Below are 118,640 nucleotides of genomic sequence, written 5' to 3' on the forward strand. Positions count from 1 at the left end.
TTCTATTGTCAAATGCGAGATGACGAATACCTTACGGAAATTTCCTCTACTGAGTTTATAATTGTTAAGGTAGGTAACGGCCGGGATATATACTGAGTTTATAATTGTTAAGGTAGGTAACGGCCGGGATATATTCATAATCTAAAAATGTAATCTGCGATCAACGCGATAGTTAGTTGAGTTCAACTAGGTGTATGATTTCATGTAGTCAATTTGATTTGAAGAATGAAGACTACATATTTGTCGTCTCAATTTCCACTTCTTTGAGTTCTTTCTTTGTTTAGGATTGGTTTAGGATTGATTGAACTCTGTTTTGGTACCAGTTTTTGTGCAGCCTTCTGACTGTTTTGGGACAGTCGAAATGGAGGCCGTGTGGGCTGTTTTGGCCTCGGTTTTAGGAGCCGTGACAGGCTGAGTTGGGCTCAGTTTTGGGACGGATAAAATGGTGCTTTATGGGACTGTTTCTAGGGCGTAAAAGTTGTGACAATTTTCTTGGTATGCCTGTCAAAAGGGAGGGTCATAATGGTTTATGAACATAAGACAGTAGCTAATGAATATGATTTACATGTTTTGATTTAAATTAATTTTCGTCTCATATTTTATATAACGATAATTCGTTAATATCGTCCCTTCACATAATTATTTTAGGTGGCTCTTATGTGGTTGAAGATGAAGAGTAATTTTGGGTTTTAGAAGCTTTCTCAAGTTTATTGCTTGTCTCTTTGCTAGCTTAAGGTAACTATTCCGAGTTACTCGACGAATTAATGTCACATTAGTAGTTAATGTGGTGTTTGTTGTTTGTTAAGTGTTTAGATGATTGATAATGTGTTACTTTCGTTTTTCACATGATAGAAATTAGAAATAGCATGAGAATGATATGGTGATAAATTTTGTAATTTGGGCCAAAGTAGGCCAAGACTCTGAGCTGGGCCAGATTGACCGAACGAGTTTGGTCAAACTAGGTTTAAACCGGTCAGCCTCGATTTGACCGATGACCCGTCGCGGGACTCGGGTCGAGGGTTTGTCTTTGAGGTAAGATTGGTGGTTATTGGAGGTTTTATGTTATGCCTTGATATTTGTAATTATCATTTCACATGTTGGTTGTTGGATGCTTTGGATGCTTTATACTTGAGTCTTCTTGCCTTGTTGCCATTTTAGCTTGTTCTCATGAATTATGAGATTAACGGTTAGCTGGAATTTGGATTATTATTGATATTGGAGATATTGTTGGATTGTCTGCTGAATAGACATTTATATAGCCTTTCACATGATAGAATGTTAGCATTTATGTTGGTAAGTTGGACTCTTTGCCCTCTTATGGTTAAATGGGTGTCCTATTTGTCTTGTGTGGTGTGGGCTAAAATATTCAAGTTGGGACCTAGATTGGTTTTATTTAGGTCCTAGGTGAGTATTTCGGCCTTCATCATAGATAGGCCATTATAATCTTTGACGAGTATATGTTCACTGCTTAATAGCCTTTGTGTTCCTGACTTGGTGGGTTTATATCTAAGTTGGGGCATGACCTCGTTACTTATTTTGAGAGTAAGTGGTCAGCTTAAGTACTAGCCAACCCTTTGGTGGACTCCTTAGGGTACTCACTTGGTTTTATAAAATAGTGGGTCTTGGATGCGGTGGTGTGTATCCGCATGTCTAGGTCTGCGCAGATTTAAGACTAGGGTTGTGTTGTGTCTTGGCCATGTTTTGATAGAACCTCTGAGCCAAGATACCGGTTCGATTACATTCCCTACCTCGTGGTATAGACTCGAGTTACAGAGTGACTATTGACGGGACTAAGAACTTATGCCTGTCTTTGATATATTGCCCTTTCTTGTTTGATGATTCTATGAATCATAGAAGGTGAGATGCAAGCCGGCTATGGTTGATAGAGTTTGGATTCCTGGATTTTATGTGATTCACATGATAGTGTAGTATGAGTCGGTCTAGTATTCACATGCTAGGACTATGTGTTGTTATATTGTTGTTCACATGATAAGCACGATTGTCTAGCATCTATATGCTAAGGCTATGTGTTATTCATATTCATATTCTTATGTTTACATGTTATATTAATTATGACATTTCGTGGCTGGGAGAACTCGGAGTTACTCCCCACTGACTGTGGCTTTCGTATTTGTATAAAATGCGAATGACAGGTAGGTGATGCATATATGGGGTACACGGACGAGCTAGCGAGTAAAGTAACCCTGGAACCTAGATTGGCTTTATTTTATTGTGACCCTTAAACACTTTTATGTCATATACATTTTAGGGACATATGTCTCCCTCTTTACATTTGGTTGTATAATTTGCTATTCGCGACTTTAGCGATGGTTATGTTTTGAAACTTCTAGTTAGACCTTGTATGTTTGACACCTTCCAATTTGGATATCTTTATAACAGGTTCAGGTTTTAAAAATTTCAGGTTTTTACCCAAATGAACCTATTACAAACATATCCACGCAGTTTTATTCTAGAATTACGTGTTTACTTTTCCGCGATGAATGAGGGTGTCACATACTTGGTCGAGTATCTCACGACTCGGTCGAGTGTTTTTGGACATTAAGTTGATCAGAAAACACACGACACCCAACTCGACCGAGTTAGCCCTATTCGGCCGAGTAAACTGGATTCAGAAAACTGTGGTATTAAAACTACCCCTGCCCAATTCAAACACTCCCGCATAAAATGCCGCCTTGCGATTTCAACGACGATATATCTCATTAACTGAGCCATTATGGATTTGGGGTATGGGACAAGAGAGGGATGGATGATTGGATGAAGAAGTAATTGAAGTTATTAGATTGATTTAAGAAATCAAAATAAAAAAGATGTTGATGTTGATGTTGAAGATGGAAAATGTCGCCTTGCGGTTTCAACGAAGGTATATCTCATTAACTGAGCCATTGTGGATGTGGGGTGAGGGACGAGAGAGGGATGGGTGATTGGATGAATAAGCAATTGAAATTGTTAGATTGATTTAATAAATCAAAATAAAAACGATGGCGATGTTGATGTTGAAGATGGAGGATGATGATCGGCTATGATTTAGGGTTCGATGGTGATGTTAAAATGGTGACTTTGAATAAAAAATATGGCGATGTTGTTGTTGAAGATGGACGATGATGATCGGTATGATTTGGGGTTCGATGGTGATGTTAAAAGGGTTATTTTGAATAAAAAAGATGGCGATGTTGATGTTGAAGATTTAGGATGATAATCGACTATGATTTAGGGTTCAATGGTGATGTTAACTGAGAAGAATCTACAAAAGGAGTATTTACTGTTGACAGCCAAAGGATATAAAGTTACTAAGGGAGCACGTTTTTTTTCTGCCATAGTATTATATGTAAATTATCGGCATGTGTCTTGGTCCTGATTGGTTGGAATGCGTATGTACGATCGGTAGAGGTCAGTTTCATGTTAGATTGAATTTATGTTCTTATAGGTCGCAGTTAGGTGAGTGACTTTACTTCTTTCTATCTTACAATATACTCACCATGTTCTTTAAGTGAGTGATGAGCGACCCGTGAGAGTCTGATATATACAAGTCTTTCAAGGTCGACGGTTTAGTAGCTTTGTCATTGATTTAACTCGTTTACATTTGATAAATTACTATGGTGTTGATTTATTGTATTAAACGGTTTAGGTGAGACAAAAGCCACTACAAAAAGAATTAAAACAGGCGACCAATTTTGGCGACTGAAATCAGTCGCTAAAATCAATTTGGCGACTGAAATCAGTCGCCAAACGTCAGTCGCAGACCTTAGTCGCCTTTTCTAACTTTGGCGACTAATGTCGGTCGCCAAATTTGGCGACTGAAAAATCAGTCGCCAAATGACAAAAATAGCGACTGAAATCAGTCGCCAAATTGGCGACTGATTTGAGGTAGTCGCCAAATTGGCGACTGAATTGCAGTCGCTAAATTTGGTATTAGTCGCCAAATTTGGGTGACGTAGCTAATATCACTGAGCAACTTTGGCGACTGAATAAGGGCTTTGGCGACTGAATATCAGTCGCCATTTTGGCGACTACCCTAAATCAGTCGCCAATTTGGCGACTGAATATCAGTCGCCAAAACCCTTATTCAGTCGCCAAAGCCACTGTATGTTTTGGTGGTTTTTTTCGTTTTCATTGCTAGCCAAATATTTACAACCTGCATACAAACCGATGTTCCACAACGCCATACATCCCAAATTTCAACACACACAACACCATACATTTCAACCCAACACCACCCATTTTCTCAAACTTCATTTCATATATTGAAAATGAAAGTTTTACAAGCTAAGATATTCTAAAGTTCAAGTCTAAAGTTCAAGTTTTACTAGCTTACATGCTAAAATCATCTTACTTGGAAGCCAACGCCGGCTCCACTCCCCCCTTGTGGACCATGCGGATCATTTGGATCGTAGTTGGGTCCAGGTCCGGGGTTACAACTTTGCCACCAATTCTCAAACATTGCCATTCTTTCCTTCATTTGGCGGAATTCTTCATCACGTTTGGCTTCACGTTCATCACGCTCTCTTACTTGAGCTTGAAGTTGACTAATAATTCCCGGTTGATACGTGGTGCTGGGAATTGTTGAAGTCGATCTTCTACGCGTTTTCTCATAGAAAGCCGGTGTTGAACTTCCGGTACCAACATGCCCTTTCTTGAAGCCATTCACCAACTCATACCATATGTCATTATCCGGTTTTTCAGGATTGGAGGCTTTTTCTTGTTCAAATGCATCCTACAATATTAAACAAATGGTTGTAAGTTAATATGGTAACCACCTTATATACGACATTTTAAAAGAGAATAAATTAACAAAAATTAAGTGTTAGGGAAAACTTACATATAATTGCTTGTCTTTTGGCTTAGTCCAACTTATAACCCCTTTGTGGTCAACCCTGGAATGCGTGTCCGAAAAGCGGTTCGCATACCGTCGCAATCGGCTTTGACTTCTTCTTTCCTTTCTGAAATGAAAAAAAAACATACATGTTAGAAAATCAACAAAAAATCTAACATAAAATAAACATGTTGCATTGAAAACCAAAAAAAGTGTGAAATAATAGACAAACTTACACCCAATACACGATCCCAGAACGATCGTGATCCCCCGTAATGAGTAGGCTCGTTCACGGCATCTTCCTTTCCTCCTTTTTTGTTGAGGGATGCTTACTTAGACTTCTTCTGAAAAGCTTCACTTTTGGTATGCTTTATTAAGCCTTCATACTTCTTACCTACAATTACACATATGAAATCATAACTAATAAGTTACTGATATTATTTATAATATAAGAGAGTATATGCTAATTAATACAAATAACAAAACATGTTAATTAAATACCTTTCATGTGCTCGGCTCCTTCGGCGCCCGATCGTCTTCAGAGATCACGTCCCGATATCGTCGAGTACCGACGTCATCGTACCTGTTACGGACATTCTGTTCTTGAGACGGTGACCAAGCAAATGATAGCTACAAAAAAAAAGGCGACAAAATTTCATATCAGTATAAAATAAAAGTCTAACCTTGGTTCTTAAAAAATTTATCAAAATTAATTATTTGGTTTCTAAAACAAAGAACTACGGAAAATATATACCCGAAAGTTATTGAACCATGCCTCTTTTTGTGCATTAGAAGCCTGTGTCCACGATGTAGGAATTGGACCCACGAAATTAGTCTTCGTGCTTTTCGTGACACCTCGTACCACGCAATCGTCCATAAACCTGCATTTATTTTGAACATGTAAAAAAAAAAATAATAATAATAGTAGACTAATAAAGAATAAGACTTACCATAATCCCGCCGGCTCAAGAATCATCCGATGATCCGAAGTGTACCGTATCGGCACCCGTACTGGCTCGTCGGTAGCGTCAGTCGCGTCACCGTCACCGTCTGTCTGCATGGGATCCTCACGCACAATCTCCTCCTCCTCCTCACGCGTACTCTGTCCAGAACCTGAGCCGCCTCCACGCTTCCTACCTCGACCTGCTCCAGCCATCTGCAGTAATACAAATAAAAATTAACACAAATAATGATAAATGAAAATTATACGGACTTCTAAATTTTAATTATTTACTCCTGAGGAATACAAAATTATACCAATTTAATCATACTCATCATCATCGTCGTCCTCCTCCTCATCCTCATCCTCATCATCGTCATCATCGGCATCATAATCATCTTCATCTCCAAACCCCTCGTCCTTCCTTCTCCTTTTCTCCTCCTCCCTTCTCCTCCTCACCTCCTCTTCCCCCCTCCTCTCCTCTTCTTCTTCCATTCTCTCCTCCTCCTCCGCCTCATCCTCCCCCGGCAGTCTCTCTTCCACATCATAATATTCTTCCTCTTCCATGTCTTCACCATCTTTATTCTCATGCTCATAGTTGATTTCATCGGGTGGAGACAAAAGTGTTTCATTTGAAACGTTTTCTTCTTGGAAAAAAGTTGTATCAACTTGTGACCGTGCCTTTGTCTTAAAGATTGCACACCACGCATTTTGATTTCTATCATTTGTTGTGCTTGGATAAGTAGCAAAATACACTTGATGAGCCTGATGTGCAAGTATAAATGGATCATACTTAGAGTATGTTCTAGTACGATTCACTTCTACAAGCTTGTATTGTTCATGTACTCTCATTCCAGCCACAGAATTATCCTTCCAGTCAACCTTGAATAAGACAGTTTTATAAGCTCGGTCACGTCCATTATAACTAATTTCAAAGATATCTTCAACTATACCATAGTATTCGTTGTCATCAAGAGAAGAAATAGTAACCCCCAAATTGCACCTAGCCTTACCTTTACCGTGGTTGAATGTTTGAAAATTAAACCCATTAACCGAGTATCGATCCCACGTTCTTACCATTTTTGAAGGACCAAAAGCCAAACTTCTTATCAAATCATCTTGAATATTCAACTCAATTACATGTTTCTGAAACCATGATGGAAATTGGTCCTCATGTTTGTCCCAAACATCATCCTTACTTATATTAGGATTCCTCTGAATGAAATCATTAACAAACTGTGTTTCGTATGACTCCAAGAGGTCACAATTAGATAGCACGTAAAGGTGGGCACGATTATACTCTTTATCATCCAAATATCTTGTTTGCCCCTTTGATGAACACCCTTCATCATCTTGAGTTTGAAAAAATTCGGGTAAACTTCCGTCTATTTCATCCGGTTTCTCAACATTCAAGTTTTTTGCTTTGGTTTCTATATGTTTTTCAAAGTAAAGAGAACAAAAGTTTACAATCTCTTCCGTTAAATAAGCATTGCATATAGAACCTTCCACCCTAGCTTTATTACCAATTTTTTTCTTCAAATGATTAAGAAACCTATAAAAGTTAATGATGAGTTTTATTAATAATAAAGTTAACATATAATAAATAGATTAGTTATTATTATTAATTTAAAAGTAGCTAGATTATCTTAATTACCTTTCAAATGGATACATCCACCTATATTGGACGGGTCCCCCAACTTTGGCTTCATATGGCAAATGAACCGGTAGATGCTCCATGGAGTTAAAAAATGCAGGAGGAAAGATCATTTCAAGCTTACACAATATCTGTGGTATTTGCTCTTCCCATTTAATCATGTCATCAACACATATTGAAGAGGCACATAAATCTCGGAAGAATTGACTAATCTCAACAACTGCATTCCAAACGTTTGTCGGCACGAGGTGTTTCAAAGCAACGGGTAATAATCGCTCCATGAATACATGACAATCATGACTTTTCAAGCCTTACAACTTCAGCTTCTTAAGATCAACACATCGACTGAAATCTGATGCATACCCATCAGGAAACTTCAAATTTTGTAACCACTCACACAATACCTTTCTCTTATTAGCTTTGTCGAGAGTGAAAATGGATGTTGGCTTAGACCCGTCGCCGCGAATGTGTAATTTGGGACGATGACAAAATTTCTGCAAATCTTTTCTAGAAGCAATGCTATCACATTTTTCACCTTCTACATCCATGATCATGTCAATTAGTTGCTCAAAGAAATTCGTTTCTATGTGCATTACATCCAAATTATGTCTTATCAACATTCGTTTCTATGTGCTTCTTTTAAACCAACCGTTTTTCAGCGTTTTCAATTCTTTAAATTCTTCTTCGGTACCATCAATAGGGGATGGTAAATCACATACCGTCTTCCATATCTCATCCCCAGGCACTCGTTTCGGAGGGGCATCAAGCACCGCTTTACCTTTTGTGAAAGCTTTCTTGTTCCTCCTATGTGGATTTCCCTCTCGTAAAAAGCATCTATGACAATCAAACCAGCTTATTTTCTTGCTATTGAGAAGCCAAAATGCTTTACTTTCCTCCATGCAACAAGGACATGCTTTTTGTCCTTGTGTAGACCACCCAGATAGCATACCATAGGCGGGAAAATCATTTATTGTCCACAAAAGGGAAGCTTTAAGTTGAAAATTTTGTTTTTTAGACACATCATAAGTTTCCACCCCAACTTCCCACAAATATTTCAACTCCTCCACCAATGGTTGTAAATAAACATCCAAATTACGTTTCGGGCTTTTTGGTCCGGGAACAATAAGTGACAAGAAGATAAATGGTCTTTTCATACATAACCAAGGTGGTAAGTTGTATGGTGTGACCATAACGGGCCAACAAGAATACTTACTCCCAAAATTACCGAAAGGATCAAATCCATCCGTACACAAGCCAAGTCGTACATTGCGGGGTTCCTTGGCAAAATCAGGATACATCTGATCAAATCGTTTCCATTCTTCCCCATCACTAGGATGACTCATCTTCCCCGGAGCACGTGGGTTTTCTTTGTGCCATCTCATTTGTTCGGCAATGTTTTTGGTGGCATAGATTCTTTGAAGTCTTGGTGCGAGAGGAAAGTAAAACAATTGGTTACATGCTATTGGTTTCTTACTCTTTTTGGCCCTCTTACTACCGTTGCCTTTTTTCAACACCAAAATTGTATCTCCTTCACTTGTCTCATATCTATCCGCCCCACAATCTTTACATTTGTCAAGCAAAGCATCATCTTTCCAAAATAGCATACATCCTTCAGGACATGCATCAATCTTTTCATGCGGTAACTGAAGACCTTTAACTACTTTTTTGGTAGTATAGAAACTTCGGGTCATGATATTATCATCGGGGAAATATTCCTCAAGGAACGAGGCAATGCCATCAACAGCAACAAATGACATATTAAACTCACATTTCAAGGTAACTAGCCTAGAAGCGGCTTGTAACAATGTCATTCTGCTTTCTTCATACAAGGGTTTTTCTGAGGCTTTTAACATGTCAATAAAGGCTTTTGCTTGTGGGTGTGGCGGTTGTTCTTCAGAAATGGTTGTATGGTCATCACTATTAAAAATAGTGGAATCCATAGCATCAACAACCATCTCTCTATATGGGTTCTCATCATTTTGTATTTGATGGGTGTGAACTTGTTCATGAATTGGAGAATATGCTTCTCCATGTGAAATCCAATTGTAATAATTTGGCTTAAACCCGTTTATAATGAGATGTTCTTCTACTACAATGTCAAGCTGGTATTTCAGGTTTTTGCATTTGGCACAAGGACACCTAAGTTTTTTGTCTACCAAGTCATATTCATCTTGTTGATTAGCAAATTCAATAAACTCGCTAACACCCTTTATAAATCTACCGGTAGGACGTCTTTTCTTATTGGAATGGTCTAATCTTCCTTCATACATCCATGAACGTTCCAATCTCTTCATTTTAATCTAAAGAAGACCCCACAATAATTTAAACATTTTTAAAAAATAACAATAATATTACATACAAAATTTAAACATTATACTCCACATTATACAATAAACATATGAAAACAATATATAAATATTGTCAATAAGTAATCCATCTTCGAATGGGGTCCTTATCACTCCAACCTAAACCTGTCAATGTACGTTTCAAGTCACTAGCAAACACACTTGTAATTTATTAATGAGGAAAAAATTCGCAAACAATTCCCTTGATTCTCCAAATACACATCTATGTAGAATAACTAATTACTCCACATATACATGTATTCGGAGAACATTAAAGGGATCGCCACCAAACTCATTCCTCATTAATAAATCACAAGTACGTGTTTACTACCTAAATGACTTGAAACGTACAAAGACAGTCCCAAAATGGGGACTATTCAAGAATTAATCCTAATGAGTAATTCTTGAACGGGTACTAAGTCAACATCAAATCAAACAACAACACAATCAAGTACTAAATTAATTAAGTCAATCAATAGCACAATTCAACCACATAATAAAGGTTTCTATCCTAAAGTCCGTAGCATAATTTGAACTAAAATTAGTAAATTTAAAAGGTAACTGGTAAGAGGAGGTTACCTAATCAAGTAAAAGCAAAAATGAAAAGAAAACAAGAAGCAACAGCTACCGCGTACGGTGGTGTCTAGCAGCGCGGTGACAACCCTGAAAAGAGAAAAGAAAAACAAAAAAACAAGGTTATTCAACCTCAATTCATCAATAACATGAATTATCAAACTAAATTTATCAAAATCAAGTCCTAAAGAAGGTTTCACTTAGCTAATAGCTAATTTCTCTTAATCCAAAAGACGGTTCCACTTAGCTAATTTCATTAATGCAAAAGACGGTTTCACTTAGCTTAATATTAATAATAATACGACGGTTTCACTTAACTTAGTAATAATAATAATAATAATAATAATAATAATAATAATAATAATAATAATAATAATAATAATAATAATAATAATAATAATAATAATAATAATAATAATAATAATAATAATAATAATAATAATAATAATAATAATAATAATAATAATAATAATAATAATAATAATAATAATAATAATAATAATAATATTAATTAAGACGGTTCCACTTAGCTTAATACTAATGATAATGAGACGGTTTCACTTAGCTACCAACACCAAACACCACCCCACTACCCACCCCAACCACGCCCACCACGGCCCACCCACGGCCGACCGCCACCCACCGAACCACCCCCACCCATAACCCTAAACCAAGACAAAAACCCCCTTAATCATTCCCTTTTAATTCAAACACAAATTAAACTAAATCTAACTACAAATTAAACTAAATCTAACTACAAATTAATCAAACATACTAACTACAAATAAATCTAACCAACTAACCACAAATTAATCAAACTAACTACAAATTAATCTAACAAATTAAACTGAAATTAAACAAAAAAAACTAACCTAATTAAAGAGGGTGGATGTGGCGGTGGAAATGGCGGTGGAAGGGTGGTTGTGTGGTGTTGTTCGTTAGTGTCGTCGCCGCTGTTTCAATCGCTCGCCCTTTTTTTTGTTTCGTAAATAGTAAAGTAGGATAGAGGAGCGCTGGTTTGTATAAAAAAATTGGCGACTGAAAGTTCATTTTGGCGACTGAATTTCAGTCGCCAAATTGGCGACTACCCATAAATCAGTCGCCAAATCCAAAATTTCGGTCGCCACGTTTGATTCCCTTTTTAAAAAAGCCAGTCGCCAGATTGGCGACTGATTTCAATCGCCAATTTGAAAATCAATCGCCAATTTGGCGACTACTTCTTTCAGTCGCCAAATTTCGGTCGCCTGTTTCAGTTTTTCTTGTAGTAAGCATAGAAAGCTCTGAGTTTGTATACTGTTCCATTAGTCCCCTTTTATGTCTTGTGTCTATTGCTTGCTTGGGGACAAGCAAAGGTTTGGTTTGGGGAGGTTTGATGTGTGCTTTATTTATACACGTATTCTATCATTTTGCACGCATTTCTATGCATTATTGAGTAGCGTTATCTACTATTCTCCCTTGTTTTGGCTACTTTGGGTTGTGTTGTGTTTTATGGAGGTTATAGGCTCGAGTATGTGCAAACAAGCTAAAACCCGTCAATAAAGCTTGCAATCTTTGCCTTGGTATGAAATGAGCTTGGAAACTATCCTTTTTGGAGTCCATAGCTAGTGAAGTAATGAAGCTTATAGAGCAAAAGAGAGGCTTCACATTATTAGTGCCTACTTTGAAGAGTCATAACTCGAGTTCTACAAATGATAGTCAGGTGATTCAAATTGGAGGTGAAAGCTTATCTGTTATCTTTCCAACGCCACCAAAAAACGCTCTATTTGCCCAAGTTCGAAGAAATGGTGGTCGTTTGAAGTTCAGTGCGCATTGAAGGATTTGCGCGACGATAAAAAAGTCGATCGACTTATCTCTAGTTTGGTCTGAATATGATTTATAATTTCGGCCCATTACTCCTCTTATTATTTAATAAGGACTTAGTAAACATTATTAGGTTATCTTTCATTATTGCAATTGTTTTGCTCTAGAATTTTCGGATCGAAAACTTTGCAGTCTTGCTTCCTTTATTTCGGTAATTAATTAATCCTTGTTCTTCAATTCATTCTTATTGTTTTATTTCGTTCTTCCTCTTTATTAGTTGCAAGTTTATGTTCAATTGTTATTTAGATTTTGTCGTCATGCTTAATTTAATTTTCATTATTATTGTCTGACCATAACCTGGCCTGACTCAACAAGGCTGATTGATCAAGACAAGAACCGGACAAATCTGACCACTATTCAGCTGCTGGAGAATATTGTGGCAAGAAGACTACTAATTCCTGGAAAAGAAGCCTGATAGTCAGTATATCATAGCTTGGCGGAGTACTAAAAACAGCCTGGATTAAGCAGATAAACAAGAAATGCGATTGTATCAGCCAGATAACCATGCCCTATTCTCAAGGAAGACCAAGTCCAAACCTAAAACTATTTAATCCATGAATCTGGACGGAAAGAAGAGAAAAAGCTAAGGATTGGTTGAGTTGAGAACGGGTCAAGCGAACTAATAGGAAGCATGCCCTATTATTCCGGCAACAACTCCTACCTTTGGGGAGAACGTTATACATTTATAACGTTATTCATTGTAACGTGGGGAGGACGGTAGAGAACTATAAATAAGAGAATTTAACAATTGTAAAGGATATTCATAATCAGTCAATCTTATCTATACTTTTTCTATTTATTCTTGAGCATTCAGATATTCATACAATATTGTGTCAGGTCTATCAAAATAATAACAACATTATACTTTATACTTATTTCTTTCTTTATCATTTATTTACACTATTCTAATCTTATAGAACTAGATACCCTGATCACTACATAACTAAGCCGGATCCTTCAGAAAATCCTGCTAAAACAATTGGCGCCCACCGTGGGGCATCTAGTTCTTCAAACCAATAAAATTCTCCTTATTATCTTTCAATTAATATTCACACACAAAAATGGTGGAACTCACCGCTGAACAACAATTAGCGGTACGCTGCTGGCCAAAATCAAGGAATTGGAAACAATCCAAGAGAAAGCACTAAGTGAAGGTAAATCAATAGGTCAAGGAATCGAGTCTAGCTGAAGAAGAAATTGGAAAATCAGGCTTCGGGCTCCAAGACCAGATTCGAACCAGGAACCCCATTCTCATCCATCATCAAAAACATAGACTTCTCTAATTTTGGAACCCCGGAGAAGGATACATTATCCGGCACTCCAACCATTCCCAATGATGAGACAAACAAAATCAAGAAAGAATAATGATAGCTATGCTTCAGAAATCCAAAACTCCACAACAAAATAGAAAATATACCCGGAGTACTGGACCGTGGTCAAGTAGAAATTGACACTTTGCGGATTCACCCTTTGCAGATGAAATTGCAAAGATTGATCTGCCCAAGAAATTTACTGTCCCATCCATGAGAACTTATGATGGAACTTCTGATTCACAAAATCATGTTGCCATATTTAAACAAAAAATGTTGGCTGCCTCAATACCCAGTGAACTCAGGCAAGTGTGTATGTGCAAAGGCTTTGGCACAACCCTGACCGGAGCAGCATTACAGTGGTTCATCAATCTACCAAATGGAGGTATCAAGAATTTTGCAGAATTGATCAATGCCTTCAACCAACAATTCGCAAGTAGCAGAGATATGGCCAAGAGACCCAGTAACCTGTTCAGGGTAAAACAACTTCCTGAAGAATCTCTCAAAGAATTCCTGGCCAGATTTGTCAAAGAAAAGGTGGCCATTCCCAGATGCGATGAAGAAACAGCAGTAGAAGCATTCAGACAAGGAGTCCTGCTTGACAGTGACATCTATGCAGATCTAACCAAGAAAGCATGTCCAACCTTTGCCACTGTCCAATCCATCGCCTTAGAGCATGTCAGATTAGAAGAAGATCTCAACTTCAGGACGAACTCATCCGGAGGAAAGCAAGGCTATGGACACACCAACAGGAAAAGTTCATACCGAGTAAAGGAGGCAATCCTAGATCAAGACCCTATTCCAGCCCGAACGATCCAAGTCAATATGACACAAGAGCATAAAGGTAACCTTTCTAGCCTCCCAACTATTCCTGAATATAACTTCTCTATTAATACTGCAGGATTAATCAAACGCTGGAAAACTCGGGAGATACGGTCGGATGGCCAAAGAAATCCGACAACCCCAGGAAAGATCCAACAAGATGGTGTGACTTCCATCAAGACATCGGACACACCACAGAAGAATGCATTCACTCAGAAACAAGTGGCATATCTTCTAAAGAAAGGCTACTTGAAAGATATAATCCAAGATCAAAGAATAAAGATGAAGGACAAAATAAGAGAGACCCGGAAGCAAGAGAGATCCTCCTCCTCCTCCTCCCATCTATGAAGTCAAATTCATAAATGGAGGATCGAAATCGTGGTCCGACCGACTCTGCAGCCCAAGAGAATATCCAGGGAATCAAGACTCCAACCTCCTTCCAGGCCCGAGTCATTGCCTGCTATTACCTTTGATGACTCGGATCCGCAAGGAATATCGGTCTACACCATGACGGACCTAGTAATCACAATGCAAATCGGCACGACCAAAGTATCAAGAATCCCGATAGATGGAGGAAGCTCAATCAACCTGGTGATGCTTGACGTTCTTAAAGCTATGAAGATAGACGAAGGAAAGATCATCAAAAAATCCAGCGTCCTGGTTGGATTGGTGGAGAAACAAAGAACACCCGGGAGAAATCAGCTTGCCTACCTATGTGGAAGGCGTGGCTTCATATGAAAGATTTGGAGTAATGGATTGCCTGTCCTCGTATAATGTAATCTTGGCGGACCATGGATCCACAATGTCAAAGCAATCCCATCAACATACCATCAATGCGTGAAAATTCCAACAGAATGGGGGATAACCACCATCAGAGGAGAACAAAGGATGGCTCAGGAATGTTACACTCAGGCTTTGAAACCCTCAAAGTCAGGTAAGTCCCTTGCATAGCAATTAAAGTCACCTGTCAGGGAAGAATATATAGCACAAACACAGATGGAAACAGGAGAAGTCATATTAGACCCAGAATTCCCTGACGACAGAAAGTACTTGTAAGATCGATGCACCCGACTCAATCGGACCAAATCTGGTCGCCTTTCTTAAAACTAAAATGTCTTGTTTTGCTTGGTCACATTTTGATATGATTGGTATAGATTTGATGTTATTACTCATAAGTTGAACATTGACAAATCCTTTAAGCCTCGACAAAGAAAAGAGAAGAAAATTTGTCTGCAGAAAGGCACGAAATTATCAACCAAGAAGTTGACAAGCTCTTCGGACATGGGAATGATCGGGGAAGTGATGTACCCCGACTGGCTTGCAAACGTGGTAGTCGTCCAAAAGAAAAATGGCAAATGGAGAGTCTGTGTAGATTACACCGACTTAAACAAAGCCTGCCCAAAAGATCCATTTCCCCTACCACACATCGATGCAATGGTAGATGCCACTGCAGGCCACGAAATGTTGACATTCATGGATGCCTCCAGCGGATTCAACCAGATAAAAATGCACCCAGCAGACCGGGGAAAGCACAGCTTTCATCACCGAAAGAGGTATATATTGTTATACTTTGCTATGCCCTTTGGATTAAAAATGCAGTGCAACCTACCAAAGACTAGTCAACATGATGTTCAAAGATCAGATAGGAGACACCATGGAAGTCTATATAGATGACATGGTAGTCAAATCAAAAAAAGCGTAAGACCACGTCAAAGACCGGAAATAGCCTTTCAAATCGGAAAAATTCAATATGAAGCTCAACCCACAAAAATGCCACTTGAGTCTCAAGAGCAAATTCCTGGACTACATGGTGACAAAAAGAGGAATAGAAGCCAGCCCTGAGCAGATCAAAGCTATCCTGGAGCTAGAACCACCAAAAACAGTCAAAGACATACAAAAGTCGATGGAAGAATAGCGGCCCCCAATTCATTCATCTCAAGATCATCGAAAGATGCAAATCATTCTATAACCTCGCTAAGGAAGAACAAGGACTTTCAATGGACCCCCGATCATCAGCCGCCTTTGAAGACCGAAAATATATCTATCCTCTCCCCCTTGCTGGCTAAACGGTCAAAGATGAACCCCCGACAAGATATACCATCGATCCACAGAATCGCTATCGTGCGAGTCCTGGTCAAAGAAAACAGACGGACAACAAGACTGTCTATTATGTAAGTAAAAGTCTACGGATGCAGAGATCGGGTATGACCTACTAGAAAAATATGTTTTAGCTTTAATAATGAGTTGCACAAAATTAAGACCATATTTTGAAAGTCACCCTATAATAGTCAGAACAAATCTTCCTATTAAGTCCGTACTTAGGAGACCGTAATTGTCCGGACGAATGTGCAAATGGTCGGTCCACTAAGCACATATAATATAACATTCGAACCAAGGACAGCAATTAAGTCACAAGCACTAGCAGATTTTGTGGCTGATTTTAGTCCGACCCTAGAACCCGACCTAATAAAAGAAGTAAATAAACCGACCAACGACCAAACAGACCTAGAATGGACCCTATTTGTCGATGGAGAGCAACACAACACAAGGGGCACAGCCTAGGTGTAGTACTAAAATCACCACAGGGGGATAAGATAGTACAGCTATAAGTGTGCATTTGAGGCCACCAACAATGAGGCGAATATGAAGCCCGATAGCCGGGTTAAAGGTATGTATTGATCTTGGTGTGCAAAATTTAAAGGTACGCACCGATTCCCTTCTTGTCTCCAACCAGGTAAATGGCATATATACTGCAAAAGACCCCAAAATGATGCTTTATCTAGATGTTGTTCAAATGCTAAAATCAAAGTTTAAAAACTTTGATATTGACCAAATTTCCAGGGACTTAAATACCCAGGCCGATGCCTTAGCCGGCCTAGGGTCCAACTTTAGTCCCCTTGATTTTGACAAAATACCCATTGTGCATTTATTAGAACCGGCAATAAACAAACAAAATGAAAGTTTCCCAATCTACATTGCTAATTCTTGGACGAAACCTTACTATGATCACAACAGGGAATCCTACCCTTAAATAAGCAAGATGCCAGAGCACTGAAAATAAAAGCTGCTTCGTATACTATTATTGACAACGTGCTTTTTAAGAAATCGCAGGCCGGACCTTACCTCAGATGCCTGGAACCACAGGAAGCTAAGCAAATATTATCGTAAATCCATGAAGGATACTTGTGGAAATCACAAAGGTGGAAGAAGCCTGGCAAGCAAAATACTCGAACACGAGGATATTATTGGCCCACCTTAAGAGCCGATTGCCTGGATTTTAGCTCTAAATGCAAAGCCCGTCGATTCACGGACCATATATCCATCAGCCATCCGAGGAACTACATTCCATATCCGCACCCTGGCCATTTATGAAGTGGGGCATGGATATAGTAGGGAAACTACCTCAAGCACCCGGACAGAAAGTCTTCATGTTAGCAATGACTGATTACTTTTCCAAGTGGATAGAAGTGAATCATACAGTGCAAGTCAAGGAGAAGGATGTCATAGCATTCATCAAACATAACATCATATGTAGATATGGCATCCCCTCCGAAATAGTATGCGACAATGGCACACAATTTGTGGGAAAAAGAACAAAGAAGCCTTCTTCGTGCTCAATGGAACATCAACCTGGTAACATCCACACCAGGATATCCAAAAGCCAACGGTCAAAAAGAATCCAAGAACAAAGTGGTGATCGTTGCATAAAGAAAAAGCTGGAAAGAAAAAAAAAAGGCGGATGGGTCAAGAACTCCCCTTGTCCTCTCGGGGCCGTGTGAACCACGCCTAAAACATCCACTGGCCAAACCCCCTATTCCTTGGTCTATGGATGTGAAGCAGTAATTCCGGCTGAGGTGGACATTCCATCAGCCAGATGTAGCCTAAACACAACAACAAACAACATACCTCTAATAGAGGATAGCCGGACTTAACGAGAAGAGCTAAGAGATGCAAAGAAGCATCGGGTTAGCAAAGATACCAACAAAGAGTTGCGAAAAGCTACAACAAGATGTCAAAGCCAGGGTATTCAGGGTAGGAGATCTCGTTCTCAGAAAAGTATTCCAAAACACAAAAGAAAAGAATGCTGGCAAATTGGCCGCAACCTGGGAAGGCCCCTATCTGATTGATTCAATAGTCGGCCAGGGAGCTTATAGACTACAAACCCTGGACGGCGAAATGATCCCGAGAGCCTGGAATATTACACATTTAAAACTATTTCACATATAGAATATATCACACAATCCAGGTATAACTTTTTACTTCAAATACTTCTTGCCTTGAACCTACATGTATGATACTTGCAATTACATGAATAAATGCCATATATGATTTCTTCAATTTATATGTCCAAACACTTATTTATATTCTCATATTCATTTAGCGAAATCTTCAACACTTGTTTTACATATTGCATTTTAATTAAAACAAATCTCAAAGATTGGGGGCCACCCCCACCAAATATCCAACTGATACCCAAAATTCAGTTGCAAAACAGCCTTTAAATATCGAGCTCAACATACAAATCCGAAAATCTATTCCGAATTGTATGACATAGGTGGGTCATAAGCCCTCCAGGCATGTGCAACAACCCCACCCATAACACATTAAATCGGCCTCGATCGATCGAATAATCGCCTCGATCGATCGAATAATCGCCTGATCGATCAAAAAAATCGCTTTGATCGGTCGAACAATCGCGAGATCCAAGACATGTCCAACATCAAGACCTTATCAAAACACAAAAAGAAACAAAAGAGACCAAATATTTATTCACCCAAAATACTGGTCCCACCTAATAACCATCCATCCCAGGGACATTCCCCCTGGATGGGCCAAAAAATTCCTTAAAACTCTAAATATTCATTCCAGGGACATTCCCCCTGGATAGACCAAAACCCAAAAGAAAAACTAAGTTATTTTTGAGCCGAAGAATCGACTCACAACCATCCACCATCTCCCGATCACCGGACTTTGCCTTGGAAGGAGGAGAATCCTTCTTCTTCTTGACCCATGTTGGCCAAGTCGGGATACCGAGCATCCGAGTCATCTCATCTCGGTCCGGATTCCAATCAGCCCGATCGATTCTCGGGTCCCTCATAGCATCAACCCGACCTTTTCCGAAGAAGTACCGAGCCGCATCACCCAACCTCGCCTCCACTAACTCCTTTTCACGACAAGCTCTTCATTCTTTTTCAACCGATCGCATTGCTCGCTTCTCGGCCTCCAACTCCACCTATGACCTTCTCAAAGATTTTTCGCAGCCACCACCTCACAAACTATAGCACCCTGGTTGACTCCTTAGCCGCCGCCAACCGAGATTGGAGCACCACTTCATTACCCCTGGATGAGTGCAGGTCACGGTTTAGCCTATCCGCCTTTTCCTCCAAGTGGTAACCTTGGCCTCGGGCGTCCCTAAGCCGACAAGCAAAGAGAGACAAAGATCCAACCCCTGCGTACATACAAAATCAATTAGGCAAATACAAGGTAAAACAAAAAGCATATAAACTATAAAAAACAGATACAACTAACCTCTCTAGCACGGGAAGCGAGTTCAGCAGACCCTTGTTACAAGAAGAGTCGAATAGAAACCACCCTGGTAGACGAATCAAGGGTACTAGCAGACAACAGTTGGTCGCTCATCCTTGCAGAAAATTCATCTATCCGAGCCCGGGCATCATCCATGTCATCAATCCTAGCAGTGCACCGCCTTATACTCCCGAGTGGCCGAGCCGGGATAGTCGTTTCCCTCCTTCCTCCTCTTCCGAATATCATCCTCTCTCTTCCTTTTTGAGCACGGACGACCTCTCGGTGACACTATCCCGGGCGGATCTTGAGGAGGCCGGACATCGAAATCGGGATATCCAAAGTCTTGTCACTCCCACTAGTTTCTGGCTCTTGGACTGTTCAAAGCAATCCTAGCCACCCCTGACCTTCAAATCCTTGGCGTAAAAGCTAGCCACCTAGCGAGAAGACCTAAACACCGGATACATAAAAATATACGTAAATATCAAACCAAAAAGCAACAAGAAGACAACAGCCAAAATAAAAGCATGCGAGAAGACGTACGGGAAAGAGCAAGAGAACTAGGCTTGCCTTTGGGTACTCGACCCCGTCGGCTTGGTCTTCATATACCGGGCAACAATTCCCCGCCAAGCAGGCTGGCCAGGTCCTCTCTTCCTCAGGAATGGCAAGGAAAGCATCTATCCTTGCAATAGCCTCCTCATCCAGAGGATCACAACTCCAATCAGGAGCTACAAAAACCACCAAAATTACACAGGTAAGAATCGAAACCCATCAAATTCATATGATATATTGCAAAATAAAAAGGTACAAGGAACCTACCACTCTCCAAGGGAGGATATCTCAGGTAATCAAAGCCTGATCCCAAAGTCTCGGTCCGGACAAACAGGAAAGTCTTTGCCCAATTCTTATCATCTCCAGAATCCAGCAAATTCTCCTCAGGGAAAGAAGAATCAAGAGATTGAAGAGCAGTGAATACAGAATCCTGATACTTGAAAGCCACAGCCCGAGCAGGAGGATCAATTTCCCTTACCTCCTCCTCTTGAATATCCGTGGGTTCGGGCTCAAAGATAGCAGCAGACTCTGCGGGAAGGGGGCGTTTTTTGGCTCCCATATTTTTAGATTGTTTGATTTATTAAAATTGTCGAGAATATGCAAAGTAATGAACAAGATTACTAAGAAGAAGAAGGAAGAAATTCGGAAGAATTTTAGAAGAGTCTCGAAGAATATTCAAAGAAAGAAAGTGGAGGAAAATTGATCTTGCCCTAAATACCGTATTTATAGAGAAGTGAATAACGGCATGAAAAACCTAGGAATTGTAAAACTCACAAGATGATGTCACGTAGCCGTTGCGGTGTTCAACGGTAAATAGGAGTCTAAGAGTCACTAAATGAATATGATTCTCTTTAATTAGTTAACCCGGTAAAATTGACATCTCACCCCTGGCCGGATCCAAAGACGGGTAAAATGTCAAGGGGCAATTGTTAGGCCCAGCTTTAGCCTGGTCTCGACCATAACCTGGCCTCGACTCAACAAGGCTGATTGATCAAGACAAGAACCGGACAAATCGACCACTATTCAATTCTTTGGAGAATATTGTGGCAAGAAGACTACTAATTCCTGGAAAAGAAGCCGATAGTCAAGTATATCATAGCTTGGCATGAGTACTAAAAACAGCCTGGATTAAGCGAGATAAACAAGAAATGCGATTGTATCACCCAGGATAACCATGCCCTATTCTCAAGGAAGACCAAGTCCAAACCTAAAACTATTTAATCCATGAATCTGGACGGAAAGAAGAGAAAAAGCTAAGGATTGGTTGAGTTGAGAACGGGTCAAGCGAACTAATAGGAAGCATGCCCTATTATTCCGGCAACAACTCCTACCTTTGGGGAGAACGTTATACATTTATAACGTTATTCATTGTAACGTGGGGAGGACGGTAGAGAACTATAAATAAGAGAATTTAACAATTGTAAAGGATATTCATAATCAGTCAATCTTATCTATACTTTTTCTATTTATTCTTGAGCATCGGATATTCATACAATATTGTGTCGAGTCTATCAAAATAATAACAACATTATACTTTATACTTATTTCTTTCTTTATCATTTATTTACACTATTCTAATCTTATAGAACTAGATACCCTGATCACTACATAACTAAGCCGGATCCCTTCAGGAAAATCCTGCTAAAACAATTATCAATGTGTTTATCAATTTAATTATGCGTAGTTAAATTTCTCTTGCTAGGATGTAAGGAAGCCATGATTATAAGACGATCATAATTAGATTAGTAGGTCTGGCATTAATTTGAATATGTGTTGTTAATTGTAGCATCTAATAACGTTTAATTGGTTAAGTCGACGTAATTAGTTATTTGACCTGGGAAACTTCGACCTAGATCGAGAGATTGGAAGAAGTTAGACCTGTTACAAACAATAGACCATCCTAATTAGAGCGAAAGCTAAATTAGTACTCTAAGGCGAATAACGGACCGGAAGGACATTTTCATTACCCCTCAGACCGTATTTATGCCAACCGTTGACCTTACCTTGATCGTTGTTGACCGTGGTGACCCGATATCCTAGCCTTTTTTCTCTTATTTGAATCGTTTTCCTTAATTTATTTCCCCTGCTTGCTATATTAATTAGTTGATAGACAAATCAATCAAACCCCCAAAATTTGTGACTTATACAGACTTAGATTTAGCAAATAGGACACAATTGTCTCCCTGTGGATACCATCCCGACTTCCTCTACTGCATTAGTTTAGGCCAGTTGGTTTATCTTTGATAGTTGTGCGATTTATTAGCCTGTCAAATTTTGGTGACGCTGCCGGGGAGACGGTAATATTTTATTTGTTTTATTTTAGTTTGTCTTTTGTCTCAGGGAACTTTAGTTCCTTGAGACCGTTCTCATGCTACTTACCATCAGGTTTCCGCAGGATGAGAATGAGTCTTTTGGTGCTTATATAGACGAGTTCAAGGAATGACTTGATACATTAAATCATGGAGATTTGTCTGGCCTCCAGATTTACTTGTCTATTATCTAGGGTATAAATGTCCCTACACAAGCGTACTTCCACTCCATAGGTAAGAGAGATTTTAGTGGAAAACCTGTCGATGAGGTATTGGAATTTTTTGAGTGGTTTGCCACTGAGAGTGTTAAGCCTCAATTTTCTCTTTTTGTGAGTGATAAGAGTGAAGATATGGTGATTGAGCCCAATTTTACGAATTGACGAGTATTGATAGTAGTGAGGTTATTGAGGACACTTGTTATGTTATTGATGTCGTTGATGAGTCCGTTTATGATGTTTGGTCGGGTTCCCTAATGAGGGACCTGTTTGATGCTTTGATGCTTTTAGATTCTTGTGCGGGTGAACAAAAAGTCAATGACACTGTGTTGGATATGTTGGAAGCTGCTTTAGAAGGAAGAGAGCTTACTAAAGAGGAGAGTGAGATGGTAAATAGGTTGGTGTCTACCTCGTGTATTGATGAGAATGCATTTGAGGAGAATGATGATTATGACAGATCAAAAGGTCGACCACCCGACAAAGGGGAGACAGTTGGTGATAGACGTATTAGTACGTCACTTATTGCTGTTAGGTGATGTATTGTGGTTGTTCCCTCTGAGAGCCATCATTGGAAAATTGATAATTTGCAACGGTTTTTTACCATGCTTTTCTTTTTATTGATTTTGTCTTGTTGCTATTTACCCCACAATCATACCAAGGATGTCTTAGTCTAGTGGTTAAGACGGAGGTATTGTGGATAATAGGTCCCAGGTTCGAATCCCCCCTCCCCCTTATTGTAATGCGACTATGTGCACGCTTCGTGAGACCAAAAAAAAAAAAAAAAAAACAATCATAGCAATACAACGGAAGGCGTTCATATTTGACATCAAAATTTACCGTCTTCCCTGCTTTCATAGTAATTGGTACGAAAGCTTTTAGAGGTTCCGTAACATCATGGAGAATTCGAACTCGAATAGCCCTATCCGGTTTAGCATTTGGTCCAAACTCAGCCGTAATAAAGGTTCCCAAGATGTCCCCCAATTCGTCGAGCATTTGATAGACTCGATCTCCCTGAGATATAGGTAAATCGTTTATCCGCGACCAAATTGGAAATCGGAATAGAGGAACATCGGATAATTTACGTGAAGGATTCGGTTCATTAAAGCACCACACAAATTTGTCAAAGTGCCATGGTTGTCCTTCCAAAACTCTCGCTTTGTTCTGCCCCAAACCGGAAAATAAAAGTTTTCTCCTTCGAATCGACTACATTACCCAACGCTGACTGCATAGGGTTCCACAATTTTATCATCGTATCAATTGTGGCCTTCACGTTGACGGCTCTCGAAGCCCACAATTTCCTCACAAGCATAAACCTATTCTTATCCTCTGCATCCTCCGTACCCTCATCCCACACAAACGATGAAGTCTCATGGTCTCCATTCGACCCCGTAGGCTCTTTCCCGGTTCGATGAAGGCCCTTCGTCATGCTAATCTCCTGAACCTGCATTAAGAAACACTAACAAACAAAGGAAAAAACAAAGAAAGACTAATCTTACCATCGAAATCGTAAGAGGAAGCCTCGAGAAAGAGGAAAGATCAAAGAAGATAAGACGGAACCCTAGGAACCCTAGACTAGTTTATACATTAGATGTTATCATTACTATGATTTTTTCTTCTTAGTTAACTTTGTTTCCTTTTCAGCTTTATGCTGCGACGACTTGTAGATTTCTTCAGTTTAACTCCTCCTCGTATTAATGATATTCACTTGTTGCGAGTCATTCTTAAAAGTTTTAGATTAAGGTCGTTGCTTTGATGTAACTGATAAGTAGCCGTTTTCTACTACTTCTAGAAGACTGATTGTCATCCGATGACGACGGGTTTTGTGTTCAGGCTTCACATCCTGCTTAGCAAATTAAGTTAATGTTACTGCAATATTTCTGAGTCATAGTAAATGGAAACAAAAGAGCTAAAAGGTTAATATATAACTAGTTTAGATCCCGCGCAATGAATGCGCGGTATTTATAGAGTTTTTATTTTTGTATTACTGCTAACTTAACGCCTTATTAATTTTTCATATTTCACGTTATTATATTCTTGATATGAGAAAAAAAAATTGAATTGTAAAATTATTCAAAACAACTGAGTAAAATTGAACTGTAAAATAATAGTGGTACTCAAGTAATGTGCTGAAATGTATTTTTTTTTTTAAAAGTATTTTTTATAGCACTGAACTGACGTAAATTTTTTGCAATGATTGAGGATTTATCTACGTTTTTTGGCAATCAAATTTTACATTATTTTTTGGCAATCAAATTTTATATTGATATGATCTACATTTTCCGATATCTTATAATGATTTCAGCAACTATAATTTGCAGAATAATATATGCAATCAAATAATCATACTTGGGCAAGATAATAAGTTATATTTTGGTGAAACCATTATCCGGGCAATCAAATAATATAATATATGATCTACATTTTCTGGCAATCAAATAATATAATATGTGATCCACATTTTCTGGCAATATTTTTGTACGTTATTTAGCACTTAGTAGAATAGAAGTTATACATAATATTTTTTGGGAGTCATTTTTTTTACATTATACTTAGCCCATAGTAGAATGCAAAAAATAAAAGCCCAATTAGAAGATAAAATTTTAGGCGGGAAAAAACGTAAATTGACCTATTCATTTAGTAAATAGAGGATTAAATCAGAAGAGAAAGCTGAAAGTTAACAAACTGAGGAATCCGAAAGTTGCAGCCAAATTAGAATTACATGCTGCTAGAACTACAGCATAAAGAATGAGAAATTTTCTATTACATAGATTTGATATCCAGCATCAACTTTACAGAACAAATTTGAGAACTTCTTGCCATTTTTTTCTCGAAAGAGAGTAGTCCTTCTGTTTCCAATTAATTAGTTGGCTATACGGCTATACCACGTACCAAGAAAGATGATAAAAATTATGGTCACCTGCTTTCAAATAAAAATTTGGTTATTTGGACTGCTGAGGGTGCATCACTGATGCTCATCATCTGAGTCTTCGGCATCCATACGCTCAATCACCCGTCTTGCTTCTTCCTCAGTGGCAGGGTAAACACTGCGTATCTGAAGCCCTTTTTTCACAGCCTCCGGGCAGACAGTGAAGGTAAAGTAGAATTTATTCGACACCTGATGCAGATTTCACATATGTTGACAGGAAATGTTAAACCACAATTTGTATACCAGATAACCAGATTGACTTGGCCTGTATAATATGATCCCGGATTTGAACATAAGAATACAAAAATGATCCAAGAATCAAGTTGAACAGGTCTCTGACCGCCAGCTAGCCCAAACTTTGCTAGACCCAATATTAACCCGACCCGATAGGATCAGCGACTCATTTGAAATTCCACCGAAAGTAGAGTTAAGGCGCATAACTCCGGAGTCATGACAGATTGACAGGGAACATAAATCATGGTACAGAAATGACTAGATGGTCTAGATCCTATCCGAACTGAAGTGCATAATAAAACAGTAATAGACCTGAAAACAAGGGGTTTGCCAGATCTACTCAAAATCTTACGGGCATAGGGTAAATGTCAGAGTTTTAAGCACATAAAGTAGGATGACAGCGAACACTAGACATACCTCACTGGTCCTTAACTCAGGGCGAGTGACATGAGCAACAACTTCCACATTGATAAGCGGTCGAGCGGGGTTCTCAAGTTCTGTGTACAGTACACAGGACTTCATACGAAGAAAATTCCCAACATCCACCTACAAGCCAAACTCACATGTTTATTCTGATAAGATATTCATGTTAAGAGTTCAGAAACATTCATAACTAATAGAGAGCCAGCAGATGAACCAACTAACTATATACGTTATCACAAAATCTTATATAAGACGGTGTTGCATGTGAGCCCAACCCATTAATCATCAGTTATCAAGAGGATTATCGTGATCCCGTCTTAAGGTGGGGCCACATTTGTAGAGCAACGAGCAAGATATGGCCGCAACGACTAAGTTCAAAATCAATTCTCAAACTGAGATTTAATATTATATCATTAACCTTGTAAAACTAAAGGCGGAATACATAAGATTTGGGTTACTCACATGTGAAATTGTCTTACAAAAAACTTGCTAATATATTATAAGACAGTTAGAACTTAGAAGTAGAACAAAGAATCAAAACTGAAGGTAGGAGCTTACAGGCTTAACGAAATCAACATGATCAACTTCAACGAAACGAGGTGCTGCTCCGGCAAAGGTATAAGCTGTGGCGAAAGAAAGTTCAAAGGCTTTACGCATAAGAAAACCACCAAAGATTCGACCATGAATGTTCCTTTGCTGTGGCTGGCAAATAATGGAGCTTTGTAGGCAAGTATCTCTTATAAGAATGCTATCTCTGTCAGCCAAAGCTGGCATATCAACGAATATCCGCCCTTCACTCAACAGTTCACTAATTCTTCTACTCTCTTGGTTGTCCATCTCACTCCTCTTTTCCATTCTCTTCAATTTCCTCATCTGGTTCCTTGCCTCTGCTTGTTCCCAAAGCAGTTTCTCTTGTTCTGTTTCAGGTGAAATCTTATTTATCGGAGCTGATTTTCCAGTCTCGGCATCACGAGCAACAAAGGTGAAATTCGCTACAAGAGCCTGTTCATCCGTCAACTGGGAAGAATCTGCAAAAGGAGTATTTAATCTGCCATGGTATTATATCTGGATCACGACACTATAGTGACCGAATTATCATGATTTGAAGATTACCATGACCATATTTCCATTTTCTAGGCAGATTGGTCGCATCATTCATGACATGACGTGATCAGTAGCTGATTACAGGTTCAAGCCTCAAACTAAGATTTAATACCATGATTAATAGTATTACTACGACATGTGAGAATAGAGTAAATCAGAGATATTCTAACTCGATAGTGTCAAATTTACAATGCACCCAATCAGAGATTATGCCGCAATGATGGTTTCCCGAGGTATATATACCACGGTTACATTACAACGGAGTCCTCCTATTGATATATTGTGCATAAAGTAAATGAAAGAAATTCCACTTGATAGCGAACACTTCACCCAAGTGCTGAATGACAGAAAGAGTACCTAGAGAGGATTGCAAAACTTCCAGCTGCATCTCCATGGATGACCTCCCAACCCACGTAACAGCACCAACTAATCTAAGGTCAGTATCAACCCGAATAGGCCGTTTGAGAAGAATCTTATCGACAGAAGCAGTGACCAAAATAAGAGCACTTGCCATCCCATCATTATTAGAACAGTGCTGCTCAATCATGAAAATGACAAAAAAATGATCATCAATCAATAAGCAGTAAAATGTTTTGCGGAACAGTTGTCTAAAAAGAACATGTTTTGCGGAATTGCTTCATGCAATGATAATGTAACATAGTAAGAATAAATGTGAAACATCTAGTACGTTAATAGCTACTACAATCATCGGTCTTTGGTCTAGTAGAAAGATAAAGGTAGTAAGGCGACACCCATTATAAGTTACAACCATGGTACCAAATTCAACAAGCTAGGGACAAATTTTGTTATTGAGACGCAAAACTCCTTCCATGCAATTCTCACTTTCTTTGCAAGTCATGTGAAAACGGCCATTTTGCTGTTAATTCACTATCACTGAAACCCCAAACGAACAAAACCTCACCATCTACGGAAACACTTGAGGCATTGGGATAATGTTAGGGGTCGTTTGGTTACCCATTCTAAAACACATGAATTGCAATTCATGTGATTTGCAAAATAGGTGAGTTGTTTGTTTGTTCCAAATCATATGAATTGAAGTTCCATAGGAACTCCAATTCTGTGGGAAGTTGCTTACCTAGGTCCCCCTAGGTAAGTGGGAATTCCTGTGGAATTAACTTCCCACGTTCCAACCAAAAAACTTTTTTCAATTTCATGTGATTTACAAAATCATGAGAACTCTTATTTCCTTGGAACTTCAATTCCCTTAGCGAACCAAACAACCCCTTATTGTGGTCAATTCACATTACCTATGTCATCATACTCTCTAATCTTGGCTAACCCATACCCATTATCAAACTGAAGCAAACTAATCCAGAATACACTACCAATTTGGCAATAGAAGCAACCATTGAGCCATGAATCATGATCAAATGCATGAATATAACCAGGATTCATATCCAGGAATGCGAACTATAAATGAAACAAGGTAAACTCGGAAAAATAATCGAAAATTTCAACTAAAGAATTCAACTTTCCAATTGCTTAGGGGCGCAAATACCCCAACTAGCCCCCCTAGTTCCGCCACTGATCAAATTACTTCACAGTTCACACAATTACCCAACAAACCAAAATACTCAAACAAAAAAAAACAATTTCAGCATCAAATTCACAATTTCAAAAAGATTATCAAAAAACAAAAAAAGAAAAAATAGCAACCTTATAAGAAATAGTTCCAGCAAGAGCATCAAGATCTTCAACTAATTTACCCATCCTAATCTCATTCCAAGGATTTCTATACTGTTCTCTCAAAACATAATCTTCTGAAAACTTATACTCAACACTTGTTCTACTATTACATGGATTTTTTGAAACCAACCCATTTTCTGAAACTGTCACATTTTCAACACCCCTCTCAAAAATATTGGATCTTGCTTCCCATAATGCATTTGTCACAGGTGAATGGTACACACCTGGCCATAAACTAAGCGGTTTTCGTATCGAAGACCCGGCATCGATTGGTGTTGTTGATGGGTTTGGAATTGGATTTTGATCATTTGGGTGTGAATTTATGGTTGAAAAATGTCTGCTTTTGGAGAGATTATTATTGTTTGGTGTTAATGGTGAATTGGGTGTATGGATTAATGAAGTTAGGAGTTTTAGTGATTGTTTTTGAATTGAATTATGGATGATCATGGAGGGTTTCAAAAGTTTGTTCATTGCTGATAATTTGGAAGAAAGAAATATTCAGCATCAGTAGTAATTCTATTCGGGGATAGTGGAACATTTTGTCGAAGGAGAAAGCTGATCCGACCTCACAAGGCTAACCCGAGTTGACCTGACCCAAAAGTAAAGTGACCCGAAATGATATAATAGACCCAAATGAGTTATTTAAGGTAAAATCATGACCCGACTCACACTTGAAACGACCGAAATGAACTTATAGACCCAAAATGAGTTAGTTAAGGTAAAATCATGACCCAAAAAAATCCAAAACGATCTAAAATGACTCGACTCGGGATTGACCAGACCAAGAATGACCCGAATAAAATAACATGATAATTATTGATCCGAAAATAACCTGAGCTGAAGTGAGCCGACCCACTGACCTATTTGCCCTTACTTTTCCCAAGTTGGACAACTAATGGGTTAGTGGCTGAACAAGCTCGGATATTGTAGTAAATGGGTCAGACTTGGATATGACTATTGTTGAACGGGCTAGCCAATTCGGCCCATTAAAAGAATGACAGACAATGAGTTCATCCATGTTATCGATCCATATATTTCCAACAAGAAGGCATTTTGAAGCCTATGTAAATGCTTGTACATGTCTCATTGTCAAAAATCATTCTCATTTAAGACGGTTATATTCGTCTTAAACTTAAAATGGATTAAATATCATATCACTTGTATATATAGGTTAAATATATTATTATTTTTTTTTTAAAGTATTCTTATAAGACAAATATATAGCTTTTTTCTAAGACGGATAATGATGTGTTAAAAAAACTTATGGGTCAAAAATAGTAGGGCTGAGCAAAACAGGATATCCGATCCGGTGATATCCGAATTTAAAATTATCATTTTTCATGATCCACATTTGATCCGAATAATTCGGATATTCGAAAATCTGGAATCCGAAAATTCGGAGATCCAGATTTCGAAAACCGGATTCGATCCGGATTTAAATGTATAGTAAAAATTCCACCGAGGCCAGTGGTATTGGGCTATTGGCAGACTAAAACTAAAGGCAATTTCGGTCCATTTCGCATTTTACAACCCACTAAGAAAGGTAACATCTTCGATCGCATAAATTACAAGTCTCGAATCGATCACATAAATTACAAGTCTTAATTGCAAAAATTATAAATATTTATTACAAATTTCAAAACTAGTCTAAAAACCGCATAAACTAAACATTAAGTTTTCCTTTTTTTTTCTGCATAAATTTTTAAAATTCGGATCGGATTCGGATATCCGATTTTAAGAAAATCACAATTCACATCCGATCCAGTTTATTCGGAAAAAACCGGATCGAAAATCCAATTTAAATGGTATCCATACATTCGGATTTTTTTTTTCAGATTTCGGATCAGATTCGGAAAAAAATCGAATCGGATAAGCTCAACTCTAAAAAATAGTGCGTTACTTTAATTTACACAAAATCTCATTATAGACGGACATATTCGTCTGTAACTAAAGACGGGTCAAATACAATACTACATTTCTAATGAGACAAGCAATAAGTGGGGTGATAGGGCAAAAAATGTCACCACTTTCAAGCTACTTGACCTGTCTTTAGCTATAAATGAGTATATCCGTTTATAGCAAAACTAACTGTTTTTTTTTTGACAAACGTGTGCAAAACTAGCTGTTTAATTTATGTACACTTTGAAATACCTTAGCACCACGTAAATACTTGATGCTAGACTGCTAGTATGTTCTGAAGTGTCTTTCTTGTGACGGACATATCCGTCATAAGTTTGCGACGAAACAAGTAATATTTATGTGGGTAGATGAGATAAAACAGATTGCTACTCTTTAGGTATTCTATTTTTGTCTTATCCATCCCACATAGATAATACTTGAGCAGTCGCAAGCTTACGACGGATATATCCGTCAGAAATGAGAATTTGTGTGTGAAGTGACTGTCACTTAACCCCAACATTGTATCCCAGGAGCCTAAGCACGTCATGGGTCTTCATCAGTGTCACTTAATGACGATGACAATGAAATGCATTTGTGCAAACATCAAACTATTTATAGGGAAAACATAAGTTATGTATGGGACGGTTTTATAGGGACGGTCAAATCAAATTTTTATGTAATTCTCATTTTGGTATATAGGCAATGGTGGAGCTAGGGGTGCTCAAAAGTGACCCAGATAGGCTACTTGAACAGATATGGAGCGCCCTATTCGGTTTAGTCTTTGTGTTAAAAAAAACATGGTGATTAGCCTCTGGTACAGTATAAACTCGAAAAAACCTCAAAATACCTTTTCTAGTCGAAACAATCCGTCCAAACCAGCAAAAAATCGAAGCTAATGGGTTCTGATCGGGTCCCCTCCTAGTCGGCCACTCGGTCTGGTCCCCGATTTTGGGATATGGGGTTATCCGGTGTCCTGGTTCTTCCTATACGGTGATTCGGTGAACACCCCTAGGGTCTAGGTGAAGCTAGGGGGCTAGCAAGGGCGCTCACCCTTGCTGGATGACATAAACATCGGTTTTAGTTAAAAATTTGAAATTTTTTCGAGTTCAACTTATACAATTACTCATTTACCCCCAAAAAATTTCCCCCCCGTAATAACAAATTCTTACTTTGCCGTTGATTATAGGTTAATAGATTAGTCCTATATATAAAATCGTCTTATATAAATTTCTTAAAATTGAAACTTAATCATGCATATAAGTTGAAATATTGCAAGGTCCATGTATGATTAAATCTAAATTAAAATCTTTGACTTATGATCTCCTTTGATAGAAATGCAACATGGAAGTGGGACTTTCACTAGTGTTATGTGGTTAAGCATATATGTCGGAAGTGTAGTGGCTTGGTTTGGTTAATAGAGGATGTATCTAGTCCCTCATTTTCCCTTAAAACATGATCCACAATTCCTTTTACTTAATTCATTTTGGTCTCTTCCTTTTGGACCTTTTCATTTGAAGTGACCCTTATTATTAAGGCCTTTCATGGACATTAGCCTCAAAAGGTTCATCTTCGTTTGATTGGCCTTTTCCTTAAGTCTCGCTTAACACGACATTATCTGTCTTAAACTTAAGATGGATAAGTATATTCCTTCCAATTTGTATATAAGAATGCATTAGGAAAAACAATATATTTGTCTTGTATATACAAGTGGTATGATACTAGATCCATCTTAAACTTAGCACGGAAAACGCCGTCTTAAAAGAGAATTTGTGTCGTGGATATAGTGTTTAGATTTTAAATTGATTTTAATAAATTATGGTTATATTTATTTTAAAATTATTCATTATTTTGGTATTTATAATTATACGATATCAATTTATTAAAATGTTATTATATTGTATTTAAAACGGTTTTGGATTTTAGTTAGATGAAAAAAGTAAAAAAGGGAAAATAAATTGATAATTAAATAGAGCAGATTTGAGTTCACGTTGAGCTCAAATCTTTTCTAAGTCGAACTTGAGTTTTAAGTTTTAACTTGTAGGCTCGGCGAGTTCTGAGTTAAGTCTGAGCTTGACTCAAAATTCTAAGCCAATATTGAATCTATTTGCGTTCAAACTTTGATCAACTAGGTTACATCTCGTGAGGGAAAATATACGCCTTTTTCGAGTCAAACTCAGACTTTAAATTTTGAGCCAAGTCCGAACTCAGCTCAAATTTGTGAATTGATCGGAAATAATCGCTCTCACTTTTCAATCGATACAGTTATACACTTATACCCTAGAGTGAAAGAGGAACATACACAACATGAAGTCACACAAAGTAGAGAATACTCCTATTTAAATGATCATATAGGCATGTCACATTGTCACAATCAATTAATCATGAATTTCTTGTTTTCTAAGCATCTAATAACACCCTCTTTCTTAGCTAGACTAGAATTAAGTTACCTCAAAACAATGTCATTCTTTAAATGGTATTATTTCCTTACAAATATGATACTTAGGCATGTGCTACAAGACCATAGACTTGTTAATAAAGATTAGAATTGCCAACCAAAAAGTGGTGGCATAACTTTAGAAAATCACATGCATTTTGATGCATATATGGAAGTATTTAATGTAAAAAATCACAAACTATAATATGAGACCGTTATAAAGTGCGACCACCTAAAAAATATTTAATTTATGTTAAATAGCGGGCACGGTTATTGTTATAGAATTACCATTTTTTAAAAAAATAATTAATTTATAACCTAAAATAATCACTATTTATCATAAAATGATCATTTTTTACACGTCGTACCATATTGACGGTCACATATAATAACATTTATTTAAAGTTTTATTAGTAGGAGCCTTGCATGGGACCACGTGACTACTGCATGAGATTTTTAGGGAATATTTATAAAAAGGAATCTTTATTCTTTCACTTTATTTGCATTAAATTGTGTACAATTTACACAAAATACAAGCATACCAATCATTTATCCCATCTTCTTAGGTAATGTACCTTTCTTGGTACTTTTACCCTTCATCAATTTTCCAATAGTAGATGTCATTTTCATGTTAATAACTTGTTTCACACTTCTTAGACATTTATGGCACCCCCTTCTTCTTAGGTGACATTCTCAACTTAAATTTAATTGTAATACTACAATGTTGATACATTAATGTAACATTCAATAACAATTACCGGGTGCATCGTTAATATCGTCCTGAAGGATAGTCTCGTGAATTTGTGATATAGGCTATATGCCTATAAGCTGGCTAAAGAAGCAATTAAGGTAAATTAAAAGAATTTGAATTCATCAATTGTGAGAAGATAAATTTTAACGTATGCACTACATAAATATATTAAAAAATGTGTTAAAATTAGAACAATTACAAATTTTATAAAACTTGTTCGGGTAATCAACAATCAATATGTTGTTCGTTGAACAATTGATATAGTCATACAGGGACGATATTCATGAGTCGAGGGTAAAATTGAACTACATTAATATTTTGTTTGGGTGAAAAAGAGGTTGAATCACACAAACTTGTTTACATAAAATCAACATTACAAGCTTATGTTACAATTTACTGCTATTTATTACAGTACTGGACTACTAGTGCAATCTACAAGCAACAAAATGTATGAGAGGTAAAAACTAACACAAAAGTTGCATGAACAACTATATCATATCTATCTACCTATGAATTCCATGTACAGCCCAGGTAATAAATCTCGGTCGCTATGGATATCCTGAGTACTAACCTCTCTAGCACATTGAATCGACGGAAAATGCATATGAGCAGTTAGAAGACCCTTGGCTAACAACATCCCTTTTAGGAGAAGGTGTAGGAAGAGTTTGAGGTGAACCTTTGGTTAAATCTAGTTCACCTCTAACAGTTTCAACGTGTCGAATTTCTGTAAGCATGGCAACTACGTCTTTCATTGAAGGGCGTTCACTAACTCGTGTACTGATACACAGGAACGAGACTGCCAGTGTCTGCAACATCTCGTGCATCTGTGGATCTGCTCTTCCTCTGAGTTTAGCATCAAGAATGTCAGCTGGATCGCCTTTGCTCTGCAGATGATCTCGGACCCATTGGACTAATTGTGCTCCTCCTGGCAATGTCGGATCTAATGGATGTTTTCCTGTTAGTACTTCTACGAGAACCACTCCAAAACTGTAGACATCGCTCTTTTCTGTTACTCCTTGCATTGATGCAAATTCTATTCAACACAGAAAAAAACATAACAATTAGAATCATTAGATTTTAACTGTCACAGCCAAACATGTATTTAGACGACAGAGATTTTACCTGGTGCCATATATCCATAAGAACCAGCTAGCTGAGGTATTGTACTCGGTTTAGCAGAATCAGTACTAGAACCGCTGCTAACAAGTCTTGCAAGCCCAAAATCGGCAAGGTAAGGCTCAAACCGGGGACCTAATAAGACATTCATGGCTTTGACATCCCCGTGGATGATTGCAGGAACGCAGTCATGATGCAAATAAGCAAGTGCATGAGCGATTCCAAGCACAACATCGTACCTAGTTTCCCATTCGGCCCCTCCACCTTTTACAGCACCATGAAGAAGCGAACTCAAGCTTCCATTAGAGAGATAATCATAAAACAAGAGCTTCAAACTCCGGTTAGACCCCCATCCTAAAAGACGCACTATGTTCTTATGACGGATTGATCCTAAAGTCTGAATCTCAGACCTAAATGCGCCTGTCTCATCTGTAGACCACATCTTCTTTACTGCTAAAGTCTCTCCATTAGGCATCATTACCCTGTACACAACCCCGGAACTTCCAGTACCAATAACATTAGCTGATGTTAAATTTTCTATCACATCATCTATCGAAAACTCCATCTTTTGGTAAAGAGTCAATTCCCAAGTATCATCTTCAATGTGATTTCCATCAGCAAAACGAGAACGAATTTGCATATAGATAGCAAGTAGTATCAGAACTACACTAATGCTAACTAAGATGGACATAGCCAACTTCATACTTGTTCTACCTCGTTCCACGTGTTGAGTCCCCCGGTTTCCCTCTCCATCAAATAAGTAAAGGCCTTTGTTCCCTGCAAGGTTGCTAAGAGGGAGCTTATGGAAAAAAGGGGTGTTCGGAAGTTGCCCTGAAAACTCATTGTAAGAAACATTCAATGATACCAGATTTTGTAGGGTTGAAAGGACATTTAAGTTGCCTTCAAGGTTATTATGAGACAGGTCAAGAACAGCAAGCCTACTAAGACTTATAAATTGGGTTGGGATTTCGCCTGAAAGACGGTTGTAGCTAAGGTTCAAGGAGATCTCTAATGCTGGGATTTGACCCAACTCTTTTGGTATCTCACCTGATAAATCATTGTTTCCCAAATCTAACAGTTGTAACTTGCTGCAAGATATAATTTCAGCAGGAATTTCACCGGAAAACCGGTTTTTACCAAGATTAAGTTTTGTTAATTCACTCAAAGAACCAACAGTAGGTGACAGTGTACCTGAAATGTGATTATCTGATAAATCTACAAACTGTAGACTCTTAGGAAGTTCATCAGGCAATGAACCAGTAAGCCCATTTGAATGAACATCGAAAAATTCCAAGTTTGAGCATCCTGTTAAGGAAGTTGGAATACTTCCTATCAAATGATTTTGGCTCAAATCAAGGAAATTCAAGCTTTTTAAGTTACCAATTTCGGATGGAATAATACCACCCAATTTATTCCCGTTCACTCGAAACCTGTACAAATTAGTACAGTTCCCTATATCAGGAGGTATAAACCCGGATAAATTATTCGAAATTAGTAACAATTTAGTGAGATTCCTTAACCCAAAAATCCCATTTGGGATAGTACCAAAAAGGGTATTATAGGAGAAATCAACTGCCTGAAGTTGCTCACACTGTGACAGACTCACAGGAATGTTTCCTGTAAGTTTATTCTGCCAGGCAAAGAACAAAGTCAAACCCTTCAAGTCTCCAATATTCTCCGGTATCCCACCGGAGATAACATTGTTATCGACTTCAAGATGGGTGAGACGGGTGCATCGGGTGATCTCAGGAGGTATGATTCCTGAAATCTGGTTTACACTCAGCTGTAACTCCTGCAAACCCAACAGATTTCCAAAACTTTTTGGTATGCTTCCTGTAATCAAATTTTCTGAGAAATCAATTACAGTTAAACCAGTACAGTTCCCAATTTCTTCAGGAATGCTACCCACAATGCTGTTTTGCCATAACAGCAAACTCTGAAGCTTCTGCAGTTTCCCAATACTGCTTGGAATCGACCCGGATATCGAATTTTGGTACAGATACAAGTTCTGTAACTCTACACAATTCCCAATTTCATCTGGGATTGACCCAGATAACAAAGAAGTATAGATTGCCAAAGTCTGCAACTTTTTCAGATTTCCAATACTTTTTGGTAATTTTCCTGATAAACTAGTCTCAGCAATGCCAAGTGTTACTAAATTACTGCAATTCCCAATCTCAGAGGGAAGTTCTCCCTTAAGATTCTGATTTCCGCCAGCTCGAAAAACCTGTAACCTCTCCAATCTCCCAATACTTGCAGGAATTTCACCACTGAGCTGATTATCAAATACAGTAATCTCGACGAGACTCGATAAATTACCAATGTCTGCAGGAATTTCCCCTTGAAGACGATTCGAATGCAATGACAGTGTCATCAAATTCTGCAGACTGCAGATTGCATCAGGAATTTCACCAGTAATACCATTTTCACTGATATCAATCCCAACTAACTTCGTATAATCGCCGAATTCTTTCGGTATTTCACCAGTAAGATTACATGATGACAAAACAAGTTTCGATAACGATTTCAAAGATTTCAAATTTGATGGTAATGAACCCTGTAAGTCTACTGATTTTATAGTTAACTCAGTAACATCACCATTTTCATCACATTTTACACCAAACCAGTTACATGGGTGATTATCAGAACTTACCCATGTCTTAAAAACATCTAAAGATGATGTCTTTAAGGTTTGTTTCCATAGAAGAAGAGCTTGACCTTGCTCATCAATGGAGACACAACAATGGAAGCAGCATAGAAATAATGATGAAATAAGTAGAAATTTGTATGAAAATATATTATTAGAAGAAGAATTTAATGGGTTAATGAGAATTGCAGGCATTGCTGCTATGAGAAGGAAGAAGAAGATGAGCTTTGGGATTGAAGAATGGGGGGAAACCCCATGTTTTGTTTATACATTAAAAAGCAGCAGCTACTCACCAAGGTTACTTGCACTTGCAATTTTTATATTATTTTCTCTTCTTTACTTTTTTTTTTTTAAAATAATTTAATTTCCGACTCACTAAATTGGTCGCGCTTCTTTTTACTATGGAAATCAAAGTAATTTCTATTTTAGGTCATTTGAAAACAGTCTCTTTAGATGGCCAATAAAGATCGTGAGAGCACTCGCAATGACCTGTCCTTAGACCTTAATAACCCCAGCACGGCACCGAACTAGGACCCGAGCTTGACCCAAACGTATATGACTTGACTTGAATGTTTATTGTTGCAGACTGACTGTTATCTATTTATTTATCCCTTGTAACTTGGTAAAACAGACTCGAAAATGACCCCAACCCGAGATAACCTAACCCGACCCGAACTATGACAAACCCGAAATTACCCGATTCGAACCTGATCAGATTGGCCTGTTTGTCAGGTTTAGGGCCGGTCTTTCTATATTTGGCCGTAACCCTAATTTACGGGAGTTCTTGAGACACTAGATGTTCTCGTTTTTTTCCGGAATTTGTTTATAAAATTATTATATTTTTGTTATTTGCTGTCTAAAAGGGATGGAAGGATAGTGATTGAGAATTGAGATGGTTTCCTCTTATCCTCTATTTTGTTTTTTACAGTAAATTATTTGGTTGAGGAGCTTAAGGTCCATAGTTTTATTACTGTATTGTTTAGTCATGCCCCCACCATGAGCTTAATTGTCTACCTGTTGAGATAGCACCATTTCTTCAAGCAACAAGCTAAGTTTTGTTCCAACCATAAATCCGTCTTATAATTTTAAAAGGATTAGCTTAAGTTAATTTGTTTATAGTTTGATCGTTAATTCTTTTTGAAACAGTTCAATAATAACCATTTTTTGCCAGATACATTTTCAGTGAACTTTGATGTATGTGGACAAGGACCGTTTAATAGCTAATATGGATATTTTTTATTAGTAATAATTTGTATTTCATCCGTAAGTACCTAACTAATTTACTTTCAATTATATAACAATCTCATATTAATTTATTTTGAGACCTTAAATTCTTAACTCGGATGTTTATGAGCAATTGAGCATGTATAACTAAGATTTTTTATCTACCGTGTTGAGGATCTTAGTTATGACGGGAGCCCAACCCCATTGGTTTTCATAATTTCAGTGTAACATTATCATCCAGCCCTCCTTAGCTACGATGATTGATCTGAGTCTAATATCACACACGAAATTAGTAGTATAAACCTCGACATTGTTTATCATTTACTCCAAGGTCCGCTAGTTGCTTTATTCCCTTAGCTTCACTAGACTTGCTAATTTTTTTTTTTTTTTTTAATCTTCCCTATTAATTAATTAAATTAGAGAAAAGTTGAACATGGACCATCATGTTGAGACTTTAGTTGATCACAAAATAAGGTGAGTTGGCCATGTGTATTTCTTTGTACGTTCTCAAATGGTAACTTTCTAATGAAAAAAAGAACTTCTTGGGGATGTTTCTGACAACACGTAATGTAAATACAAGGAATATCCTGCCACATGAAAATTCACTTGTTTTTATCGCACCCTATGAGTGAAAGAAGAGACTTTTTTAGACAATTCAAAAAAAAAAAAGCATTGATAGACCCTTTTTAATTTACTTGTCAAATGCTAGCGAGTTTAAACAATGTTCTTCATCGATCAATATCATATGTAATTACATTGTTAAAATTATACGTAATATGAAATCCGTAAGTTTTAATATTCGAACGTAACAAATTTTAGATTTTGAGTTTTAATCGTTTATATTTGAGCATAAATAATCCAGAATGATACTTTACAAGAAGAAAAACGTTGTGTAATTGTGACAACTAACTTTGTATGTCGAAACAAATTGTGACAACTCGTCTCTATGGACTATTGGCTTTTTAGTTTTCGTTCGATACTAATTTATGCATGATTTAATATGAACCTTACATATATAATGACCTGATATAAGCTCGTCTTTTTACCCAAATTTATGGTCGATTTTTAGAATACACATTAGAAAAACCGATATAATATTAGTTGAATTAAGTAGATTGTTGTGGGATAGCTAATGCTTAGATAATGGGTAATATGCCATGGAATCTACAGAACTACACAAGAAGAAGTGAAATGCACATGAAAGCAAAGAAGAGTAAGGCAAAATTAATATTATTCGTTAATAGCATTTGTTTATTATCTACTGTCGATGCAGATCTGCCCATCCTGTCGGCTCACCAGTTTATGTTCATGACCACTGCTTATTAAACAAATTACAGTCCGTCTTGGTTCAGACCGCCTTATTTCAGACCGCAATAAAACCTCTCACAAGTGAGAAGTACATGGGTGGTGGGACACCCCCATGTGTTTTCCCACTCACACCCTAAATGGGTTTTTTGTGAGAGAAAATGGTATCGTCTAACCATTTCAGGCGGATATGGCGGTCTGAAATAAGAATTTGTGAACAAATTAAATTTAATTAGAGGGGATTGGACAATTATAGATCACCTAATTAAGCATTCTTAATCAAGATTATCAGTTAATTAGACACAATTAAGATTATCGGTCGATAGATAATGAATGAGAATAAAATGTTACAATCACGGTCGACTTTTAATTTGGTGGTTACGGTTAAAAGCCTAACTTTGTAGAACGGTGTGTGTGATTTTCACATAATTTGTGACGTAGAATTGAGGAAGTGTTGGGCTTTGTTTGGTAAACCAAGCCGAAAAGGTAGTTGAAACCTTTTATTTGAAAACTGAAATAAAGTTAATCGAAATCTGAAAAGATAATAACTTATAAGGTAGCTGAAAATTAGGAGCTGATTAGGTAACTAATTATATAAAAAATGATTGACAAACTGGTTAAAAAGTTAACTGATTTTTGGTAAAATGACGTAAGAGTTTATGATAATTATTTATTATTATAAATTGTAGGAAGTTCCCAATTTAATTATCAAATGTATCATAAATCTCATAATACTTTATACGGAGTAATTCCGTTTGACTTAATACAAGATGAAGACATAAACGTTTTCGTGTTTATGAATTTATTTCTAGATACGAGTATATATTTTAGGGTCACATCTACAAATAACAATCATAATAAATAGAATTAAATTTGAGGTCCTACAATTATCAATATTCATTTTGCATTTTAAATTAATTAGGAATGTACTTATGTTTTATTTAATTATGACTGTGATTGAAGGAAAAATAAACAACCAAAACACTTTCGTTGTTAATACCTACGAAATTAGGAATTATATGTATGAATGCCAAAAAATAAGACAAGTTTTAATTTCTTGGGATTGCTATTATAGGAAGGAGTTATTAGTGATCAAAATAGAAACACAAATGTTACCAACTCCAACCAATCAATTCAATCATATTGTTGTCATTATCCTTAATTATAAAATTGGTTCTCACATGAGAGCATGTCACTCCCAACAGCTACATCTCGTGAGAGTATGAAACCTATAGTAATTTTAATTATATATAGTTGATAAAATTAGATGTCAATTAAGGACGATTCTGATGCTGATGATGGTAATTTGTAAAACATATTACATCACCTAGGTAATAGTATGCACGGTCAATTACTACAAGTGGTTGTATGCATGTTTACAAATTTACTTAGCTCGTTGAGAAAGTTACTGAGTTAATTACCTTTAAAAATTAGCCTTAAATTTAGTTCAATTACTTTATAAAGAAGTTCAATTCCCTTATAAAGATATTGAGTTCAACTATAAATTAAAGTTGGCTTCTCTAAGCTCAAAAACGTTAGTAAAATATTTTAGTAACTTTAATTTCATGTGTTTTTTTTTCCATTGTCATCGAGAGAAACAACAACAACAATATAAGATTTACGTGAGACCTATTATCTTAATACCCCGATTAATCTTAATACTCTAGAACAAGATCTCTTAATAAGTTTGAAATGAATGATTAGTAGTATTATGATCTAAGACAAAATCGTGTGAATCTTAGAATAAGTGCATCATGCATGTTCTCACATGAGCATGATCTAATGAACCAGTTTTCTTACAAAAATCAGAGATTGTAAACTCAATAATGATCAAAACCTAAGATCTAAACCATGTTATCTACCAAGAGGGTGGATGTCACGTGACCTTGATCCAAGATTATTAGTGGAGGAAATTCAATACTTTTTTTTATTGTTACTAGATTAAATGCAACTTTGCAAGATGTTATAGTGGACTTCACGTATTAACAAGATTTTTTATGTAATTTTTTTGGCAAGGTTTTGTATGTTATCTAGAGAATTATGATTACATTTGATGTATAATGAAATATAGTGAACATAATCTCCCTTATTTAATTATATGTTTTTAATAGATCGAGTTGTTTATAGCACTGATTCAGATACATAATAGATGGAGATTCATAGATAGGAAAAAGTGGCATTTGCATTCATTTTCGTTAACTACTCATGCTATGGATGTGGCAGGTGAAACTAAAAGAACAGGTAAAAAAGGTTTGGCTCGTTAGTAACTTAAATTACGTAGTCTGGACTAGAGATTTTAGAAGTTGACTTGAAAGTAGAAGTAACTACTCGACTTAATGAGTTTTCCTAGTTGTTTTAAATTGTGAGTGCTATACGGCTATTTAGTAGCATCATTTGCTACATAGTAACCTCAAAATATGTGTTATTATGCTAAAGATGAAATTAAAATGTTTAATTATAAATTTTGAATTTAATTAGCTAGTTTATTTTTGATAAATCGAATTTTAGAAAAATAGGTAAGAAAGGGTTGGCTCGTTAGGAGATGAGAGCAGAAGTAACTCGACTTAAATGAGTTTATTTATGATAAAATTATGCTAATGATGAAATTAAAAGGTTAATTTCCCCTGTATATACTGCCATTAACTTATTTTTTGGTTGCTAATGCTAAATGCCCTTTTAACTTTTCTTTGGGGTTGGTGTTGTTCGTAGTCCTTTAACTTTTAATGGTCGACAAGTTCGGACTTAGAATTAACATCACCTTTTTCCTTGTTGGTATTAAAAAGGAGAGCAAAATCATGTGGTTCTTTTGTGCTTAAACCCCGGATTAAAGATTTTAAATTTAAAGGTCAAATCTTATGCTTTGTACCTCCTTAATGGTGTTCTTCGTTGCCTAACCTTTCCTTAATTTCATGGATTCATGGATTGTGGTGTCCCTCCATGCACCCCGTAACATCATTTAGTTCATGTGAGATTAGTCAGTAATTTGGAGCAAGCTTCAATTTGGAAAAAAATAAGAAAAAGGACCAAATAGGTAGACCTGTCAAATATGTCATTCGATTTAGTTTTGAATCGGGTTAAAAAGTAGGTAGATCGAGCCATTAGGGCCAAGTCTAATGACCTAAGCCCAACCCTTGCCACGATTCATCAAGACATGGTTTGCTTGGTCCGGCTTGGTGTGGTTGGTCCGTTTTGGCATTAGTCGACTCGTGACCAGGTCACTTGAGACTATTTATACGCAAAAAAAAAAAAAAAAAAAAATCTAGAAATCGAACATTATATTAATTATCGTCATTTTATAAATTTGCTCTTACCTTTTATGCATCCGTTCACCCAAACAGAGTTAAGATTTACTTGATCAACTAATACTCTCTTTTTTTTTTTTATATATAACATTTTCATGTTTTAGGTGAGTTTTTGGCTTTAATATTTACAAAATTTATAGAAATTATACCATTAAAAATTATAGAAATTATACATTTCATTAAAAGCTTTGCATATGAGTATACAGTTAAGATTTACTTCATTTTTGCATACGAGTATACACTTAAAATTTACTTGAATAACAAATGATCGTGACGGATTGACGAAGGGAGTATAATTTGTGTAATTTGAGAGATACTAACGAGAAAAGCACATATTTTGAAATGTGAATTGACTTGTGTAACAAACAAAGAAAGTAATTTGTGATTTATAAAATTAAATTGAAGTCCTAACATAGCTACGTGGATGATGCAACTTTTATGCTTTATACTCTATGACAAAAGCATTTACTAGAAATATAATGTAAATTATTGTTTATAACTTTATTGTTTTAGGTCTCCATTAAGCTTTTGTTCCTAAACTCCGGAAAAGAGGTACATGAAGTTTCCCCCTAGTGGCGCCATTGTATCACCTAGGCTATAGCATCCCTCAATTTCAGGTCTATTGCTATCTTCCACGGCTTTTTATAACCAAAGTCTCCCTTGTAACAACTTGCAACGGGTCAAGTATTAATCATATAGGTAAATAAGACGAAACAGATTGTTACTCCCTAGACACTCTGCTTTTGTCGTATCTACCCACATAAATAGTAATTGACCAGTCACAAGTTTACGACGGATATAACCATCACAAATGAGAATTTGTGTTTTATACTAACACTTTATTGCAGTAATTAAAGTTATCACATAATCTTAACAAATTATAGATTTTTTGTATAGATGAGAAAAGGACTTCGTGAAGCTGAACAATACCTTTTTAGAAGCTTTATCTTTATCTTTATCTTTACCTTTACATAAAACATGTAAAGAAATTATCAGGTCAGAGTTTGTGAGCTGATAATTACCCCTCCATCCCGGTCATTTGCTTTACCTTTGGTTTCGGCACCAATACCAAAGAAAGAGAAGATGACAAATTGTTTGATGACAAATGGACCAAATTGTTCATTAAAAGTATTCCCAAAATAGAAAGGTAAACAATTGACCGAAACAACCTAAAATGGAATAGGTAAACAAATGACCAACATAGAATCATAGATTGAGTAAATTTTTACCATATGACGAAGCTTTTTGATTGTGATAAGGAGACATTTGATTCGCATAAAGGTAACAACTGGTAAGATAAAGGAATTAAGAAAATGTATACAACAGGTAAGGGAAATGAATAAATGGAAATGAAGGACGAAACCACCACCTCCACCCGAAATCCCCTCGTTACCCCTCGTCATCAACATTCTAGCCACTGACGTAGACAACCCCTTGTTGCCCCCACTTTCCGCCACTCTCATAAACACCAGACGTGGTCAATGAGTATTATGCTAGGATGAATGTATTATTTACCATCTTGGATAAACTCTATAATGTAGTGTTAATTCTCGACACACTTGAATCCCAACACGCAAAAATAACTAAATAAGCTATATAACCTGCTTAAAAATTACAAGAGTTGGTAAACAAAGCGCGCTCCTATTTAAGATGTCTCATTTTCCATTTGTCAGGCTTAAGCTATGAAGACTACAGACAAATGAATAGTACAATGATGTAAACAACTAACAAGCTTCAGAGGCATACATAGTCATCTCCCGAATAATCTCATTACGGATGAAGTTAGAGCAGACGTGAGGAATTTCATCCCGGTTGAACCACCAGGGAAGTAGGAAATGGCGTAGTATGTGAGAGCAAGGACCTGCCACAGTTAAACAAGTCAGCAGATTGTTTAAGCTTAGCAACACAATCTCCGTTCTAAGCTGAGATTGATGACCATAACACATGTTGGTTTAGTTGAAAAAACAACTACAGTACTACCTTAATCCCAAATCTAGTGTCCTAATTTAACTCTAGTGTCCAGTCAATGCCAACTTTGATAATTAGTGTCTTCAAAATGTAGAGAAATAATATAAATAGTGTCGCATTTTATTAACCGAAACAACTATTTTTCATATTACGAATTTCGGAAGTTGGGACTATTTTACATTGTGTAAAAAATATTAGTTAAAGTTGATATTGTTTAATCATCAAAGTCAAATGGGAATATAAATGGGATTGGGGGATGGAAGGATATTTCGTCAGCGGATGCCTAAAAAAAAAACCTGATATGTCGAGGCATTCAAAAAATGTCCAGTAGTAGATGACCAATAGTGCCCTACGCTTACCACTATTCGCAGTCGCGATCACTAGAGCTATTTAACACCATGATAACAATAGTAACATATAGCAGTAGAAAACGTCTATGAAAAGAGGCATGCAGCTAATACCTGTAAAACAGAAAAAAGAACAGACAAGATGTAGCTATGCAGCACCATGGACACATAGATGGTGCCAACCATACAGCAAAGCATTCCCAGTGAGAAAGGAAGTCTCTGCAACATAAGAGAAATTCAGTTTTTAAGTCCTCAAGTTATATTTTTTTTTTAAAAAAAAACTCGCGCATAATGAGAATGTTAGTCATAACAAGTTAAAGGTACCTCTTTTGTTGACATGTGAGCTAACTGGTTAGATGGACCTCTTAGCGCAAAGAATGATCCCACAATGAAGCCACACCCAAGGGTGAAACATATAGCAAATTTTTGAGGCATCAACACCATGACAGGAAGGAACATGGTGAAAGCAATGAAGACGAAGAATACCCCAGCAGCTAGTAACAACCCAAAATACATCAACGCTTTTCCTGATGGTACATTACTGGTGGCAGATTGCAGACTACCAGGCAATTCTCTTACCCCTTTAGTAACTCTGATAACACAATTTTAAATAGTATGAGTTATTAAAAATCATCACTTGCAATTTGCATACAACATAATAACATACCTTACATAAACGCTCGACTGTACATATACAGATGTATATTCAACGTAAAAGAGTGAATAAGCAGTTAAGTATCTACTGAAGAAGAGAGACCAAAGCAAACTACAAGTAGTACATTCAAGATGTTGCAGACTTCCAAGAGTTGTCCAATATTGCATAGCCTGAATATGTTAATGCCTTCTCATGTCTCCGACATAAATGCTAGATATGACATCCTTACAATAGTCCTATAATAGGGCCTAGAGAGAGCAATTTTAGAGCTTTTTGAAGCTGCACAGGTCTTGCCTCATAACCTCACTAAGTGGAAGCATTCCTTAATTCTAGCACAAACCACATCAAAGACAAAGCTACAATTCACTATCTCATACTTGTCAAAAATAAGAAAAAAAAAAAACTTTTAGACTATTACTATTAGTTACACGGATACGCCCTTTATATCCCTATCAAACTATAGAGATTGGAATCGAAATTAAATTACGCTTTGAAACATGTTCCAATTCATAATTCCATCCAATACTTCTTTACGAGGATAGCATATCATGCAAACAAAAGGAAGGCAACATAGTTTGCATCTCCCAACAAGTACAAGTCCCGATGAATGAGAAAACATAAGAAATTAGGCTAGATCTAATCAGAGTGGGAGTGACTTGGAACAATCAACAAAATAAAAGGGCACATCCTAAGGTTGAATGGAGGTTAAATGAAGACACTGTTACACACTTACACTAACCGAAAGAGAAAAAATGTTTCATCTTCTAATGAAATCCATATTTCATCTGAAAAGTACTAACTTCATTGGGAGTGGGCTGCACCTAGATTAGTACAAGAAGCAAAGTGCTGGTTGCCTGGTTGGCCCAGAAAAGTTATAAAACAGAGTCATTACACGCAAAAAAGCCTAAAATTGTTAGAAAAATAGGGAAACTTCAAAGTGATATTAACTTTCAGTATTGGTGACCGATCGTGAATCATGGTAGCAAACTTTGATGCGGTGGCACTTTGATGTTGCAGTTTAACGAGTCTTGCTTTTCAATTGATCGTATAACCCACATCCTTTGAGTTAGCCTCATGATGACCACCGAGTTAGCCTCATGAGACCAAATATTTGACTGTATCAGCCAGATACTAATTGTTACAGTCAAATAACGCTACTTTTGTCAGCCCTATACACATCGCACATAATCAGTGTGGTAGACTGAAGGACCTATATGCAGCTAATTCCATGATCAGTTTTCTAAACTTCCAGCTGCTACCCTGGTCTTAAGTTTTCACATGACATATATGAGAATCCTCATACTAAAAACAAATAGTGCTAAGTGAGCATAACAATGAGGCTTGTGATAATAATAAAGGTAAAGGGTTAAAGGTCCGAGAAACTTAGCAAGCAGACTGCCGTAAAAGAGGGGATTTAAATGCACACAGTGTATATGTACTCATTCCCTTCCCCCTCATGACCAATTGAGAAGCATAAAATTTGAGCTAAAGGCTCAAGTACACAAAAAGTAATTAAGTTTATTGCCACCGCAATGTGAGACCGAACCCCAATACAGTCCATAAAACGCTAAATCTGAGCTTTCAATATGCATCGCAATTCATCTGATCCCAAATACACCTCCACAAAAAGTAAGAGCTTTCAATATATATCTCAGTACTTCTGATCCCTAGTACACTCCACAATACGCTGAATTCGAGTTTTCAATGTCATTACACCAGGCAAATCCTTCAAAATTCAGCATTTCAAGATCATAAGAGTTGCCTTCGACTCATCATCGACATTACCTAATATCCAATTTATAAATATCGGCCCTAATACACTCCACATAATGCTAAATTTGAGCTTTCAATATATATATCAGTTTTTCAAATACCTAATATACTCCACAAAACACTATCTAAGCTTCCAATATAAATATCAGTTTTTCAAATACCTAATATACTCCACAAAACACTATCTAAGCTTCCAATATAAATATCAGTTCTTCTGATCTCTAATACACCCCCACAAGACGCTAAATTTCAGCTTTCCAAATACATCTCGGTTCTTATGATCCCTAATACACTCCACAAAACGCTAAATTCTATATCTACTTCTTATCCCTAATACACCCCTCAAAAGCCAAAAGTCTAGCTTTCAAAGTCATTACACAAGGCAAATCGGCAATATACAACATTTTCAAGATCAATACGATCAGAGGAGCTATTCCCTACATATATCTCCCGGTTCTTCTGATCCCTAATATGCTCCACAAAAAGCTAAATCCAGCTCTCAACATATATCTTTGTTCTTCTGATCCCTAATACACCCCACAAGAAGCTAAATTCGAGCTTTCCAAATACATCTCGGTTCTTATGATCGCTTATACCACTCCACAAAACGCTACTGAGTAAATTCTGTAACTCAATTCTTCTGATCCCTAATACATTAGGCAAAACGCTGAATTCGAGCACTAAATAAAGTATCACAAGGCGAATCCTTCAACATCAATAAAATCAAAGAAGTTACCTTTGACTATCAAAAACATCACCTAATTCATCAATATCCAATTCACCAAAATACACCAATGCCGCATCAAAACAAACAGTAATTGAATTGAACAAACATCTAACAAAACAATCGAATCGAAAAAGAACAATTAATCACATCTAATTCAAGAAAAACAAGTAAAGATCAATTACGGAAGAAGTAACATACGAGGTGAAAGTGCCGGAAACGGTGTCATTAGCAGATCGGACAGCGGATTCAATATCAAAACCTAAAGCGGAAGAGAAATCACCGGAGCCGGAGACGGTATCTTGAGAAGAAGCATATGAATTCCAATCAGCTAACAGTGAAGTTGACGGTTTCGTCGAAGAAGGCGCAGTAGTTGGTAACGTCTCGTCGCCGCCGGTAAACCATGCTTGTGCCGATTTCATGGTTGAGTGTGATTTGTAGAGGTGATTTGTGTAAGTTTAATGGAAGAATTTAGGATTGAAATTTGATCAAGGGAGTTGGGCTGGGGAAGGTGTGGGAGTGCAACCTTGCTAAGAAATGGACTAAGAAATGGACCAAGATCGGTAGTGACTTAGTCGATCAGACTCGCTTCGCTACCCCTCCCGCTAATTTGTTTAGCTTTCTTGAATTTGATTTGGGGGCTGATTGCTTATGTTACAACTAGATGTATAATTAGCAAGCCAAATACTAGGTCGCTAAATACTAGAATTAGACTACCAAATTAACAATTTCTAAAACCAAACTCAACTCTACACTATGCAATTAAGAATAGTAGTATAAGCGTAAGTAAAGGGTTAACCCAAGAGAAGGTCTAACAACCAAAACTTGACTAGTGAACTAGTTGGGATACTAATGAAGACTCTACTACTAATTAAGATCCTAATGACAATTTAAACTTAACAAAAGGAACTAATCACAAACAATGGGTATTAACAATGCTCAACTAGTAGGAAACATAGAAGGGAAATGCATTTGATTGGAAACAACATGAAAATGAGTAAAAGTGGAGACTTTGCTATTGTGGCAATACAACAAACACTTAATAGGCACAAAGTAATAATGAGAAAGAACTTGATGTAATCTCTTCTTAGTCACCAACAAATGGCAAAGCTTAACTCTTTTTACTCTCTTAAGGTTATCCACCCAATACTACAATATCAAGATATTAGCATACACAAATTAAATCATCCATGTATCCTCTTCAAGCTTAGTCAACCATTCATTAAACCATGAAAGACAACTACACATGAGCATTAAGAACCTTTACCAAGATATTCAAGCTAGGATCAATTCTCACAAGATTAAATCATACAAATGAGAAAAAGACATAAACTTTCCTACTTGTTATATGAATCCTTTAAATCAAATCAACACACAACAAGGTTGCTTCAAACAATCTTAGATAAATTAAATCATTTCTCTAGAATTTGCAATAGTCAAGTAAATAAGATGCAAGGATGATCAAACCACACAATTATTCACTCAACATAAGAATTAAACCCAAGGAAAGAGTATTAGATAACTTTAAAAGAGATTAGAGAGTCTTACAATACCAAAGTTGATGACTTTGAAGGAAATTACACCAAGTAAAGAAAGATTAGCCTTCCATAGTTTGCTTACAACCCATAAAAATGAAGAAAGATTAACATGAACTAAGGAAATATTAAGTTTTTCTTCTTACAAGATTAAAGCCAAGCATGAAATATTAATGGTGAGAAGGTTCTCTTTAGATCTCCAAACATGTGGGTATTTATAGCCTTGAGCCTCTTTTTTAGGTCACAAACAAATGGGCATTCGGAAATAGGAAAAAGGAAAACCCGTCGTAATGATCAGAGGAAAACCGCAGGCTCCGGTGGGGGCCGCAGGCTCCGGTGTGGGACGCAGGCTCCGGTTTCAGCCTGCACCACAATCTTGCGAAAGCCATATCTCTCTCGCTTCTTGGTCAAATAAGGCATGCGACCTACCGTTGGAAAGCTAAAATCACAAGCTTTAGCCTCCACTTGGCCTTGCATCGATACGAGGTCTAGAACTCGAGATATGCTCGTTTGAAGTTGACCCTTGTGAAACCGAGTTTTCAATTCTCCATTTTGGCTCTTGTTTGCGCATTCCAAGGCTTCATCTTCCTTTTGTTTGCTTCTCTTGACTTTGCACTTATTCTATTGGCTTACTCTTGGCCCCCCCTTCTTCACTTTGGTTGACCGTGACTCGGGTTTGACCATTAATTCGGCTTGTACAAAAACGATTTCTTCACCTCAACTTATCATCATGAAACACTTCAACTACCCTTGAGATGCAAATGCCAAAAACAAGTTCAATTGACCCAAGTTACAACTAAAGTGGATTTGCCGGTAAATAGAACGATTAACACTCAAAACCGGCTTTGTGACAAGTTTATTCACTTTAAATTACCTAATTAGACGGACACTATTTGACTCTATCAATAATCCTATTTGTGAAATAATGAAGCGATTAAGTTGTTTAAGTACCGGTGATTCGAGATCCGTCGTGTTGTTAATTGTTGTTTTTTTTTTTTTTAATTTAGTTGAAGTTGAGAGGAAATTTTTACAACCAAGTATAAGAATCCGAGCTTACGTGTATTCTTTCTGAGCTAATTTAAATTTCATGTTTTTAATGTGTAAATGAATGAACTCAATACATTGTGTAAAAAATATTAGTGGAAGTTGATATCATCTTTTGGAATGAAAACGTCGACGATATTTACTAAAATGTCGGCGATATTTACAAATCGGGTTTTGAGATTGTCTCAGTTAATTATTTACCATATTGCGGGATGTTTTTAGTGGACAATTTGATTCTATATACCTAATTTGGTCCACTTGTCATCTAATAATTGACTCTCTCCTCTATCAAATAAACGGGACGGATAGAGTATAAAAAATTGTTTAAAATGGGAATATATGATTATATTTATTTAGACCTAAAATGAACGGGTTAAATAGTTTATATATGAGACAAATGCAAAATATATAAGAATTAACAAAAGTATTGTCCATCTATTTAAGTCGAGTGTTATGTGACCATTTTAATCTTAAAAGGGATATGCTTGTTTAAAAAGGGTATTGCTAAAAATGGTCGCGCATTATTTCAAACACAAACTCTCATTGAAGACGGAGAATATCCGTCACAACCTGAAGACGAACAGTGTCCCTCTCACAAAAAGCAAATGGTTAGTGCAAGTGGGAGAAAATGGATACCTCTACTTGCCCTTCCGCTTGCATTTTGTGAGAGGGTCACTATCCGTCTTCAGCTTGTGACGATAATGGTGGTTTTCAATGAGACGGACTGTATTTCAAATTGTCGATAATAGTTATTGAACTTCCAATTTTATCCCTTTCATAATTATTCACTTAACCAAAGTTGGCTGGCGTGAGTGGTAAGGGCTCTCATCTCTTAAACAAGTAGCCAGGGGTTCGATTCCTGACTCTTGCGAATGAAAAAGCCAAACTTGGGAGGGGTCAACCCATTAAATTGCCTTCAGTACTCCGAAGGAGATTGCCCCAGCTGTCGGTAGGGGATACTCCTGGTCAACACCCAAAAAAAAAAATTATTCACTTAACTATTTTAACTTCTTTTACGTAATCAAACAATCGAAACAACCAACTAACGTAATTAACCTAATCAATTCAATCTTTTAGTCGCCACTTCAAATGATTAAAGGGGAGTTTGGAAGTGTATAGTCCACATCCGAGCCATTTTTTTTTTCTTTTTTTTGAAAACATCAATACATTTTATGTCGATTAGTTACATTGTCACGATTAGTTAATTACAACTATATTGTTCACAATAATTAAAAGACCAACAATGATCATCCATCTGTCTTAGAAGACTTCAAGACACTGTATTTCATTACAAGTTTACAATGCAAGTCGAAAGCTATGCTCTACGAAAGTAATCTTTGGTACAAATACAATAGTATATATACATTTATACACAAAATCCAAGGACTTTCCACATTGTACGAAAGACCTACAAAAAGAAAACAAATAAAGAATGTCTTGTACACCAGATGAAAGATGACACCCACATTGTTTTTTAAACATTACAAAATTCAAGGCTAATCAATGAAAATGAACTTGTTGCCTTTGAGAAATTTGGGAATGAGGTTGACTATATATAGGGCCGTTGCTAATGCTACTCGGAAATCCTTCTGACACTCGATTGTGTGAGTGCAAGATTAAAATTAACGTGAACAGGATCTCACAAATTGAGTGGTAGAAGAGATTTTCGAGTGACATTATCATTACCCGACATATATCATCGAATAGTGTAAGCTTGCCAATAACCTTTAGGGTGCTTGGTATGACAATAGACATTCGGCACATGATTGACGACGGAATTACAGGGTTGTCCAGGCAGAATGAGATTAGTGAAATGTGATGGCATATTATAGAAGTTGAGTGTTTTCAAAGTGTGAAGGTACTTGATGTCGGAAGGTACTTGTAGATTCCTGCTTTCGCCAATCGACATCTCCTCCAGAAGAGGTAAAGCTCCTTTTGACATAGACAAGGACTTCAGAGCGTGCAGGTCCAAGAGATGCAATATCTTAAGTTTCTGAAATCCGTAACTTGCAATTGCTAAGTTTTCCCCAACATATGCCTCAACCAGTTGAAGCTCCACCAAATTAGGTAGTAATTGTAATGTCCCAAGAGGATCGACATGAAGATTCGACCACCTAAGACGAAGTTTTACAAGGCCATGAAGCTCATATACCCAAGTGGGAAATACGGCTAAGGGCCCGTTTAAGCATAGATGTTTAAGCATCATAGGAGGAGATGTGACTTTCCCTAGATCAATTATTTCAGTCTTGCTTCTTGCAAATATGGTGAATGATTGAAGATGTTTCATCTCATCAATCACAGAACATAAAGCATTACTTTCATTCTTCCTGAGACCGATGATTCCTAACTTTCTTAACTTTGTCAAACATCTCAACTCCGAGGCCCAATTACTATGTCCAAGTCTCAAATCCAGAAACCCGAGCTTTTGAAGTTCCAAACATTTCCCAAGTGACCCTTCTGGTATTGTCACTCCATTAACATTTAAGCAATGACCACAAAACCCAAAATCATTCTCATAATAGTATCCAAGAAGATGTCGTAAATTTCGAAGTTGGTTTATTTCTTTCGGGAGGTCAGAAATAAAGGTTTGCTTCAAATCTAATGTTTGGAGATTCTCAAGCTTACCAATAGTACCTGGTAATGCTGAAACTCGTGTGCATCTCAAACTTAAGTAACGTAAGTTGAGTAACATCCCTATTTCTCTCGGAATAACATCTATAGGAGCATTAAACAGATCAAGCACTTTCAACAGGTTAGTACTCTTAAAGAATGCTTCGTTGAACACCATAGGCATGACTTCTAGTTTTACCTCAATTACAAATAGACTACGAATGCTTGATTGGCCTTGGGTTATACTGTCCAAGAATTCACTAGCATTGGAGTTGTGATCCCCGTGAATGGACAAACGCCTAGATTTTTCGTTGCCAACTAGGTCGTTCTTAGAAAGGATTTTGCAAAAGCTTAACTCTTCCAACTTGGCTAAAATCATTTCATGAAGGAATTCACTTACTAAACCCAAGCTTCTTATTTTTCCCGAAGGATCAGTGGACTTCACTTCGATCATACTCATATTGATAAGCTCAGACACATATTCTTGCGCAACTTCTTCAAAGGTTAAACTCCCTCTTGTTTGAATAATGAACCCCTCTGCTATCCATAACCGAATTAGTCTCATTCGACTAATCGGTTGCCCTTTTGGAAACATACCAAAGTACAAAAAACAAGGCTTAAGGTAAAAGGGCAAATCATAATAATTTTGCATTAAGGTTTTGTGAACCGCAGATAGCTGAGGATTTGTAGCTAAATAAAACCCAAGGCTTTGACCTACCTTTTCCCATTCTTCGATGTCATCTACCTTACCCGAAAGAAGCCTACTCAAAGAGATTATGGCTGGAGGCAACCCGCCACATTTCCTTACGATCCCATTAGCCAAGTCCTTTAAATATGAAGGGCAACTTCCTCCTGACTTATGAAATGTCTTCTTGCAGAAAAGTTCCCATGCCTTTTCAAAAGGTAGTGGTTTGAGTTTGTACAAACCATCAGTAGCTCCATCTAACCATGTATAAGCTACATTCTCATAGCGTGTAGTTAGAAGTATTTTGCTTCCTTTATCGTTAAAAGGTAACACGTTTTTGACATAAGTTGACAACTCCGTGTCCCCTTCTTGAACATCATCAAAAACAATCATGTACCTGTGGAATTTTCGTCTTAACGGTTAAGAAATTTTGGTTACATATAAATGGAATAAAATATGATGCGCAGTCAATAGTCCTCTGCAATGAGACTATAGAAGCAGGTGGTCCACAAGCAAGGTTACAAAATGGTTCCTTTAATTAAGAAGAAATAAATGGGATGAAGTTTTAATGCTTCCTTTGGCGGAATTAATATGGAAGCTTCACTATTTTTATTTACATTTAGAAAAGGGCGAATAATAAAGGATGGTTGAAAAGGAAATAAGGACAGTATAAATAGGACGATGAAAGGAGTACCTTTTATCTTTCAAATAGTTTCGAAGCAGTAATATCAGGGACCTTTTATCCATAGAGCCGATTTCACTGATATTAGGAACTTGGGTTGCATCCGTAAACTGCAAAAGCATGCTCCTTAAAATGTCACTATGTCGTTTAGGTGGTGACGCTGGAATCCAAGCTCGAAGTGTAAAGTGAGACTTCAACATTTTATCATGGTAAACACTGGTAACAACCGTTGTCTTTCCTAGTCCTCTCATACCAACTACGGCTATTATCGAAGGGGTCGATTTGACTTCTTGTAATTTAAGTAACTCGAATATTTCCCTTTTTGCGACATCATCTCCAATATGGTCAGCACTCATCGTACATAAAAAGTAAGACGTGGTTAGTTTTTCTTGAGCACTCGATTGAACTTGCCCTTGCTGCTCATTTGGACGCTTGAGGTTATAAGATTCTTTTGTTTTGGCGAGATGAAGTGCTGTTTCCCGCAAGCCTTTGATGGTAGAAGCCATACTTCGAACTTCTAAAGAGAGATATTGTTTGGTTCTAGAATACGCAGTTTCTTTCAAAAATAGTTGGTAACGTTCAATGGCATCCTCTATATCGTACGCCAACATTCTCACTTGTCTCACCCACTCTTTGGCATCTTCGTCTCCTTCAGCTCGCTCTTCCGCGTTCTTTAGAAATACTGCGATTCTTTGCAGCTCATTCTTGATAGCATTTACATCATCTTTGAGCCCAGAGAGTAATGAAATTTCGCCACTAACCACTGGTGTTAATGTTTCAATAACCGCCTTAACTAGGCCGTCAACATCTCCCATTACTATTAAGTAGGACCCTTGTTTGGTAACTTATATTGATACACGGAGTACTTATCTGTAGTAACAAGTAGTTTCTCAATTAGGGCTCAAAATTATTTTAAAGATGATACAGTAAGTAAACTGTAAACATAAAGCAAACATTGTACTCCTACTTACGCTATGCCTTGCATAAAATATGCATTTTACTAATTTTTTTTACTACGAGTCATTGCTCGTTTTGCATAAAAGAGTGCAAATTTATTTAGTGTCCTCTTTCAAGTACTACATGTAAGTAATGTAGCTAATGTTCTAATTTATGAATAGCATTTCACCATGTAAGTGATTAAGTCTTTGTTATAAGTCAACGTTGCAACATGAGATTACTAAGACGTGTTTGCGGCTTTGTTTGGAAAAATAGCGGATTCAGAATTTTTAGCATGTTAAATTAACTGAGATGTTATTTCAGTTGTTTGATAGACAACATATTATAATAGTAGATCAGGTACAAATGTACAATCTACAAAGTTACCATATGCTGCTCCCAGCATATTTAATAAATAGATGTCTAAGTATCAACAAGTACAATACATCCAATATTGTTATGAAAACATATTCACATATAGAGATTCTTCGTAAGGCATACATACCGTCCTCATATTTTGATACACTATACTAGGTATGTGTTATTTTATCTGCATTATTCGTAAGGCATACATACCGTCCTCATATCTTCAATATATCTATATAACTACCCAAACAAACTACATGTGATCTCTCCAAAGAAAAAACTACATGTAATAAGTCCCCTTATACAAACTGTAATTATCTCTCCAAACATAAACTACATGTATTACAATGTATTTTTTTTTTTATTTTTTTTTTTTATGTTGAACAAGGAGTCATTCAGCAATTTGTAAACATTAGATCTTGCATGATAAATCAGCAAGAAATATACTCCCTCCATTCAACTTTTATCACCCCACTTCAATATAATACCCCTCACATAAATTGGAGAAATGGGGTGATAATTGTTGAATGGAGGGAGTAATAAACTAAACGTAAAAACAACGAGATTTACATACCTCATTTCGTTGGCATAGGACTGGCGTATGTAATACCAAGGGAATAATGTAATACCAAGTAAATGATAAGTTTTGTGGGTTATACAATTATGGGAGTGTTCAGATACTGCTCACCATGTTTTTCCAGACTTTTCAAATTACTAAAGGTGACATCCTGTTTTATTGACTTAATATTTTGTCATGAAAAAAGTTGACATAATATTTTATATAGTCAATTACTTCACTCAAAGAAAATGGTGGTTCTAAAAACACACGGTGTATATATATTATAGACAAAATCAACTGGTTTGGCATTACACAAAAAATATTGGGAAATTCTCACTTATACCCCTCACATATGGGTTAATCCCACTTGTACCCTGCTTTTCAGGAAAGTACACTCATTTATAGACAATTTTTTTTAAAACTTATTACAGAAAAACTATCTCCAACACTGTTTAGTGTTCCACACTTGCCGCTGAGTGAGAGTAACATAGAAACTGAATTAACAACATGATTCCATTAAAAGCACAAGTAGGGTTGATTCATTTTTAGTTAAAACTACTAGGATCAATTATCACCTTTGAAATTAAGGAGTCTTAATACTACATAAACGAAGATAATGGGGTCGGTTTTCACTTTCATGGTTCGAACACACACTCGAATGGCAAGACTCTAAAACAAGTCGAAAACCGAAATAGGGTTAGAATGACTAGGACAACACAACTGGATGCTTCAAAATGATTATTTCGTACTATTATGATTAATTATTATGCACCAAGCTTGTTAAAACGAAGAACATTTCCAAGTTCAAAGGAATCTCATAATTAGAAGAATTGTTTATATAATGGCCTAGTAGCATGATAATGTCAACGTTCTTGATTCTAGAAGAATCATTGCAGCTTGATCTTCATCTGCCAATAAACCATGTCCGATCGGTCTAATAATTTAACTACAACTTCGTGTTATGGTTTCCAACGCACTTACATGGCTATATAGCAGTTTAATACTTTAATTTAATCGTTTAAATGTTATTGATATATAGGTTAACATTTCATATTTTAATTTTAACTAACAAGCCAACTGTATTGTGAAAAACAACTAGTTAATTTAATTGTTTTGAAAGTTATAAATATCGTGAAAAAAAACTGGTTTGTAATAAAGTTACTTATTACGTAGTCAAAATATCCTTGGGTACAAGGGGGGGGGGGAGCGAAGTGAGCCATTTTGAAGATACTAGTATTTTTAATGCCAAAACAGAGGTGAAATTAAAATTAAAAAGCAATTTATTTATTCTCATCTTAGATACATAACATCTCAAAATAATAAAATTATTCCTCGAGGAGTTGAATTTCAGTGTGATGCGTGGCACCCTTTTTAAAAAACAACTTTTACAAACTTGAAACAAATAAGCTTTTGATTTTTGAATACAAAAGATTAAGAGGAAGTTTATATATTTCTTGGTTAGCAATGTAACGAGTATGAACGCAAAGCAAAATAAGCGATAAAGAACACAAGAATTTACACGGAAAACTCAAGGCATATGTCTGTCACTAATCTCTCTTTTTATCGAATTATTACCCTAATTCAAGCGCTAGGTAAAAGGAACATAACCCATGCGACTCAACACTACAATTCGGGTCACAACACAGCACTGAAGCTGTGTTTAGGATACAACCATGTATCTCTAATCTCTCAAAATAAATATTAGCATTACCAGTCACAATGTTTCAAGAATTTTCGAAAAACTAGAAGAGACAAACGAAAAGGAGTAAAACATTCCGAAAAGAGGAGGCCATTGCAGCATTACTCATCTCTCATCTAAGGGGGAAGGAGTACAACAACATACTGATTAAACTGGTTATTTTATGGATATTCTATTTGTTCTAACCAGATTGTATAAAAATATTTGTTCTCACCAAGATATATTGCATCCAAAACAAGGCCTAAAACTAATAAGTTATAACACAAACATATCGCCTTTTAATTTTTAGCTACCTTTTCAACTATTCCCTCTGTTTTGGGCAATAGCTATATATTTCCATTTTTCGGTATCTAATTACATTTTCAATAAGCTTGCATCTTTATGAAACATGTAAAGTACAATAATGCTACCCTTAATGTTTACCTATCCACACCCCTGCCATCACCTAACCACTACTATCACCGGCATCCGCAGCAGCTCACCCTAGCCACCATTGTCCTAATTTTAACCACATCAGCCATATCCGCCCAACCTCATCCCTCACTCATTTTAAACCACTCCCATCCATTGTCACCGAGTCCTTGACCCATCCGAACTATCATCAATGAGGGCGGTACCAACAATAGACGATGAAGGAGCAAATATGTATAAGAAACAATAAATTCACCCACTCATTCCAAACAATCCCAGCCCATTTCAAACAACTCACAGTGCAATAATCTTTCCCAATCGGGCAAAACCCAAACTTAATCAACCTCTTATTGGTTGGAGCTCCTTTTCAAATGATTAATAAAGAGGATGAAGTACTCATTTTTATTTCATGGGGTGAAGTATTCATGTTTTGGGTGAGAAATAATAAAGAACTGAGATTTAAAATTTGCAATTTGAGAGTTAATGGTGTTAGAAGTTAGTCCAACAATGGGGGTCTAGATGAGTGAGCAAGATACGATATAGGAGGGTATTATAGTCTTTACAACCACTGCCTTGCTCTTTGTGACAAACTAGATAGATAACAAGTCGTTAGGGCATAGGGACTATTTTTTGAAGTTTCAGCTAGTACAAAAACAGAGCTTTAAAGCAAAATTCGTTAACTCTTTTATAAAGTTGATTTATGAAAAAACACAACATTCAACATTTCTCTCCTCCCCACCCTAGATCATCGACCATCTGTCCTCCCCTCCCAAGATCACCACGCTCCCTCATCTTCCTCTCCCACTAATTGCTTCCCCACATTCTTCCTGTTTATCTCTCCTGAAGTCCACAATAACTTGCAGTATTTCACAAGTAACAAAAATCACAAGAAAAAGTTAACTACAAAGAGCAAATAGAAAAAGTTAACTACAAAGAGCAAATAGAAAATCTAACCTTTCTTTGAACAAAGTGAGGAAACTCCTCTAGCTTTTTTGATGGCGGCATGGCGCTGCTGCTCCTCATTAGTCTTGAACGATGCAAGTCCACCCCAATCAAATCAGCATGGTAACATGAGCATATGAACTGTTACTACTTAAATGATTATTCCATCTGTTGTATATGCAAGCACTAAATACTTTTTGAGTTTCATTAAAAAGATTTTAAGTTACAAATTATCAGTTAGATATTTGGATTCTTGTAAAAGTCCTAAACTTTCTTAAATATCTGTTATATGGGAATGATTATATTGCTTTTTTTAAGGAAAAAGTGGATCCCTTTATCTTCCTATAGTCCAACCTATAATCCTATAATCCACACACTGGGAGTTACATCCTGTTGATCTATATATACCAAAACAAAGTCTAAATGATTTCCATTGCTGAGGAACAACAAATATAAAAACATTATAGCAGAGTACCAAGGCTTCCACCCATGGCAGCCTTATCCAGTGTAAATACATAGTGGATTTCTCAAATGACCATGTTGAAAATTGCATTAGAAATCGTAAATGTCGAATGCAATTTCCTAGCACACAAGGTTAAAATGTTTCGTTAGTGAATTTTTTAGCGAATACATAGTGGTTCCTTTGACTAAGCATAAACAACTACCTAATTCACCAATATGCGCTCATAAAATACTTAACCCCAATACACTCCATAGTCCATACAACGCAACATTCGAGCTTTCAATATATAATCACAATTCATGTAATCCCTAATATACTCCACAGAAAGCTAAGAGCTTTCAATATATATTTGAGCACTTCTTATCCTTAATGAACTCCGCAATATGCAAAATTCGAGCTTTCAATATATATCTCAACTCTTCCTCTTCTGATCCCTCACAGATTCCCCAAAATGGTAAACTTGAGTTTTCAACATATATCTCAGTTCTTAGTTCTTAGTTCTTAGTTCTAAGTTCTTAGTTCTTATGATCCTTGATACACTCCAGAAGAAATTTAAATTCAAGCTCTCAAGTCTCAACAAATATCCCAGTTCTTCGACTGCACAAAACGCTACACTCTAGCTTCGAATATATATCTTCGTTTGTCTAATCCCTAATACTCTCCACAAAATGCTAAAAACGAGCTTGCAATGTATATTTCAGTACTTCCGATCCCTAATACACTCCACATACTCAAAATTCGGACCTTTCAAAATATATCTCAATTCTTACGATCCCTAATAAACTCCATCTGACGCTAAATTCGAGATTTTAGAAAATACCTCTGTTCTTTCGATCCCTAATACACTCCAAAAAAAGCTAAATTCGAGCATTCAACATATACATATACCCCAATTCTTCTTTCGATCCCTAATACTCTCCATAAAATGCTAAATTCGAGTTTTCAACATATACCTCAGTTCTTCCGATCCCTAATACCCTCCACACAACACTAAATTCAAGTTCTCAATACATCTCAGTTTTTCTGATCCCGAACACATTAGGCAAAACGCTAAAATCAAGCTTTCAATATATATCTCAGTTTTTCCGATCCCTAACACAGTACCGAAAGTAAACATACTTTGACTCATCATAAATTACCTAAATCACCAATATTCAATTCATAAACATACTGAACTAATGCCGCATCAAAACAAACAGTAATTGAATTCGACAAACACCTAACAAAACAATTGAAATCGAAAAAATGCAATCAATCACGTCTAATTCCAGAAAAAAAATCAAGAAAACACAAGAAAAGAGCAATTTTCCAAGGGATTTGACATACACGCTGAAAATGCCGGTCGTTAGCAAATCGGACAGCGGATTCGATACCGAAACCTGAAGCTGAAGAGAAACCGCAGGAGCCGGTGAATGCATCTTGAGAAGAAGCATGTGAATTCCATTCGAAAACGACCACCACACCTCATAAACACCAAGTCGAAACCCAGAAAACACACAATCACCACCGCGCGAAACACCAAATAAGGTGTTTTCGGGGGCGGATAGGAGATTTCGGTGGCGGCTGGATGTCTTCTAGGGTTTTGATTGGGTGTTTATGAGGTGTAGTGGGGGTTTCGAATTCGCACAATTAACTCAGATCAAATGAAGATTCTTTGAATTTCGTTTATCGTTCACATCCGCAAGGATGTTATAGGTTGATCAAATCAACCTAGTTTCTTAAAAAAAAAAAAAAAAAAAACCTCAGATCACATGACTGTGTTTCCGACTAAAGAGTGTTTCCGACTAATGAGTCTATCTAGTGTTAATGGAAAGGTAAGATTATTGGTAAGTCTTAAGACAAGACTCGACTATCAATAATCTAGCAAAATTTTAACAAAGTCGTAAGTTGAGTATAATACTTAACTTTAACTTAAAACTTTGAGAGTCTTGAAGCCACATCCAAAGAAAAGTATCCAATGAATGGATCACATGTGTGATTTTTTTTTGTTATTTTTTTTTAAAGTGTAAAAAAAAAGAAGTGAAATGGAAAAATAAGGTTTGAGGTGAGTCTGACTGATAATGTATGGAGTCTCAAGTAAGTCTGAGATGAGTCTTAACAATATAAAAATAATAAAAGTTAGTGAAAATCTGATGTGGCAGAGTTTTAAGACTTTGGGAGTCTGACTGATAATCTCACCCTAAGTTTTAAGGACAAATGTCTTGTAAGTCTCAAGGACAAAAGCAAGGCATGATAATAAATTAAGGGAAATATATACCATCAATATCACAACAATACAAGTTAAAGGTAAGATTATTGGTAGTCTTAAAACAAGACTTTGATAAGTCTTAAGACAAGACTCACTCAAGACGAAAAGGCTATATGTACACGGGGTGTACAAGGCCCTTTGTACACAGGCCTATAGTAGCATGACACGTGGAAAGGTGTGGGTTCCATACAGAATCTTTTTCAATTGTAATTTTTGGTACTAAAATCTGAAATATTTTGAATTTCAAATTTAAATTTAAGAAGTTGAATAGTCTTTCTTTATTTTTTATAATCTTTTTATTTTCTGCCAATATTTTTGGTTAATATTTTTATACTCTCTTATTTTTTAAATCATCATTTACCCAAACACACAATTTATTTACACTCCTATTTCTTCTCCCACCCACATCACCCTCCACCACCAGCCGACCACCTTCACCCTCCACCGTAGCAACCCCACCGGCGTCCTGTTGCCGGCCAGCAGCTCCTACGCCGGCGACATCATCAACCACCACAAACGGTGCCAATGACATCACCGACGACAAAAATCGAGATCTAAAAGCCAGCTCTACTTCCCAATTAATTAATACAAATAAAAATCGAGATCTTCTCCGATGAATCCATACACAAAATAATATCAACAAAGTAAAGAATTTATGCTTTTTTTTTCAATAGTTCATCCGCTAAATTCAATTCCAAGCAAAAATCTCTCAACACAAACAAATTAAACATGGCAAACAAAACCAACCCTTCATACCCAACATCTACAATTGATCCTTACAAATTTCTCCAACTCAAACAAAACCGAGACGGATCCTTAACAAGATTAACACAAACTCCGTCAACCCAAGCTTCATCTAATCCTAACTCTACTTCCCATGTTCTCACCAAAGACTGCCCTCTCAACCCGGTCGACAACACCTTCTTACGGTTAAATGGTTGATTTTGATAATTATTTTATTGAATTGATTAGTTTGTGGGTTATATTAATTTAATGTTTGATTGTGGAAGTAGAAGGATGAATTTAGAATAATGGTGGGAGTGAGTTTTTACAGCAATGAGGGAGGAGGAATTTGGATAGTATAGGGTAACTTGCTTCTAGTGTGGTGGTGGCTGGCGGTACGGTGGTATGTGGTGTTGGAAGGTGGGCGGCGTGGTGTTGATGTCAGTGGAATCCAGTGGTGGTAGTTGGTGGTTGTATTAAAGGAATGACTTGAATCTAGAGATTGAGCCATTTAGGCCTTATGAATAACGATGTCGATATTGCGATAAGCCGATAAACACAATCAAGCAATCATAATATGTAATAATATTATGTTTTTCGACATGATATGAACGATAATGTGATACTCCATAATACAACGGTATAATTCGGATGATAATATGAAATAATACAAATTAGACTAATTTTATCCATAAAATATTATATTAAACGTATAAACTTTACACAATATATTAAATATAGAATTAATTAAATTAATTTTGTATATTTAACTAAATATAAGTTGGGTTAACTAAAAATTTTTAGCCTTGACTATAGTTATCTTATTTAACTACCATATATTTTGTTAACTATACAAACTACTTAAAGTTAACTTAAAATAACTAAAATAGAAGTAAAGATAGTGAAAGTACAAAAAAACTTTATAACACTATTAAATAGTATAACATATCCCTTTAATTTAAAGTTGTAAGTACAAAAAATATCAACCTCAAAAAAATAATAATACAGATAAGACTTTTACGATCCTGAACGATCATACCATCGTTCATCGATCATATACGATCATGTACGATCTTATGTGGCTTAACCAATTTATACTTTGAAACGTATAAAAATGGAGAATAAGTTCAAAAACAGACATAATAAGTCAGCTAAATATCAATCTCAAAAAAAAAAAAAAAAAATACAGATAAGACTTTTACGATTCTGAATGATCCTACCGTCGTTCATCGAGCATATACGATCTTATGTGGCTTAACCAATTTATACTTTGAAACGTATAAAAATGGAAAATAAGTTCAAAAATAGACATAATAAGTCAGTTAAATATCAACCTCAAAAAAATAATAATACAGATAAGACTTTTACGATTCTGAATGATCTTACCATCGTTCATCGATCATATACGATCATGTACGCTCTTATGTGGCTTAACCAATTTATACTTTGAAACGTATAACAATGGAGAATAAGTTCAAAAACAGACACAATAAGTCAGCTAAATTGGAGTTTTGAAACAATTTTTGATAAAAGTACATTTTAGGAAAAAATTATATAAGGGAGTTAATTTTAAAAAACCGGATTTTAAAAGGGAGTGATTTTTTATTTACTTTAAACTGTATTAAATATTACATTATTAGAGTTAACGTAATTACATTAAAGTTATTTAAAACTAATCACTGACATTCATTTCTTTGAAATTACTTCATTAACCTTAATTAAATATTATTTATCTAAAGTTCATTAAACTTACTTTAAAAAAGTTAAATTGATTAAAATTACCTTAATTAAAGTTAAATAAAAATAACTTAACTTTACTTTAAAAAAGTTGAATTGATTAAAATTACCTTAATTAAAGTTAAATAAAAAAAACTTAACTTAACTATAGTTAGTTTAACTAACCTGAATTAAACTAAGAGCAACTACGTCAGTCCTAAAATAAACCAAACATAGAAAGCTGGAAATGGAATTAGACCGACGAGTCTGGCGTGGTTACTCTTAGTAGTAACTATAGTTCAGTTAAGTATATACCCTATAAACCCTTAAAAAATCCAACACTAAAATAAACCAAACCTAAAAATACTAAAACCTTAAAAATACCCAACCCTAAAGTAAACCAAACATAAAAACACTAAAACAAACCCTAAAAACAACCAACCCTAAAATAAGCCAAACCTAAAAATACTAAAACAAACCCTAAAATAACCAACCCTAAAATAAACCAAACCTAAAAACACTAAAACCCTAAAAACACCCAACCTTAAAATAAACCAAACATAAAAACACTAAAACCCTAAAATGTGAAAAAGTAAATAAAAATGTTTTTTTTTTTTGTAAATAAAAATGTTATAGTATATGATATGAGAGTATATAAATTACTGAATAAAATATGGATTAATAATATTATTATTGACATGAAAAATAATATAGATTTTAATAAAAATTTCTCCAACTTTCCCTCCAAATCCAAAATTTTCCCTCCAGTATAACAAAATTTTCCCTCCAACTTTCCCTCCAAACACATGGCGGGCTACTACGGGCATAAGGTCGATATATGGATTGCTGAAATGGGGGATTTCTATTGGAGGAGAGGTGGTGGCGCGGATTAATGACGTGGCAGACACTGTACAATGGTACAATTTTTATGTACATAATACGAGAGACGAATTTATGATACTAATTAAATCAATGTGATATGGAACAATGACGTGTATGATACTAATTAAACATGAGTACTCATACATTAACATAAGTTTATGGTTTAAGTTAAATTAACTTTCATCTTATATATTAATTATTACATATCCTTTTAAAATAGAGTTATAAGTACAAAGAAACAACAACCTCACAAAATTAGAACACAAATAAATAAGACTTTTACGATCTTGGACGATCCTACCATCGATCAGTATACGATTCTCGTATGATCAATATGTGATCCTACACGATCTTCCCTTTAACGATCCTACAATGACTTGTATTTAAGTAACTTAACTATTAGGCTCTGTTATTTTAAATTTGAAAAGAACCGAATCGAATCGAACTTAGACCTTTCTTTCATTTGAAAAAACTGAATTTGAATCGAAGCCTAACTTAATGGAATTGAGCTGAACTAAATCGAATTAACTTAATTGAAGATGATTTGATTAAAACTAACTTAATTCAAATTAAATAAACTTGACTTAACTTAAGTTAACTTAATAAATGTTTAAATAAACTTATATATCTTAACTTAATTAGTTTTAGTTAACTTAAAGTTGTTAAAATAAACTTAAGTTAGAGTAGTGAAGAGACATTGATTTATATATAAAAACATGTTTTTAAAAGGGAGGTATTTGAATTACAAATTATATAAAAAAAAATCGGTTATATAAATGAGTTAGTTATAATTTACTCTTAAACTAATTAAAATAACGGTGAAACTTAGAAGGGGAGGTGTGGATTGATGATATGGCGTACTACTAATGGGTGAAATGAGATAGTGTGGATTGATGATGTGGTGGACTACTAATGGGTGAAATGCAAAGGTGTGGATTGATAATCAATCGGCTCGGGTTTCGGTTCCGCTCTGTTAACCAATAGGTCAATATGTTTGATTAGGTCGAGACTGGTTCGGTTTTGGGTCACTCATGGGATCAATAATTTGTATTCCCGACCCGATCCAACCAAACCCGACTTATGAAGTCTATATGAATCGTTTTCCACTTTTTGGATCGTATATAATGATCGTTCGACCTGGCGATTTAGATATTAATCAAAGTTTTGGATTGATACATCTGACTTAATAATGAAGTAATTAAATCAAATGATGGTCGAAAAACAAATTTTAATGATTTAAAATTGAAGTATACGATAAACTTGCAAGACCCGATAGACCTAACCCAAACCCGACCTAACTCGATACATTATTTGACCGAAATAACCCTACCTGATAACAATTTGACTCCACCCGAAAGGCTAGGATGACCCGAGATGGCTTGACCCGACTTTACTTGACTCAAATCCGACCTAAGTTAACCCGATTGTTATCTCATAATATGACCTTCAAACTTCATAGTCCATACATCTTCATCTTTAACAATTTCTTTTAACAATATTACCAATACCATTCACTTATTCAATCAAGAACAACAATTCAAGATGACATTTTATTTTCTTTAATTTTCCATTCATTTAGTTTACTTTCTTATTATAGGTGATAATTTATATGAATGGGTACCAAATTATTGGAGATTAATTGAAATTACTACCAAAAATCTAGATTAAGCTTTGAGAATGAGTAATTAATTGATGCACAACTATGTACCAAAAAACAAATTGATTCATCAAGTGGCGGTGGATCATACCACCTAGCAAATAAATCAATCAATTAGAATATTGAATCACTGCGGACCATCGATACACCTTAAACTTCTCCACCACCACGGCCAATCTGACCCACAAAGACACAATAATTCATATGATTTTTAATCAATTCTCACTGCTATTATTTAATACATGATCATCGAAGATGCAACAGACGTCCAGATTCGGCTTTGCTTCTAACTTGAATAGAAGCTGTTGATCAGCGGTTTGGAATAAATTGTTTTTTGTTGGGATGAATAAGCCGCGACGGAATCATATATAAAAGCAATTTGGTGTGAGATTTAAGATGGGTATAATATGTGGTGTCATTTGGGGATTTTGACGATTATGATTAATCGGTTGCTAGATGGTTGATGAGGGACTATGTGGGACGATGGAGGAGAAAAGGAGTGAAAAGGGTTATTTATATTTATAAACCAACAATAATTCATTAAGTTTATAAAACCAACGCCCAGATTTGACCGGAGACGTCGGAGATGATCGGAAATTAGAGCTTGGTGGACGGTGGTCGCATGTGTTTCCTGGTGGGAGAAACGGGTTGTTGGCGGTGGTCAAATGATTAACAACGGAGGAGTAAGGCGGGGGAGATCGACGGTACATAGATTGTTTTTTTTTTTTTTTTAGAGGTTGTTGGATACAATATAATTATAATATAAAGTCTAATGATTTTGTTATAAGGTTTTATCATCAATAATTATAATAAAAAAACTTTTAATTATAATAAAAAGACTTTTAATATTCTTAATAAAATTTCCCTCCAACTTTCCCTCCTAATCCAAAATCTCCCTCCAAAGCTGTAAAAATTTCCCTCCTAGTTTCCCTCCAAACAAAAAATGGAATCTTTATTGGTCTTGCCATGTGTCGCATTATTACTAGTCAGTGTACAAAGACCTTGTACACCCCGTGTATTCCTAGCATCTTTGCACTCAAGACTACCAATAATCTATCTAAATCTTAACAAAGTCTTAAGTTGAGTTTTGGAAATCTAAGACTCAACTTAAGACTCAGTTAATAGATCCTACAACCAGTTGTACCCAATTGTATGCTCTAGAATCCGAGCTATATAATAAAGTTTTCGAGTTTTGTTTTAAAGAAGTCGAGCTATACCATAAAATTTCTGAATTCACTCACTTAAACATAAAAAAAATTAACTTTAAGAAAACTCAATAAAATTACACATAAGCTCGATAAGATATAACTTGGTTGTATGATGCTATTGTACCACTGGAGGTATAATGTTATTTGTGCTTAAGACTTTGGATGAGTCTTGACCCCACCGTAAAGGAAAATTACCCAATGACTGAATCTCATGCGTCATTTCCTTTTTGTGAAAAAAAAAGGAGTAAAGTGGAAAAGTAGAGTCTGATGGATAATGTATAAAGTCCGAGGTAAGTCTGAATAATAAAGAAATAATAAAAAGTTAGTGGAAAGCTGACGTGACAGAGTCTTAAGACTTGAGAGAGTCTTACTGATAATCTCACCCTAAGGCCTCGTTTGGTTCATACCGGAATTGAATTGATGTGTTAATCTGCAATGCACGTGATTTAAACTCCTACATCAAAATTCACATGAATTGCAATAATATGTTTGGTTGCTCATACTGGAGTTTATTTCCTAGGAGTTTCCAATAACCATGGGGGGGTAGGTAGTTCAATTCCCCCATCATGTAGGAGTTGGAAACTCCCATGGAGTTTGAAACTCCCCCATTTTATAAAAAATGGGGTAACCAAACAATCTCCCAAAACCACAATTTATGGGATTTTAGAATTCCCATGAATTGGGTGGGCAACCAAACGAGACCTAAGTCTCGAGACATGTTCTATTCACCATCTCACATTCATGAATCATGAGTGACGTTAGTCATTTGGGGTGGCGTTATGCCTTTTATAAAATAATAATGTAGTCTCATTTTCAAAGTTTCGATCTTTATAATGTCTACACATTAGAAAATAGACGAGTACATTGTTCCATATTATAATCTTTTTTTGACAAACGGAAAGGAAGTGTTTTACCTCATAGTAGCATGACTCACATAGCCATACTCAGAACGTGTCCATTTTCTCTCCATTTCCTAAAAAGAAATGGAGAGATAAAGTTCATATCAATGGTCCGAAATGCATTTTGAAAACATTCAACAGTTTTAAATTTACGCATAAAGATAAAGAAAAATAAGAATAAAAGGGAAAATTATTATTTAAAAAGATTGTGAGAGGAAATAGAGAGCTACAATCTAAAACATGGTAACATAGAACATCGAAATACATTCTAATAAACTATAAATGGTGAGAAAACTTCGCCAGGTATCAACAACATGTTGGCGAAGTACGGCAGAATGGGCACGAGAATCATCACCTACAACATCAACAATTCCTTTGACTCCCTTAAACCATCGTCGTGCCATTTGAGTAGACAAACAACGAAAATAAGATGCACTTATGCCACAAATGCGTAAAAAAGAAATGTGAAGAGAAGGGAAATGTGTCGTTTGTGCCACAGGTAGAAATGTGTCGTTTGTGCCACAGGTTTTCTACAGTTCTTTCTCCAAGACCGTTGCTGCGAACTTACAGGTATTCCAAGGGAAAGTGGGCAGAAATAACAAGGAAACCACTTATGGATTGGGAAATGAATCAATTGACTCACGACAACTAGCGATACACGATGGTCACCCGACGTATATGGTGGGGGGCCGTAACCACTGTATGGTGACACGTGTGAAGGTTGACGCTAGTTGGGAAAAGAATTACGATGCTGCGATTGGATGGATCGCCTATAGTAGCTCAGGCTCGGTGATTACTCATAGAAGCATAAGAATGAGAGCTGAGTCGGCATTGCAAGCTGAAGCATCAGGAATCTGGGACGTTTTGAAATGGGCTTGCAATAGTGGGCAGCTGCACCTTGAAGTTTCGTCGGACTGTTTGCAACACCAGATTGCTGGGGTCGAGAAGGGAAATCATATCATCAAGGGCATTCTTGAGGAAATTCAGAAACTTTATGTTTGCTTTCACTGTTTGTGTTTCAATTTTATTCCTAGGCACTTAAATATGTTAGCGGCTCGACATGCCATGAGAATGTAGAACCTTTCTTTACCGTTGCCAAAAAAAAAAAAACAAAAAAAAAAAAAAAAAAAAAAAGTGAAGAGAGACAAAATCGTCTTCCTCCAATGGAGAAAACTCCCCCTACATCTCCATGTTGTAGTTAATGTACAAGTACTCTGTTCACCATAATTAAAAGACAGACATCAAAACACTGTATATTCCATTACAATGCAACTAGAAGTAATGCTTTATGAAAGTAATCTTTGATACAAAGACAAAAATATATACATTTATACACACATTTTCTCTATAGTTAAAATCCAATGACTTTCCACATTGTATGAATAACATAAAAAAAAAAAAAAAAAATGAAGAATGTTGTGTACACCAGGTGAAAGATGACCCCCACATTATTTCTACTTACAAACATTACAAAATTCAAGGCTAATCAATGACAATGAACATGTTGCCTTGAGAGATTTGAGAATGAGGTATACATGGGTCGTGCTAACGCTACTCGGAAATCCCTTCTGCCACTCGATTTTTGTCAGTACGGGATTAAAATAACGCAACATATTCTCCCACAAACTGACTGGCAGAAGAGATTTTCGAGTGACATTACCATTACCCTATATATATCATCGAATAGTGTATGCTTGCCAATAACCTTTGGGATGCTTGGTATGGCAATAGACATTCGGCACATGCTTGACAATGGAATAATACCGCTCCCCGGGTAGAATGAGATTAGTGAAATATGATGGCATATTATAGAAGTTGAGTGTTTTCAAACTGTAAAGGTACTTGATGTGGGTAGGCACTTGTAAATTCCTGCTTTCACCAATCGACATCTCCTCGAGAAGAGGCAAAGCTCCTTTCGACATAGACAAGGACTTCAGACCGTGCAAGTCCAAGAGATGCAATATCTTAAGTTTCTGAAATCCATAACTTGCAATTGCCAACTTTTCCCCAACATATGCCTCAACCAGTTGAAGCTCCACCAAATTAGGTAACAATTGTAGAGTCTCGAGAGGATCGACATGAAGATTAGACCACCTTAGACGAATTTTTACTAGGCTATGAAGCTCATATACCCAAGTGGGAAATACGGCTAAGCGCCCGTTTAAGCATAGATGCTTCAGCGCCATAGGAGGAGATGTGACCTTCCCTAGATCAATAGTTTCTGTCTTGCTTATTGCAAATATGGTGAATGATTGAAGATGTTTCATCACATCAATCACAGAACATAAAGCCTCACTTTCATTCATCCTGAGACCGATGATTCCAAGCTTTCTTAACTTTGTCAAACATCTCAACTCCGTGGCCCACGTTCTATGTCCAAGATTCAAATCCAAAAACCCGAGCTTTTGAAGTTCCAAACATTTCCCCAGTGACCCCTCTGGTATCGTCACTCCGTTAATATTTAAGCAGTGACCACAAAACCCAAAATCATACTCATAATAGTATCCAAGAAGATGTCGTAACTTTCGAAGTTGGTTTATTTCCTTGGGGAGGTTGGAAATAAAGGTTTGCTTCAAATCCAATGTTTGGAGATTCTCAAGCTTACCAATAGTACTTGGTAGCGCTGAAACTCGTGTGCATCTCAAGCTTAAGTAACGTAAGTTGAGTAGCATCCCTATTTCTCTCGGAATAACGTCTATCGGAGCATTAAACAGATCAAGCACTTTCAACAGGTTAGTACTCTTAAAGAATGCTTTGTCAAACACCATCGGCATGACTTCTAGTTTTACCTCAATTACGAAAAGACTACGAATGCTTGATTGGCCTTGGGTTATACTGCCCAAGAATTCAGGAGCATTGGAGTTGTGATCCTCGTGAATTGACAAACGCCTAGATTTTACGTTGCCAACCGGGTCATCCTTTGAGAGGATTTTGCAAAAGCTCAATTCTTCCAACTTGGCTAAAATCATTTCATGAAGGAATTCACTTTGTAAACCCAAGCTTCGAACTTTTCCCGAAGGATCAGTGGACTTCACTTCAATCATACTCATATTAATAAGCTCAGACACATATTCTTGTGCAACTTCTTCAAGGGTTAAACTCCCTCTTGTTTGAATGATAAACCCCTCTGCTATCCATAACCGAATTAATCTCATTCGACTAATCGGTTGCCCTTTCGGAAACATCCCAAAGTACAAAAAGCAAGGCTTAAGGTAAAAGGGCAAATCATAATAATTTTGCATAAAGGTTTTCTGAACCCCTGATAGCTGACGGTTGTTAGCTAAATAAAACCCAAGGCTTTGACCTACCCTTTCCCATTCCTCCATATCATCCGCTTTAGCCGAAAGAAGCCTACTTATAGAGATTATTGCTGGAGGTAAGCCGCCACACTTTCTTACGATCCCACGAGCCAAGTCCTTTAAAGATGACGGGCAATTTCCTCCTGACTTGTGAAATGTCTTCCTGCAGAAAAGTTCCCATGCCTTTTCTGAAGGTAGTGGTTTGAGTTTGTACAAACCATCAGTAGCTCCATCTAACCATGTATAAGCTACATTCTCATAGCGTGTAGTTAGAATTATTTTGCTTCCTTTATCGTTAAAAGGTAACACGGTTTTGACATAAGTTGGCAACTCTGTGTCCGCTTCTTGAACATCATCAAAAACAACCATGTACCTTTTATCTTTCAAATAGTTTCGAAGAACTCGTACCAGGGACTTTTTATCCATAGAGCCGACTTCACTGATATTTCGAACTTGAGTTGCATCCGTAAACTGCAAAAGCATGCTCCTTAAAATGTCGCTATGTCGTTTAGGAGGTGATACTGGAATCCAGGCACGAAGAGGAAAGTGAGACCTCAAGATCTTATCATGGTAAACACTGGTAACAACAGTTGTCTTTCCTAGTCCTCTCATACCAACCACGGCTATTATCGAAGGTGTCAAATCAACCTTCCGTAATTTGAATAACTCGGTTATTTCCCTTTTAGCGACATCATCTCCAACATGATCAGCACCCACATTAGCGGTACATAAAAAGTAAGACGTGGTTAGTTTCTCTTGAGGGCTCAATTGTACTTTCCCTTGCGACGACCCACTCCCACTACCACCATCAAAAGATCTGTAAGAATCTTTCGTCTTGGCGTAATAGAGGACTCTTTCCCGCAAGCCTTTGATGTTAGAAGCCATACTTCGGACTTCAAAAGAGAGAAATTGTTTGGTTTTAGAATACGCACTTTCTTTCAAGTATAGCTGGTAACGTTCAATGGCATCCTCTATATCATACGCCAATAGTCTAACTTGTCTCACCCACTCTTTAGCATCGTCATCTCCTTCAGTTCGCTCTTCCGCGTTCTTTAGAAATACTGCAATTCTTTGCAACTCATCCTTGATAGCATTTACGTCATCTTTAAGCCCAGAGAGTAATGAAATTTCGCCGCTAACAATTGGTGTTAATGTTCCAAGAACAACCTGAATTACGCCGTAAACATCTCCCATTTCTGTTTAGACCTTTGCTTAGTAAATAACTTGTATTGATATAGGGAGTACTTATCTGCAGCAATAAGTAGTTATTCATTAGAGCTGACAAACATTTTAAACTTGATGCAGTTTATCTAAGGAAACGTAAAGCAAACAATGTACTCGTACTTACACTACGTACTACTCCCTCTGTTTCATCGAATTATTTATGCATTTTCCAATATTTACGTAAAAACATAAACAATTCGATGAAACAGAGGAATTAGTACGTAACATTCGCATTTTACTCATCTTTGGCAGCTAGTTAACACATGTGATTTCCGCTACATGGTTGTGATAGGCTTTGTTTGGAAAATAGCAGATTGACCAAGAAGCAATATTGACGGCTTTTAGCAAGTTTAGCTAGCTGATATGTTACGATCGTTTGATAGACAGTATATTCAAATAGTAGACCGGGTAAAATATACGAATTTAAAATCAGCATATTTAATAAATATATTAAAAAAATGACTTTTTTACCCGTAGGAAAACAAATAATCCTATAATCATCAATAATTTGTTCATGTCCTCATTCTTTATTTTACATATCAAACACCATGAACAAATTATTCTAATTAAATAAGCTAATTAGAGCTGTAAAAAAAATTTGCCAGTTATAATCTGTTTTCGCAACCTAATTCTGTCAATATAACCAGTTATTTACCATATTACTACACAGGTTCATGGTCTTTATTGAGAGAATGAGTATAACAGTCAAATAAAATTCAATTCAAGCTAATTAACCTTTTCACTATGCTGCCAAAAAAAAAAACCTTTTCACTATTTAATCTATCAAATCAAAAGAGTCTGGTTATTCGATTCAATCATTTCCTTTTCACAATTAAATCCTAACCTAAACCTATCTTGATCCAGGTTTGTCATGTTATTCAGTTCGATCAATCTCAAGTTATACTCCGGGTCAACAATGAGTTAAAAGCGGATATTGGGTCGACCAATAGAACGGGTCAAGTTTTGACAGGTTTAACAACACATTTAAGAGTCAACAAGTACAATTCATCCAAAATTATCATGAAAAACATATACTCAAATCGCGACGCTTCTTAAGGCATACATACCATCCTCAAATTTCGATACACTATACTATTTCCTATCTTGACATATCTTACAAACTACGTGAAATTACTATAAATCCCGTTATACGTGCATTTTACACTAAGTCACTAAGAATTTACCGATATAATTTATTGTTATTTTATGATGTCATTCAGCAATTTATAACATAAAGGGTGTTGTGTAATAAATCAGCAAGAAATCGAATAAAAACAGTGAGATACAGTAAATTAAAAAACAAAAAAAATAAAATAACACGATTAACATAGAGTACGTACCTCATTTGTCGGTATCGGACTGGGGTATGTTTTTGCAAATATAGTTAAATCATCAATTAATTAAGATGTTAAGAGGGAGTATGTACTAAATGATAAATTTTTGTGGGTTCATAAAGTTTTATACAATAATGAGAGTATTGAGATAATGCTCACCATGTTTTTCCAGACTCTTCAAATTTACTAAGGTGACATCCTGTTTTATTGACTTAATATTTTTTGTACCCGAAAACAGTTGACTTAATATTATATAAGGTCAAGTAGGTCACTCAGAGAGAAAATGGTAGCTCTTAAAAAAACACGGTGTATTATATAATATACAAAATCAACTTGTTAGTCATGTGTTGAAGAATCAATCATGGAAGTATGGAACTTGTCTCTTGACACAAAAAAAATATTATTATTTGTATTTAATAGGAATAATTATAATAGTTGAGCCTCAACCATTACCTTAAGGTTTTGGTTGAGATGGTCCATCTATCTTGGTTGAGGCTCAACTATTATAAATATTCCTATTAGTATTGTCCATAATTACCTTTTAGGCTTAATAAGAGTTTCTAAGGGTCACGTATGTATTAATGTATCGTTTGAATTATAAAAATTGGCTAAATTAATAAAAATACGTAATTTATTTTGGCAGTACACTTTTTACTCATTACAGTACTTTTTGTCACTTAAATTTGTCCATAATTATAATCGAAGAGGTGTTGAAGTTTGAAAGGAGAGAGGTTGCTAGAGAGAGAATTAGGTTTGTTAATGAGTAAAAAATGTATACTGCGAAAATCAAAGTCATTCTATAATTTATTTTTAAAATTGCACATGTATTTGTAAAACTATTAGGAGTAAGAGATATTCATGCATAGAATGAATTATTTCAATATAAATCGATCTAGGTTACTCCCTACACGACTCAACAATCCATTTTATACAAAAAAATACAAAACTTCTCACAAAATAAACATATCCCACTCTGTTTTGTGTTCCACACTAGGAGCCGAGTCAGGGTAACATAGAAACCAATTTAGCGACATGATTCCAGATTTCCAGTAAGAGAAAAAAAGTTGGGCTGGTTCATTTTTAGTTAAAACTACTGGGATCAATTATCACATCTGAAATTAAGGAGAGTTAATACCACATAATCGAAGTTAATGGGATCAATTTTCACTTTTGTGGTTCGAAAACCGACTAGAACGGTCAAACTCTAAAACAAGTCAAAAACCGAAACACGGTTAGAATGACTAGGACAACACGATTGGATGCTTTCAAATGATTATTTTGTATTATTATGAATGCACCAAACTACTTAAAACGAAGAACATTTCCAAGTTCAAAGGAATCTCATAATTAGAAGAATTGTTTATATAATGGCCTAGTAGCATGATAATGTCAATGTTGTTGAACCTAGAGGCATCATAGTGTAAGTACAGATGAATTATTGCAACTTGATTTTCATCTGCCAATAAGCTATGTCCCCTAACAGTCTAATGATTTAACTACAACTTTGTGATAAGGATTCCAACGCATCTGTATAGCAATTTTGAAGTCTTCAAAAGTCAAACAAAACTCTTGTGATCAATTTATTATTCTTTTTTTTTTTTTCATATATATAATATAGAGGTGAAATTGAGCATTACTTAGCCTACCGAACTTAGTTTGAAGAGGCGCAAGGCGCACCAAGGCGCTAAGGGGTTGAGGCATGAGGGGATTAGGCACGCGCCTTTTAGATGTGAGGCGCCTCATTTTTGGAACTTAATTTTTATTTCCCAAATAAAATTTTGGGCAATAATAATAGGAGTTCTCAAGTTCACTAACATCTAAAGGAGTAAAATTTAGGAATAATGGAAAAAAAAGGCATATGTAAAGATATAGACTAATGAACCTCGCTAAGTGAGCCTTATCTAGAAGGCGCACCTAAATTGCTCCAAGGCATTTTGGATAGTGCCTCATCCAAGGCGCGCCTTAGACGCCTTTTCAAACTAAGCTACCGAACCTATCAATAATAGAGGCGGGCAGAGAGCCAGCTAAGCCATATTTACCAAGATTATATTAGGCGTGTATTGAATAAACCCGGTAAATATAGACTACAGTAATATGTTAATACGAAGTATCATATATCAATAATTCTTTTTTTTTTAGGATTGAAGACTTTTTATTCATGAAAGTTTCACCTTAAACCAATTCATTCTCAAAATTTTATTGATATTTTGGTTGACATTTCACATTTTTTAACTAACAAGCCAGCCATATAACCTACTTTGATTAGTTTGATAGTTTATTGTGAAACTAGCCTGGCTTGAAAAAAAGTTGACTTATCATGTACTCGGATAATTATTGGATACGAAATTTAAAAAAAAAAAAAAATTGAACCATTTTGAACATATTAGTATTTTGTGTTGAAATGGATGTAAACTAAATTTAAAAAGCAACGTTTATTTATTTCCATGTAAAATACATATCAATTTAAAATAACATATAGTAAGTCTTAGGGCACTTCAAAACATTCAAAGTCGAAGCAGCAGAAGAAGGGCACATTAACACCTCTCATAAAAATTTAAATAGTATTTTAAATGCAAGTTTCAAATATATACGTTTTTGAGAAAGAAAAACAAGTAAACTGAATGGAGCAATTAACTACAAAAAGTTGGTAAAGAGAAATCATACTGATTTAACTGCTTAACGTATGAATATTTTATTTGTTCTCACCAAATTGTATATTGGTTCTCACCAATTTGTATACAATTATGGATATTATATTTGGTTCAACCCAAATAATATTGCTTCTTAAACGTACAAAGTACTTGACTCGATCTTTTGTGTGCTGTATTTTTGAGCGAGTTGCTAGTTGACTTTATGTATTATTATAAATTGTAATACGTAGTCAATACTCAATAGCAACTTGATGTTTCAAAGCGCAAAGGCTTGACGACCACTATATCAATACCCAAACCTTCGTTACCGTATAAAAAGCAATTGATTTGATGGAGAGATTCACATTTACTAGTACATCATTAACCCCTCTTCAATGATGAACTAGTAAAGAGGAATGAATGCCAGTTAAACACAAATTATCCTAAAGACAACACATACAACGATCTTGTAACACTTGTGCACCTCATTAGGCCATACCGAATTCTTGTACCAACCTAAAGAGGTATGTATATTAAAGCTCCCTGCATTTTTAAGGTAATGCATGCTATCATGTATGCCAATAGTCAATATGTATGTACGGTGAATTATTGATCTTAGACATTTTAGTATACATATAAACAGTTATTTTTTATGGTGCTTCCAGTTTATTTATCGTCTCTTTCTTTCATTTCACAAAACCACTCCCTCCGTTCAATTATTTGTTTAGCCTTTATATTCCCTATGAGGGGTATCTTCATCAAACGTCAACCAGAGAAGCTTCGACACTCCAGGTAGGTGGCGTGTCGAGTGTCGACACGACACTTCACCAGACACGACACCTGACACGTCTGGGATACTGCACAGTACGACACGACTCCCGACACTTTTGCACAGTGATAGTCAGAAGTATTTCAAGGAAGATGGAGAAGAGAGAGCGAGAAAAGATGAAGAAATAACTTGGGGAAAGGTGAAAAAGGTTAAAGAAGAGAGAGAAATGTGGGGAAATGTTAAAATATAAAAGAAGAGAGAGGCGGCAGTGCATATTTAATGGTCTATTAATCTATTTTATTTCCCCATAAAATTACTCACATGCAATTGAAAACTGAAAAGTTGGACTTTTGAAATAAATTTGTCCTTTCCCATGTAAAAAAAATGATATTAATAAACTATATTTACTATTTATTTGTAAGCTTTTAATTTCGAAGTGCGTATCGGTGTCTCTAAAGTCGGTCAAGACACTTGTTTGACCGCATCCCCGTGTCACTTAAATTTTAGAATCACGTGTCATACGACACTTCTCTGCCGAGTCTGAGTAACACAGACGTCAACAAATGACCGGGCGAGGGGAGTGTTAAACTACACATGTTAAACTAAAATGACAACAAATTTTAGTTTAAAGACCTAATTTTAACTACAAGCATTTCATCTTAGCTTATTTGGTTGGGTAGCTTAGGTTGACCAATATTTCTGTTGGTTGTTTCATTTTGCATGTTTGTTAAATAGCCTTTCCGCTAGCTGAAATGAATTTAAGCTTGCTAACATAAAAAGCTACTCTTAATAACTTTTAAAAAAAGTTTTATCATATTTTGATTTCACTTTTACCCTTGGTTAATTAGCATAGTAATAACAAACATGTTATTTTACCAGATATCAATTAACTTTTGAACTAGTTTTACCAAACACTTTGTTAACACTGAAGTTGAAAAGTTAAATTTTTCACACACTTTGCTACCAAGTTGAAAAGTTAATTTTTCAACCACCTTTCTAGGTTCAGCTAGTTTTTTAATTTTCAACTACCTTTTCAACTAGTTTTATGGAACGGAGCCCTAAAATATTGAAGTTCCATCTCTTTTCTATTTATTTTATGATAAAACCAGCCTAATAGGAGGCAACTCAATGTATGGTCATCCACCAATTCATGTTCATGCCAACATCCGCCAATTTCTCTCCTCCCCACCCTAGACCGTCGACCATCTATCCTCCCCTCCCGATATCACCATGCTCCATCTTCCTCTCCTACTTATCGCTTCCCCACCTTCTTCTTCATATATATCTCTCTAAGCCCCGAAGTAACAAAAATCACAATAACAATATCACTTTTCAAAAGTAAGGAATCAAAAGAATGAAATCATACCTCAAATATAGCTAGGTCATCCTTCGTAACTAACCCAAATTCAAAGAAAGGTGATCAAAATCAAGTAAAGGAAGGGTAGGAGATAGAGGGTGTAGGGAAAGGAGCTAGTAATGGAATGCTGGCTGGTGATAATAATGGAACCGATGATGACATGGGTGCAACCGTGGCTTGAGGCGAGCTTCAAAGTAACTAGATGCCATGTAGGAGATCTGACATCAAAAAGGCTACAGCCTACCAATCAAAACTCTTCAATATGCCTGAACAAGTTTTTTCTTAGGAGTCAACAACGTGCTTCAGCAACTGTTGCTGCCCAGACCCTTCCACTTCTACAAGCAAAAGCAAACGCTTGACCATAACTTCATGTCATATACTCATTACTCAAGCCAAAACATGCCTGAACAAGTTTTTCGCTCTTTTAACCTAAAAACACCTGCACAAAATTTAAAAAGGAAAAGTATCAGGGATACAAAATGGGATAGAACATCCCCTCTCTTACAAACCGTCTTTGCTCATCCTCCGGCTAATAATGTTTTCCACAAGTACTCCTTAAAATTAAATAAATGTTCATTCTGATATACTGTACATTAAGCATAAATTTTACATTGCGATCAGCATTTGTAAGGAGAAACAATGATCAACGTCGAAACTGTTTTGACACTCGAGGTTAAATAGAGACACTAAAAGACATAAGAGTATCGTTTTACGTTATGATATATGGTCACCTAAATGTAGGATGAGATGCATTAACCTCTTTGTCAATATATCTAAATGCATATTTTTTTGTTATTGCAGAAGAAGTTACCATAAACCATCAAAGTAGAACACAAGTCTACGTTACAAGATTATAAGGAATGAGTGATATATATGGCCCCATCCAGATTGTTCTTCAATTATTAGGTCCGCTGATTCAAAGCGAAGTTTCCCTGTTCTCCAATCTTAAAGACGATGTAAATGCCATAAAGATTGAATTGCAGAACATCTCGGGTTATCTAATAAATGCGGAAGACAGAGCCGAGGGAGATGATGCGGCCAAAGATTGGTTGAACCGAGTTAGAGAGTTCGCTTTCGACATAGAGGATGCCATTGAACGGTATCAACTACTGCTGAATGAAAGAAAAATTTCCAAGTTCAAACATTATATAAAAGGAGATATAAAAAATATGGCATCTACAATAAAATCCTTGCGGGGATGTGCAAGTAGTATTTCTGGAGCAGGGGACCGATTTAGATTTATAAGTGAAAATGGCACTCAGCATGGTCAATTCAACAATCAAGGCACATTAAGGCCGACGTTGAATAACTGTACTATGACATCGGGTTATGAAGTTGTTGTAGACGAAACTGCTAAAGGAGAAATAGTGGATTTACTTGGCTTTCAAAATGCTACTAGGACACCCTCAACAGTAGCAGTGGTAGCCATGAGAGGACTAGGGAAGACGACTGTTGTTGAAAGCGTCTACTATGACAAGACAATAAGGTCTCAATTTCCTCTTCGTGCCTGGATTCCCATGTCCGAGTGCAGACAGCAAGATGCAATTATAAGGAGCATGATTGTGCAGTTTTCTAGTGCAACCAGTAATAAAATTGTAGTTGACGGCATGGATGAAAGGTCCTTACTATCTCAACTTCAAAAGTATATTCAAGGGAAAAGGTAACATATCTCAACCCTCAATACATAACACTTTGGCTACATGTTGCGGAGGTAGGGTGGGGGACTATTCTGCTCCCAAATATTTTCTATATGGGAAAGATTTTATAACTTTTCTTTTGGGCAGATGTTAATGCCACGGAAGAAAGTGTATCCTGTATACATAGATACGAGAGCCATATATTTAAAAAAAATCTATGTACAGTTTTGAAAATGTATCTTTGAGTGTTTCGAAATGTACCCAATAGGTTTTTGGAATGTACCTGACGAATATTTTAAAAAGAATTTCATGCACATTTAAGAAAGATCAATTGTACATATAAAAAAAAAAAAAAACTAAAAATTCAGGGACATTTCAAAATATTGTAAATTTGTAATGCACTAGAGGAAACATATATTATTAATAATCTTAGGTATGTTTCAGAACAGTCAAGTAGACTTTCTTAAAAACAATTTTATGAACGTATCAAAACTATTAAAACCTTTTTAAATAAGTAAAAGGTACATTTTAAAATAGTTCTTACCTAAGGCATTGTTCTTACTGGAACTTAACCCGGTTCCGGTAGGGTTAAGTTCTGGTAAGAACACTACCTTAGGTAAGAACGGTGAAATCAGTTTTAGAATGTATGTACTTTTCACTGTTATAAAATGCTCTAATGGTGTGTTTGCTCTAATGGTGTGTTTGGGAACAAAGATTGTATTCTCAAATTCAGATTTGCACCAATTTGCATGTTTGGCAAACCTATTACATTTGAGAAGTTTCTAAGGTACATTTTAAAATAATATTCAGATAATTCACGCGGTACCCCTAAGGTTTGCCACTTTGCACGAAATACCCAAATTTTTTATCCGGAAATATTAAAGGGGTCATAACTCGTATTTATGAGTTCCAAAAGTGACGATTTTTTTTCCAAATCGCTCATCTTTCCGAGAACTACAATTTGAAAAAAAAAAATTGTCGCATTTGGATTCCGCTACAAGGAGTTATTGTACGTCAAAGTTTTTTCGACCGAACAAACTTTGAGTGAGCATATCTCCCGGTCACGAGTTCCAAACTCGTCAAACTTTTTTTCAAATCGTAGTACTCGGAAAGATGATCGATTTGAAAAAAAAAAATCTTCACTTTCTGAGTTCGTAAACAAGAGTTATGGCCTCTTTAAGTTTTTCGGATAAAAAATTTGGGTATTTTGTGCAAAGTGGCCAACTTCAGGGGTACCGCGTGAATTATCCGAATAATATTTAAGGCTTCGGGCTATGAAAACAAATAAGAATACTCTGATTCTAAGTTTTGAAAAACATAGTTACGAGGCTACGAGTATGATAGCAAAAAGAAAAAAGAAAAAAGAAAAAAGAAAAAAATGACAGATTTGAAAATAAAAATTTAAGAGATTTTCTCACTTACACCCCTAATTGTGCAAAAACACTTTTATACATAACTCTTAGTTACGAGTTCCAAAAAAACGAAATTCTTTTTTGAAACCAAAGATCTCGTAAATACGGAAAAGTTGAGAAAAAAATTATCAACTTCCGAACTCGTAGCCGGGAGGTATGGTAGAGTTCAAAGTGTGTTTGGTAAAAAAATCTTAGAACCGACCATAAGTCCCAACTACAAATTTAGAGAATGGTGACTTTTTGGTTTTCAAATCGAAGATCTCGTCATGAGGATCAATTTGGAAAAAAAAATTACGATTTTCAAATCTCGTAACTAGAGATGGCAACGGATCCTGGACCCTATCCAGATCCGCGGATCTGGACCCTGATGGGTAGGATATGGATCCTAATTTTTCGGACCCTGTGGATATAGGTTGGATATGGATCCACTTATTTGAAAATGGATCTGGATATGGGTATATGTGAGGAAACTAAATAATACTCCAGGGGCATCTGTAATAAAATCCCAAAATTTAACATTTTGCTACTGTTACCCCATTAGCATAGTTAAGGAAAAGTTGATACCTTTCGTAACTATGTATTTCCAAACTTAAAACTTCTACCTTATTCTACGGCTGAAGTGAAAAAAACATAGGACTACAGAAATGCCCTTCATAAAATATGGCCTTCATCAGAGCTTCAGTTATCCAGCATCCCATCCCTGTGTTCTTCTGAGTTCTATCATTTTTTTCAATCCCTTTTTTTTATATTAGAGTGCTAAACATAGGCATATATTATTTACTTCAAATAATATGGATAACATTAAGGATTACACACCATAAATTTAAAACTAGGCGTATGGGTATGAAGAAATAAGGTGAGGGATGACCTTAGGGCTTTCGTGGAGAAAAGAAGCCAATGAGTAAGTTTGGAGGAAGCTAAGCACAAAATGGTTAGCAGCAAAATGAGTTAAAGAAGGATTTTATTAAGAAACCAGAAAACAACGTTTTTCCCTTTGGAAAGCACAATTTTGTAGTGAAGGTAGGAGTTTTGAAAAATACAATTGCAAAAGATAAATATCATTTTTTCCTTGATGAACATATGGATTGTTGAACAGTTAAACCGTAAACAAATTGTTGCTCCTTGAAATCATCATAAACTGATATTTATTTTCGTAGAATCTATGGCACAATTGACTTTGTTTTGTACCTTCTAATACCATGACTTATATATTTCAGAACCTTATAAAGTCACTAAATAGTTGAAAATTTCTCTCAGGTACATGGTTGTATTCGACAATGTTCAACAAGAGGACACAGATCTGACAAAGCATATCAGGGGCTTGTTAGATACTAACAAAGAAAAAAGCAAAATATTAATAACTACACGTTATGAGAATGAAGCGCATGCATGGTTAAACGGATTAAGTAATAGTTTGTACAAACTCAAACCTTTACCTTCAAACAAGGCTTGGGAACTTTTCTTGAAAAAAACATTTCAGGGATCTGGCGAAAGATGCCCTTCCCCATTGCATGATTTAGCTAGTGGGATAGTAGAAAAATGTGGAGGAGTGCCTCCTGTAATAATTGCAGTTGGTAACCTGTTATCCAACAGAGCAAATGACTTCAATGAATGGAGTAAGGTACATAATGCTCTTGCGTTTTACTTAAATTCAAACCGCCAACTATCAGGAATGTACAGAGCCTTTATGCAAATTTATTATGAATTGCCCTTTCACCTCAGACCGTGTTTTCTGTACTTCGGGTTGTTTCCAGAAAATTACCCCATAGGCCGAATGAGACTACTTCGATTATGGATATCAGAGGGTTTCATAAGAGAACATAGACGCGACTTAACGCTTGAAGAAGTTGCAGAAGAATATATGAATGAGCTGATCAATATGAGTATGGTTGAAGTCAAATCTAGAGATCCATCAGGAAAAGTTAAAACCTTGGGTGTAGTAAGCAAATTCTTACATGAATTGATTTTATCGAAGTTGGATGAATTGAGCTTTTGCAAAATTCTTTCACCCAAAGGTTCTTTCGGCCAAGAAAAATCTAGGCGTTTGTCCATTTACAAGAATCACGAGTCCCATGCACTTGAATTGGACAAAATTACAAAAAATCCTTCGAGCATTCGAAGCCTTTTCTTAGAAGATGTAGAACAACCAATCATGTTAAAGGCCTTCGACAACAAATTTTTGGAGAGCATAAGTTTGTTGAGAGTTCTTGATTTAATTAATGCTCCTATACATTTCATTCCCAAAGAAGTTGGTAAACTACTCAACTTACGCTATTTAAGTTTGAGAGGCACACGAGTTTCAAGGATTCCTAAAACCATAGGTAATCTTGAGAATCTCCAGACATTGGATTTGAAACACACTAGGATTACTGAACTCCCCAAAGAATTTATCCAACTTCATAATCTGCGACATCTTCTAGGCTACTATTATGAGTATAATATGTTATATGATCCCCACTGTATGAAAATCCACGGAGTGAAGATACCTGAAGGGTTACTGGGAAAATGCTTACAACTACAAAAACTTGCGTTTATGGACTTGAATGCTGGACTTAAAAATTGGGTGACGGAGTTGAAAAAACAAAAGCAACTACGAAAGCTGGGAATCATAGGGCTCAAGGCGTCTGAAGGAAATGATATGTGTTCTCTAATTGATGAAATGAAATATCTTCAAGCGCTCAATATACTCTCAAAAAGTAAATGTGAGAGTATCGATTTGAGGAATGTAAAGTCTCCTCCTCAAATGCTTAAACGATTATACTTAAGTGGACCTTTACTCTCATTCCCTACTTGGATATGTAAGCTCGATAGCCTTGTTAAAATCCGTCTAAGGTGGTCCAATCTACCAATCGATCCACTTGTGTCGTTGGAGTTATTACCTAATCTGGCAGAGCTTCAATTGTTAGAGGCATTTACTGGGGAGCACTTAAATATTTCAAGTCATGGATTTCAGAAGCTTAAGGTACTACATCTGTTAAATTTGCATTCTCTCAGGTCCCTGTCTATAGCTAAAGGAGCTTTACCTCTTCTCTCGGAATTGTCGATCGGAGAAAGCAAAAATTTGGAAGTACCATCTGACATCAAGCACCTTCACATTCTAAAAACACTCAACTTCTATGATATGCCATCAGATTTCATTAATCAGTTTCGCTCCGGAAAACCCTGTTACTCTATTATCAAGCATGTGCCTAGTATCTTTATTCGTAACAAACACCCCAATGGTTGGCAAACAGAAACTATTTGAAGATCGTCGATCTTATTCCCAATGATCATCAATCCCTATGACCCCGTCTATACTTATCTTTGTTTGAAATACCCTCACAGAGAAAAAGCAATAGATAACAATTGATTGAGACGGCGAAATACAACGGTAATGAAATCTTACCTTTATTGGGCCACGGCCTTCTGGCAATGTTGCACACAGAAGTATAGTTAATCTTTCTTTACTTAAACTCCACAGCATTTCAATTTTTTTTAATTGTATGTTTGACTTCACTTCCATAGGCTTTGGCTATGTATACAATTTTTTTCTTCTTAATATTGTACTTCCTCTGTAATAACATGATGTTCCCATATTCCTTTTTGGGATGTCACGATGTTCCCACTTCTTTTCATTCCATTAGGCAAGTTTTTTTTTACCATATTGTCCCAATAGTTATAGATAATAAATCATTTTTGTACAAGAATGTTGTTGATCGATTAAGGAATGAGGTGATTAGGGAAAAGGTAAAAGTGACGCCAATAGAGGACAAGATGATGGAAAATCGACTAAGATGATTTGGCCATGTGAAACGAAGACCTATGGACGCACCAGTTAGGAGGCTGGAGACTTGGAGAATAGAAAAGGCCCCTAGAGGTAGAGGGAGACCGAGAGAGACATGGTTGAGAGTGATAGAGCACGATATGAGATTTCTGGGGCTTGAGGAAAGTATGGTGATGGAGAGGGCACAAGGGAGGGAAGGGATACATGTGGATTTTTAGTATTTGATGTATTTTGACATATTTAGTGTTTTTATTTAATTTTTTAAAAAAATTATTTGTTCTTCTCTCCTTTATTACACCTTTTTTACCACCACTTTCTTATACATTTTACTTGGTTTACTTCTAAGGCATTCCGGATCCTTAATTTTATTTCGGTTTTCAAAATCGCTTTAATCTTTTCTCTCGATTTAAATTTTAAGTTTTTATAAAAGAAATCTGGAATTCGATTTTAAAAGATGTAAGTTTACCTTGACTTTGTATTACATTTTCGCTCTCCCTTTTGTTTTTCATTTTTCCCTTTTCTATTCGCATTTTGAGGTGTGCGTCCACCCAGGGACGTTTCTAAAGGATGATTCATGTCGAAAAATTATAAACTATATACCAAAAGAATGTTAATCCACATTTATTTGTGTTTTTGTCAACCGAACAAGATATCACTATTCTATTTCTCATGAACTAGGAGAGGTTATAATGGTAATGACCAACGTACTCAAACAACTTGAAAACAACAAGATATACCTGATCCCAGCAACAGCAGCAGAGAAACAATCAACCATTTCGCTAGCTTTTGTGCCAATGACCTCAAAACCCAACAACTTCTCTACACCCATGTATATTTCCAGAACCCATCATACTGAGAATCCGTGAGCACAAAGTGACCTGAGAATCAAAATGGCAGCTGCTGAGAAACAACAGGTTTCAATCTCATTGAAGGTGTGAAAAAAGAACTAACAAGCAGGTATTCCCTCCGCCCCTATCATTTGTTTACATTTGATTAAGATACCACTCACATAGAATATAAAAGGTAAACAAATGATTGGGATGGAGGGTGCACATGACATGATGGAGAATTAATTTGGGTAGCTCTTCGACATGGTTACTTGGGTAAGGCGGTTTTACTAAATGGTTAATAAAACCACATGAAATTAACCAAAAAATCCTAAAAAGCTAATTTTAGTAACTTCCATTGGCTGCATTATGGCTACAAACGTATTTGTATTGTCGTTTTACACTGTGAAATCAGATTTTACACTAGACATTCTCTGGTGATTATATCTACGGGTGTGACCCATTTCTAGGGTATTGTAGGATTGGGACACCACTTTTTTTTTATAAGGTAATAAAACTAGATTGATCCTCTAAGGTAGACCAACCTATCTCATCTTTTCGAATGATAGAGGTAAGTTGAAGCCACCGGATTGGGACACCACTTGATGGTAATAATACAACTTATTAGTCTTATTAAATAACTACACACAACTAATTGACATCAATTCATGAAATAAGTACTGAAACAAATACATAAACAAGTAATAAATCAATCAAATAACTATGCAGAGCTAATCTTAACAAATTCATCAACCCAGTAAAGAAATAAGTAACTAATCCGAAAAGGGCAAGTAATATAAATTAATGAGAAAAACAGGAAAAACGTAATTAGAAAAATGAAATAATTACTAAATAAGGGTTTGAGTAATTAGGAATTTCAGTTAAACAAACAAAGAATCAATCAAGTAACATTATAGTTAGGCAAGTAGACTAATAATCTAATGGAGTAGCAATTAAGCTAATAGAGATTATATAACTCGCCGACTAGATTTTATTTTTAAAAAAATTGATAATTTGAGATTCACATGAAAGTATATCTCCTAATATGTTGATTCAAGGACAATAAATGTGTGTAGCGAAACCCATAAATTATTCACAAGGTTTTTAAAAAAGAAGATAAGAGACAATTTATCAGATAAAATACATCTAAAAAAATAAATGACACTTGCATAACAAACATACAGTATTAGATTTTCTCAAATTCCTCATTTGCAGAGCAGGTCTATTATACTGTTTCTCACACTGTATAATAGACACAAAGTCACACTACAGCACGCAACCAAGCTAAACTTGAGTTCACTTATACAATTCAAAAGACTGTATAATAAATTGACTAGAGACTTCCTCCTAGCTTACCAATTTCCACTTTTTCTTTTAACACCTTCAACGATTTCCTCGTCTTCATTAGATATCTTCTTCTTCGAACTCCCACGTCTCAATTCGCACACCTTAAACCTGTTAGAAAATCCAACAATTAGGAAAAACACAAACAATAAGGCCCCATTCTCGTTTTACTTTTTTACTAGTAAAAATGTACATTTGTAGTCATCAAAATTCTATTAGCAAAAATTGCCGCACCAGAGACCCGGTACCCAACTAGTTGTACTTTAATATTTGTTCTCACAAATTGTATATATTTGTATATTAATTTTGTTGTCACCAAGTTACATTGCTTCTTAAACGAACCATGAACTGATCAAATAGCTGACTTTGTCTATTATACTCTGTATCTTTGAGCAAGTTGCTAACTAATTTATATAATACATATTCAATGGCAACATGCATTGTGTTTGTAATTTGAAGAGCCGTATACAGACTATATCAACAGTATAAAAAGCATTTAATCTAAGGAGAGTTGGCATTTTACTAAGCACATCATTAATCACTCTTTAATGATGAATTAATAAAGAGGAATGGATGTAGGTTCGTTTCAACCAGCATTGGTAATTCATACTGCAATCTTAAGCCAACATAACAGGTATGGATGTTAAACTCCCTACAAGATTATCTTATTGCATTATTGCATACTAGCAATATCATGTATGTTAGCAATCCATATGTATGTAAGACGATCTTAGGCTCTTAGATAATATGGTATGAATTTAACGGCTCTTCTTGATGATGCTTCTCATTCATTTATTGTTTTTTTTTTCTCATTTAACATGACTACTTCAACCCGTTAGTACTCTTCCGTCCCCATCAATAGTTTACATTTTTTGATCGTTTGGGAATTTTGAATAAAGGTAAACAAATAGCTGAAAGAGAGAAACCTTCTTTTAGGAATTACTCTTGAATGAAATATTTTCAATGACTTGATTTTATTTAAACCCAAATGTTAAATATAACTAAGGTGAATTTTTAAACAAATTAACCAATTGATAAATGTCTTGGAGGAATGATATTGTTTATATTAGGTCATTAAAATGTAAAAAATCAAGTCAAACTTCAACTCGGTTTACCTCTCCATCCCAATCATTTGTTTATCTTTAGTTAGAATACTCCTCACAAGAACCTCACAAGAATAAAAAAAGGTAACAACTTCACGGAATAGAGGGAGTATTAGTTTAGTTCTATCTTTTAGCTTCCTACTATGTTTATAGGTAGACACAAAACGAAATGGAGCAACCGATCTTAAATACCAAAATCATATTCAAGACAAGCTAGAGAATAGTATATATCTATCGTTAATTGATGGTATTTAAATAAACTTTAATCATAATTCATAACACTCTTAAATAGACAACTAGACACGAAATAAACCACGACCTTAAATGACTGAAATTGTTGAGTTTGACCAAAATATTGAGATGTCCCAAACATATGGAACCTCATAAAGCAGGTAATTGAGAAGTATAATGATAACTGTTTTCAAATACAGATTACTATTTTAAACTAACGCAGTAACGCCCATTTTGCACATCCGACCTGACAAAACCTTCTATTTTCATGAATTAGTAAACCGAAACAACCTGCAAATTTACCAAATCACCCGCAAATCAGATTGTTTATCTAACTCCTGTTACAGAGTATAATTTAAGTTCTATTTCTTCCTTTCAATACTTCACTCTTTTAACCTAAAGTTATATATAAAATACATCAAGTTATTGATATTTTTAAATGAAAGAAGTCTATGGGATAGTAGAAGTCGAATGGGACAGAAATTCCGCCCTTCTAACAAACCGCCTCTGGATGCCCAACAACTAGCAAGGTTTTCTACCAGTATAACTCTTTGCTTGTTATACTAGTTATTTTACATAGCTATGAGTACATAATATATACCAATACAAGTCATAACCTATAAGAATGTCAGACAAAAAAGGGTGACGATGTCCACAAAATGGCAACGGCTTACCGGCCCATTTAATTCCAAAGATCCAGTAACCAATAAAGTGATTTATATTGCTAGAATGAATAGTTAGATGTTTGAGAGTTTAATCTTGTCAAAGTTAAGACTGCATTTTTTCTACATTTCAAGAAATAAATGATTTAAATATCATTTGGTAATTTCAAATAAAGAAAATAGAAATGAAACAGTGTGGTGCGGTATCGTTTAGAAATTAGAACGTTGTGTTATTTGGTCACCTGAAAGTACGACAAATTGCATTGACTGTCAATATATTTAAACCTTGATGCAGAATTATGTGTTATTGCAGATGAGCTTACCATAATACATTGAAGTAGAACATACACAAGCTGCCTACGTTACAAGCTTATTAGGAATGGGTGATATATATGGCGCTACTAATGTTGTTCTGCAAACACTAGGTGCGCTGGTTAGTGCTGAACTTTCCTCGCACTCTGATCTCAGAAATGATGTAATTGCCATACAGAATGAATTGCAGAACATCTTGGGTTATCTGATGAACGCAGAAGAGAGAGCCGAGGGAAATGATGCAGCCAAAGACTGGGTGAGACGAGTTAGAGTGTTGGCTTATGACATCGAGGACGCCATTGAACGATATCAACTATACCTTAAAAGAAGTTACTTTTCTAAGGTCAGACTTTATATTCTAAGAGAAGTCAGCAGTATGGCATCTACCATTAAATCCTTGCGTGAGAATGCAACTATTATTGCTGGAGCAAGAGACCAATGTATATTTACTGGTGGTAATGTAGGCATAACAATTACAACTTTGGTGCGGAATACTGAGACGGCGGCTTATAAAATTGTGGTAGATGATAATGCTAAAAGAGAAATCATCGATTTACTTGGCAATCGAAATCCTATTGGAGCACCCTCCACAACAGCAGTGGTTGGTATGAGAGGATTCGGAAAGACAACTGTTGTTAATAGTGTTTACTATGACGATACAATAAGGTCTCACTTTCCCCTTCGTGCCTGGATTCCAATGTCTCAGTGCAGACAAGAAGTTGCAATTTTAAGGAGCATGATTTCACAGTTTTCTGTTGCAACTAATAAGCTTCCCAATACGAATATGGTTAACAGCATGGATGAAAGGCCCTTACTTCGTCTACTTAAAACATGCATACAAGGGAAAAGGTAACATATTTCAACCCTCAATAGATAACTCTTATTTGGGTACAGGTTCATGAGATGGGGTGTGACATTCTGCTTCCAACTTTTTCCTACATTGGTATGATTTAGTTTTTCTTTTTGGAACGAAAATATATATTTACTAGTCCAACCTATCAACCAAACATGAATTAGTTACATACCCCTCTCTTTCCCTTTCCTTCGGATATGCCCATGAAAACCGGACAAATTCTACAGTAAAGCTGACTTCTTTTATACATTATCTAACAAATAACAAAGACAAAACAACAACATCCTAAAGCCTGAAGGGCTCCCGCAAACACTGTTTGTCACCCCTCCCTCGACTCCTCCTTCATCCTAGACATACTGTCGAAACAAAGCCTTTAATAGTTTTCCATCAACGAGAAACAACAAAAACAATCCCCCATCCTATCACTCCATGAAACAGCCTTACCCTGTCGGAAATGCCTATGGTGAAATTTGCAACAAAAATTTCCATTGTCGAATGCTACTCATAATAAAGAAGGCCACCAATTAGTGATGCATTTGAAACAAGATTATATATATTTAGGGCTTGTTTGTATAGGAAAGATAGGAGGAAAAGGAAGCGGAGACCGAGGAAGAGATACAATTCCCTTATTTAGTTAGTAAATAATAAGGAAACAGATTAACAGACAAATGAAAGTCCCACACACGTTGGAAAGATCAGTATGGAAAATTCCCTTATTTTTTGTTCATCCCTTACCCTTTCCTTCATTCTTATCTCTTCCCTTCCCTCCTTAAATGTTATCCAAACACGCTTATATTTGGCTAGCCCAATCTAACAAGCATTGTTACATGAGCATATGAGTTCTTAAACGAGAGTACTATTTACTTCATATCCCTTTGATTAAACTTTGTGATGCTTTTCGCACAAGAAATGAAAAATAAGAAAGTAAAATAAACAAATGTAGAAGTATGAAAATGATGTAAAATTACAAAATGACTAGTAGGTTTTATTGTCAAATTTACATTAAATTTGGTTTCTGACCAATTGTTCACTTTGCATGTAAGTAGATTATCCCAAAATGGATGGGATTCAAGGGAAGTATAATACTATTACGCCCTATGATTTGTCCAAAATAAAAAAGTAGAAACGTCAATCTAAGTTGGAAGTATTCTTCAACTGACGCATAAAGTTTATATACTCCCTCCATTTTCCTATTTTCACCCCATTTGCTTTATTGAGGTCTTCAAGACGCCACTTTGACCGTATTTTTTTATGTCTATATGTTTATTTTTTTTTCTTGAAATTTTTTTTTGTGAAAGATGTCTTGATATTAATTGTAAATGTTTTAGTTTTATAAATAAATAGTTTTTATTCTCCAACTTATTGACAGTCAAAGTTCGGAAACTTTGACCTCCAAAAAGCAAATTGGGTGAAAATAGGAAAATGGAGGGAGTATATCATTATTTCAGTAATCTATGGCAATTGACTACTGTCTGTTATCTTGTAAAACTATTAGTTCGATGTTTTTGAATCTTGTAAACTCCTTATACAATTGAAAATTTTATTGCAGGTACATAATTGTATTCGACAATGTTAAAAGAGGTGACATTAGTCTAACACCTAACATCAAGTGCTTGTTACATTCTAACGAACTAGGAAGCAAAATATTAATAACTACTCGTTATGAGGACGTGGCTCGTGCATGGTTAAATGATGGAACAACTAATGGCATGTATAAAATAAAAGCATTACCCTCAAAAGAGGCTTGGGAACTTTTCTGCATAAATACATTTCAAAGATCTCTTGGACGCTGTCCTAAACAATTAGAGAAGTTGGCTCGTGGGATAGTAAAGAAATGTGGAGGCCTGCCTCCTGTAATAACTTCAGTGGGTAGCCTTTTATCCAACAAAGAGGATGACTTGAGTGAATGGAGCAAGGTCCGTCGTAGTCTTGGGTTTTACTTAGATACAAATCACCAATTATCGGGTATTAACAAAAACTTTATGCAGAGTTATTATGACTTACCCTTTTACATTAAACCATGTTTTTTGTACTTTGGGCTGTTTCCAAGAGGTTATCCCATAAGCGGAATGAGACTAATTAGGTTATGGATAGCGGAGGGTTTCATTAGAGACAGTAGTGGGAGCTTAACGCTAGAAGAAGTCGCAGCAGAATATATGAATGAGCTGATCAATATGAGCATGATCGAAGTTATATCTAAAGATTCTTCGGGGAAACTTAAAACCTTGGGTGTAGTAAATAAATTCATACACGAGATGATTTTATCGAAGTTGGATGAGTTGAGCTTTTGCAAAATTCTTTCTAAGAAAGGCTCTTTCGGCAAAGATACTTCTAGACGCTTATCCATTTACAAGAACTATAATTCCAATTGTGCACCTGATTTGGAACATATTACAAAAAACGGTTTGAGCATTCGAAGTCTTTTTGTAGAAGATGTAGAATCAACAATCATGGTCAAGGTGTTCAACAAAGCATTCTTAAAGAGCATTGGTTTGTTGAAAGTTCTTGATCTTTCTAATGCTCCTATAGACCATATTCCTGAAGAAGTTGGAATGCTACTTAACTTGCACTATTTAAGTTTGAGAAACACACGTGTTTCAAGGCTTCCACGATCCATTGCTAAGCTTGAGAATCTTCAAACATTAGATTTTAAACAAACCTTCATTATTGAACTCCCCAAAGAATTTAAGGAACTTCGTAAGCTGAGACATATTCTTGGATACTATTTTAATAACGATGGTTTTTTGGATCCCTGCTGCATGAAAATCAACGGGGTAAACATACAGGAAGGGGTATTGCGGGAATGTCTAGAACTCCAGAAACTTGCATTTTTGGATGTGAATGCTGGACATAAGAATTGGGCGAAGGAGTTGAGAAGCTTAAGGCAATTGAGAAAGTTAGGAATCTTAGGGCTCAAGTTGAATGAAGGGGATGCTATGTGTTCTGTAATTAATGAAATGAAATATCTTCAAGCGTTGAATGTATTCTCAAAAAGTAAAAGTGAGAATATTAATCTGATGAATGTCAAGTCTCCTCCTCTAATGCTTAAACGGCTATACTTAAATGGTCCTTTAGTCTCACTCCCTACTTGGATACATGAGCTCCATAGCCTTGTCAAAATTCGACTAAGGTGGTCGAATTTACAGGTTGATCCCCTTCAGATGTTACAAGTATTACCCAATCTGGTGGAGCTTCAATTGTTAAAGTCATTTACTGGGGAGCACTTAAAAATCGCAAGTCATGGATTTCAGAAGCTTAAGGTACTACATCTCTTAGATTTGCATCCACTCAAATCCTTGATTATAGCTAAAGGCAGTTTACCTCTTCTAGATGAAATGTCAATCGGGGAAAGCAAGCATTTAGAAGTTCCCTCTACCATCAAGTACCTTTCCACCATAACAAAACTAAACTTCTATAATATGCCATCCCATTTCACTGATCGGATTTTACCAGGTAAATTCCATTTCTCAATTGTCAAGCATATACCTAGCGTCCTTTTCCATAAAAAGGACTCAAAGGGCAATTTGAAGACATTCACTCTACAGTGAGTGCCTTGACTAAAAAAAAGGCACTTTACAAATGTAAGAAATCATATTCAATTTAAGGTTAGATTTAATAATACTGTAACAAGAATGTATATTGTTTTATTTCTTAGCAACGCTCTTGTACAATAACTTACACCTTGGTAGATTATATACTTAAAATGCTTGTATCAGCATGGAATTCATCAACATCTCTTAATTTTAATTAACTTCAGGCTCATTTGTAAATAAAATAGTATTTGTGAAGCGCAAAGATTGTTTTTTAGCGGATTATATTTTTCTAATCAACTTTACAGTTTCATCAAGAAACAAATTGACCAATGCGGGTATGTTTGTTAGCTTCATCGATGTTAACAAAGAACAATTTACGGAGCATTATTACTTCCTCTTTCCATTGATTTACCTTTATTCAAAATGCTCTAAACAGTGGTGGGCGTGAATTTGAGCAGCGGAGAGGGGGGAGACAGAATAAATTATGGACTTGTATCAAATTAATTGTAATCCCCATTTGTTTGTGTTTTTATCAACCAAACAAGATATCACTATTCTATTTCTCATGAACTACAACAATTTATAATGGTAATGACCAATGTATTCAAACAAATCAAAGAGAAAAGAAATACCTGATCCCAACAACCGCAGCAGGAAAACATTGAACCATTTCGCTAGCTTTTGTGCCAATGACCTCAAAACCCGACAACTTCTCTACAACCAGAGTATACTTCCAGAATCATTCATACCAAGAATCAGTGAGCAGAAACTGGACCTGAGAATCGAAATGGTAGCTGGTGAGAAACAACGGGATTACAATCTCATTAAAGGTGTGAAACGAGAAAAACAAGGCAGGTACATGAAATGATGCTATCCTGCCATACCCAATATTTGAGCAAGGCCGTTTTACACAAGTATTTGAGTAAAACCATGTGAATATTACGCAAATATCCCCCAAAAGCTAGTGTTAGTAACTTCTATACGTTGCATTGCGAGTATAACCGGTATAAAGGTGCGACGCATATCTCGGGTATGGTACGGTAGCATCATTTCATGGCACATAATACAACTCCTAATCAAATGACAATACACAACTAATCTTCATTTGTTCATCAAATCAGTAAGGAAACAAGTACTCCGTAAGTCCGTAATCAATTATGAACAACTAAGTGATCAAATAATCACATAAATTGATGAGAAAAATAGGAAAACAATAATAAAAACAAGAAAATGAAAAATAATTAATCATGAGCTAAATTAGGGTTTTGAGTAATTGGGAATTTACATTAAACAAACAACAAAATCAATCAATTAACACTAATAAATCGACAAATTGATAAATAATCTAATAAAGTACGAAGTAGCAATTAGTCTAAAAATTGAGAATAAGAGATTAGGGTAAAAATTAAACTCTTACAATTGAAATTGATCATAGGTGATCGTCCGGCGTCGATTGAAATTGATCATAAGTGATCGTTTTTATTTAGCGAAATAGAGTCTACATAAGCTGGGAAGAGTAAGACCGAGATAACTAGGAAATAGAGTCTACAATCTACATAAGTGTTTTTTCAATTGGTTTTGTTTAAGACCGAGATAACACCAGACCAGATAACCGTTATGTTTGGATCCCTTTAATTGAGTTGTTCATCATCACATGCCACATTTTTAAAGAAGCTTGATGTTAGTCGGTAAATGATTTTGGTTTTTTTTTTTTTTTTTTTTTTCCTAACGTGTGCGCTAAGGACTAGGGATGGTAATGGGTAGGGTCTGGGTAGGGTCTGCCTAGACCCGGACCCGACCCGAGATTTTCCCTTTGGACCCGTACCCGACCCAGACCCACAAGGGTCTAAAATTTGGGGACCCATACCCGGACCCTATGGGTAAGGGTAGGGTTTGGGTCTACCGTACCCAGTGGGTCGAGTTTCACCACTTTAGGAGAACAAGATTAACGATTATGGGCCTATAATATTAAAAAAAAAAATTCATACTACTTTAACATTATGAGTTTATTAATCTGCCGTTAATGGTGGTTGTCGGTCGCCGGCTATTAGAGAGGTGGTTTCCAGTCGCGTATCAGTGCTGTGGTGGTGGTTTTCTTGTGTCAGTGGTGGAGTGGTGGTATTGTCAGAAGAGTGTGGTTGGATTTTATCACTTTATGGGATGAGAGAAGAGAAAGAGACTTTAGTTGGATTTCTACAGTCTGGCAGTATGAATTCAGAAAAGTTGTAATTTTGATTTTTTTTCTTTAATAAAGGGTCTAAGGGTCGGGTATGGGTCTCATAACTTAGACCCGGACCCGGACCCGAAATATTTTCTTAAGACCCATACCCGATCCATACCCATTAGGTCTGAAAAAATGAGACCCATACCCGACCCGTTAGGGTCCGACCCTCAGGGTCTGGGTCGGGTCCCCGACCCACTGCCATCCCTACTAAGGACACACATTAAGAACCTAAATGTGTTAAGATTTGCAAAAGATTCGTTAGAAAAACCCTTTTTTTTGGGTCATGATCATTCATGTACATGATTTACTCAATTATGTACATAAATGACTATTTTACCCCTTCCATTTTACCCTATTTTCAATTTTAATTTACTTAGCCTTTCAATTTTCCCCCACCAACCACCACCACCCCCTCCCCTGCTCGTCGGCTGCCAGTCTCGCCGGTCGGACCCCCACCGCTCCACCGACCCAGATCCCACCGTCCCTTTCCCACGACCCCACCGTCCCAGGTTCGCCCCACCCACCCATTCTATAGCCTCTCTCGCGTCCCTGCACAGCTAACAACCACCGTCTCCCTCGCCGCCCTTGCACTTCAACCACCATACGAACCTCCCACCCGCCCCTCCCCTACCATCCAACCACCCTTTCCAATAACTCTATAACCCTAATTTTAATAAACTCTAATTATTTCATCAACACTTTAATTTACACTTGTTTGATTGAATTGAAAAAATTGATGCGTAATTAACGAAGTAATAGTTCTTGATCGATGTGAGAATAATGATTAACGATTTAACGATTTTTACTAATTTGGTACAAATTATATTAATTTTTGGAAGGAAGAGAGAAAGAGAGAATTATTTTTTCTGTTTGAAGTAGAAGGACAATGAATGGAAAAATTATGACAAAAAGTACATGATTGAGTAAAACTCGTACATGAATGAGCAATGACGTTTTTTTTTTGTGTTAATCAAGAATATTCCCTACCGACATCGATAGTTGGACAATCTTCTTTGGGGTAGGCAATTTAATGGGTTGACATCTTCCAAGTTTGGTTTTTTAATTCGTAAGAGTCAGGAATTAAACCCCTTACCACTTGTTTAAGAGATATGAGTTCTTACCACTCACACCAGCCAACTTTGGTAATGATTTTGGGTTGTGGTCAAGTGGTCATAGACCGATCATCAATGGTTTGCTAAAGGATTACTAAAAGCTAAGGATTGAGTCAAGTTCGATTTAACTTTGCTCAAATGAAAATGTTTTTTTTTTTTTTTTTGACAGCAACAAATAGCATAGCTTACACAAGAGCTCTCTGAGCAAGATTATGAGCTATCCTATTCACTCCCCTAGGACAGAAACTAAGAGAGCAACAATGAAAGTGAGACGCAATAGACTTAATATCATGGATAATGCAGTTGATAGATGCAATTAACTTCTCCGCTCCCACAGCCTGCAAAACCAAGTTAAGACAATCCGTAACAAGTCTAACATGAAGGTACCCCTCGTCCAAGGCCCATCTTAGCGCCATGATAGCTGCAAGTCCTTCGGCATGCAAGGCAGAAGAGGCAAACGAGCGAGCGTGAGCAGTATTCCTTAAGCTCAAATGAAAATGTTGGTTACTAGTTCATTATATTCGGTCGTGACTCTTGTACCTTCCCTTTTCGATCCGCAATTCTTCACTTATTCACTCGTGATTGAATAAGCTCATTGATCTTTTTTGTACTAAGAAAGTTGAGTTGATAATGATTCGGAAAATTCCCTATGTTTGTACATATACATGTTTTCGACACTACCACGACTCTACAAAACCTTAAAATGGTGATTATGCTGGTATAGTGGTATACAGAAACGAGGTAGTGAAAGACATAGGCACATCCGCACATAGCTTATTCAAGGTTAGCATCCAAATTTCCAACATAAATATGTATGTTAGAGAGAGTTCATTTTCTACAAAACAGTGTAGAATTTATTTTTTACCTTCATCTTTTCCGGTGAGCAATTGATCGGAAAATAATTAATTGGACTTAATTGCACATTATACCAAACTTATGGAGCCAATTTGCTCGTTGTGAAACTTTTGAGGCTAAATTGCACATAGTTGTAAATATTTGGGGTGAATTTGCTACTTACCCCGATCTCGGTTACTACCAAACAAACTTTTTTAGCATTTCCTAGACAAGTTATCTTGGTCATTTGTTATTGTTTGACCGTTTTCTTGTCTAAAATGATAGTTTTAAACAAGAAACTATGTACTATTTAAAGGGATCACGTCGTGCTTTCACACTGTCAACGGTTATAATCATATCATATCCACGGAGCGACGCATATCCTAGTGTCTTGCTTGTGACGGTCACAAGTTTGTGACCTCTTACAGTTACAACCTTCTCCCATTGCCCTCCCACTTGCCCCTTTGTCTCACGTCACAAGCATGTGATGGAATTTGTCCCTCACAAACGGAAATTTGTGTATAACTAATAGCGTAATCAAATAAACTATACATGGCTAATCTTCACCTGTTCATCAAATTAGTAAGCAAAAAAGTCCTAGTATTCAATTATAAACAACCAAGGGATCAAATATACGCAAATAATCATCAATTCATCCGAAAAAAATGTAGTGACTTGGAATAATCCGGAGATTTTTAATATTGTATCAATCAATAAACAATTAGGGAGTATAAAACATCATAACAAATGTACATATCAATTACAAATTTAATACATGATCATAGTTTTACATCTTCAAAAGAAATTAAATACTATAAAGCAAACACAATGAAAAAGTGAGAATTATATACAACTAGAAAAAATATGAAAAATACTGTATAATTACTTTGATCTATTTATTACAAATTACAACATTACAAAGAAGTTGACCCAAGTACCCAACATGGGGTACTATTTTCTTCATTTGTAAAGAGGGTTTGTTTGGCAACCATTGAGGTGTTTTTCATGGAGAAAAACACTGGGCACATGCGTAACAATAGAGTAACAGGGTTTCCCGCCTTCCCGGGTCGAATCTGATCAGTGAAATGCGATGGCATGTTATAGAAGTTGAGTGTTTTTAGACTATCAAGGTACTGAATGTCACAAGGGACTTCCAAATTCTCGCTTTCTCCGATTGACAGCTCAGAAAGAAGAGGCAAAGCTCCTTTAGCCATAGACACGGACTTGAGATAATAAAAGTCTAAGAGATGTAATGTCTTGAGTTTCGGAAATCCATAGCTTTCGACTTCCATGTCCTCTCTAACATATGCCTCCAGCAATTGAATGAAGTTCGACTAGATTAGGGAATAACTGTAGTGTCCCGAGAGGGTCGACTTGTATATTCGACCACCTTAGATGAATTTTTACTACGCCATGGAGCTCATACACCCAAGTAGGAAATGAAACCAGCGGCCTATTTAAGGACCGACATTTAAGCATTAAGCATACGGGGAGGAGACTTGACATTCGTTAAATCAATCAATTCACTCTTACTCTTTGAGAATACATTCAATGATAAAAGATACTTCATCCCATCAATTATAGAGCATAATTCCTCTCCATCATCCAACTTGAGCCCAACAATTCTTAACTTCCGTAATTGAATCAAGTTTCCCAACTCCTTAATCCAACTTCTATGTGGAACATCCAAATCCAAAAACCCGAGTTCTTGGAGTTCCACCCACACATTTCTCCACTGACCCTTCTGCAATCTTTATTCCGTTAATCTTCAAGAAGTGGCTACTAAATCCAATGTCATACTCGTAATAGTATCCAAGAAGATGTCGGAGCCTGCTAAGTTTGTTTATGTCTATAGGGAGTTCAGAAATGAAGGTTTGTTTCAAATCCAGGGTTTGGAGATTCCCAAGTTTACCAATGGAAATCGGAAGTGTTGAAACTCGTGTGCTTCTCAAACTTAAGTAACGTAAATTAAGTAACATACCTAATTCTTCGGGAATAAGTTCTATGGGGCCATGGGGGCATTGGACAGATCAAGTAGGCTAATAATCTAATAGCAATTAGTCTAATAGAGATTATTAACTCACCAATTAGATTTATTAACTCAAAATTGAGAATTTGAGATTCTAATGAGAGAATATCTCCTAATATGTTGATCTTAAGACTGTAAATGTGTGCCAAGTGAGCACATGTCAGCGAAACCCATAAAATATTCACAAGGTTTTTAAAAAAGAAGACAGATAAAGTAGATCTGAAATATAAATCACAGTTGTAGAACATACTTGATTTCTCAAATTCGCCACTTGAACTTCAATTATACTGTTTGTCGGCCTGTATAATAGACACAAAATCACACTACAACAAGCAACCAAGCTAACCTTGATTTCACTTCTGCAATTCAAGAGACTCTATAGTTAAACTGATCGGAGACTTTATCCTAGCTTACCAATTTCGACTTTTTCTTTAACACCTTTAACAATCGCTACTTCTTCTTCATCAGATATCTTCTTCTTCAAGCTCTCAAGTCTAAGTTCACACACCTTAAAGCTGTTAAGAATACTAGTAACAATTAGGAAAACACACACAACATTAAGGCCCTCTTTTCTATCTTTTTACTAGTAAAAATGTACATTAGTCGTCGTCAAAATTCTATTAGCAAAAACTACGGCACCAGAGACCCGGTACTCCCGATGCCCAACTAGTTGTACATTAATATTTGATCTCGCAAATTGTATGTATTTGTATATTAATTTTGTTGTCACCAAGTTACATTGTTTCTTAAACGCACGGACCCGATCAAGCAGCTGACTTTCTCATTTAGACTCTGTATCTTTGAGCAAGTTGCCAACTGATTTATACAATACATTAGTCAATGACAACATGCATGCATTACGCTTGTAATTTGAAGAGGTGCATAGAATTAGCAAGCACCATCTAAATACACAGACTATATCAACTGTATAAAAAGCATTTATCTATGGAGAGTTGGCATTTTACTAAGCACATCATTAATCCCTTTATAATGATGAACTAGCAAAGAGGAAAGAGCATCGGTTCATTGTTAAGACATACTGAATTCTTCTGCCAAGATAACAGGTATGTATGTTAAATTCCTACATTTTTAAGTTATTGCATACTAGCTATCATGTATACTAACAATCCAAATGTATGTATGATTATCTTAGTCTCTTAGATAATCTTGTGTAAATTTAACTGCTCTTCTTGATGATGCTTCCCGTTCATTTATTGTTTTTTTTTTCCTTATTTAACATGACTATTTCAATTTGTTACTACTCTTCCGTCTCCATCAATTGTTAACACTTTTCGCAAGGGAATTCTAACGAAAGGAAAACAAATAATGGGAACGGAGAAACTTATTTTTTTAGGAGCCACGCTAAGGGGGTGTTTGGTTCACACAAAAAAGGTATGAGGTATAAGTTTGGAATGAGCCAAACCCATACCAAGTGTTTGTTTCACAAATTCATGGGGCGTTTGTTTCGCGCATGGGTATGAGTTTGGAATAAGGAATCATACCTGAGTGTTTGTTTCAATTGTATGCGGTATGGGTTTGAAACTAAGTTAAAGTTGAAATATGTAAAATCCAATACTTTAAATAATAATTTTAACATATAAAATCAAGAAAATGAAGATTTAATCAAATAATTATATAAAATGTTTCATTTACAATACAACAACAACAACAACATCAGAGCCTTAATCCCAAAATAATTTGGGGTCGGCTGACATGATATTTATTTTCACATTTTTGTTTATTATAATTTGATACCCATGGGTATCAATCTCATACTCACCCCCCTCCTTGGGTATGAGAAACACATACCTCATGGGTTTGAGGTATAAGTATGAAACCCCTAAATTTGCCAAACAAACACTTGATATGGATTTGGCTCATTCGAAACCCATACCTCATACCTTTTGTGTTTGAACCAACCACTCCCTCAAGGGTTTCATACCCATATCTCAAACCCATGAGGTATGGGTTTCTCATACCCAAGGAGGGGGTTGGGTATGAGATTGATACCCATGGGCCATGGGTATCAAATTAAAATGAACAAAAATAAGAAAAAATAAATTATAGCATATTGTAAATCCAATTTTTATATACTTATTTGATTAAATAATCATTTTCATGATTTTATAATACTAAAAATTATTATTTATAATATTTTAATTTTAATTGAGTTTAAAACCCACTCAAAATTGAAACAAACACAAGGTATGAGGAATCAAGTTCCAATCAAGTTCCAAACCCATGCCACCCGCGTATGATTCTTAATTCCAAATCCATACCCGTGCACGAAACAAACGCTCCCTAAATGGCAACAAATTATTTTCAATGACTTAAAGTTTTATTTAAACCTTAACGTAAATATATAACTAATTTTTATGCAAATTAAACAATTGATATTTTATGATCGCGTAAAAGCATTTATGATTTGGAAGTAATGATATTCTTTATATTACGACAAACAATAAAAATTGGTTTATATATTACTTTTTGGTGGAATGTAAAAACTTATATAAATGATCAATAAAGCACGCTATATTATACTTAATTAGGTCACTAAAATGTAAAAACGATATATCTTCTCAAGTCAGCAGCCCACATCTCAATTTGATAAGGGTTACCATAATTTAAGGGAACGAAGAGAGTATTAGTTTAGTTCTGTTTTATTGGTTAGCTTCCTACTTTGTTTATTGGTAGACACAACGAAATGGAGGAACTGATCTTAAATACCTGAATCATAAAATTCAGCACGCGCCAGAGAATAGTATACCGATCATAAATTGACGGTTCTTTTTTTTGAAGAAAAAGCCCCGAAGGGTTCATAAATTGATGGTTCTAAATAAACTCTAATCATAACATTCTTAAAGTGACAATTAGACTTGAAAATAAACCACAGCCTCAATGACCGTACAAATCTACCAAATCAACTCGCAAATATACCGTATCACCCCAAGCGAAATCAGATCCTTTATCTTACTCCCGTTTTTTTTTTTGTTTCAAATGAGAGCACTATGTCGCGGGTAAGAACCGAACCTCCAACCTCAAAATGGGTATTAACCTAAATTAAGTACTCCGTATAAGATACATCAAATTACTAATATTTTTAAATGAAAGAAGTTTATGGGACAGTAGAACTCAAATGGGACGGTATAACCGTATAAGATACAACTTAAAAAGCTATGTATATTAAAACTCCCTCCATTTTTTTGACATCGCATTGTATCATGTTGGGTCATTCGGAAACAGCCTCTTTGTGTTGCTAACACAAGGGTAAGGCTGCGTACATCCGATCCCCCCTTACCCCGCAATTTGCGGGAGCCATTGAGGCACTGGGGTAATGTTGTTGTATTGTATCATGTACGTCAATAATCAATATGTATGTACGATAAGTTGACGATCTTAGACAATCTAGGATACGTATAACGACGGTTCTTGATGATTTTTCTACTTAATTCATCCATGGGTCAAGTTGCTACTTTACCCATTAAAATACCCCTGACAATGAATAAGAAAAAAGGTACATAAATGATGGGACGGAGGGATTAATTTTGTGAAAGTAAAAAAAAAAAGACAATAAATGAAGGAGAAACGTCATCAAGAACAGTCGTTATACGTACACTAGATTGTCTAGATGGTGGTCATCAATGATGTTGTTCGTGACTGACAAAGTTTGAGTAAATAAAAGATTGCACAAATGTTACTTCGGTTGCGAATGAACATTCTCAATTCCTTTGTCTGCCTATTTAGTTATGGTTAGTATGTCTTGTGAGATTTTTGGTTAATTTGTGGGTGAGTGTCCTCTAGGGGTGATTCGAGCTCGAGCTTGACCTTGCACTTACTTGGCTTGTGCTCGTGAATCAAGACTCGAGCTCAAGCCGGCTTGAGTGTCACTCGAGCTTGAAAAAATTCAGCTCATTACCATGTTCGCGAGCTTTAACCCGAGTTCGAGCTCAATTTGAGCCCAAATATAATCGTTAAGTTTTTTTTTTCTTTCGATATTTTTAGAAACACGATTTTGAGGGCCTATATAAAATTATTGGGTAAATTAATAAAAACATTTGATATAGTTATACAAATGATAAATATTTTTATAGAATAAGAGCAAGATATTATCTTATCACACATGTTCGAGCCGCTTGAAAAGTATCTTATCTCACAAGTTGGACCCAGCTTTAGCTCTAACTTGACTTGTCAAGTTATTGAGCCGAGCTTGAGCACAAGCCAAGTTTGCACAAGCCGAGCTTTGATCTTTGATCGAGATTTGGCCGAGCCGAGCTCGAGCGGTCTAGTTTCATTATCACCCCTAGGGTCATCAATAGTTACATTGCATTGAGCAGTTTTGGAATTTGGGTCAAACTCATGCACACGCCAAATCAAATTGAAACACACAATTCATATCGGATCAGCTTTACGTAATCTACTTTTCATCTTTAACTAGGACCATATAGAAAAACTTAATAAAAAGAACAAATAAAAAACCTAACCTTTCTTTGAACCAAGTGAGGAAACTCTTCTAGCTTCTTGGATAGCGCTGCTGCTCTTCACTTTTATTGAACTATGCAACTCCACAATATTTTTGGCACACAGCTCTTTTGACATGCCTGAACAAGCTTTTCTAGAAGTAAGCATCATGCTTCAACAACTCTTGCCCCCCAAACCCTTGCACTTCTACAAGCGAAAGCAAACAGTAGAACCTAACTCTATGTCCTATACTCATTACAAACAAAAGCATGCCTGAACAAGTTTTTCACTCTTTCAACGGCAAAACACCTGCATAAATAAAATGAAAAATATATTAACTTGATATTATGTCGAAAGGTGAAGTATCAGGAATAGAAAATGATACATAGAATGGGACAGAAGATCTCCTCTCTTACAGGCCATCTTTGCTTAAGTCCTCAAACTAATAACGTCTTAAATTAAATAAATCTTTTGATATACTCTGTATTAAGCTGAACATAATTTTACATTGCGATCAACATTTGTAAGAAGAAAAAAAGTGGAATGTCGACAATTGTGGTTAAATAGAGACAATAAAAAAGACTGAGATAGTATCATTTTGAACGTTATGATAGGTCACCTAAATGAAGGATAAGTTGCATTCCCCTTTTTGTCAATATTTGAAATACGTAATTTTTTGTTATTGCAGAAGTTACCATAAACCATCAAAGTAGAACACAAGTCTACGTTACAAGATTGCAAGGCATGAGTGATATATATTCCTCGATCCAGCTTATTCAATTCGTAGCTCCGCTGGTTAAAAGCAGAATTTCCCTGTACGCAGGTCTCAAGGACGATATAAATGCCATAAAGATTGAATTGCGGAGTATCTCGGGTTATCTAATAAATGCTGAGATGAGAGCCGAGGGAGATGATGCGGCCAAAGATTGGGTGAGCCGCGTTAGAGAAATCGCTTTTGACATAGAGGACGCCATTGAACGCTATCAACTATGGCAGAAAGAAAGCAAACATCACCAGATCGGACATTATATATTTGGAGATATCAACAATATGGCATCTACGATAAAATCCTTGCGTGCAAGTGCAACAGGTATTGCAGGAGCAGGGGACCGATTTAGTTTTACAGGTCATAATGGCACTCAGCAGGGTCAATTCAATAATCAAGGCACATTAACTATGACTTTGAATAACCATACTATGACATCGGGTAATGAAGTTCTAGACGATACTGCTAAAAGAGAAATCATCAATTTACTAGACTTCAAAAATGTTACGAAGACGCCCACGACAGTAGCAGTGGTTGGCATGAGAGGACTAGGAAAAACGACTGTTGTTCGAAGTGTGTACAACGCCATAAGTTCTCAATTTAGTCTTCATGCCTGGATTCACATGTCTGAACACAGACAGCAAGGTGCAATTATAAGGGACATGATTGAGCAGTTTTCTAATAAAAAAATTCCAGCGGACGGCATGGATGAAAGGTCCTTACTACCTCAACTCAAAAAATATATACAAGGGAAAAGGTAACATATTTCTAGATAACTCTTTGTTTGGGTACAAGTTGCAGATGTGGAGTGGGACATTCTGCTGCCAAACCTTTCCTATTATGGGAAAGGTGCGGAGGTGGGGTGGGATATTCTGCTGCCAAACCTCTCCTATATGGGAAAGATTTTTAACTTTTATTTTAGGCAGCTGCTGATGCCACAGTAGAAAACACTAATGCCATGGATACATAAGTAAGAGAGCCATATAATTAAAAAATTAAATATCATCCACTTCTTAGAACTTCATGTAGCACAGCATATAGGGCCGTGGAGTTATGTACTGCCTAAATTAGGAGTAAAAATGGGTTTTTGTTTCAATATATAGTCTAGTATAAACACATGTACTTTCAGAAGAAAAAAAAATGCACTGGTGTGAGTAACAGTTCCTTTAAGCACACATATGATAAGTTATAACTATGATAATTGATAAATCTCCACATAATTATAGGGTATAACACTGACCAACTGTCCATACAAGTATCCCTCTCCTTTCATCCCCCTTACTAGTAAGAGAATAAAATTTCTCAATAGTTTTCGGAATCTAGCTAAATAAGGAAACAACAAGACTCTATTTTTAATAAATGATTATCTTTTAATTAAGATATAATCTTTAACCATTATGATCTTTTTTTAACTAAATTATAATCCTCTAATTAAAATAATATAAATCTAAAAATTCTTATATGGAAACCCGATAAATTGATATTATTAGTTTGGTATAAAAAAAACTTACCGCGTACTTAATTCGTATAAAACAATTATGAACCGCTATTATTAATTTTGTGACAAAAAAATCTTCAAAATTAATTGAGAAATTTATAATTGACATCATTAGTTTTGTGGTAAAAAAAATTCATTAAAATACACATTTTATGACTTTACTCAATTTTTTTGATTAGTTTTCCATTTCAATTTTGTATCCTCATGTTAAAATATGAAAAATTAATAATATGTCAATTTTAAATCTATAAATAATACAATATTATAAACTAAAAGATCTATAAATAATGCATAAAAACTGATGTGGAATATCTATTTTCATCGGATCTATGGCACAATTGACTTTGTTTTGTACCTTCTTATACCATGAGTTATATATTTCTAAACCTTACAAAGTAACTAAATTGGTAAAAATTTCCCAGGTACATGGTTGTATTCGACAATGTTAAACAAGGGGACACAGATCTGATTAAACACATCAAAGGGTTGTTAGATACAAATAATAAAAAAAGCAAGATATTAATAACTTCACGTTATGAGAATGTAGCTCATGCATGGTTAAAAGGAATAAGTAACGGGTTGTACAAACTCAAGCCTTTACCTTCAGACAAGGGTTGGGAGCTTTTCTGCAAAAAGACTTTTCATGATTCTGTAAGTTGTCCTTCACGATTGCATGATTTGGCTCGTGGTATAGTAAAAAAATGTGGAGGATTACCTCCTGCGATAATTTCAGTTGGTAACCTTTTATCCACCAGGGAAAATGACGAGAAAGAATGGAGTAAGGTACATCAAAATCTTAAGTTTTACTTGCATTCAAATCGCGAACTATCGGGAATAAACAGAGCCTTAATGCAGAGTTATTATGATTTGCCCTTTCACCTCAGACCGTGCTTTTTGTACTTTGGGTTGTTTCCAAAAGGGTGCCCCATTCGGCGAATGAGACTACTTAGACTATGGGTAGCAGAGGGTTTCATAAGAGAATCTATAAGCGACCTAACACTTGAAGAAGTTGCAGAAGAATATATGAATGAGCTGATCAATATGAGCATGGTTGAAGTTAAATCTAGAGATCCATCAGGAAAAGTTAAAACCTTAGGTGTAGTAAGCAAATTCTTACATGAGATGATTTTATCGAAGTTGCATGAGCTGAGGTTTTGCAGAATTCTTACCAAGAAACGTTCTTTTGGAGAAGAAACATCTAGGCGTCTATCCATTTACAAGGCGCACAAGTCCCATGCAAAAGAATTAGACAATATTTCAAAAAATCCATCCAGCATTCGAAGTCTTTTCTTACAAGATGTAGAACCACCAATCATGGTTAAGGTTTTCAATAACACATTCTTGAAGAGTATAAAATTGTTGAAAGTTCTTGATCTGTTCAATGCTCCTATAAATTTTATCCCCAAAAAAATAGGTATTCTACTCAACTTACGCTACTTAAGTTTGAGAGGCACACGAGTTTCAAGGATTCCAAAAACAATCAGTAAGCTTGAGAATCTCCAGACATTAGATTTGAAACACACCTTGATTACTGAACTCCCCAAACAATTTATCAATCTTCACAATCTGCGACATCTTCTTGGATACTATTATGAGTATAATATGTTTGTCGAAGCCCACTGTATGAAAATTAGTGGAATGAGGATACCTGAAGGGTTTCTAGGAAAATGCTTACAACTACAAAAACTCGCGTTTTTGGATTTGAATGGACATAGGAATTGGGTGATGGAGTTGACAAACCTAACCCAATTAAGAAAGTTGGGAATCATAGGGCTCAAGTTGTCCGAAGGAAATGCTATGTGTTCTCTAATTGATAAAATGCAACAACTTCAAGCATTAAATGTATTCTCAAAAAGTAAAAGTGAGATAATCGATTTGACAAATGTCAAGTCTCCTCCTCGATTGCTTAAACGATTATACTTAAGTGGACCTTTACTCTCATTTCCTATTTGGATTTGTCAGCTCGAAAGCCTTGTTAAAATTCGTTTAAGGTGGTCAAATCTAGCCATCGATCCTCTTGTGTCCTTAGAGTTATTACCTAATCTAGCAGAGCTTCAATTGTTAGAGGCATTTACTGGGGAGCACTTAAAAATTGCGAGTCATGGATTTCAGAAGCTTAAGGTACTACATCTCTTAGATTTGCATCCTCTCAAGTCCTTGTCTATAGCCAAAGGAGCTTTACCTCTTCTCTCAGAGTTGTCAATAGGACAAAGCAATAATTTGGAAGTACCCAGCGACATCAAGTACCTTTCCACTCTAAAAACACTAAACTTCTATGATATGCCATCAGATTTCACTAACCTCATTCTACCAGGAAAATCCCGTCACTCCATCATCAAGAATGTGCCTATGGTCTGTTTTCATGACAAACACCCCAGTGGCAGTTGGCAAAAAAAATCTCTTTGAAGATCGTCGGCCTTATTCTCAATCATCATTACTCCCTTCGTTCCAATAAGTAATTATCTTTGTTTGAAACCCCCTTACAAGAAAAGGCAATACACAAATATTGATCAAGACAGTGGGAGTAGAAAGGTGACAAAATCTTGCATATCTTGCAATGCTGTAAGCATAAGTATAGTTGTATACTTTTACTTTAACTCTACAACATTCTCCATTATTTTCATTTTATATTGTGTTCACTTTCCATTGACTTTCGCTATGTATATAATTTGCTTTCTTGCAATTGTAAAATAAATGCTCATGTATCCTTATCAAAGGATATTTTTATACAAAAAGTGAGTTTTAAAATGTTAATTGATGTAATATTTCGATTTATGTATCGACGAAGAAAAGAGGGAATATCATTCCTTTTGCTATCCCCTTGTTCTTTCTTTCTTTATTATCATTGTACGTCCTATTTCATTTAGTATAACCTCTCACAATGATTCGTCAAGAAAATGGTTATTGGTTTACTCAATTTGTGTTTAGCATATGTCAAACAAATTGAATACACTGTTATCGTCTAATATGTAAAGTGATAACTCAATTAAGATATTTGTGAAATATATAGGGACATAGGGTCAATGTCGGGGAAAAGAATTGAACATTTATATGAAGAAATAAATGGTCGATATTGTTTGATAATTAATAATTTCAAATAGAGACAATATAAATGAGACGGTGAGGTATCGTTTAGAAATTAGAATGTTATTTTATTTGGTCAGATGAACGAGAAATTGCATTGACCTCTTTGTCAATATCTTTAAACCGTGATGCAGATTATCTGTTACTGCAAATGAGGTTACCCACTTGCCACAATACATACATTGTACCCAACTTCATAAGCTAAGGTTGAGAAACATATGAGATTCAAGGCTTCCGAGGACCATAGCTAAGCTAGAGAATCTCCTAGGCATTACATTTGAAACAAAACTTTAATACTGAACTGCCAAAGAATGTACCCAACTTCATAAGCTGCAACATCTTCTTGGATCTACTATAAGCATCACATTTTTTTGGGATTGCGGACATCATGAATATCAGTTGGGTGAGCATACCAGAAGGAAAATAGGGGAAATGTTTAGAACTACAGAAACTTGCATTTTTGGATTTGAATGCTGGACATAGAAATTGGAAGATGGAGAAGAAACCTGGCGCAACTAAGAAAATTAGCAATCATCGGGCTCAAGTTGAATTAAGCGAAGGATCGTGTCCAAGAGAGTAGAGAGTATTTTCTTAACAACTTTATAGTTGTATCAAGAAAATGTTACAGTACTTTCTTAATCAATTTCTGTTTTACTTTATTGCGAAAGAAATTGAATAATTGGGATACTTTTGCCACCTTTAGCTTCACCTATGTTAACATAGAACAACATACAAAGTATTTACTACTCTCTGTCTTCCACTCATTTTTTACCTTCATGGCTTCGTCTAAAATTTCCTTACAAACAGCGGTGGACGCAGAATATGAGAGGGCATTTTACGGGGAAAAAGAAATACGGACTATATACCAAAATATTCTTAATCCCCATTCGTTAGTGTTTTTGTCAATCAAACAAGATACCATCATACAACTATTCTATTCCTCGCGAATTGCAACTATTTATAATGGTAAATAGGTATTGACCAATTTATAAATGTATTTAAACAAATCAAAGAGGAAAAGAAATACCTGGTCCGAACAACAGCAGCAGGATAACAATGAACCTCTTCGCTAGCTTTTGTGCCAAGGACCTCAGAACCCGGCAACTTCTCTACAACCCATGTATACTTCCAGAACCCCTTCTACCGAGAATCGGTGAGCACAAAGCCACAAAATGAACCTGAATCAAAATGCCAGCTAGTGAGAAACACCAGGATTATTATCTCATTCATCGTGTGAAAAATAAAGCAGTACATCGTGTGTCATGATGGAGGTTTAATTTAGGTTAGCTTCTCCCGCACAAATACTTGCCATAAGGCCATTTACACAAGTACTTGAGTAAAACCATTTGAATATTACCAAAACATCCTCCAAAAGCTAGTTTTAGTAACATCCATAAGTTGCATTACGGGCATAACCGTCTTTACATCGTGATTTTACGTTGTAAAACCGTTTTACATTTACATCCATGGGTGTGACGCATATCATGCGTATAGCAGGATTGTATCGTTGGACGGAACATAATACAACTATTAGCCTAATCAAATAACTATACACAACTAATCTTCATCTATTCATTAAATTAGTAATAAAAAAAGTAATCAATTATAAACAAGTACGCCGTAATCAATTATGAACAGCTAAGTGATCAATTAATCATATAAATGAATGAGAAAAACAGAAATATAAACAAGAAAATGAAATTAATTAATTAATCACTGAACTAAATTAGGGTTTTGAGAAATTGGGAATTTAAGTTAAACAAACAACAAAATCAATCAATTAACACTTATAAATCAACAAATTGACAAGTAATCTAATAGCAATTAGTCTAAAAATTGAGAATTTGAGATTAGGGAAAAAATTAAACGCTTACAATTGAGATTGAGCATTGTTGGTCGTCCGGCGTCGATGGCTGAGCATGAACATATCGTCGTAGCTTTACTTTTGAAGGGAGTGTTTTTTCAGAAATAACTAGTTTTATACCCGTGCAAATTGCACGGGATTGTTGTTTAGGTTGTTGTCGAAAAATGTGTTAATAGTGATTGCTTTTAAACTGAAGTATCTATCCAAAGTATCTAAAATATAGAATAATAAAGTTGTATCTATCGAGTGTATCTAAAATATGGCATACATTGCAATAATATTAAGACTCTGTTTGGCAAGACATTTCAGGTACTTGATTTAGTCAAAGTAGCTTATTGACCAAAATTTCAGGTACCTTATTTTTTGGTACGCGTTTGGCAAGTAGCTTATTTAACCAAATAAGCTAACTGAAATGAAATGTTACAGAGTAGCATTTGAGATTTCAAGCATCTGTTTTGATTTAATTTTCCGTTTTTACCCCTTAAACTTCTACAAGTAAATGATTATTATATCCTTTTACGTCATTTCATCAAAATCAGTTAGTTTGTCAAACATTTTTTTATATAATCAGCTACCTTATCAGTTTCTAATTTTCAGCTGCCTAATCAACCTTTCCAGGTTTTAGTTAGATTTTCAGTTTTCAGTTAGCTTCTCAGGTTTAAGCTACCATTTCAGTTAGTTTTACCAAACAGAGCATAATACAACAATAAGTCAATAATACTCCTCGAAATTTCCAAAAATATTTTTATATTTTTAATTTTTATACTATGGCGTTTATTTGTATTTTTAGCTTTATTATTAATGCCGATGTAATTTATTCAGATGCACTTTTAATGAAATCATGACTTATCAAGTTATCCTCCTAATTAAATTGCAACATGAACGTGGTTCCTATTTTTCAGCAAAAGCAAATGGATGTTTGACTTATTGACTTTCAACCACAAAGCGCCACATAGGCTCTGTGGTTGTTGCTTTAATAAATATAGTCTTAAACCCGTGCAAATTTCACGGGTATGCTATTTAAATTTTTTTGTTGTAAAAATATAACTATTTAAGATAAAAAAGAAAATTATTAATTAATTATCTCCTTTTGAAATGAATTATATTTATAAACAAAGTTTTAAAATAAAACAATAAAATATCTCTATTTTTTGTTAGTAACTAAAAATTGAAATGTAATGGTTGAGTTATAGAGTCATATTTAAGTTTTTATATTTAAAATATAAAATTTAATTGCAATTTATGAAAATTGTGCATTAAGATTAATCAGCCGAGTAACTAAATTGGAGTTTCTATGTTTTCTTATTACTCGATCGATTTTAAAAAAACCCGACTTATATATATTTGACATGTGCACGTTTAAAAGGTAAGAATTTGTAATAATATATCTATATAAATATCATACTATAAAAGTATAAAATATTATATCATATATTAATTTATTTATGGTCAATGATTTAAAACCTTTCACTATTAAAAAGGTAGATGAGAGGAATAGAAGAAAAAGAAGGGTATTTTACTTTCGGAAGTCTCTTTTAAGACGGAATTATCCGTCTAACCTTAAGACTGGTCAAATATATGTCACTTGTGTGTATACAAATGCATATGGAGAAATAATATGTTTGTTTTATATATGCAAGTGGTATGATACTTGACCCGACTTAATATTTTTTCTGACCCGTAGTCTAAACCTAACCCGATGAGGATCATATATATATGACAATTCACAACCCGCACTCAACCCGACCCGTATTCAACCGACCCATATCCTAACCCGCCCGACTTATATACGTCGTATCCAACCTGACCCGATCCTCGTATCACTTCCAATTTCCAACTAAACACAACGTCATAGAAGATGGACTTATATACGCCGTATCTAACTATTTGATTTACCGGCCCATATAACTAAGGAACCCTACGGGCCTCCACATTCATCCCTAAATAAATCCTCGTCCCATATGCAACTACCCTCTCAAGCTCTCACTCTTTAGCCGCTGCTAGCCTGTTTTTTCATATACTTGGCTCTCGCCGCTCATCTCATAATTCTATCATATAAAATCTTCACCCAATATAAATACAACCATATTTAAGATGATTTCTATCATTATTGTACAACCAAATTCTCATCTAGCTTCATGCATAAAGTTTAGAGCATACGGATTAAAAAAAAAAGTATGTATGTATTGATACCTTTTTACAGACGATTTATGCTATTATTGTATAAGCATATTTCCCATATTTAACCTTTTCAATTTTAACAATTTTTTCTGTTTTTCTGTTTTTTTTTTTTCATTTTATGTAATTTTAACATATTTAATAATCTTATATCTTCTTTATTTATGTCATTCTCAATTTTTTTTCAAGAAAATATCTTTGTATTATGTTTTTTCCATATTTGTGTCATCTCTCTCTCTTTTTTTATTGTTGTTTTGAGTAAAAAAATATATATATCAACAGTAAATAACATGATTTTTTTAAGAAAATACTTTTATAAATATTGTTTTTATTTTAGTCAATTATTCAGGCTGATGTAATTTTTTAATTAAATAATCATATAATTGATCAATTGAACAATTCAGAGAGAAGTATGAGAGAAGAAGTATCATGTCCAAGTGTTTGTAATTAAATTCATTGAAAAAACGTGGCCCTTAAATTTAGGAAAGGAGAAATCTCTTTGAAAAATTGACTTTCAACCACAGAGCGACACCTCAGCTCTGTGGTTGTTCTTTTAATAAAGAGGATTAGCCAAATGTTGTTGATTATCATATTTAGCGAAATAGTAATATGGTGGCTATGGAAGTGGAGGAAAGAGGGCTCGGATACATGGCCTTCTACATTTGCTATTGTAATATGGTGGCTATGGGAGTGGAGGAATAACAGATGTTTTGGAAGAGCTGAAGATAATAGATATACCCTCCTGCTCGTTCACTTTCCTTGTGCAAAGGGTGTGGGAACTTTTGATGTGTTAGCAGAAAAAGATAGACAGAGGTATCCGGGAAGTGGCAAATAAGCCTCAAACGTTTGTCACTACGTGTAAATTAGCCCCATAACATTTTACACGTGCAAATTAACCCCATTAGTTATACCCGATATGCAATTTAGCCCAATTATAGATATCCGAGTAAATTTCTCGTCGGAAAATATTGACGTGGCACCGGAAAGATAACTAGGATAAATTAAATTAAAAAAAAAAAAAAACAAGAATTAACAATACCAAATAATTGGTCACTCTTATCACCTCGTTACTTTCTCTCTCTCATCTCTCCCACTCTCATATATTAAACGAAGTTTCGCAACATTGGCGATGGGTTGATTTGTTTACTGTAATTATTCCCATATATCATCCACCATTTTTGTAATTAAACCATCGTCATTGTTGCGAAACTTCATTTAATTTTCGAGCTCAATTCTTGTAAAAATGGCAGTATATAAGTGTACTGTGCATAAATTCAATTTTCCCCAAATTTCATTTTTTTTTTTTCAGTTTTTGTGATACCTGCTAAACTTTAATTACAAAAATGGTGGATATATGGGAATTAGTGTAGGTACATCAAACAACAAAATTGAGATGAAAAAAAAATAGAGAAAATGGATAGAGGTGTGAGGATTGAAGGAGCTCAAAATATATGAGAGTTTTGAGAGTGGGAGAGATGAGAGGGAGGAAGTAACAGGTGATAAGAGTGACAAATTATTTGATAATGTTAATTCTTTTCTTTTTTTTTAAAAAAAATTATTATTTA

At 35.8% G+C, this 118,640-nt stretch overlaps 7 protein-coding genes and 2 long non-coding RNA genes across 16 annotated transcripts; 2 read left to right on the plus strand and 7 right to left on the minus strand.

Moving 5' to 3' along the window:
* Positions 1-5,377: 5,377 nt before the first annotated feature.
* LOC141655948 (uncharacterized) lies at positions 5,378-5,982 on the minus strand. Its single transcript, XR_012548260.1, has 3 exons — positions 5,782-5,982; positions 5,586-5,712; positions 5,378-5,461 (listed from the first exon to the last, which is right to left on the minus strand). It is a non-coding gene; the product is annotated as an uncharacterized LOC141655948 (long non-coding RNA).
* A 19,684-nt stretch (positions 5,983-25,666) lies between these two features.
* Positions 25,667-29,883, minus strand: LOC141656914 (acyl-coenzyme A thioesterase 2, chloroplastic-like). Its single transcript, XM_074464001.1, has 5 exons — positions 29,299-29,883; positions 27,979-28,156; positions 27,076-27,545; positions 26,512-26,640; positions 25,667-26,049 (listed from the first exon to the last, which is right to left on the minus strand). The coding sequence occupies exons 1-5, from the start codon at positions 29,797-29,799 to the stop codon at positions 25,897-25,899; spliced, it is 1,431 nt and encodes a 476-aa protein (XP_074320102.1). The 5' UTR covers positions 29,800-29,883; the 3' UTR covers positions 25,667-25,896.
* A 4,809-nt stretch (positions 29,884-34,692) lies between these two features.
* LOC141656912 (LRR receptor-like serine/threonine-protein kinase RGI3) lies at positions 34,693-38,499 on the minus strand. The gene is made up of 2 exons (XM_074463999.1): positions 35,535-38,499; positions 34,693-35,445 (listed from the first exon to the last, which is right to left on the minus strand). Exons 1-2 carry the CDS (start codon positions 38,368-38,370, stop codon positions 34,988-34,990), a joined length of 3,294 nt encoding a protein of 1,097 aa, XP_074320100.1. The 5' UTR covers positions 38,371-38,499; the 3' UTR covers positions 34,693-34,987.
* Positions 38,500-45,488: 6,989 nt separating this feature from the next.
* On the minus strand, positions 45,489-50,108 carry LOC141656915 (uncharacterized). Its single transcript, XM_074464002.1, has 4 exons — positions 49,675-50,108; positions 46,646-46,913; positions 46,436-46,540; positions 45,489-45,867 (listed from the first exon to the last, which is right to left on the minus strand). Exons 1-4 carry the CDS (start codon positions 49,893-49,895, stop codon positions 45,757-45,759), a joined length of 705 nt encoding a protein of 234 aa, XP_074320103.1. The 5' UTR covers positions 49,896-50,108; the 3' UTR covers positions 45,489-45,756.
* Positions 50,109-53,298: 3,190 nt separating this feature from the next.
* LOC141656916 (disease resistance protein RPM1-like) lies at positions 53,299-63,191 on the minus strand. 3 transcript variants are annotated; one of them, XM_074464004.1, is made up of 5 exons: positions 63,147-63,191; positions 62,732-63,038; positions 60,955-61,027; positions 56,042-56,899; positions 53,299-55,744 (listed from the first exon to the last, which is right to left on the minus strand). In XM_074464004.1, exons 4-5 carry the CDS (start codon positions 56,842-56,844, stop codon positions 53,749-53,751), a joined length of 2,799 nt encoding a protein of 932 aa, XP_074320105.1. In that variant the 5' UTR covers positions 56,845-56,899; positions 60,955-61,027; positions 62,732-63,038; positions 63,147-63,191; the 3' UTR covers positions 53,299-53,748. The 3 variants fall into 3 exon arrangements, with proteins under 3 accessions (XP_074320105.1, XP_074320106.1, XP_074320104.1); XM_074464005.1 differs by lacking the exons at positions 60,955-61,027; positions 63,147-63,191 and having other exon boundaries at positions 62,732-63,128; XM_074464003.1 differs by lacking the exons at positions 62,732-63,038; positions 63,147-63,191 and having other exon boundaries at positions 60,955-62,725.
* Positions 63,192-72,023: 8,832 nt separating this feature from the next.
* On the minus strand, positions 72,024-98,612 carry LOC141656917 (disease resistance protein RPM1-like). 3 transcript variants are annotated; one of them, XM_074464006.1, is made up of 7 exons: positions 98,446-98,612; positions 97,661-97,803; positions 90,347-90,445; positions 88,901-89,041; positions 85,837-85,979; positions 81,361-81,790; positions 72,024-75,286 (listed from the first exon to the last, which is right to left on the minus strand). In XM_074464006.1, exon 7 carries the CDS (start codon positions 75,229-75,231, stop codon positions 72,415-72,417), a length of 2,817 nt encoding a protein of 938 aa, XP_074320107.1. In that variant the 5' UTR covers positions 75,232-75,286; positions 81,361-81,790; positions 85,837-85,979; positions 88,901-89,041; positions 90,347-90,445; positions 97,661-97,803; positions 98,446-98,612; the 3' UTR covers positions 72,024-72,414. The 3 variants fall into 3 exon arrangements, with proteins under 3 accessions (XP_074320107.1, XP_074320108.1, XP_074320109.1); XM_074464007.1 differs by having other exon boundaries at positions 85,837-85,956; positions 98,446-98,543; XM_074464008.1 differs by lacking the exon at positions 85,837-85,979 and having other exon boundaries at positions 98,446-98,543.
* On the plus strand, positions 82,212-87,644 carry LOC141654936 (disease resistance protein RPM1-like). Its single transcript, XM_074462044.1, has 2 exons — positions 82,212-83,011; positions 85,658-87,644. The coding sequence occupies exons 1-2, from the start codon at positions 82,212-82,214 to the stop codon at positions 87,642-87,644; spliced, it is 2,787 nt and encodes a 928-aa protein (XP_074318145.1).
* LOC141654937 (disease resistance protein RPM1-like) lies at positions 92,710-97,043 on the plus strand. Its single transcript, XM_074462045.1, has 2 exons — positions 92,710-93,491; positions 95,045-97,043. The coding sequence occupies exons 1-2, from the start codon at positions 92,710-92,712 to the stop codon at positions 97,041-97,043; spliced, it is 2,781 nt and encodes a 926-aa protein (XP_074318146.1).
* A 3,431-nt stretch (positions 98,613-102,043) lies between the features above and the next one.
* Positions 102,044-115,003, minus strand: LOC141656918 (uncharacterized). 4 transcript variants are annotated; one of them, XR_012548616.1, is made up of 5 exons: positions 114,908-115,003; positions 114,061-114,211; positions 107,709-107,994; positions 103,478-103,742; positions 102,044-102,942 (listed from the first exon to the last, which is right to left on the minus strand). It is a non-coding gene; the product is annotated as an uncharacterized LOC141656918 (long non-coding RNA). The 4 variants fall into 4 exon arrangements; XR_012548615.1 differs by lacking the exon at positions 102,044-102,942 and adding an exon at positions 103,339-103,359; XR_012548617.1 differs by lacking the exon at positions 102,044-102,942 and adding an exon at positions 112,251-112,428 and having other exon boundaries at positions 103,417-103,742.
* Positions 115,004-118,640: the final 3,637 nt, after the last annotated feature.

This window comes from Silene latifolia, chromosome 5, assembly GCF_048544455.1.
Source record: "Silene latifolia isolate original U9 population chromosome 5, ASM4854445v1, whole genome shotgun sequence".
Lineage (NCBI taxonomy): Eukaryota > Viridiplantae > Streptophyta > Magnoliopsida > Caryophyllales > Caryophyllaceae > Silene > Silene latifolia.

What these genes read in the sequence shown, in the direction of transcription:
- LOC141656917 (XM_074464006.1), bottom strand. Translation starts at nt 75,231, where the DNA reads ATGGGAGATGTTTACGGCGTAATTCAGGTTGTTCTTGGAACATTAACA.
- LOC141656914 (XM_074464001.1), bottom strand. Translation starts at nt 29,799, where the DNA reads ATGAACAAACTTTTGAAACCCTCCATGATCATCCATAATTCAATTCAA. An exon ending in ATGTTGATTTCGTTAAGCCT is followed by an intron (nt 26,641 to 27,075) that starts GTAAGCTCCTAC and finishes TTTGGCTTGTAG; the next exon opens with GTGGATGTTGGGAATTTTCT. An exon ending in CTGAGTTAAGGACCAGTGAG is followed by an intron (nt 26,050 to 26,511) that starts GTATGTCTAGTG and finishes AATCTGCATCAG; the next exon opens with GTGTCGAATAAATTCTACTT.
- LOC141656916 (XM_074464004.1), bottom strand. Translation starts at nt 56,844, where the DNA reads ATGGGAGATGTTGACGGCCTAGTTAAGGCGGTTATTGAAACATTAACA. An exon ending in AACTATTTGAAAGATAAAAG is followed by an intron (nt 55,745 to 56,041) that starts GTACTCCTTTCA and finishes AAAATTCCACAG; the next exon opens with GTACATGATTGTTTTTGATG.
- LOC141654937 (XM_074462045.1), top strand. Translation starts at nt 92,710, where the DNA reads ATGGGTGATATATATGGCGCTACTAATGTTGTTCTGCAAACACTAGGT. An exon ending in ACATGCATACAAGGGAAAAG is followed by an intron (nt 93,492 to 95,044) that starts GTAACATATTTC and finishes ATTTTATTGCAG; the next exon opens with GTACATAATTGTATTCGACA.
- LOC141654936 (XM_074462044.1), top strand. Translation starts at nt 82,212, where the DNA reads ATGAGTGATATATATGGCCCCATCCAGATTGTTCTTCAATTATTAGGT. An exon ending in AAGTATATTCAAGGGAAAAG is followed by an intron (nt 83,012 to 85,657) that starts GTAACATATCTC and finishes AATTTCTCTCAG; the next exon opens with GTACATGGTTGTATTCGACA.
- LOC141656915 (XM_074464002.1), bottom strand. Translation starts at nt 49,895, where the DNA reads ATGAAATCGGCACAAGCATGGTTTACCGGCGGCGACGAGACGTTACCA. An exon ending in CTCACATGTCAACAAAAGAG is followed by an intron (nt 46,541 to 46,645) that starts GTACCTTTAACT and finishes CTTATGTTGCAG; the next exon opens with AGACTTCCTTTCTCACTGGG. An exon ending in TTCTTTTTTCTGTTTTACAG is followed by an intron (nt 45,868 to 46,435) that starts GTATTAGCTGCA and finishes TAACTGTGGCAG; the next exon opens with GTCCTTGCTCTCACATACTA.
- LOC141656912 (XM_074463999.1), bottom strand. Translation starts at nt 38,370, where the DNA reads ATGCCTGCAATTCTCATTAACCCATTAAATTCTTCTTCTAATAATATA. An exon ending in TTATGGATATATGGCACCAG is followed by an intron (nt 35,446 to 35,534) that starts GTAAAATCTCTG and finishes TGTGTTGAATAG; the next exon opens with AATTTGCATCAATGCAAGGA.